Genomic DNA, 138,616 nt, shown 5'->3' with positions numbered 1-138,616 from the left:
TATCTGGTTGATGATTTTTCTCCCCACCTCCGCAGTTTTGTCTGTTTGCTCACTGCTGTTTCTCCAGCACCGAAGCAGCGCCTGACACGTAGCACATGCTCAGTGACATTTGTTAGATTTTTGCGTGGATGAAGCTGGCCTGTGAGCTGATTCCAGACAGCCCTGGGTTTGAATCAGCCCCACTCCCTTCTGGGCCTGACTCAGTTCATCTGTCTGATGACAGGGGCGCATGTGCCGCTGGGTAAGCTGCCTTCCGGTGGTAATCATTGGTGAGTCTGTGCAATATCCTCTTCCCACCCAAGAAAGGCCCGAACAGAAGGCAACGAGGGAAGGGAGGCAGGAAGCAGCTGCCAGGATGACTAACTGGGACCTTAGGTCATTGTCCCCCAGTGCCAATCGTTACAGGCCTCAGCAAGGCTCAGGATTAGTGAGACTCATGTGGCTTCCTGGCCTGACCCGGCCCAAAAGGGCCATGGGGTGCACTTGGAAAAATAACTCCATCATAGCGAGCTGACACTGAGGCCTGGAGGAGGAATTGAGATGTGCTGGACTTTGTACAGAAATTTTGCAAAACTAGACTTGATTCAGCTCTCATTCAACAAATACTGTACTTATAAGGACTCCCTCAGTGCCAGGCACTGCTCTAGGCAGGAAGAGAGCAATAAACCAGAGGAGAGAGGTCCTGCTTTGACCTGTGTGTTTACTTGTGAGTCCTGGCGTGCCATCCCTCCCCAAGGCCCAGGGCCTGCTTTCCTTCCACCTCCTGCTCCCCAGTATTTTAAATCTCCCCAGATCTACTGGCTGCATCTAGATAGATAGATGCCATGTATCTCAAAACCAAAACAACAGCAGCAGCAGGGACCTGCGCTCCCGCTAGACCACTGAGACGACAACACTGAGTCCCCGGTATCCCTCTCCGTCATCCCAGTCACATCGACTTTGTGTTCTGTCCCCCTTTCGGGAAGCTCCAGCTCTCTTTCTCATTCTCAGCATCTTCGTGTCTTTGGTCCTACCATTCCCCAACAAAGTCACCTTCTGTACCTGTGGGGTTAATTGCTCCAGTGGTTCCCAAACTAACTGTATGTCCCCGTATTCAGCCCCTTCGAACATTCATCCTTATCTGAACTGTATGTCCCCTGTATTCAGCCCCTTCGAGCTGTATTATCTGAACTGTATGTCCCCTGTATTCAGCCCCTTCGAGCGTTCATCCTTATCTGAACCCTCTCCTCCCTTCCCTCTGCCTCTTCAGAACTGCTCATCACATCACCCTCTCACCTTCAAGGGGAGGCAGGCTTCTCTCAGTTCCCCAACCCTTGAGAAACTCTCCACCACACAGAACACCTGCTTACCATGAGTGCATTGTCATCTGTACTGCGCACACACCTTTCCATGTAACTAGCGACTGTCCGAGATTGTTTCCTGTATGCATGTCTTATCTCTCCGTGAGACTGTAAACTCCTTGAGGGCAGGGACAATTTCTATCTTTCTGTATCCTATACAGCCCAGTACCCACTCACTCAGCAATCAATCAGTGACAGATCTGACCTGGATTTACCAAATGGTAATATTTAAGAATCATACATTTGTTTACAGATGTTAAAAGGAAAATGTAGCATGCAAGGCGGTATTATACGGTCTGATGACCACGGTGTAAACTATGTACTCATAAGGGTAAACAAGGTAATCGGTAAAAATAAAAAGCATTTTGTCAGGGTTGTTGGACTATGAGTGATTTGTTTAATAATCTGTAACTATTGTTAGTGCATTGTTTATGCATTTGAAAAGAGTTTTTTTTAAATACGTGGAGGGCTTTAAGTGTCATCGAAACATTCCGCTCTTGGGTACAAACTCATTAAGTCTTTCTTACGAAATAAGAGGGAGTGGGAGCGGGGTGGGCAGGACTGGCAGTCCTTTCGAGATTTTACTCAAGTCGTATTTATACACAAATAGCTAAGCAAAGGGGGGAAGACGCCAAAGTCCAAGTTTTGCCTGCAAATGTTTATTCCCTGAGGATGGGACAGAAAAAAATAAACAGCTTAAAATAACCAATGAAATCACGTGAGCTGTAAAGATTTTTTTTTCTCTCCACCAGAATGGGAAGTGTGTGCATTCCCCTTGAGTTTCCCGGTGTTTTGTGCTCTGAAGCCCCAGCGAGCGGGGAATATGACTGGGCGAGGGAGAGGCGGGGTACACCATCCATCCAGGCACGGACAGCTCTGGGCACAGGCTTCCTCTGAGTCCTTAACCTCTTCTGACATATTTATTTTATTCATATCAGACTGGGGGCTCTCGAAGATGAGGACCATGCTCTCTCTGTCAAAGACGTGGCTCCAGGGCACACCTAATATCTAAGAGGAACCCAAGAAGTCATCGGTCCAATGCCCTCATCAGACCCAGGAGGGCCAGGCTCAGAGGCGTGTGCAGAGGCCACATAGCCTGGGATTCTTGGGGGGGCTCTGGAGTGCCCAAGCCCAGCCCCCAGTGTCGCTCAGGTATTCAGAACATCCCTCTAACGAGTGTGGGTTGAGCATAGATTCCCCGGGTCAGAGAGATGGCAGAAGAACGACAATAAACAAAGCGTGCTCCCTAACATTAAGGAGCTTAGGATTCGGAGGGAGAGATGGGGCAAGTTCACAGATAACCAGAATACAAAGCAGAAAGGAAGAAGCGTTGCAAGGGGCACGCGCGGAGGAGGCGGGGAGCCTCTGAGGAGGTGCGCTGAGAACGGCTCCAACGGCATGAAGCTGGTATTAAGGGGTTCAGGATGATGCAAATGAGGTCAGAGGCACCGAAACAGTTGCATTCATTAAACAAATACTGGCTGATCACCCACTACCAGGTGCCAAGCAAGGTTCTAGGCACTTGGGAAGCAAATCTCTCCCCTTGTGAAATTTACATTCAAGTAAGAGAAGGGACTTGCCTGGTGGTCCAGTGGGTAAGGGCCCGGGTTCCATCCCTGGTTGGGGAACTAGATCCTGCATGCCACAACTAAGAGTGCGCGTGCCACAACTAAGAAGTACGGATGTTGCAACTAAAGATCCTGCATGCCGCAACAAAGACCCAGCACAGCCTAAATAAAAGTAAATAAATATTAAAAAAAAAAAAAAGAGTAGGGACACTACACAAGATATATAAGTAAAAGTAGGTTAGGTGGGCTGGTGAAAATGTAAAATTGTGCAGCCACTGTGGAAAACAGTAGGGCAACTCCTCAAAAAGTTAAACATAGAATTATCATTTGATCCAGCGATTCCACTTCTGTGTATATTCTCACCCCATGAAGAAATCTGGGGTAAGAGTAGTCCAGAAAGAGGGATCAGCAAGTGCAAAAGCCCTGAGGCAGAAACGGCCAGGAGACCATTGTGCCAAAGCCATTGCCGTGAGAATCCATGGGTTTACCCTGGTGCCTCTTTGGTTGATTCCAATGGTACTAGGGAAACTGCTTAATAGTGGAACTGGGAAAAACATTCCTCAGTCCTGGGGGACAATGCAAGAGCATAGGTTCTTCTTTGGGTGAGAGGTGGGAGGAGTGAATTGGTTTTATTGAACTCAGAGCAAAGTCACTATAGGCTCTAGCAGTTACACTTCTTTGGGGAAGTGTATGATCACTCAGACCATAGAGCTGCATGGAACCATAACTTCATTTCTCTGGAAACAATTCTGCTAGGACAGGAACTGAGAATTCTTTCTCCATGACTTGTGGGTGAGTTTGTGTTCTATGAGAACACTGGGTTTTGCATTTCTCATTACTCTGCTCTCATAGCTCCTGGGTTTGGAAGAGGTCGCCGTCATTAAATTCTTTTATGACTTTCGCCCCCATCAAACCAAGGATAAAGGTGAATAAAGAACTCATCCAAAGCAGAGTGCTCCAACGCCCCAAGATAATTTCTCTTCATAAAACCTGGAGTTTCATGCCAGGGGCATTACATAAAAATAAAGCCAGAGTAACCAAGCGCAAATTATATTGTTATAGACAAGGCTGTGAGATGAAATCTTTCTTTCAAGACATTTTAGTTGCCAGATGCCAAAGACAGTAGACTCTCTTCTTGTTGAGACTTTGCCAGCCTTGTAGCTAATGCCCACTGTAGCTGCATTAAAGGCTCTGGGGCACCTCTGCCAAGACGTGATGGCCAAGAACCAGTGATGACTTCAGCGTAGGCTTTCTCCACCTGCCAGCCCTGCCGCCATCTTGGTCTGGCCTGCACACCAGCTTCCTGACTCAGTCTGATTTGCAGGTCCCATCGGATTGTTTGTCCTCACAGTAAAGTTTTTAGGAAGCTAGCTTAAAGTTGAACGCTGAGGGATGCTGTGGCCCTAAGGGTGGTCTCTGGAGGGATTGTCTCTGGAATTCTCTGCTAAGACCCCGTGTGTCTAAGCCACGGTGTTAAGGAAAGAGCATAGGAAGAAATAGGAGACAGGAAGTCTGAGGCTTAACCATGATTCAGCTCTGTGCTGGTTATCATCTGCTTGCTTAACCCACCCTAGAGCCACGCCCTACTGGACTCTGCCCTGCCCTGTGCCCCAGGAGACTGACCTGTATAGACATCAACAGGCTCCGTTGTCTTCTGGCCTAAGTAAGGCCAACGGGGATCTCTAGGAGGAGAGAGAAGTTGGTTGTTAGTTACCCTGACTCCTTCCTAGGTCGCCGCAGGCTGCCATCTCTTCCCCCTGAAGGTGTATCTCTACAGGTTCTGGTGATTGCGCCCTCCTCTCTCTTTCACAGGCCTAGGTAGCTCCCCAAAACTCCACAATGTCCCTTGCATTTTTCCCGCTTTTGTAAAGAGTTCCTTTATTGAATTCTGTTGAAAAGATCCAGTTTAAGTGTGTCGTCTTCCTCCTGCCGGGACCCTGACTGATGTGGTCATGAATGAGCTGGGTGGCCCTGGTCACACCAACTTAGGTCTTGGTTTCATCATCTTTAAAATGGAGATAGGATTTCCCTGGTGGCGCAGGGGCTAAGAATCTGCCTGCCAATTCAGGGGACACGGGTTTGAGCCCAGGTCCGGGAAGATTCCACATGTCGCGGAGCAACTAAGCCCGTGCACCACAGCTACTGAGCCTGCACTCTAGAGCCCACGAGCCACAACTACTGAAGCCCGTGCGCCCAGAGCCCATGCTCCGCCATGAAGAGAAGCCCCCACTCGCTGCAACTAGAGAAAGCCCATGCGCAGCAACGAAAACCCAACGCAGCCAAAATATAAATAAGTAAATAAATAAATTGATTTTAAAAAATAAAAATAAAATAAAATGGAGATTAAAATGCCAGTTCTTACACACTCGTTCCAGAGTTTTCATTAGGTTTACAATGCATATAAAGTACTAAATAAACACGTTTTAAAAATAAATATGCTATCTAAGTTTCACAATTCCAGGAATGCCTAAAAATAACATGTTATCTTTTATATGTCAATATACTGCTACCAATATATGACACTTTGGGTAGTTTTTCTAAAATACACATGGGATTTTATTAAATACCCAAAAGGTTAACTGGTTTTCACTGTGATAAACATAAACACACTAGATGGCCAGTAATAATCCTAAAATCCCAAATTCAGGAAGACAGATAAGACGAAAACACTTTCCATATCTTGTACCCTTCAAGGTAGTAATAATTAGAATTTACCCTTCAAGGTAGTAATAACTAGGAAAAAAATCTAAACATACATATTGACATATCTTTCCTTTTTCATAAATAAAAATAGCTTTATTATCACCATTAGCTACCAAGAGTCAACCTGGTATAGGAAAAAGGACACTGACAGACTTAAAAGACATGTCCCGAATTTATTTTTTTTATTTTTAAAAACTGTAATTTAATTTTTATTTTATATTGGAGTTTAATTTATTTACAATGTTGTGTTAGTTTCAGGTGTACAGCAAAGTGATTTACTTATACATATATCCATTCTTTTTCAGATTCTTTTCCCATACAGGTTATTACAGAATATTGAGTAGAGTTCCCTGTGCTATACAGTAGGTCCTTGTTGGTTATCTATTTTAAATATAGTAGCGTGTGTATGTTAATCCCAAACTCCTAATTTATCCCTCTCTGCCACCTTTCCCCTTTGGTAACCATAAGTTTGTTTTCGAAGTCTGTGAGCCCGTTTCTGTTTTTTTTTTGCAGTACGCAGGCCTCTGACTGTTGTGGCCTCTCCTGCTGCGGAGCACAGGCTCCGGACGCGCAGGCTCAGCGGCCATGGCTCACGGGCCCAGCCGCTCTGCGGCATGTGGGATCTTCCCGGACCGGGGCACGAACCCGCGTCCCCTGCATCGGCAGGCGGACTCCCAACCACTGCGGCACCAGGGAAGCCCCGGTTTCTGTTTTGTAGAACATGTCCTGACTTTAAATGCCACTTCTGACACATCCTATATGTGTGACCTCAAACAGAGCATTTAATCCCTCTGTTTTCATCAGATCTGTAAATGGGGGTTACAGTTGTCTCCTCTACTTCTGTATGAGATAACAGTGAAAGTCCCTTGTAAATGAAATTGAGCTATTGGTAATTGCTCGCCCAAGGCTTCTTTAAATACGTCATCTCTGATTATTCTCATCTGATTAAGATAAGTGGGGGCACTAGGGCTGCCCTGATTTGAGACTCAGAGGGGGATGGTGTAGGTCTTGGGGGAAGGAAGTGAGGGGACAAGACTAACTAGCCCGGAAGAGCCACCCTGGGCTGGCTGTAGTCCAGACATAGAAGTTGGGCTTAGCGGCGGAAAAGACTGGGCCTTGCCCTCGAGGACTTTACCCTTTAACTAGGGAACTAAGTGTAACCCGCAGAAAATCTTTCCTGTGTGCTTCACAGGAAGCTCCAAGCTCACTGAGCACTGGAACATCTCCATTAGGCTGCAAGGAGGAGCTGGGCCTCCGGTGGAACCCAGGCGCAGGGGTGAAGCATGGGCACCCAGCAGGGAGGAGGCTGGCTGTGGGGAGGGGGAAACAGCTTTAGGAAGGGGACAGACTGCCGGGGCCTCAGGGCCAGGCATGATAATAATTACATTCATGCATTAGGAAACAGAAAGCCACCACACAGTTGTGAGCAAAGAGTCCCAAGGTGAAAGTGGATTTTTGAGAAAGATGGGTTTGGCAGAGATGGACAGGATGAAGTGATGGAAAGACTGCAGAAAAAAGATTTTTTTCCCACTCCTTTAAAGAAACCTAAATATTTGCAGTATAACTCGTGACTTAGGATAAGTGGTTCTACCTCCTAACAAAGACAGGCCCCTCCCAGAATATTTGTTTTCCCTTTAAATGAAGTTTATTTACCCTTCAAAACAAGACGCTTACACTACTGTGAGGTGACTGTCACAGCTCTGAAAGTCCCAAATCAGATGGTGGGTCTCCACTCAAGACCCTGTGGATTTACAACCACACTTCTCGTGCTTGTCACACTCTAGTTACCAGAGTATGTGGGCGTTTAAAGAAAAACGACAACAAAAAACTCTTCCCACACAATATTAACCCTTTGGTATTTCAGAGATGAACAGTGAGGTTCAATTTGGCCCTCTTTTTGGTTTTTGTGAGCTGCGTTCCCTTATTGTCAACTCACCCTGCAGACCCAGCTCAGCAGTGAAGGCTTATTCACTATCCCACCCAGGCTTTGGCTCAGCTTAGACCCAGAAGCACCTGGATTAGCTCCCTCAGTAGCCAACAACATTTTGTCTCGGGTCCAAGTTGTTTATTTATCTTTCCTAGGCTATTTGAGTCATTGAAAGAAATGTATTTGCTTTTTCAACTTCTCTATTCCCTAGAATGTTGCTTCCTTTTTTTAAATACATGACATGATAAAGAAGTTATGCTGAGTGTTTTTTTAGCAGATTTTGAAGGAGGGGGAGGGAGGGTCTAATTTGAAATAGAGAAAGAGGGAATTAGCCTTTTATTTGGTTTTTATTTTTCCCCTGCATTGTCATCTTCACCATCTATGTTGAAATGCAACATATATTGGCACAGAACACACGCAAGGCACTGGTGTACATAAATGTCGTAACTCCTGCCCACTGGGAGCTTCCAATCCAGTTGGGTGGTCTGTATGGAATCAGCTATAGGTTCTGGGTCAGGACAGAAGTCTAGAGGAGGGGGCGGTGGTCAAATGAAGGGAGTCAGGGAAGATTTGGAGGAGGTGGGGCCCCAAAGGCTTTGGACCTGGGAGACCCAAGCTGAGGGATGGGTTCTGGGCAGGGAGAAGCCCCAGGAGAGGCTGCAGAGGCTGACACAGGCTGGCTGTGTCTGATAAACTTGGTGTGCGGGGTGCACTGGAGAAGCGGGTGGGGCAGAGGGAACGACAACTCTGAAGGTAGGGCCGTCATGGAGCAGGGGCTCAGGACCCCCGGTCTGTGGCTGTCTTCAGGGGTCCTGAGCCCTGAAGCTGTGCTGCTTTGGGGGTATGTTTGTGCAGGCTTCGGCAGCGATGGCCACGGAGGCCCAAGGAGTTTGGGGAGAGCTTTGCATGCCTTGGCTGAAGGGTCTGGATTTTACTCCATGGAAGCCAATGAGTTTGGAGGCCAAAATGCAAGGTATCATGGGGAAAACAGTTGTTGTGTATGGGTTTTGTTGCTGTCGCTTGGTTTTTATTTTTTAAAGATTAATCCAGAGGTGGTGGGTTAGATGAGGAGGAACTCAAGTAGGGAGATGATTTCAGTCTCTTATGGTTCAGGCATGAGGTGAAAAAGGACCAAACACGATGATGGGAGGGGCAGGAGAAACATTATAAAAGACAAATTGGCAAGAGTTTGTGACCACATGTGACAGGAGAAAAACAATGTATTAGTGAATCAAAGTGACCAGTCAGCCCAAGCTAGGTATAACTAGGTTTATATGCAATACTGGCTTATTTCTATAGCTTCTTGCTTTTAACAACAGATTTTGCTTACAAACTGCCCCAAGGATCATTTTCTTGAAGGATCAACATGCCTTCTCAAAAGGGGGTGTGAGTGACCAACAAACTTGGAGCTCCTCTGTAGACAGAGAAGTTGGGCCGGGGCACCCTGTTGAGCTGACAGTGGCCAAACACGTAAGTTTCCAGGAGAAGGTCACAACAGGCCTTAGGAATTCATCAGGTTTCCTTGTTACATCTTTCTTTTAACTTATTATTAAACAGGCAACATAAAATCATTGAAGAGAGTTGCAGAAAACAGGAGAGAGCATTTCCATTTTTGGCTTTGGCAGCTAGATGCCGGAATAATCCTGCTGACCAAGGCAGCGAATGCCCAAATAAAAGTCCATATTTGTTGAGAACCCACTACACTCAAGACACTTTGGAATTTTAAAACAATGAATTCAAAGGTAAGCTGTAACAAGGAAATTCATGTTTTTTAATACCACTTTCACTTAATCAAAGAAATATTAACACTTTTGTTATCTTGAAAAGAATGGATTAGCCAGAATATTGTTTCCAGACATTTGTTTGGTTTTCACTGGATTTTTTGTCTTTGGGTCAACAGAGTCTGCTCCTGTCGGTGCAGCTCTGAGTGGTGCTTGTGAGCCAGACCCCACCCAAGCCACAGGGGGAGATTTTCCAGGTTGTTCAGGCAAGGTTGTCACCTCCTGTGCCCGGAAGTGGGGGTCACTGCAGTGCAAGCTGACAGGCTTCTCTCCGGCCCTGTCTCAAAGCCCCTTTCCAACAGGTCTGCTAGAACCTGAGGATGAACAGAGCAGGGACTGAGGCTTGGGACCGGATGGGAAGCTGGAATCCCTCTGGAAAATCAATTCAGCATTATCTAGACAAGTCGAAAATGTATAAACCTTAAGTCCCAGAAATAACCCCAGAGAAACTCTTGATGGTGGGCCCCAGGAGTCACATGCAAGAATGTTCGCAGCAGCACTGCCAGCAACAGCAAAGAAGTTGCAAACAATCCAAACATCCATTGAGAGGCAAATGGAGAAAAAAATGGCAGAGCGTTCACAGAGCAGAGCATGATACAGCTATAGGCCACGGCATACGGGAATGTCACAAATATCATGTGGAGTGGTGAGAAAAGCAAATCAAAGAACACGTACTGTGTAATTTCGTTTATATAAAGTTCAAAAGTGTGAAAAACCAGCAGATGGTTCAAGGATGAGTATTTTAGGGTAAAATTACAAAGAAATGCAAGAGGATAAGCAACAAAAATTTAGGAGGGGGCTGGGATGGGAAGAAGTACACAAGGGGGGCTTCAATGGTGTGGGTTGTAACATATCTTAAACTGGGTTGTAGGTAGTTGGGTGTTCATTTTTTACACTTTCTCATATGATCTATTATATGCATTTAATATTGAATTGGATTTTGAAAAACAAGATAGGGGCAGAAGTCTCCTTCAAAAGACGTGATTACAAAGCCTTATCCTCATATTCCCGGAACTCAAAACTCATCAACTCTATCTTTGTTTAACAGTCAGACAAACAAAATGAAGAGGCCAAGTACGTATATGTAGCAAATGTAGATGGAGAAAAATGACCCAAGAGCCCCAAGTTTCTCTGTCTTCTGGATCATATTTGTGTTTTAGCATTTCTTCTTTTTTATTTTTCATTTCTTATTGTAGTGGGAGGCACAAACTACTGGGTGTAAGACAGGCTCAAGGATGTATTGTACAACACGGGGAGTATAGCCAATATTTTGTAATAACTGTAAATGGAAAGTAACCGTTAAAAACTGTACTGAATTTTTTAAAAATTTTTTAAAGAAAAAAATAATAATGCAGATAGTAAAGTCTATGGTAAGAAGATATATTTTGCATGAGAGTTTAAACTAGCCAGTTTGATAAGAGGTAGACAGTATGATGAACAGTGGAAAGCAGCTTTATTTATGGATGAAATTGTTATTGTCAAAATACAAATAAATAAAAAGGATTCAGGGGCTTCCCTGGTGGCACAGTGGTTGAGAGTCCGCCTGCCGATGCAGGGGACACGGGTTCGTGCCCCGGTCCGGGAAGATCCCACATGCCACGGAGCGGCTGGGCCCGTGAGCCATGGCCGCTGGGCCTGTGTGTCCGGAGCCTGTGCTCCGCAACGGGAGAGGCCACAACAGTGAGAGGCCCGCATACTGAAAAAAAAAAAAAGGATTCAGTGTTGAAATTGTGAAATCGTAAAGAAAAAATGAGTTATAGAATAACAAAAAAAAAAAAACCCAACACATTTCTTGAGTATGTCATAAGTTAGGCAGGGTTTAGGTTATGAGGACTGGCCAGTGGCAAGACATGCTTCCTGCCCTCGTGGAGAAGACAGATAATTAAGCAATAGCGGTAAACGAGTGCTGCACGGAAGTACAGGAGCGGGGGGAGACAGGGCAGCGGCAGGCAGCTGAGCCTGGGGAGATGTGCTTTGGAGGGTAATAAAAGCAGATGCTATTTCATACTAGGCCACGTTCTAGGCACTTTACATATTCTATACACCATAGACGAACTCGCTGAGTCCTCACAACAACCCTAGTGAGGTAGGTGCTATCATTAGCCCCGTTTTTTTGCAGATGAGGAAACTGAGTCGCAGAAGGGTTAAGTGACCAGCCCAAGGTCACACAGCTAGCAAGTGCTGAGCCAGGGTTTAACCCCCCCTGCACACTGGTGTTCTTAACCACCGCCCTCTGCTGCCCCTCATGCTTCCCTGAGAAAGTGACATTCTGGCTGAGGCCGGAGAGAGGAAAAGCAGTCCGGCAGAAACAGAGGAGGGGGTGGTGAGAATTCTGGGCAGGGCCCGTGTATGTATCACTTGAAGGTGATACAAGGAGCTAAAATAAGTATTTAGCCACAAAAAGTGTGAAAGACCCTTCCAGCTGAGAGCAGTCCTCTTTCATCTCTTTTTTTTCGGGACTTGGCCTAGAAGAAGCAGTGCCGGAATGAGATGAGGTCCAGGGGAGGTGGTCTGCACTCCGTCAGTTTCCCTGGGTGAGACACAGCCCTTGGTGCCAGGGCTCCAAGGGTTTCCAAAGGCCCATGGCAACAACTGCCAGGGCTCCTGGGAACGTCCCCAGGCATCCAGGATCCTGCCGCCTTGCCAGTCTCTCTGTCCCCTCTTGGCCTTATTTCCCAGATGGACCCAACATCAATCAAGGATGAGACCTAAGGCACGACCTAGCAAACAGCTGGCAAACTATTTTTAAAATCCAATTTAAAATTGTGTATGTGTAAGCCCCAGTGTATTTCTCTGGGGGATTCTATCTTTCAAGTGGAAATTTTTTTAAGTCAAATAAGGTAATCTCTATTTTGATTCCCATCAAACCCAAGTGCAGGGCCCTGCGGCCTAGGGTAAGTGCTAATCCACTTTAAGCACAGGCAAGTCGGAGCTTGGGAGCCAGGGCGACTCCAGGACCCAGAGAGAAAGGTCAGGACTGCTGATATTTATCGTGTTAACACTGTTAGTGTGTGTTTGGCTTTGTCTGGTAGAAGAGAAGAAATAGAAGATATGAGTTATGGCTGTGGACGTGGGGGAGAGCGAGCCTTCGGGGATCTGCCCGAATGTTGTTCAGCTTCCTAAATCTTGGACTCTTGCTAGCCCCTTTCCAAGAAAAAAAAAAAAAAATCAAGCATTCGGAAGAAATAGGAGTGAGGAGAGAGGAGGGTGCCCGGGCAGGGAACAGAGCAGAGAAAGCGAGAGGGAGGGCAGAGAGGGGTGGGGACTCAGCTCGCCAGCACTTCACAAGGCCTGCTTGTCTAACTCAGGCCACTGTCTTTTTGGTGATTCTGCAGTTGCCTAGCCTCGGCCTCAGGCGCCACTGGTGAGATAAAGCATCTTGTCCCAGGGCCAGCCGCATAGCTTATCCTGCGAGGATGACAGCATTTTGCTTCCCCTGACAAACACCTTTTGCATTCAGCCAATCAGATTTACTTGTCTGCGCTTTTCTTCTTTCTGAGGCCTAAACTGGATGGATACATCTAGAAAAAGGATTTCCGCAGCTTTTTTTCCCCCCAGGTACTTTCTAAATTTCATTGCTCCTACCTCACTCTTTTTATCTCAAACAAATAAACAAACAAACTTTAGGATAACCCAAAATGACCCTTGGCTGCCTGAAGGGTCAGGCCTGTTGTGGCCACAGCCCTGGCCAGAGTCATCATCCAAGCAGGTGAAAAGTTTTTTGTTTTTTTTAAATTAATTTATTTAATTTATTTACTTTTGGCTGCACTGGGTCTTCATTGCTGTGTGCGGGCTTTAGTTGCGGCGAGCGGGGGCTATTCTTCATTGCAGTGAGTGGGCTTCTCATTGTGGTGGCTTCCCTTGTTGCGGAGCATGGGCTCTAGGTGCTCAGGCTTCAGCAGTTGTGGCATGCGGGCTCAGTAGCTATGGCTTGTGGGCTCTAGAGTGCAGGCTTAGCAGTTGTGGTGCACGATCCCAGTTGCTCCACAGCATGTGGGATCTTCCCGGACCAGGGCTCGAACCTGTGTCTCCTACATCGGCAGGCGGATTCTTAACCACTGTGCCACCAGGGAAGCCCCCAGGTGAAAGTTTTGAGTCATTGGAAGGAGACATATCCTGGGGTGGAAAGGAGACGGTCCCAGCCAGGCGAGGTGGGCCTGGAGTGGAAGGAAGCTCCAGACAGAAACACCTAATAATTTGTTTGCTGTGATGGGACCCAGGGTGGTGCTGCAGGAGGCTGCTCTCAGGAAGGACAGTTCTAGGAAGAAGGAAGGGAATAAGGCAGGGAGCCAAGTCAGAGGAGGGCTTTTCAGATAAACCACGAGCCTATAAATATAACTTCCCAGGGTTCAGCAATTGCTAGTGTCTGCAGCCATGAAGTGATCACAGTTTCACCAGGCAGCTCATGCTCAAGTCTCATCCTTTAAAAAGCCGGTTTTTTTTTAAAGTTTATCTTTTGGATAACTTTAAAAAAAAATTAATTTATTTATTTTTGGCTGCATTAGGTCTTCATTGCTGCGCGTGCGCTTTCTCTAGTTGCAGTGAGTGGGGGCTACTCTTCGTTGCAGTGCATAGGCTTCTCATTGTGGTGGCTTCTCTTGTTGAGGAGCACGGGCTCTAGGCATGTGGGCTTCAGCAGTTGTGGCACATGGGCTCAGTAGTTGTGGCATGTGGGCTCAGTAGTTGTGGCGCACAGGATTAGTTGCTCCACAGCGTGTGGGATCTTCCCGGACCAGGGCTCGAACCCATGTCCCCTGAATTGGCAGGTGGATTCTTAACCACTGCGCCACAGGGAAGCCCTCAAAAGCCATTCTTGTATAGAACTGATGGATAGCAAACCCTCAGCACGTGTCAGGCCCTGATATATGGTAACTGCTCTCTAAATACAAGCCGATATCATGATTATTATTGAGCAGAAAGCTGCCTTTCCCAAATATGTAGCCACTGGCCCAGTGCTGTCTTTAAAAGCAACCAGGGGACTTCTTCAGCAGTTGTGAGCTATAACAACTCTGTGAGCTACACATTTACAATATGTGCATTTTTTCTGCTTGACTGTTACATATTAATAAGAGGTTAATGGGGGAAAATCTCATGCATAGGATCAAGTTAATTGGAGGAGACAGAGAGTGAGATAACTTTGGTTCCACAAGGTAAATGTGGTGATAGAGAAATATACAACGTGTGTTACAGCCATACAGACAGAAGGAGGAGCAAGCAGCTGAGGCTCAGGGATGGAATAGGGTCGGTGAGATCTCCTGGAGGGACTCTAGAACGAAACAGGAGCTGAACACCATTCTCTGAGACTGAATACTAGGAAAGAAAGTAAATCCTGTTTTAGATACACTTATAGAGAGAGGGCTGAGATGTTAAAGGCACTCATCCCTGAGGGCCTCGTTTGTTCCCTGAAGTAGAAAGGCAAGATAGGCCACAAAGATGAGAGTGGAAGTGAAATGTGAGAAATGAACATGGTGACCGTTTAGAATAACTGGGGAATGAGAGCCAGAGCCAACCAAGGATAAGTAGAAATAATTTGATGGGTGGTACAGGGAGAGCCCAGCAGAGCTACAGACCGTGAACTTGGAGTGGGGCCCTTCTCACTGGTGGGTGGCCTTTTCAAGAGCATAAACAGAAAGTCCAGGGTAGCTTAAAAATTCAGCCGTTGTGTCTGGCCAGGAACAGAGAACATCAGTTGTGTGTGACCCCACTCCCTCCTGTTTTCCTCTCACAGCTCTGATCGTTCCTCAGCCTCACTGAGGGTTCCTCTTCCTCTACCCAACACTTAAGGACAGGGATCTATAGAGTCCAACTTTGAACCTGGCCTTTTTTTTGGTCTACCCAAATCCTAAGTTTCAACTACTACTGGTTGTCGATCTGATGTGTTCCATCTCCAACTCAGAATTCTCTGAGCTCCATCCCTATATGCCTACTCAACATGATCCAATTCAACATGTTCATCAACTCAGCACGTTCACAACTGAACTCATTGTTTTCTTTCCCACCCTCTTCCATCTCTATCCCTCTCCTTCCTTCTGAGTGTTTCCTTGGACAGCATCACCATCCACTCACTTGCCCAAAGCAGATGCCTCGGCCCCCTCATCCTCCTTATCCAATCAGGCATCAAGACCATCAGTCTCCAGGACTTCCCTGGTGGCCCAGTGGGTAAAACTCCACACTCCCAATGCAGGGGCCTAGGTTCAATCCCTGGCCAGAGAACTAGATCCCGCGTGCATGCCACAATGAAAAAATTTGCATGCCGCAACTAAGAGTCCACATGCCGCGACTAAGAAACCCGCATGCTGCAACTAAAGCCCTTAGTGCTGCAACTAAGACCCAGTGCAGCCAAAATAAATAAATATTTTTTTAAAAAAGACCATCAGTCTCCCTTTTTAATAACTCTCCTGTCTGAGGCAGTGTCTCCACCCCCGCCATCACTTTCTCAGTTTGGGCCCCGCTCTGTTGCAAAAGCCTTTGACCAGTCCCCCTGACTCTAGTCTCATATCTCCTCTCCATCCTCCAGCCCGCTGCCCTGGTGACCTTCCTAAAACCCAAATGATCGGTCACAATGCTTTCATTAATGCAGCTAAAACAAGACAGTCCTGTGTCAGGACAAACCATAATCTCCCAACTAAGGGATCCCTCTTCTCCTTCTTCTTTATCCCTCCACGTTCCTTGTCCGTTTCTAAAATATTTATTATTTTAAAAGTCTTGTATTCACATAGTATTAAAAAAAAATCAAATAGTATAGAAAAGCATCAAATAAAAGGCAGAAGTTATCTTTTCCTCCTGCCAACCCCCAGAACCATTCTCCAAAAGTTACCACCACTTCTTATGTACCCTTCCTGAAAGAAAAAGTCTGCATATATCTATTTTTTAATTTAACACAAATAAGATCGTATTGCTGTGCACACTGGTTTATTTTTTTAAACAAAACACATCTAGAAGATCTTTCCATGCCAGTATATACAGGTCTACCTCATGTTTTAATTATTGCATACTTTTCCATTACGTGGGTGTATTTAACTTATCCCCTGCTGATGGATGTCTAGGTGCTTTCCAGTTTTTTTGTTATTCCCGACAATGTTGCAGTGAACATCCTTGTACATAATTTTGGCATAATTTTGCCAGTATATTCCTAGGGCAAATTTCTAGCAGTAGAATTTCTAAGTCACTGGGAATAGGCATTCAAAATGTAGACAGACATTGCTGAATTGCCCTCCAGGAGAGCTGAATCTGTTTATGCTCCCAGGAATAGTGTATGAAGGTGCCTATTTCCCCATAATCTTGTGAACACTGGGCATTACCAAACTTTTGTTTACCAATCTGATGGATGACAAATGGAATCTCATTGTTTTGCGATGCATTTCTTTTAACTACCAGTGAGGTTGAATACATGTCTATTACATGTCTATTCGCTATTTGTGTTTCTTGTAGATTGTTCACATCCTCTGCCTATTTGGTGGTTAGTTTGAGTCTGGGTGTGTGAACTGTTGTCTCTCCCAGGGAAGTTAATAGATTGATAGAACTCCATGAATTTCAACTTTGCCCAAATAGGAGCCTCAAACAATCGAAGATTGAGTGGTCCCTGAAAGCTAAAGTAAGGATCTACTCCTGGAGTTTTCTGTCCAGTGATGCTTGGCCCAGTCAGCTGACCACACCTTACTTCTTATGCAAGCATCACCCCAAAAAGAAGCCGCATATCTATTAGCAAATCATTTCCATTCCCTTTTCCTCTCAGGTCCTGGACACCATTAATCTACTTTTCCTATTCCGAACATTTCATATAAATAAAATCATGATATGTGATCCTTTGTGACTGGCTTCTTTCACTTAGCATAATGTTTTCAAGGTTTGTCCGCACTGAAGTATGTATCAGTATTTCATTCTTTTTTATGGCCAAATAATATTCTATTGTATGGATATACCACATTCTGTTTATTATTGATAGACATTTGGTTTGTTTCCAACTTTTAGCTATTATGGAAAAACTGCTATGAACATTCATGTACTAGTTTTTGTGTGAACATATGTTTCAGCTCTCTTGGGTATATATCTAGGAGTGGAATTGCTGGGTCATACGATCATCCTATGTTTAACTTTTTGACGAAACTACCAACCTGTTTTCCATAGTATCTGCACCATTTTACATTTTCACCAGCAATATATGAGTGTTCCAATTTCTCCACATCATTCTCAACACTTGTTATTATGTCTCTTTTATTATAGCCATGCTAGTGGGCATGAAGTGGTAACTCACTGTTTTGATTTGCATTTCTCTAATGACTAATGATTTAGACCATATTTTCATGTGCATATTGGACATTTGTGATCTTCTTTGGAGAAATGTTTATTCAAATCCTTCTCCTATTTAAAAGTTAGATTTCTTGTTTTTTTATTGTTGAAGTGTAAGAGTTCTTTGTATATCCCGGATAGTAGACCCTTGTCAGATATATGATTTGTAAATATTTTCTCCCACTCTGTGGGTTGTCTTTTCACTTTGTTGACAGTTTCCTTTAATGCAGAAAGGTTTTTAATTTTGATGAAGTCTAACTTATCTATTTTTACTTTGGTTGCTTGTGTTTTTGGTGCATATATAAGAAACCATCGCCTAGGGACTTCCCTGGTGGTGCAGTGGTTAAGAACCCACCTGCCAATGCAAGGGACACGGGTTCAAGCCCTGGTCCAGGAAGATCCCACATGCCACGGAGCAACTAGGCCCGTGTGCCACAACTACTGAGCCTGCGCTCTAGAGCCTGTGAGCCACAACTACTGAGCCCATGTGCCACAATTACTGAAGCCCACGTGCCTAGAGCCCGTGCTCCACAACAAGAGAAGCCACCACAATGAGAAGCCCATGCACCAGAACAAAGAGAGCCCCCACTCGCTGCAACTAGAAAAAGCCCCGGTGCAGCAACGAAGACCCAACACAGCCAAAAATAAACAAATAAATAAATTAATTAAAAAAAAAAAAAAGAAACCATTGTCTAATCCAAGATAATGTAGATTTACTCCTATGTTTTCTTTTAGGAGTTGTGTAGATTTAACTCTTACATATATATCTTTGATCCATTTTGGGTTAATTTTTCTATAGGGTGTGAGGTAGGGGCCCAGTTTCATTCATTTGCACGTGGCTATCCAGTTGTCCCAGCACCATTTGTTGAAAAGACTATTCTTTCCCCCTTGAATGATCTTGGCACCTTTTTGAAAATCAATTGACCATATGGGGACTTCCATGGTGGCCCAGTAGATAAGACTCCACGCTCCCAATACAGCGGGCCTGCATTTGATCCCTGGTCAAGGAACTAGATCCCACATGCACGCCACAACTAAGAGCTCACATGCTGCAACTAAGGAGCTGGTGAGCTGCAACTAAGGAGCCCGCAAGCCACAACTAAGGAGACTGCCGGCCGCTACTAAGACCCCATGCAACCAAATAGATAAATAAATATTTTAAAAAAAGAACGTCAACTGACCATAGATGTATGGGGTTTATTTCTGGACTCTCATTCCTATTCCTCCAAACTTTCCTTAATGTGCTTTGTTACTTTTATACATATATATTTTTTATACATATTTAAAAAAAAAAAATAAGCCTAAAAAATAACTGTAAAGAGGAAGGGATAGCTGTATTCATGCTCGGCTCCCAAGAGGAAAACCTACATGGGGTCCACTTACTATTAGACACTGTCTTTTGTGATTTGGTTGCTTAGAACAAGAGCAAAAGCTGAGAGTTATACAAGTCTTCAACACCGACTCCCTCCAGTTTATGTGCTCCCAAGTGTGTCTGAGGGAACGTCAGGAGGGAAGCATGGCAGGAGGCCAAGGGGAGAGGGTCAGAGCCTGGCAGTGTCATTGGTGGCAGCAATGGGCCAGAGTCCAAAAAGAGGGCAGAGTCTGTACACACCAGGCCACATCTACAAGGCGTGGTTTGTGAGAGATGGTTCTCAAGGCCCAGCCAGAGTCCAGAAACCATGAATTTAGTCCAATCTCCAATTCTCAATCCAAAGGAATGCCTAGGGCAATATCTCTGGAATAGATACTGTGGAATAGGATATATCAGAACACTGTAACTTAGGCTGGGACTGTGGGCAGTATCCAGGGTGTGGGGGGGGGCGGGGTTAGGGGGGAGGGATCGAGGGGGAGAGAGGGAGAGAGAATGAGAGAGAGCAGTCTATTTTGTAAAGTTTGTATATTTAAAAAAATTAAAATTCGGTGGTCTCCCTAGGGACAAATGACTTCAAAGGACCAATTAATGGAGCATGGTGGGGAGCTGTCCTTTTCAAAGAGGGCTCTGCAGTGGTGCTGACACCTCAGAAGCAGGTTGTCTGGTATTTGGGACCTTCCCATGAGACCTGTGCCATAGAAAATGCCTACTCTACCTGGGGAGGCTAGGCTGACTGGACTGAAGCAGGTTCCTCCACCACACTCCACACCCTAGAGATAACTCACTTTTGTTGTTGCTGTTAATATTATTTTTAACTTACAGAAATAAGTGTTGCAAATTTTTACAATTTTAAATAACACAGGAGTGAATACAGGAAAAGCATAAATCTCACCCCACAGAAGTAGCTGCTATAAAGTTTGGTGCTTAGACTCCTAGTATTTATTCTATGAACCCAAACATATTTTATATATCTATATAAATGTATATATATACACACACACACACACACACACACATACACACACATTTGTACTTACACATATGCAATAATTTTTACAAAGATGAAAATTGTTTCAATTTTTTTTATACAGAAGAATATCACAGACCTATTTTCAATCCATACATATAATTGTACCTCATTCTTTTTATTTTTTAATTTTATTTATTTTTTATTTATTTATTTTTTACTTATTTTTATTTTTGGCTGCGTTGGATCTTCGTTGCTGTGAGTGGGCTTTCTCTAGTTGCGGCGAATGGGGGCCACTCTTCGTTGCAGCGTGCAGGCTTCTCACTGCGGCGGCTTCTTACGTTGCGGAGCACGGGCTCTAGGCGCACAGGCTCTGTAGTTGTGGTGCATGGGCTTAGTTGCTCCGCGGCATGTGGGATCTTCCCAGACCAGGGCTTGAACCCGTGTCCCCTGCATTGGTAGCTGGATTCTTAACCACTGTGCCACCAGGGAAGCTCCTCATTCTTTTTAATAGCTGCATAGTATTCCATTGTGAATGAATGAATGAACAATTTTTCAATTTCCCTGCTAGTATCCATTTAAGCTCTTTCCATATTTTTGCTATTACAAAAAATGCTGATATAAACACACACAACATATTTACACATCAAATGCTAATATTTCTTTAGAATAGGTTGATAATAAAAACAAAAATAAACAAATGGGACCTAATGAAGCTTGAAAGCTTTTGCACAGCAAAAGAAAACATAAACAAGACAAAAAGACAACCCTCAGAATGGGAGAAAATATTTTCAAATGAAGCAACTGACAAAGGATTAATCTCCAAAATTCACAAGCATCTCATGCAGCTCAATATCAAAAAAACAAACAACCCAATCCAAAAATGGGCAGAAGACCTAAACAGACATTTCTCCAAAGAAGATATACAGATTGCCAACAAACACATAAAAGGATGCTCAACATCACTAATCATTAGAGAAATGCAAATCAAAACTACAATGAGGTTATCACCTCACACCAGTCAGAATGGCCATCATCAAAAAAATCTACAAACAATTAATGCTGGAGAGGGTGTGGAGAAAAGTGAACCCTCTTGCACTGTTGGTGGAAATGTAAATTGATACAGTCACTATGGAGAACAGTATGGAGGTTCCTTAAAAAACTAAAAATAGAACTACCAAAAAAAAAAAATATATAGAACTACCATACGACCCAGCAATCCCACTACTGGGCATATACCCTGAGAAAACCATAATTCAAAAAGAGTCATGTACCACAATGTTCATTGCAGCTCTATTTACAATAGCCAGGACATGGAAGCAATCTAAATGTCCATTGGCATATGAATGGATAAAGAAGATGTGGCACATATATACAATGGAATGTTACTCAGCCATAAAAAGAAACGAAATTGAGTTATTTGTAGTGAGGTGGATGGACCTAGAGTCTGTCATACAGAGTGAAGTAAGTCAGAAAGAGAAAAACAAATACCATACGCTAACACATATATATGGAATCTAAAAAAAAAGGTTCTGAAGAACCTAGGGGCAGGACAGGAATAAAGACGCAGATGTAGAGAATGGACTTGAAGACACAGGGAGGGGGAAGGGTAAGCTGGGACAAAGTGAGAGAATGGCATGGACATATACACACTACCAAATGTAAAATAGATAGCTAATGGGAAGCAGCTGCATAGCACAGGGAGATCAGCTCGGTGCTTTGTGTCCACCTAGAGGGGTGGGATAGAGAGGATGGGAGGGAGACGCAAGAGGGAGGGCATATGGGCATATATGTATATGTATAGCTGATTCACTTTGTTATAAAGCAGAAAATAACACACCATTGTAAAGCAATTATACTCCAATAAAGATGTTAAAAAAATAAAATAAACAAACAAAAATTCAAAAAAATAAAAAGAATAGGTTGCTAGAGGTGGGACTGCAGGTTACTAGGGAATGTAAATTTAAATTCATGAGATACTATAAAGGATTCTTAACTTGTAGTATATGGTTGAGCTTCAGAAATTACATATTCAATTATGTGTGTGTGAGTATATGTGCTGCGTATTTCTAGGGAGAGATCCCAGCTTTCTGCAGACCTACAAAAATGGTTATGAACCACTGTGCTGCAGGGAGCTGGCATTTCCCTGTGGCTCTGGACCACAAGCACTGAATTTGCAGGTTTTGAGCAACTTAACTGAGCAGGAACTTGTCCAGCAAGGGCCACTTCCTGTCCAGGTCCAGTGTCACCCACAAGGGGAGCAAATAGTGGCATCCACCAAAATGTCCTGCCCCTAGGGTAAAGGTGAAGCGCCACAGACACACAGTCCTGTGTTCCTGGACGGTGCTTAGGCTCAATTGGATGAGATATGTCTGGTCAGCTGGTGTTCTTGGATCTCAGGTTGGGAGGCCCTCTCCATACTATGGCTTCATCTCTAGGAAGTGAGGGCTGTGGCCAGCCTCCAATCTGCTTCACCACCCCTCCTCCCCTGTGTTGCTTCCACATCCAGGGTCCAAAAGCCCAGCCAAGTGGGACTATTCCCTGTCAGGCTATTCCCAGAGACTCAGGTCTATAGTAGTCCACACACAGGGGCCTTACACCCTGCAGGGCTGTGGGCTTCATCAGGGAAGGCTTTTAGGGACTTACAAGTTCATCCCAATCCTCAGAGACTGAAAGCAAGGCTGCCTTCCAGACAGGGCACAACTTGGACCCTGACTTTTGAACTGCAGCGTTAACTATAACTTTGCAATGTTTCCAATAGCTTAGTGGTTCTCAACTGGGGAGCCCATTTTCAGTTGTCATAACCTGTGGGGGTGGGTTGCTACTGGCATCTAGTGGGTAGAGGCCAGGGATACTGCTACACGTCCTACAGTGCACAGAATAGTTCCCTACAACAAAAAATTATCCAGCACAAAATGTCACTGCCACCAAGGTTGGAGAAACCCTGCAAAATATCTGATTATGGGCTTCCCTGGTGGCGCAGTGGTTGAGAGTCCGCCTGCCGATGCAGGGGACACGGGTTCGTGCCCCGGTCCGGGAAGATCCCACATGCCGCGGAGCGGCTGGGCCCGTGAGCCATGGCCGCTGAGCCTGCGCGTCCGGAGCCTGTGCTCCGCAACGGGAGAGGCCACAACAGTGAGAGGCCCGCGTACCGCAAAAAAAAAAAAAATCTGATTAATAGCATCTACACACTATTTTGGACTGGAGAGTTATTATTACAGTATTGATATTTCACATGCTACCTGGACTTGGCTCACATGAAGTTTCTGCTTTTGCAATCACTTTTACATAAACTTAGAGAAATCTATATCTTTCTTTTCTTTTTTTTTAATTGAAGTATAGTTGATTTACAATGTTGTGGAGAAATCTATTTCTAAACAATCTGAGGATGAATCCTTGGAATACTCTTTCTTCTCAAATGGATCTAGGTAGATGTTCTTCAAATTTCTATGGCTTTTTAACTCCAAAAATAATTTTTTAAAATTATATGCTATAAGCATATTTTTAAGTAGACAGCTAAAGTTTTTCACCATTAAGAAATGGTTGAAAGGTTGTATCTTTCAACACATTGTAAATATTGGCATTTAAAATATACTAAGCCATCACTCTTAAGTAGATCCAGTGGAATCTAAATATCATAGAGTTAATACCCACTATCATTCATTTAAAAATAATGAACAATATGGGACTCCCTGGCAGTCCAGTGGTTAGGACTCTGCACTTTCACTGCTGAGGACCTGGGTTCGACCCCTGGTCAGGAAACTAAGACCCCACAAGCTGTGTGGTGTGGCCAAAAAAAAATTAAAAATAGACATAATGAACAATAAATAAATAAAAATTAAAAGTACATGAACAGGGCTTCCCTGGTGGCGCAGTGGTTAAGAATCCGCCTGCCAATGCAGGGGACACAGGTTCGAGCCCTGGTCCGCGGGAAGATCCCACATGACTTGGAGCAACTAAGCCCGTGCGCCACAACTACTGAGCCTGCACTCTAGAGCCCGCAAGCCACAACTACTGAGCTCGCGTGCTGCAATTACTGAAGACTGCATGCCTAGAGCTCGTGCTCTGCAACAAGAGAAGCCACCGCAATGAGAAGCCCGCGCACCGCAACAAAGAGTGGCCCCCGCTTGCCTCAACTAGAGAGAAAGCCTGCACGCAGCAATGAAAACCCAACACAGACAAAAATAAATAAAATAAATAAATTCATTTAAAAAAAAACAAAGTACATGAAAAATTCTTCTTTAATAGTGCAAAAATTTGTATTATTTCTTTTTCTCTGTGAACTCCAATCTACTTCCCCAGCAGAATTTTATACTAGTGTAATATATTTTATATTTTATCTTGCAAGTCTTTTATTGATCACCCTATCACCTATTCTGGACCAAAATATGCATATAAATTGAAATACATATATCAGAAAATGTTTATTATAACTATAAGTCTCTAAGAGTTAGCAAAATTTCCTTTGGCTTGACTTACTAATAATCAGTAAATGACTGATCAAAATAAATATATTCTAATTTTTTATAATTATCAATCAAAAAAGGAAAAACATATAAACACACGTGTGTGTATGTATGCTAGTTTAAAATCCATGAAAGAATATTACTTATTGCTAGAAAGAGACAGGGTTCGTTACTGATCTATTTTTCATTTTTATAGGTATAAGCACTGAGCAACCTTGTTTATATAAATAAGTAAATAGTTAGGGAAGGGACTTTGTTAGAGCAATTTTACTAAATGTCTTTAACTCTTTCTGAGTTAAATGCCCCAAAACAACAAACAATCAAAAGCCACATAAGGATCAATCATCAGAAAAACGAAAGCTCCACTAAAGGCCAAACTAATGGGGGAGCTAGAGACGGAGCTTCCTGTTCTTTAGATTCCTGCTTCTACCCTCCCCTCCTCCACACGTCTTGTTTTTCCCAAACTCACTGTACAAATGAATTAATTCATTTCCCTATCAATGAGGTTAAGTATCATTTCGTACGTTTGCATTTCCTCCTGGGTGAATTGCTCACTTACACTCTTTTTCCTAGTTTTCATGGGCTGTTTGTCATTTTCCCATCAATTGGTACTAAGCCTTTGTCTGTCATGTGTATTGCAAATGTTTTCTTCTATTGTTTGTCTTTTACTTGCACAGTAATTTTTCATTTTTATGTAGTTAAGTCTATCAGTCTTTTTTTTCCTTTGTGGTTTCTAGATATTCTCCTACCCTTCTCATACTTCTCACGGGAAGTTTTGACAGCCATTTGGAAAGTAATCTGACTGTAACTACTAACGTAAAAATGTACATATCCTTTGTCTCAGCAATCCCACTTTGAGACATCTCTTCCACAAAAATAAAAACACTGCTTCACAAAAGTATATGTACAAAGATGTTACCTTCATCAGCATTGTGCGTATGGCAAAAATGAGAAACAACTTGAATACCAACCATTAAGGCAACAGCTGAATGAACTGTATGGAGTCACAATATAGTATGTTTTTTTTTTTTTTTTATATAGTATGTTTTACTGTTATTAAAAAGAATGATTTTGCAGAACAATGTGAATGTTCTTAATGTCACAGAACTTTAAAATGGTAAATGTTATGTTTATTTTATCAGAATTTTTTAAAAGAGAAAAAAAAAATAGAATGATTTCTATCGCTATATAGTGTCCTGGAGAAATGGCCATGAAAATTGTTAAGAGAAAAATCCATGTTTCAGGTAAATGTGTGTGTGTGTGCGTGCGCGTGCATGTTTATAGAAAAAGGTATGGGAGGATACAAACCAAATTTTATGGTTAATTACCTCAGGGAGTGTGAAGTATCTATCCTATGACTTGTAGCAAGGAACATGAATTTAGAGCTCAGATCCAATTTCAAGTCCACTACTGATTTGGTGTGTGACCTGGGAGAATTACATGTTAGTTCCTTCATGTATAAAATAGGAAGAGAAATAATATATGCCTCACTGGAATTGTTGTGAGGCACAGATATTAGAAAAGTGCCTGTCACGATAAATTATAGATGTCATCATCATTATATTATTGTCTCCTTCAGTGTCTTCTTCATTGTACCCTATGCATTCTTCCATCCCTCTCTACCTACTGGGATTGTTAAAAGATCTGATTATCAGGAGAGAAAAACAGAGAAACAAAAACAGATTACAAGAAGCCTAACACTGAGGGGATTCACATAGTACTTGTTTCAGAACCCGCTAGAGCTAGTTTGCTTCTGAGGCCATGTCTGAGCTTTGGCCCTAAAGAACTGGCACAATTTTGGAGACGTCTGGCCCAGATTTCTTTCTTCTTGTCCTGTCATCACATAGAAGGCAGTCTGGAAAGCTTAGGAGCTCTCTTCTCAACAGCTCCACACTTTACTATTGCTTTTTGATATACCTAGTGTCATCTCCCTCTGTTTTCCTGTCAAATCAACAGCTTCTTGCACTGCACATGCTTTCTCTTACTTACTGGTACTCTCTCCTTAACTGGCAGATGGAGAAGACCTGGAGTCATCATATTTGCTGAGTCCCACACACCAGTTTATCCAATACCAACCTTGCCTCTTTCATGGAACTACTGCCACATTAATGTTCTTTGGTTTGAGATCCGGAGGCTTTAGGCGATTCGATTTTTTCTATGTGTTTTGCAACATTTCACATTCAACAAATCTCATTCATGTTAAATATGAAATAAACCAATAACTCCTCCTAGTTTATTTCAGCCTTAGGGCACTAATGTATGGAATCAGATACCTCATTCCTCTCAGAACAGGATGACGATGAGCTTCCCTGTTAGGAAAGAGCTCTCGGGGTTATAAATTATAACGCTGGTGACTAAAACAACGCGGTGGCTCTTTTCATTGATTTTACATGATCCCCAGGGTTTCTCATTTCTCCACTTCTTTGTGCCACCCCTTATATTTACTCATCCTTTCCTTGTGTCTCTTTCCCTTTCTCCCTCTCTTCTCTCTCCCTCTCCTCCAACAAACATTCTTAAGCACCTTCTGTGTGTCAGGCTCTCAGCAACAAAGCCTGAGCAAAACGGACCACCTTCTTATTGTCATGGAGCTTACAAATCTAATTGGGAGTTGAGACATTCATCAAATAATCACCAAATCTGTATTTCAAAGAGCACTGAGTGCCATGTAGAAAAACACAGGACCCTGTGAGAAATCTGTGTAGGTGAAGTTTCATCCAGAAAGAGGCAGCTGAAGGCTACATCCAGGAAGTGGCAGCTGAGCTGGGTGGGAAGGATGGGGAGGAATTAGCCAGGCATCTCCCCTCATTTAGAGCTATGGGTGGGCAGAGACCAAGACTGTCATGGCACCAATACTGGGTCTGCTTGACAGAAACGCTTGTAAATATTTGTGGGAGGAAGGGACAATGCGAAACATATAAATCAATGAAAATGTGCTTTGTTTTGAGCATAATCGATTAAGAAATTTAACTGTTAATAGTTAAAAGAATGCAAAGTAGAAGACAAAAAGGAGAGAGTGGCACAAGATGAGGTTAAAGAAGTAGCAGCCAAATCACACTGAGGCCTTTAAGGCTATGTAGGGATTTTGGTCTTTATTCTAACAGCATTGGAAGTCACCGAAGGGTTATTTTTTACAGCTAACTATTATGTGCTAGATACTGTGCTAAAGACTTTGCTTGCATGATTTTGTTTAATTCTTGATGCAATCCTATGAGAGTATGATTATTACCCCAATTTTACAGACTGAGGACCCTGAGGAGTAGAGAGGGTTAGCTGTTTGCTCAACACTGTTAATAAGTGGCAGAGGCTTGACTCCAAAACCCCTACCCTTAACCATTAAATTACGTATGCTAAGAACAAGAATGAGTAGGTAAGCAAGTATGAACAGCTGATTCTAATCTCCTGGCAGGAACAACCCCATGTGGAGTTGTTAGCATAGGGGTATCAGGGTTTAATGACCTAATCATTGAATTTAATCTCCTTGCTCTGACTCCATATTAATCAAATAACTTTACATTCTAGCTTCCCCTATAGATTTTTCTGCTGGAAGATAATGCACTGAGCAGCCTACACATGAAATTTGTTTCAGTTGGGAATTTTATTCCACATTGTAAGTTAACAAATTGGCATTCTGCTTAAAAAAAAAAAGTGAACTACTCTAGAACAAACAAGAAATGATTAACGTCTTACACAGTTATTTTTCCATAAGTTAGTTTGAAAAACAGAAACAAATATAAACATCTATATTGTCTCTTTTGTGATTTAGCCTTTTCTTGTTCCCTGCTTTGAAGGACCATGGATGTGGTCATAAAGTCTAGAGATGGGCCCTTTCATAACGTTCTTTGTGAAAGCCCCAAGCACAGCCCAAGTGCTTCCATTGTTTCCCAATCAGCAAACCCACCTTTCCTCCCGCAAGCCGCGGAGAGGATTGTTCTTCCGAATTCACCTAATTCTCTGAGCGGTAAGCAGCTGGAGGCTGCTGCGAGGGGTCTTATTCATCTCCCCAGGGTAACGTGCATCCTATCCTAGGAGCAGGCGGTCTCCTAATAACATCATTAAACCCGAAGTTCATGCGCTCGGGGCCACCGCGACAGCAGCAGCCCCCCGGCCCCGGCCCTGCACCAAGTCCGAAGCCCCTGTGCGGGACGGAAGTGACACCGGCCCACCCGCCACTTGTGGGCTCCTTCCAAACGGAGAGCCATGAAATCGGTCCCCGACTCCCGGCTCCTCGTTGGCTCAAGTTTGGTTTTGTTCTTTTCCCTTCTCTCCCTATAATTCCTTTAAATGGGCAAACCTGGCACAAACGCAGGTGGACATTTTAAAGTGAAAGCTTCAGGAAACAGACCATCACCTTGTCAAGAGATCTGCTGAATCACATACAAGGGCGTAAACGGGGCTCCCCCACCCCAATATTCAACAGTCTCTTGAACAGAAGACTGAAATCATACTCTAAACATCGACTTTTTTCCTCCTCCAAGAGAGTAAAGTCAGCAAATGCAAGGTGAGCCTTGTGAGCTGCCTCCTTTCTTGGAGAAAAGGCTGGAGCCAAGGGGCCGAGCGCGGCCTCCACCGTAGGGTCCACAAAGAGTGAGGGCCTCTCTCAGAAACTGTAGCGCTGGGGGCGGAAGGGGGACGGCAATCGTTGAAATCGATGACAGAACTCTCTTTATTCCGCTTTTCGGCCATTTTCACCACAGAACCATTAACCAAGAAATTGCCAGCAACTAGACGGCCCCCCGCAGGGCTGCCAGCCGCCGGCTGCGCTCAGGGCGAGGATGCACAAGGCCGTGCGAAGGATCGTACGCTGACCAGCCAAGATGGCCACTTTCACGTGGCTGTGGGCCACTGGCTCCCTGTCACCCGGGCATCCCCAGGCAGGGCAGCCGGAAAGACCCTCGGGGAGAGCCAGAGGACAAAACCCCCGACGATTCCCGCTGCCCCCGCTGGGGGACGCGACCTAGCGGCCAGGTAGCCCGGCCAACGGTCGGAAGGGAGGTGCCATTGTCACAGCACAGGGGAGCAGGCCCATAAAGCCCTTGTCTCTCTTCCTCCCACGTCGAACACGGAAGCATACAACGACCCAGTATATTGCCTTTCCCCTCACTCCTTATTAGTGCTTAAGATGGCGAATATTCGCGAGAGGGGCGCGTTACCTCCGCTCCCTTCCCCCTGCCTGGCAGAATGGTTCGGTCGAACTCCCCTCGGTGCACCGCCCCTTCCCCTCCCCCGTCCCCGCGCGAGTGGCGCATTGGCGCGCGGCGCCGAGGGGCGGGGCCCGAGCCGGGCGCGCGCGGGCGCCGTGTATAAATAGTAGGCCGCGCTGCCCGCCGCCTCGTTTGCTCCGCGCCGCCCGCTCGAGCTGACAAGAACGCGGTCTTTTGCTAGCGCGTTTCGCACTTGTCGGCTCGCCGCTTTTTTTCCTCAACGCCACTTTCACTCACCGCCACCACCATGAACGGGCAGCTCAACGGCTTCCACGACGCGTTCATCGAGGAGGGCACGTTCCTCTTCACCTCCGAGTCTGTGGGGGAAGGCCACCCAGGTGAGGTGACGGGGCCTGAAGCGAAGCGAGGGGCGGGGCGCGGGGTCGGGACTGGCCGGCAGAATCCGCCGGCCGCGGTGCCCAAGCCGGTGGCCCTCTCCCGGCTGCTGGTGGAAAGAGCGGCGGCCGCGCGCCTTCCTCGTGGCGCTGCCGCTGCCGAGCGCGTGGCCGCCGCCCCCCCTTCCTCTCTCCTCCCCTCCCATCCGGCCGCGCGCCCCGGCATGCGGAAGATTCCAGAAAACGAGAAGGGCGGGGGCCGTGGCCGCTCGTGTTCTAGCCGGGGAGGGCACTAGTTCCTTCTCCCCGCCCTGCGGTCCGAGCCACCTCGAGTGGGCGGCCCGCCTCGCGTGCTCGCGTCCGGCCCGCGAGAGCGCGCGCCCCGCATTGCAGCCTCAACCACGTGTTTGCCGCATGTGGCTTCTGGGCGAGGGAGCCGGCTGGTTTGCAGAGCGTGGCCCGGGGCACCGGGCCTCCGCTCTTCCCGTTAATTCTTTGGCTACACCGAAGAATGCGACATGTCCTTAGCCGGTATATGGCCTCGCGTCAAGGTGACAGCCTCCAACTAAATATAGTGCTTGTCGGAGGAGGCATTCCTTATTTGGATCGTGCGTGAAAAGGATAGGAAGCATGAATTAAGTGTATGGCGCCATTGCGTTGGGGCTGACTGTTAGGCAAGGTTTTTACTCCATATATCATCCTCCGGGCTTTGTCCACCGGTCCGCCATTATGGCGATCAATTTACACGTGAACGAATGAAGCTATTTCAAGGAACTTTCGATCCCAGCCTGAAAACCTCACCTAGTGAAGATCGTTATTCTAATAGACGGGTCCAGCCCTTTCTTGGGATGACCACAATGACAGATGCCTCGTCTGTTGGTTTAAGGATCCATTTCCCTCTAGCAAGCTTACTGTGCCTATGATGAAATCCCACGAGCAACCTAGTGGTAGAGGAGAGGACAAACCCCGAGATCCTGATGAGTGAAGGTCAGGTGTGGTGTGGGTGGTTTTGTTTGTTTTCCCCCAGCGCTGAGAACTGCACTGTGTATTTGAACCGCCTTTTATTAACTTAAAGCTGCAGGCATTTGTAAATGTTTAGATTGTCCTGGGCCTCTGACTGGACTGCGGTACACATTTTGCTTAAGTTTTTTTTAGATGGTTATAGAAAATTTAGGAAAGTGATATTCGGGGTTTTTTTCTGTTCTCCTGATTTTTAATAGAGGGCAGTACAGTGAGGGGAAGATCAGCAAGGATTCAGAATACATTTGGGGATTTTCCAGTCTATTCGGCTCTTGTTCCTGGATTACTCTTAACACAAAATCAAATGCCGTTTTATTCCCTTTGTTCATGAAGTGTCGTTGCTTTCATCATTTAACTCTGACTTTATTTCTCACTGCCCTAATTGGCGTTCCTTACAATCAGGGAGAGACTGATAAACGGTTCACCTTTCTGGTTGGTTAGATTTATAATGAAAAATTTAAATTCGGGGGATAAGATGTAAGTACCATTGTCTTTGAAAATTAATGCTGTGAAGGTAAATGTTCCTTGCTTTGCTTTTGAATGGAAGATAAAACACTTTCTACTTACTTCCATTTAATCAATCTCCATTATGTGGCTATCCTGTTTAACAATAGAAATTGTTTTTGCCTAGGAACTTAATTTTTCAAAATGTCTGATATACTTTAAAGATGGGACTGAAGTCCTTGTAAAGGTGTAAAGTGCATATACTGCAATGAGCTTAAATGTATTAAACATGCTGGGTGTTCTGCTGGCTTATCTGAATTGGTGATCTGTGGTACAGCTATATGAAGAACAAGGTGTCAAGTTAGGAAACATGTAGCACTATATCCAGCATTTATTCTTCAGGGAAATGGTTCTGCGAAAGCAGTATAGCGGTTAAGATCTCCATACTTGGAATGTCGCTGAAAATGTACACTTGAAAATGGTTAAATTGGTAAATTTTATGCTGTATAGGTTTTGCCACAATTTTGGTGGGGGGAGGGTGCCCTGCCAAGCGGCCTTCAGGATCTTAGTTCCCTGACCAAGGATTGAACCCATGCCCCCTGCAGTGGAAGCACGAAGTCCTAACCACTGGACTGCCAGGGAATTCCTGCCACAGTTTTTTTAAAAGAAAACACAGAGATCTTCCCAGCTGTAGTTATAGGGGAAGGGGGCATGACATACATGACATTATCAGTGAATTAAAGAAATTAAGCCAGGAATTTTTTTCTTCCCCAGATAAGATTTGTGACCAGATTAGTGATGCTGTTCTTGATGCCCACCTTCAGCAGGACCCTGATGCCAAAGTGGCTTGTGGTAGGTTCAGAACACTGCTTTATCACCTGATGAAAAGGTAGCATGAAAATTACTTCATAAAAGTGATGTTTGACTGTGAACCTCTCTTTTACTAGAAACTGTTGCTAAAACTGGAATGATCCTTCTTGCTGGGGAAATTACGTCCAGAGCTGCTGTTGACTACCAGAAAGTGGTTCGTGAAACCATTAAGCACATTGGATATGATGATTCTTCCAAAGGTGTGTTTTAATGAGTGGGCTTTCTAACCTCATTTTTCCAGGTATTTTTTTTCAGTCCTCTCTAGCTATATCTTCTAGAGTGTTCCTGGGAATATTTAATTCTGCTTGTATATTTTTAGTGTTTTTGTTCCAGCCCTATTCTTTAAAAGTACTAAGTTTTAGGTATATTTGATTTCTCTAGCAGCATTTAGAATTCCAGATAATTTTAAAATGACAAATTTACTTTGTCGTAAATACAAAGTATTGCTATGGCCCTTTAAAAACAAACCAAAAAAACATCGTTTTGTTTATAGGGTTTGACTACAAGACTTGTAACGTGCTAGTGGCCTTGGAGCAACAGTCACCAGATATTGCTCAAGGTGTTCATCTTGATCGGAATGAGGAAGACATTGGTGCAGGAGACCAGGTATCTTGGTAGACATCTGTTTGCATCTCTTCTAACATTAAATTCTAAAGCTTGGATTGATTGCATTGGTAACTTTTCCTTTTTTAGGGTTTGATGTTTGGTTATGCCACTGATGAAACAGAGGAATGTATGCCATTAACCATTGTCTTAGCACACAAGCTCAATGCCAAACTGGCTGAACTACGCCGGAATGGCACTTTGCCTTGGTTACGCCCAGATTCTAAAACTCAAGTAAGTGACGAGTGTCAAAACTACACACATTACATTGGCACAGGACTTCAGTAAGGTGCTTTGATTAAAGCTAAGAGAAGAATATGGTTTGTTCTCCGTATTGTAATGTAGGGTAGAGAATCAGGAACAAAGCTATTGTTTAATAGATTGATGTTCTGATGATCTGTTTCACTTTCAAGGTGACTGTGCAGTATATGCAGGACCGAGGTGCTGTGCTTCCCATCAGAGTCCACACAATTGTTATATCTGTTCAGCATGATGAAGAAGTTTGTCTAGATGAGATGAGGGATGCCCTAAAGGAGAAAGTCATCAAAGCCGTTGTACCTGCAAAGTATCTTGATGAGGATACAATCTATCATCTACAGCCAAGTGGCAGATTTGTTATTGGTGGGCCTCAGGTAAGGTCTTACAATGTCAATTCAGTTGCTTTTTTGGGTCTTCTGTTACTTGCTAAAATTTGGCTACTTCCACCTTTTTCCTAGGGTTTTTGAAGCCTACCTGTGCCTCTTCTGAGGATATTTGCCAAGTGATATTGAATAACCATTTAACAAGCCTGATCTAGAACCACTGGAAAGGATTAGGCATAAAGTAACTTAAATCCTATAATTTCAGGGTGATGCTGGTTTGACTGGCCGGAAAATCATTGTGGACACTTACGGTGGTTGGGGAGCTCATGGAGGAGGTGCCTTTTCAGGAAAGGATTATACCAAGGTGGACCGTTCAGCTGCTTATGCTGCTCGTTGGGTGGCAAAATCCCTTGTTAAAGGAGGTCTGTGCAGAAGGGTTCTTGTTCAGGTATATACTTCTATATAACTGGGTTGACTAAAAGGCATGTAAGCGGGAGGGCATTTAGCAGTTATCTACTTGTCTTTTTTTGATACCAGTGTATTACACAAGTATGTGGGTCTTTTGATCACTGACTCTTGCGACATTTAAATTCTTTTAGGTCTCTTATGCTATTGGAGTATCTCATCCATTGTCTATCTCCATTTTCCATTATGGCACCTCTCAGAAGAGTGAGAGAGAGCTATTAGAGATTGTGAAGAAGAATTTTGACCTCCGCCCTGGGGTCATTGTCAGGTAAAGATGGTAAAGACTATTGCTAGTGAAAAACATTGAGGGTGTGGGTGTGTATGTATATATACTTGATATATTCAAATCTGAGAAAGTGAAGGTGTGAAGGAAGACTGGAGTGGGGAAACATGGTAATTCCTAGAATGTGTTGATGTCATTTTTAAATTGCCGTCAGTAAAGGCTTAAATTATTAGGAAAACTCTAAAATTACAGTGCTGCATGGCTTAGACTAACCACCCTAGAAAGTCCTCCACATTTGATATAGGCTTTGTGCTCCTGTTACCTAAGGGATGTTTACTTAAAAGAAATTTTAGTACAGATGAATGGGCATGGCTGTTACAAAGAAAATAACCATGGTAGGGTGTGGGCATGGGACCTCGGTAAGTATTCCATGATTTTAGATGAGCTTTTGACACTTGCAATGTCTCAGAATAATGACAAGTTTTCATATTTGTTGAGCCAGGGACGGAAAAACAAGAACTATAGTTACTAATAAGGACTGTGCAAGGAGTTTGGACACCAGGGAAGTAACAAACACTTTTGCCACAAACTTCTTTCCTAGCATACCCCAGAGAACTGAACTCATTTGCCAGAAGTCTTGAAAATGAGTCTTGCTGATTGTTTTGCTTTAATTTAATTGAATGCTACATATTAAGTTACGGACTTGTATATTCCAGGGATCTGGATCTGAAGAAGCCAATTTATCAGAGGACTGCAGCCTATGGCCACTTTGGTAGGGACAGCTTCCCATGGGAAGTGCCCAAAAAGCTTAAATATTGAAAGTGTTAGCCTTTTTTCCCCAGACTTGTTGGCGTAGGCTACAGAGAAGCCTTCAAGCTCTGAGGGAAAGGGCCCTTCTTCCTAAATTTTCCTGTCCTCTTTCAGCTCCTGATCAGTTGCAGTCACTCTAGTCAATGACATGAATTTTAGCTTGTGTGGGGGACTGTAAGTTGGGCTTGCTATTCTGTCCCTAGGTGTTTTGTTCACCATTATAATGAATTTAGTGAGCATAGGTGATCCATGTAACTGCCTAGAAACAAACCAACAGCACTGTAGTAAACAATGCTTTGAAATTGAACCTTTGTGCCCTATCACCCAACCTTCTAAAATCCTAATTGCATTGACTTTCCCACCAAATGCTGAAAATGTCCTTGTAACGTGCACGTAAAGTACTTGTAGTTCCATTATAGCCTCTGTCTGGCAATGCCACAGCCCTGTCAGCATGAATTTGTAATGTCTTGAGCTCTATTATGAATGTGAAGCCTTCCCTTATCCTCCCTTTAACTTGATCCATTTCTAATTATGTAGCTCTTTGTCAGGGAGTGTTCTCTATCCAATCATTCTTGCATGTAACGCAAGTTCCAGTTGGAGCTCTAGCCTGACATGAGAAAGGAAAAAAAAAAAGGCAGTTACCATTAAACCATCTCCCTGGTGCTTATGCTCTTAATTGCCATCTCTTAAACAGCACCAAATCAAAATCTCTCCACTTTTCAGCTGTCTTTTGGAGGACGTACGTAATAAGGTTTTTATTTAGTAAATCAATCCTATGCATGGTTTCAGCACTAGCCAAACCACCAACTCCTAGCTCTAGAAAAACAGGCACTTGGCACCCTTGTGATGTCATACAAAGAAGTCACAGGGCTGTACCTGAGGGTCTGTAGGTTGCACACTTTGGTACCAGATAACTTTTTTTTTCTTTATAAGAAAGACTGAGCACTCCACACTGCACAATAAGTCCTCCCAGGGTTTTAACTTTGTTTTGTTTTCAAAACCAGGTCCAATGAGCTTTCTGAACAGCTGGTGTAGCTACAGAGAAACCAGCTTCCTTCAGAGAGCAGTGCTTTTGGCGGGGAGGAGGAAATCCCTTCATACTTGAACATTTTCTAATTGCTTATTTATTGTATTCTGGGGTATGGCGTAAGTACAGAGAAGCCATCACCTCAGATGGCAGCTTTTAAATTTTTTTTTTTTTTTTTTTTTTTTCCTCAACACCATGATTCCTTTAACATGTTTCCAGCATTCCCAGGTAGGCCAAGGTGTCCTACAGAAAAACCTTGGGTTAGACCTACAGGGGTTCTGGCTGGTGTTAACAGAAGGGAGGGCAGAGCTGGTGCAGCTGGCCATGGAGAAAGCTGACTTGGCTGGTGTGGTACAGAGAAGCCAGCTTGTTTACATGCTTATTCCATGACTGCTTGCCCTAAGCAGAAAGTGCCTTTCAGCATCTATTTTTGGAGGTTTATTACGTATGTCTGGTTCTCAATTCCAACAGTTTAATGAAGATCTAAATAAAATGCTAGGTTCTACCTTAACCTGTGTCCATTATTCTTTTAAGTGTTTTGGTATGAATATGAATTGAACATACTTTTTAACCCTGAGTAATCGTAATCCCACCCATGGTTTAGGGAAATCACTTCAATCCTGACTGCAAGCAGTTTGTAAATCATATCCCTTGCACTAAGGAAGTTCAAGGTTTGATCTCAGTTTGTCTAGCACTGCCTTTTTTGGCCAATACACTGGGCAAAATTCACAGCTCCTTATTACAGCAGCCAGATCTACATCATCAGCAGTGTTTTAAATTATCTAAGGTTAAGGGCATAAAAACCATTAACGTGAGTGTAATGTGGAAGGAGTGATAATGTTCACTTTAGAAAATTTAAGCCAATTTTCATCTTTTTGAAAATGTAGAAAGTTTATTTAATGCCTTAAGTTTCCCGTTTATATAAACAGGTGTTAAAGGCTGCAAGTTACATGTTCAGTACATACTACAGTTTGAAAAGGGTTTTTAAACAGTGGTGAGAGAAAAGCTTATTCTAAAATTGTAGAAGGTTCATCAGCCAGAGCTTGGACCATCCTTCCTTAAGCCTAGCAGCCACTCGGCACATGTTCATACCAGCACGTATGAGATCACGTGGTTCAAACACTTCACTGTGCTCTGCTGTTGCAGACGTGAGGCCCAAGGAATGCTTATACCTGGTTGCCTGGAGGCTTAGAAGTTTAGAAACATTTGGGAGGGAAGGCAAGGTTAAATCTTCTGACCTGCTCTGAAACTTGAGAAGTTCAACTTTGCATGACATTGAAAAACTCCAGAAAAAGTTTCAAGAAGCCTTTAGATCACTGCATTGCTATCTGAAGATAAGTTAACCATCTTGACCAAATGGGATGAGGATGAGTACATGCCTGTAGGCTGGTGAAGTGATACCAGAGAGAGAACTGCTTTGAGGTTCGGTTCAATATTTATTTACTAGGATGACCACTGCTTTCAAGGAGTTTGCAGACTAAAGAGTGACCTTCAAGGTGGCTTGTCCTCTACCTAGCCGCGGGGTGGAGGTGGGGATTAACCAGCTGAGGGAGGAGAGTAGAAGCAAAGGCAAGAAACAGCAAGGGGTGAAGTGATTACAGCTGAGAATCAAAAGCATAAAGTGTTGTTAATAGAAGGAAATGTCCTATTTCATGTTTAAGTTGAAAATCATACTTTTCTACAGAGTTTCAAGGGGGATGACACTGGTCAGGGCCAGAAGATCTAAATGCTCGGGGTAGGATGCAAAGCCTTCTGGCGAAAAGGACATTAATTACCAGGGCCTGAATACTGAAATCTGAATAACCCAGATTTTCACCAGTGAACAGCTTTTCTTAACCAGTATTAGACTAGCACCTTTCTTCATCCCACCCCAACATTTTCATTTGGAAAACGAGACAGGTTGCAGGAAAGCAGCATCCTTGCCTGTATTAAGAAAGATACTTTTTGCAGGAGTTTCCTTCTGAAGTGAAGAGTTTGTTTTTTTAACCAAGTAAAAAGGAGGCTGTGGGCAGCAGTTGTGGGAAAGGACGTGGTGCCAAGGTGTATCGTGTCGCTGAGATCTGCAAAAGGACTGAAAACCAGTGTTTCCCCCACATCGGTGCAAGATGCCCTGTGGCACAGCCATCACTGACCCACAAAATGCCTTGTATGAATCAGAGGGACTTACTGCCAGGCCCCACTTGGCCTCAGCTGGGTGCCCTTATTCAGCCCCAACCTGCACAACTACATGGCAGCCCTGCTCTGGTCTGTCCCTAACTGGATTCCAGTATAAAGGCTGAAAGAACAGAGGTGGTAGAGATGAATTCAATAGGTCCAAGAAGTAGGAGGCAGAATTAATTAATGGGACATGAAATCTCAAGAAATGTGAGGAAAAGAAGAGTCAAGGCTGATGACTCACAGATGGCTTGGTTAAAAAAAAAAAGTTGCCATTCACTAATAAAGGAGACGCAAGTCTGAGTTGGGCATGAATGCAAGTTCTGTCTATGACAGAGTTTGAAAGCTCTGTAGGATATCCAGCTGGAGCTAGCTAGATATACAGGTCTAGGGCACAGGAAAGAAACCTAAGCAGCAGCATCACTGGAAACGATGGAGTAGGCATAATCATCCCAAGTGTGTACAGTGAGAAGGCAGCTGCCTAGGAAAGAACCCTGAGACTGGGTGGAGTGGAGCATGCGAAGAGAAGCCTCAAAACAGATGCGATCCTTTATCAAAGTTACTGGGACTGCCAGTCTACTGACGTCTCTGCCTGGAAGACCATGAGCTCCCAAGCAGGGCCTGTTTTTTAGTTAGTTTGTCTTTTCCTTTTTAATTACTCTGCATTCTAACTTCCTAGCCCAGGGCCAGGCCTTTGAATTTTCACAGCATTGAGGATCCTCCTAAATCACATCCAAACTTTCTACATCCAGAGTCTACAAAGCGACTGTCAACATTCCCTAATCCCTCACCACGTTTGGTTAAATCTTACTTTACATCACCTCCTGCTCATTAAAGGCTAGAATAATGCTAAATACTAAGCTTATTTGTAGATAAATACCAGTACTAATCACCTAAATTTCATTATTTGTTTAACTCTTTTGCTATTCTAACTATGCTCGTGACTGCTACTGAAAAACTGGCTGTATAAATAATAGGAACAAAGAAGGAACCAAAATCGCAGTGAAGAGAAAATTATTCTCTGTGCATTTAAAACCTGATCACCATCCTACTCACACTTTATAATTGGACAAGTTTTAAGCTACATTATTGTCAAGGATTCTGAAAACTACAAGCAGCAGGGTGCAGGACCTTTAAGTCAAACAGACTTGAGGTTCAAACCATCAGTCCATCCCTTATTAGGTATATGTCTTATGAGCAAATTATATTACCTCTCAGCCTCAGTTTCCCCAACCATAAAATAGGGCTTATGGCCGTTAAGGACTAAATGTAATAATGCTGGAACAGTGCTTCACACAGTGCCTAGCATATGGCAAGCACTTGAGAACAGCCAGCTATTATTTTCATCATGGAACATTAAATCTCTTTCACCAAGGAGCCAGTCACTTTAAACCTGATCCTTACCCTTTCATCCTAGAAAGACATTTTCACGTTGTTTTTTAACTCCCCAGGCCCCTCAACCTTGGATTGATAAATCTTATACTTGCTTTACTTCCTTGGTTCCTCTAATCTATCATCTCTGAATTTATCAGAGCTATGGATAAGGAAGAAAAATGTAAAAAAAATCTGAATTTTTCAGATGTCCACTGCATAGGTAATGGTCTTGTAACTGGCTGCTCCTATATCTGTACCCAACATCTGGCTTCCCTCAGAACTCTGAGTGGACAGTGTCAGCATTTGGCTCAGAAGGATTAGGATTTGAAGAATCTGTGTTTGAAGGACTCGGCTCCCCAACTGGCTCAAAGGGTCGCAAGTTCGCATAAGTCACCTCTTGGGCCAGCTGCTCCAGGGAAGGGCGGCCTAATACCAGATTTCGAAGTGAGATACAAGTCATCAGAAAGCTGAAAAAGAGGGAAAAAGCCAGCAATCCAAACTCCTGTTTCAACATAGGCATTCTGGCCAAAGCCCTTAGGGGACACCTGGTCCTACCCCCTCACCCAGGCATAAATGAGACTCTCCCCTCAAGCACCCCAACATCCCAGTTGGAAAGGCACCCCACTCCTTATACAGTCTGGTAGAGGACTCCAGGGTGGGGTAGGAATAACCCACAGGGAGGCTGGAGAAAACCTGAGGCAGAACAAGAGGCGGCCATCAGACACCACTTACTCTCCCATTCAATCAGGGAGAGGAGAATGGAGAGGACAAAAGGGAGGAATTTAGCACTGGATTGTCCTTTCCTGGGAAACAGTCCCTACTGTTACCCTCACCAGAGAAAAGTTACTCAGTCTGCAAACATCTAATGCAAAGACACGTACTGCTGTGGGTAAAACTTACCTGCGGCGAAAGACATAGAGCTTTCGCAGCAAGAAGCGGAGGAGTCGCTCGTGGAAAGGGGCGTTTCGCCGGCGTTCGATCTCCTGGAGCCTTTGCTGGCGTCTAAGAAAGGTCTGAACCAGCGGTGTTGGCTCAGGGCCCCCTTTGACTTCCCCTTCCAGCAGAGGTTGCAGCTCTGGAGGCAGAGGCTCTGTTTCTGCCCGAAAGAGGGCAAAAAGAGGAATCACTGAGAGAGAGAGAGCATTCTCTCTCCTAGAACTCCCCTTTCCCCAGCTAGACGCTTCAAGTTCATTCTTTAATGGCTAGATCCTCACTCACAACACTGACTTCTTGTAAAGCGGGCTATCTCAGCCCAAATCTTCATATACTCACCACTTCCATTCTCCACCTTCTCCTTCAATTCTTGCAGGTATGCCAGGTCTTGCTCCAGTGCAAGCTCTGTAGTGTTGACATAGATGTACATGTAGCAGGAAGGACTGGGTGACATTGTATACACCTTATGGTACTCACCAGCAGGCAACTGAAAAGAGGGAAGAAACAGATCTCTTTCACCCTCTAGCCTTTCCCTAGCCAGCCTATGGCCTCCCTACACTGTACCCCGCCCCAGACGTCTTTTTTCTTGTGTGTTAGAGTCTAAAGGAACTGACCTCTAGAACCCTGAATGAGGCTATTCACAGCCCCCCTGGGGCCCTTGCTTTTTGAGCTCCCACTGCATTATTGTTATGTTAAAGTATTTTGAGTCTGTAATAAATCAACTCTACTAGTCTAAACTTTTCTACCATTGTTTTATTCTGTCATTTTTGTTTTGTTTTTCTAATATTTATTTATTTATTTGGCTGCATCGGGTCTTAGTTGCAGCAAGCGGGACCTTCATCGTGGCACGCAGGCTTCTCTCTAGTTGCGGCGCACGGGCTCCAGGGCGCATGGGCTCAAGTAGTTGCGGCACGCGGGCTCTCTAGTTGTGGCGTGGGCTCAGTAGTTGTGGCGCGGGCGGGCTTAGTTGCCCCACAGCATGTGGGGTCTTAGTTCCCCAACCAGGGATGGTACCCACGTCCCCTGCATTGGAAGGTGGGTTCTTAACCACTGGACCACCAGGGAAGTGGTGGTCCCTCTACCATTGTTAATTCAAGCAAAATACCTGCATTTTTTCTCCCTCCTGAAGAGTCTGGTTCTTCTGTTCTGCCACCAGCTCCACAGTTACCTCTCCCTGCAGCAGCTGGATGCTAGTGTTGCCCAAGTCTTCGCTCACAAAGTTCTCCAGGTGCAGCCCTGTCAGGCAAGAGTTCCCCAACCCACCCCATGGTGGAGTGAACTCACCCCCAGCCGGAACAGAGAAATCACACCTTCACCAACACCCCCCACCTCGGGTTTCAAAAACCTTCCTCCCACCAGGAGAGGCCCCTCCCCACTCCATCACACGCCATATCCCTGGCCAACAAAGCCAAGAGGGAGACAGCAAAGCCTCCTTGCTCTCCTCCGTACCAGGGAAATCTGCGATGAAGACCACCTCGGTGTGGTTGTCCAGGCTGCTCTTGATTTCCTGTAGTTTGGTTCTCCAGGGAGACAGGTCCATCAGTAGCGGCTGCAGCCAAGGTGTACGCTGGAAGGGGGACCAGGTAGCCTGCACGATGTCCACACGAGGGTCAAAAATCCTTAGGAAAGAAAACCATGTTCTAAGGAGGCCACAGCCACCTATGCACTGGCATTTCCGGTTCTGTTCTTTTCATCACTGTTCCCAGATAGAAGAAACAGGTTTTTCAGAAAGAAGAAATGGCCTACGTCAGCATGTTATTGCCAGTTTGGGACAGAGAGAGGAGGGGAAAGAGATTCTGCAGCACTGGGAAGAGTGGGAGTTAGTGGCCACCTGACAAGAGCTGTGATAACAGCTTGGAAAAGAATAAGTGCATTACCTTTTCTTCAGGATGATGGTGCCCCCTGCTGGAAGCAATCAGCTATGCCCACAACCAGGTCAACAGGGACATGCACCCGAGGACAGCCTTTCAAGCAAGACAACACTGGGGAGCATGGGCTATTCATCTTGGCAGAAAGAGCTGGACTTCATTTCTCCCCCTTCTCTGCTCCCCTTGCCCACCTCTGCTGGAAGCGGTCATTGATGGAGACCCAAATATCAAAGTAGATCTGGGGCTCAGTGACATTGTACTTGGGAAGCAGGCGGCTCAGGCAAGTGGCATATTGCTTCAGCATGTCCGCATGATCCTTCCAACGCCGGCTCTGTGTGAATACCTGCCCCAAACCCCCACGTTAGTCCCACCTCATTGTTATGGAGCCTCTGGATAGGTCATGCAATGCCAACGGCACAGAGAGACCCCTGCCTGCTGCCAGTTCTGACAGAGAAACAGCAACAACAACAAAACCACACAAAACTCGCTGGAAGAATTTCTCATTGCTGGGCTAGTGGTACTCACCTTTCCTAAATCTCATCTCAGTTCAGGGAAGTGAACGACATCACCCTATTTCAACCCCCACCAAAGAAGCGCTCCACAGGGCTCCAGAGAAAGGGCAGAGTGGGCCCAAATGTGTTTTATTTCGTAATTGTGTTTACGACCAAACCAGACCCCAAAGCTCAAGGGGGCCTCTGAAGGCCAGTAAATCGTCAGCATCAGACATCTCACCCCAGGGTTGAGGTAGCCCAGCTCGCCGGTGCGGCCATCACGGTAGGTGATCTTCACGTGCTGGTGGGAGCGGGAGTGCACCATCATGTCCCAGGAATAGCCGTACAGCCCGTTTGTCCAGTTGTTATAGCCCTGAGGAGGCAGGGCAGCGGCAATCAGCTCGATGGTCCTCACGCTGACACCATCCTCCACCAAGAGAGGTCTGCAAGACCAGCCCTGTTCTCTCCCGGTTGCCGTCGCCTCCACCACTGCCCAAGGTTAACCCCCAGCCCACACGTACCTGGGTGAGGAAATGGGAATAGGGCAGGAAGAGCTGCTCCAGGAGGTAGAGCAGGGTGAAGGCGGCGCCCAGCCGATGGCGCAGCCCTGGCTTCTGACCACCTTTGGCCCGGCTCCTCTTATACACGCAGGAAGCACTGGGCTGGGGGGCAGTCCTGAGGGGCAGCAGTTCTTGCAGCCTTTTCGGGCAGTGAGCCACCAGCTTCCGAGGCCACTCGGGAGAGCAGAAGAGAGGGCTGCTGGCCAGCATGACATAGGGGAACATACCTAGAAAAGCAGGGAGAAAACCAGCATGTCGGGAGTTTGGCCGGAGGAAAACGTGGGTAATCGCCTCAACCCCCTTCCCCTAGGCAGCCTTTCCCAGGTACTGATGATGAAAGAAGTTCTCAACGCCAGTCTATTTCTCCCCGGAGAAACTTACTACACAACGTGCTTGCTGAGCCCGGAAGCCACCAGCCGCCTCCCTGTTTGTTTCCATCTCACAGAGACCGTATCCGGCTCAGCTTGGCGCCCGTCCCTGTCACCACCTCCCACTGCCACACGTGCCGCTGGCTCGTCCCTCCCCTTCACACCTGTGGTTTCCTATTTCCCACCAGAGTACAGGAACTGACCAATGCTGAAGAGCTGGGAATTCATGCAGTGGAAGTAGGACACGAAGAGGAGGCCAATGGATCTTGAGGCATCAAAGAAGAGCAGGAAACCGGCAGAGAGGTCGAGCAGCAGTCCGCACCAGTGCACCACCAGCAGACTAGTCATCTCCTCGGACAATACAAATCTGCGGACACCAGGGTCAAAGGTCAGGCACCAGCACTCACAGCGCACTCACAGCAGATGTACCTCTGCTACCCTGTCCTTGCTGCAGGATCCACCCCAGCAGGTGGGTGGAAGAACTCTGCACAAAGACATCCTCTGGTAGGGTTTTCCAACCCCTCTTCATTTCCACGTACTTTAGGTGGCCATCTTTTTTCAACATACCCTATGTAATAAGCAAGAGTGCATCTCCGAGGGCACAATTTGATTGAGCAGTGTGTGTTGTGGCGGGCAGGTTCTTCGTGGAGGTTATACATGAGAAGAAACTGTAATAGGGGAACGCTTGGCTAACAACATCATGGTGTCAAACTTTAGGAACTGGGAGATGACAGGAAAGAGGGAAAAGAACAAAGTAAAACAAGAGGAAAGAAGAAATGGGAGGAAGAGTAATGTCAGAGAGGAGCAGCTCTGTTTTGGAAAGAGTTGGCAACAATGGTACTGTCGGGGCAAGGGGCGCCGACTGCCCATCTGCTCCGCACGCCGGCCAAGGAGTCCCGGCGAGAGGCTGGGGTGGCCACCCGAGGACAGAGGCACCACCACAGCAACTGCTGGGGCCACTGCCTCACTCACCAAGCCACCTAGCCCTGGCGCTTTCCTTTCCTTTACTGCTTTTCCCTTTGTTTCCGCCCACACTGTAAGTCTCCCAGGGGCAGCTAGGCCTAGATCTTTTGATACCATCAACTCTGCCTTCTGCTGAACAGGGAGATGAGTGGACAGAGGGAAACACGTGCAAATTCAGGCAAAGTGGGAAGAGCAGCCGTGACTGCAGACCTGAGGGAGTCAAGCCCCCCACTCTGCACCTGGGCCACATGAGGCCTCTTGCCCTGCCGCTCACTTGAAGGGACTGAAGAGCCAGTGCCGGGACAGGTATTCCATGGAGTAGCCTTCCACCCAGTCTGCGTCCAGCTTTTTCACGCCCGCAATGAAGTACACAATGAAGATCTGCAAACACAAAACAAATGTTCAAACAAAGTCAGAACCTTGTCCCCTACAGACAGTCACAAATCAGTTCTGATGCCAGTTCACGGCCCAAGGGAGACTAGATCCATTCTTCTATTCACTCATCTCATATATTCACTCACCCGACATCCTACAGATGCCAGGCACAGTACTAGGCACCAAGGAAAGTCATAATGTTACTCTTTCCTCATGAGGATTCTAATCCAGCGGGAACAAAGCTCGACTCTTTCTATGACAAGGTGAGAGACCCCAGAGATTAGGGGGTTGGAAACAAGGGGAAGGCCAGCCCAGCTTTCCAGCAAGAGGGGGAAAAGAGAAGATCCAGGGAGGCAGAGCAGAGCCTAGTCTGGCAGTGGAACGGCCGTGCTGACAATGGCTGTTGAGAACACCTCCCCCTCTCCTGAAATCCTGTACCTGGCCACGCAGCACAGCATAGTTCCAAAGGGGCACGTGGGTGTTCCGCTTCCGGGCATTCAGCAGGCCGTCCACAGACCTGCAGCGAGGGGGAGAAGGATAGAGGACAGTTTCTTAGTCCAGTCCCATTTCTACCTTGGGACTGGTAGAAATGCTTTTTAAGTGTAATGCTCTCTCTATCCCAGGATGTCTCCCACACCTTCTCTGGTCCTCTGGGCTATTCTGAGGTCCTTTAGAATTATATGAGCATACTGCAACAACGACTATTTTAAGTCACAACAGAAATATTACTAGTGAGTTATAACAACGGAAAGTTCAGTGTTCACCATTCGTTTAGTTAGCAAATTAGTTTCTCCTAAAGAAATAGATTGGGAACAAGACTAAAATGCTAGAATATGGCTGAATATGAAAAAGAACGAATTTGAGGCAACGTCTGAAAAGCTAAAGGTGTATGAAAATATATATAGTGCATTTAAAAACAAGTTTCAATTTCTAAGACAAACTGACACTTCATAGACCTAGATGCTAGGATCTAGTGCCAGAGGGTACCTGCTAACAGCTTACCTAGGCTAAGAACTGATAAAACCAGGCTCCTAAGATTAGATGTATTCTGGGGAGGCAGAAGCAAAGTACGTTTTCAAGAAGACACAGAATGAGCAGAGAAGCCAGGAAAGGGGCAGCTTACACTTGTGGTCAAGAGCATGGGAGCCTGTAGTTAAGGAGACCTGGAGTCTCACTTACGCCTCTTACATGCTATGTGACCCTAGGCAAGTCCTTTACTTCTCTAAGCCTTAGTTTCTTCATCTATAAAATGGGAACAGCACTATGGACCTCATGGGGTTATAAAGTGGAAAAATTAAAAGTGTTTAGCATAGTGCCTGGCACGTGGAAAGCCTTCAGTAAGTGATGGATATTTTTTCAAACTGTGTAAAAGTCATAAAAATGAGACTTTTCAGGAGTATTCTGTCAAAAGTGCCTCTTTGTGATGACAGCTGGCCACTCTGAATGAATGTAAAGGTTTACAAAAGGAGCATCTGCATGTGTGTGTTGATGAAAGAAGTTTAATTAATGACTGATAAATCACCAACAAATCCAATGTTTGAGATTTTTTCCCCCCTATACTCATGTTACTGACAGCTCATACTCGCTTTTCACTTAATAATGGGAGAACCCGTAAAGGTCATCTGCCCTGCCACCCTGCCTCCAAATCCCTTCTCCATCTCCCCTGAGAGATGGTCACCTGAGCCAGAGGTCGAGGAGGGTTACCTCCTCCCGGGACAGCACTGCTCAGCAGCCCTGGTGGGCCCTCTCCTTCTGACATGACTCTGCCCCACAGCAACTTCTACTCTTGGCTCTAACTCTGCCCCTCTGGGCTCACACAGAGAAAGTCTGCTCCCTCTTCCACATGACCACCCTTGTAGTATCTGAAAACAGCTATGTCTGGCTTTAGTCTTCTCTTCTTCTCTCTAAGAGGATTACAGGAAGTGGATAGATCAAGGCACCTGGGAAGATAGGGAAAGAGTGAAGGGGTGGGAATGGAGCCATTTTGCTTTTTTGTCACCCCAAGAGCCCCAACCTCACGGACCCTTCCCTCTCCCAAATCCATCCAAATCAAAGTGTCACCCTGTAACCACACTCTGCAACGCATGGCTGAAAATACGTTTGCTGGGACAAATTCTAGGACCTCACCGGGCCCCTATCTCTGGTAACCATCCTGACGCAGCCAACCCCTGCCTCTTTTCCCCAGACTCATACCAGTAGCGGTTTGCATCCATGAACGTCAGCTGAAAGGCCAACAAACCATACAGATAGGAGTGGTTGTTCCACGATGTCTTGTCCAGAAGAAACACATACCAGTATGGCAGCAGGAATAACACACAGCTTATCCGGTAGCGCAGGCCCAGCATCATGCCCAGTGCCCCTGGGATTTGTGGGGGAGAGGATTAAGAGGTCAGAGGGGCACTACAGGCCCAGCTCCCCTGGGACAGGCTGTGGGTAGGATTAGGAAAGGTCATCAGACATTTTATAACCAGGTGAAAATAAATTTCAATTAAATGTTATTTCAACATTTTAAACAGAGTTACGGGGTCACAGCTCACATGACACATAGGTCAGCAGGATGAAATTATAAGTCACAGAGGAAGTGAAATAAGAAACCCAAGACCTTGGTCATTCACCAGCATGCTTTGTATTTCTGGGTTTTGGGTAGGCCAGTCAATACTCCCATCTCTCCTCAGTTTCCCTCACCCAGAAACATGATGGTGTAGACCAGATACATCCAGTCAAGTGGCAGTGGCTGCAGGGCGTCCAGCAACGGGAAGCGGCACACCTCCAGCCCATCCAGGTATCTTCGGTCCAGGGAGCTGAGCCCCCGCTCCTGGGGAATGTCCAGCACCATCATCAGCCCTGAGAAGGCAGAGGGGGAGGGGGCCGTTAGGCCTTAGCAAAGCGAGCCGTGGAACACGCTGGAATACAGTCGAGCACGCCCAGTTCCAGGGTCAGACTTCTTTCCAAACCCCGGAAAGAATTCATTCAACAATAACCACAGAGCGCCTACTCTGTGCTAGGCATTATGCCAGTTGTGTGATCTCAGACAGCCACTGCACCTCACCGAGCCAATTCCCCATTTGTGAAAGGGGGCTCATAATATTTTGCAGGGTTTCAGAGAAGATTAAATGAAAGAAGTGTACAAAATGCGATCAAAGCTGTTCAGATTTGATAGTAATATTTGTAAAGGTCTGCCCTACTGGCTAGAGAAAGTGCTCTGGGGTGGTGCTCCTCAACCTCTTTTACTTTCTGGCACACCTGGCAGAGCAGTGTCTGGCCAGCACACTGGGGCAAAGAGAAGGGGTACTCAGGCCAGGAAGGCATCTCCAGTTAAGGCAAGATTTCTCAACCCCAGGACTATTCAGTTTGGCCTGGTTAATTATTTGCTGGGAGGGCTACCGTGTGGTTCATAGGTCATGCAGCAGCATCCCTGGCTTCTGTGTAGATGCCAGTAACCACCTATTCCCCTTCCCTCCCACCCCCAAGATGTGACAAATACAAATGTCTACAGACATTGCCAAATGTCCCCTGGAGAGCAAACTCACTCCCCGTTGAGAAGCACAGGGAGTAATATCTCAGCATATCTGTAACCCATTCCAAACATACACGCTGTGGCCTATGAGTTAGAAAGATCTGGATTAGGGAGTCACGGCCTAAATGTCTGCCCTGTCACCTCTGCCATTTCTCTAAAGTCTAGTCCTTAGCATACTTACTGGGCAACTTCATGCCACAAATAAAATGGGTTCCTGTTCCTCTACCTCTATATTTCCTATAGCCTCAGACCAAAGCATTTCTGGTCTCCAAACCCTAATCGGAGACAAAACTGGGTCACAACGACCTCTTCCAGGATATCAGTAACTTCAGCTCTTAGGAAAAGGAAGGTAAGTCCACTAAGCAAGTAAGTATCCAAGAAATGGACAAGGGACGATTGTCATTTTCCCATCCCCAACCATGCTGGCCCCTCCCAGAAACTGGACTTACCAAAGAGAAAACGGAAGACTGCCAGGCTTGCAGGATCTGTTGGTCTATTCAGCAGGGTCACCAGCTTCCCCCAGCTGGACACATCTGTCCACTCAAAACCCAAGAGCTTCCCCATTCGGCTGCCCTGACGGCGCCCTGAGGTCTGTCCAGCCTTATCTTTCTGTACTTTATCTGCAACCGATAAATGGAGAAAGTTGTGGGTGCGCGTATGGGAATGGAGATGCTTTAACATAGGCTCCTCCTCAAATCACAGAAATCACAGGCCCAGGTCTTCTGCCTACCTGGATTCTTCCACTGATCTCTGACTACCCGAAACATCCCTGCAGTGCAGCCCCTCCTCCAGGATCCCCCAATGCCCCAGAACCTTTCTCAGACAGCAGCCCTCTAGCCGCAAAGCGTCCTGAATGTCACCACTACCCCGAAGCCGAAGACTGCAATCTCTTTCTACGGCTCCTTCCCATCGGAGGCTCCCTTCCCCAGGTCCCACAGGGAAGCCCCTCCGGCCCCCACCCTTCTGAAACCCGCGCCCCTCTCTATCCGCCACAAGGCGGGGCTCTGACCCTACCTGAGTCGGGCGGGGACAGCGCAGACCGAGCAGACACCGCCATGGCCTCGGGGAGGTAGGTCGGCCAAGAGACAGCGTCCGAGTAGGTGCGTCGCGAGGGAAAACTCCCCTAAGTCCCGCCTCCTCGACACAACAGCACCCGCGAGGCCGGCCGGAAAGTGCCGGGACTGTCGTGAAGAGCCCTAGTCGGCCGCGCCGGGCTCCCTGCTTGGCGGCAGAGGGCGGAGCGAGGAGCCTTGGGGCGGGGCGAAGCGGCCGCGAAGGGGCGTGGTCAGGCCCCGGCCTCCCCGGTGACCCAGGAGGAGCGAAGGTGTCACCGGGCCTGCCTCTCTTCCACCGAATGACCAGTCTCTTCCCTGAGGCCTCCCGATCCCTCTCCGCGCTTTCAACCTAAGAAGACTCCGAGATCCCGCAGCTTCCCTGGGTCACTCCCCGCACCCATTAGGCCTCTCCAGACGTGAGCAGCGAGGGCGCAAATGTCAGACTCTTCCCAGAGAGGTTCCCGCCGAATTAGGACGCACCTGGAAGGGCTGCCCCGGTCTAGAGACTGTGTGCAAGTTTCTTTATTCTCTCTTCCAGTACCTGCCATGAACCAGAGGTTTGAAAGCAGCAGGGGAAACCGGAACAACATAGCTGCAGAGGGTATGCAGAGTAGGGGCAATGAATAGAGTGGTCGATCAAGGAAAGTCTTAAGAGAGGTGAGTCTTGAACAGCATTGTAACATCTAATTCTCTGCACTGGGATTGACCAGCAGGATCAGAGGAAGGCATCTTACACCAGGGGTTCTCACATTTTTTAGTCTCAGAACCCCTCTACACTGATACCCACGTTATGGAGAACCCTGAAGAGCTTTTGTTTATAATGGGTTATATTTTCCCATATTTACCGTATTGGAAATTTACACTGAGAAATGTTTAAAATATGTATTGATTCACTAAAAGAGAAAAGTAATAAACCCATTACATGTTTATATAAATAACCTTTTTAAGAGAAAAAGTATATTTTCCATACCAAGAAAATACATGAGAATAGTATTCTTTTACATGCAAATCTCTTTGATGTTTGGCTTCATTGAAGAAAGCTGGATTCTCGTATCTGCTTCTGCATTCCATCTGTTGTGAAATGGTGTTGATTGAAGTATGTGAAGGAAACCTGGCCTTACCGATACTTAGTTGGAAAAAAGAGAAGCATTTTATTATTATTATTATTTTTTTTTTTTGCGATACGCGGGCCTCTCACTGTTGTGGCCTCTCCCGTCGCGGAGCACAGGCTCCGGACGCGCAGGCTCAGCGGCCATGGCTCACGGGCCCAGCCGCTCCGCGGCACGCGGGATCTTCCCGGACCGGGGCACGAACCCGCGTCCTCTGCATCAGCAGGCGGACTCTCAACCACTGCGCCACCAGGGAAGCCCAAGAGAAGCGTTTTAATAGCCTGTTTAGATAACTGGGTATTCTTTTGTACCACACCCAAACTTACAAGTAGTCGTTTTTTAAAGGTTAGTCAGATGTGAAATTGAAAATCATATAATGAACTTTATGCTCTATTACATTAAAATCATTGGTATATCTTGCGCTTTGAATGGACCTTTTACTCACGCATGATTTTGTAAAATATGCATGGTCATTTGGAAAACATTGCTTCACTGAGTTACACAGCTCTTTTAAATGCAGAGCCTCTTAACGTGGAGCAACAGGAACTCTGCTTCCATTACTCGTGGGACTGCAAAATGGTACAGCCACATTGGAAGACAGTTTTGGCATTTTCTTACAAGACTCCACATACTCTTACCATATGATCCAGCAATTGTGCTCCTTGGTTATTTACCCAAATGAGTTGAAAACTGATGCCCACACAAAACCTGCACGTGAATGTACAGCAGCATTATTTATAATTGCCCAAACTTGAAAGCAACCAAAATGTCCTTCAATAGGTGAATGGGTAAAATAAACTAGCACATCCATATGATGGAATATTCAGTGATAAAATGAAATGAGCTATTAAGCCACAAAAAGACATGAAGGAAGTTTAAGTGCATATTGCTAACTGAAAGAAACCAATCTGAAATGGCTACATACTGTGTGATAACCTGGAAAAGGCAAAACTATGGAAGTAGCAAAAAGATTGGTGGTTGCCAGGCATTGGGGGGGAGGAAGGGAGAGAAGAATGTAGCGCAGAGGATTTTTAGAAGGGTGAAACTGTTCTGTATGGTACTCTAATGGTGTCGTGGTGAGTTCATGTCATTATATATTTGTCAAAACCCATAGAATGTATAATATAAAGAATGAACCCTAATGTAAACCATGATTATAGTTATAATATATAGTTATTAATATAACTATATAGTTAATAGTTATAATATCACTATTAGCTTATCACTTGTAACAAATATACTGCACTAATACAAGATGTTAGTAATAGGAGAAACAGGGAGAGCATGAGGGGTGTATGGGAACTGTCCTTACTACTCAAAAAAATAAAGTCTATTAGTTTGAAAACAAACAAAGGTGATTTGAGCTCACCGTTTAATTGCACAAGTGCTTTTTCTTAGAAACTATGAAACATCGTATTTGGGTATGCAGAAGCATTGTATGCATACTTCCCATTTCTTCACACAAAATAGTAAAAAGATCTGTATTCCAGTGTCAAGAGTTTATAAAATTATTAATTTGTACTTCTTCATTAAGGATGTTCTTAATTGACACTGGCATTTTATTTTCTATTTTTACTTTTTTTTTAGGCTGCACACTGGCATTTTTTTTAAATTGCAAACGCATGGCAGGAAGGAATGCAATGACTACTACTACAACTTGGTGCCACTGTCTCACTCCTGCTAAGTTGCCAACAGTTTTGCCACCATTGCTTTTTGCATCATCAGTGAAAGGCAAATAACATCTCAGTATTATTATAGTAGTTTTGTCCCTAAGGACTCCAGGGGCTCATGGACCGTGTGCTGACAACCACTATCCTAAAGGGAAAAGGCGGCAGGGGTAGATGGAAAAGTAGAGGTTATTGGGCACAGTTGTGTTTGGCAGGTGGAATTACTGGGCTAACAAGTGTTCCTGCTGTTGAGGGTCTGGCCCACTTCTAGGTCATCCTAATAGGCAAGGGGGGCCAAGTCACTTTGGAAGCCATAGATTTATTTAGGGGATGGATCTCTTAATCCACTGTCAAAGCCAGTCCAAATGAATACAGTGTGGGTTGGGAAGTTTGGGCTAGATCTTCCAGGATCACTCAAAATTAGATGGTTCCATTAAGTTCAGTGTTGATGGTCTGTTACGTGCCAAGAACTGGACAAGTTACAGAGGAGGAAACAGAAATGATTAAGTTGTGGCCTCTGTCCTATAGAAGTATAATAATAAAAATATATAGAAATAATAAAATAATAATAGAATGTAGGAAGTCATAAGTATTAAGTGAGGTTCAAAGTGCTACGGGAGCACTGAGGAAGAAATGAATTATGACTGGAGAAATCAGGAAAGTTTTTTTGAAAACTTGGGCCTTAAACGATGAGTAAAATTTTGAGAGGAGAGAGGGAAATCAAAAGTTCTCAATAGTCTTGGGTGAACTGAGAGCATTCTGTGTAAGAGAACTACAGCTAGTAAATGAGCTGTGCTAACTCTTCACCTTTCCATCCCATGATTTTAACTTGTTTTTGTTCAAGGCGTTGATTTCCAGTTTATCCTTTCAGGACCAATATACAGAGACTCATGACATCAGACATTCATTTATCCATAAAATAGTCCAAAATTTACAAAAGGAATTTCTTCATGGTTCTTTTCTAATAAAAATTCTCTTTCTGTCTGCACTGTGGAGAAAGAAGCCCTCTTTCAGATCTCTCAATTCAATACCCTAAACATTTAGTGAGCACCTACTACATGCAGGATATATGTTATTTTCTACGAGGGGTACCAAAGTAAAAACACAGCCCCTGCCTTCACAGAGCTTAGAGTCTCAGAGGAGTCAAATGTGTACGTAGTTAATGGCAAAGCATATTATAAGCTCTATAAAAGATACAGTGTGATGGCGATCAGAAGAGGAAGACTTTAACTTCAGTGGGGAAATCTGGAAGACTTCATGGAAGCAATGTCTCAAATATGAATAGACTTGCCATAGGCAGTGATGAATGAAGGAGGATAGTCACTCATCATGAGACAAGTCCACTCGAGCAAAGGTATAAAAGGGAATGATGTGTTATGGGAAGGGCAGGTAATTTAGTATGACTGGGGGGCTGGGAGGTGAGTCTCATGAGAGATAAGCTTCAAAAAGCAGGTTGACAGCAATCTTGGAATGCTAAGGAGTTTGGGCTCTACTCTGGAGGTGCAGCATACTCGAGTCAGTGTTTTGGGAAGATAACAAGTAACCCCAGGAGGAATGGATGGGAAAAGAAAGGTCAGTTTGGAGGTGGCTGGAATTGTTCAGAGAAGAGATAATGCCCGGCATTACCTAGGAAGCACAAGCTGATATGGAAAGGAGGGGGTGGATTTGAGAGACATGACCAAGACTTAGTGATGTCCCGTTGTGTGTGTAGCATGGCTTAGCGGTTCCTAACTTGGGACACTGATAGAATGGGAGTACTATCCAGGAGGAGGAACATGGGGAAAAAATAAAGGGTTTGGGCTGGCTGTCGGCTGTGTCTGTGGACTGACCAGGGTATTGGAGAGGAAGCAGTGGCAATTGACAGAGATGTACAGATTTGGGGATCATCCATAAATGGCTGTTGAAACTGTAAAGGCATTGATTGCACTTCCAGAGGGAGGGTGGGGTTTCTCAACCTTGGCAGCATTGACATTTGGTCTGCATATTCTTTGTCGTTGGGGGGGATGGGTGAGGTGGGGGGAGGGGCTGTTCTTGGCATTGTAGGAAGTTTAGCATCTTTGGCCTCTACCCACTAGATGCCAGTAGCACACCTCCGCCACCAGTTGTGTCAAACAAGAATATCTCCAGACATTGTCAGATATCCCCTGGAGGGCAAAATCAACCCCACAGAGAACCGATTGCTCTAGGAGAGAGTGCGGAGTCAAAAGATGGCCAAGGGCAGAACCTTTGGGTTCTAAGGTCACGGTAAGAAAGGAAGAGCACACTGGGAAAGATGGGGGTGACTGTGTCACAGATGGGATGGCCAGTGGTGTAACAGTCTATAAAGAGGGTTTTGGAGACAAAAGAGGCCTAGGCAGTGGGGAGAGCTTTATGATCTTTCAGGGAGCAATTCCAACTGAGCCTCCCGAACGTGCTTTCTTCTTGTTCGCTAGCCTTTTCCCTGAGAGGTACAGGAGTCAACTGCCCCCTTGGGCCATAAATGAGACTGGGATATATGCCAGTGTACCACAAAGTTTGCCTGGTTGCTTTGCAGGATGTTCATATTCCTTTTCCCCTATTTTCTCATTCCATTTGTTCTATTAGTCTCCTTTTTCATTTGTAATGTGCTTTAGCAGAAATATATACCCATACCATTTAATCCTGATAATAACCCCGCAAAATAGCTTTCATTCTTATTCCCATTTTGCAGATGAGGAAACCAAAACTCCCAGAGGGAACCTTGCCTAAGACAGCACAACCAGGGAGCCATAGAGCTGATGCCCAAATCTTCTGATCACGCAGGGACTGAGAACACTCTTCATCACACCCCAATTGCTTCTTTGGTTGCAACTCCTACCATGTAGCATCTTTTCCTTACAAAGTGACTGACACTCCCCTTCTCCTGGGACAGAGCCTTCCTTGACTGTAAAGGAATCAGTGACTTTTGTTCTCTTGTTCCCTGACCACAGCACCATTTCTGCTCATAGAGTATTGTTTGGTGCCTTACTGAATGTCTCACCTTGTGAGGGTGTTAGCCAGATGGTCTTTTTTCCTTCTTCATTTTCTTCTTTTTTTTGGCCATGCCTTGCGGCTTGTGGGATCTCTGTTCCCTAACCAGGGTTTGAACCTGGGCCACAGTAGTGAAAGCCCAGAATCCTAACCACTAGGCCAACAGGGAACTTCCCAGATGGTCTTCTGACAAAGGGTAACATTGTAATGTTTGTACAGGTGAGGCCAAGCCTGTGGCAATTCTCTATGGTGAAGATGAGGACAGACAAGTCACAGGCCCAACTGTGGGCACTTCGGAATCTCCCTGATGGTTGCTGGGTCTAGGCCAAGGGTCATCTCCCTCAGGGACACCGTGTATGTCCAAGGCTTGCAGTGGCATACCAGACCCCAGTAACTCCTCAGCTGTTGGAACTCTCCTTCCCTCCCTGGGAATCCTCTGTCATTTCCTCCTGCTCCCCACAAACTTCCTACTCTGACCCTTTGTTTCTTGGCACCCCTCATGTTCTCTTAACCACCAATTCACTTAGCATCTGGAATTCTTAGTAATAGTAATCACAAAAGCCACCATTTACTGAGGGTTTTTAAAGTACCAGGCATAGACAGTGGAGGTAACTGAGGCTTAGAGATGTTACATAAATCTGTCCAACGTCACATAAATATTAAGGTACATATCAGCATATCTAATAGAAATGTAATTTGAGCCACGTTGGTAATTAAAATTTTCTATTAGCCAAATTAAAAGAGAAAAGAAACAGGTGAAATTAATTTTATCAATATTTTTTTTTATTTAACAATATATCCTAAGTGTCTATCAACAGACCAATGGATAAAGAAGATGTGGTATATATATATAATGGAATACTACTCAGCCATAAAATAGAGTGAAATTTTGCCTTTTGCAACAACATGAGCGGACCTCAAGGGTATTACGCCTAGCGAAATAAGTCAGACAGAGGAAGACAAATACTGTCTGACAGGGGTCCCCAACCCCTGGTCCTTGGACTGGTACCAGTCCACATCCTGTTAGGAACCGGGCTGCACAGCAGGAGGTAAGCGGCAGACAAGTGAGTGAAGCTTCATCTGCTGCTCCCCACCACTCCCACTGCTCCCCACCGCTCCCATCGCTCCCCACCACTCCCACCACTCCCCATCGCTCCCCACTGCCCCCCACCGCTCCCCATCGCTCCCCACCACTCCCCATAGCTCCCCACCGCTCCCCATTGCTCCCCACCGCTCCCCATCGCTCCCCATCGCTTGCATTACTGCCTGAACCATCCCTCCCACCCCTCCACACCCCTTCCGTGGAAAAATTGTCTTCCACGAAACCCATCCCTGGTGCCAAAAAGGCTGGGGACCCCTGCTGTATGATATCACTTACATGTGGAATCTAAAAAATACAACAAACTACTGAATATAACAAAAAAGAAGCAGACTCACAGATATAGAGGACAAACTAGTGGTTACCAGTGGGGAGAGCGAGGGGGAGTGGCAATTTAGGGGTAGGGGATTAAGAGGTGCAAACTACTATGTATTTTATAATAGCTATAAATGTATTTTATAATACATTTTATAATATTTTATAAATAGCTATTTTTTATAATATTTTATAATAGCTATATTTTATAATAGCTATATTTTATAGTAGCTTTTTATAATAGAGCCTTTATAATAGCTATAAATGGAGTATAACCTTTAAAAATTGTGAATCACTATAGTGTACACCTGTAACTTATATAATATTGTACATCAACTATAACTCAATAAAAAAATAAGGCACTTGGGAATTCCCTGGCAGTCCAGTGATTAGGGCTCCGCGCTTCCACTGCAGGGGGCACGGATTCGATCCCTGGTGGGGGAACTAAGATCCCGCATGCCGTGTGGCCAAAAAAATAAATAAATAAAATAAAGCACGTTACAGATTTTTTTTAAAAGGGAAAAAAAAGATCCAAAACATTATTCCAACATGTCATCAATATATAAAATTACCAAAGAGATATTTATAGTCTTTCTCTCATAGTAAGTCTTTGAAATCTGCTGTGTGTTTCACTCTTACATCTCATCTCAGTTTAGACTAGCCACATATCACATGTTCAACAGCCATTTGTGGTCAGTGGCTACTGTATTGAACAATGAAAGTATAGATCAAGGGTTCTGAGCCACCTCCGCTTGGCTTCATTGTCGCCTTTCTAAGGATGGTGAGGAGTGGGGCAGCCACGTTCTCTGTGAAAGCAGACTGATCCTGTCCCCCAAAATTCAGGTCTGAAAAAGATAATAATCTGATCTCATTGGGAGTAAGATTTCATTATAAATGAGAATAAAGGGTCTCCAAATGCTACAGAGGTCCAAAATTTATTAGACTCTTTAAAAAAGCATTTGTCAGAGAAGCTGACATTTCCCTCTTGGAACTGGTACTTCTTCTGGGATGGGACAGGAATGTTTGTTCCTTTCTGCAGGTCCCTGTTATTGTTCTTTTATCTCCATAAACACTGTCCAGGAAAAGTGGATTTTCTCTGGCCTGGAGCCAGGTTGGTGGAAAAATCCTTTGCCCTGGGCCCTCTCTCTTGTCCATAGGGCAGTCGCATGACCCTTTCTGATGGGGCTCACCAACCGACGTGGTGGCCTCTGAAGGGACGTGCAGGATTGTTGAACTCTGGAAGGAAAGGAGGGTTGGTGAGCCATCATTCCCTGATTTGAGCAGTGGGCAGCCCTTTGTTCCAGGCACTGTACTAGGCACATGGCATGTGCTATCCTTTTACTCCTCACCACCACCCTATGAGGTTAAGCATCAGCACTTGCAAAACCCAGGCAGGTGAAAAGGTTCACTCAGTGTGCAGCTTTCCGACACCAGAGCCCAGGATTACAGCGTTCCAGACTCTGGGGGTTTCAATACTTTCTGCAATAAGACGGACATGGGAACAAGGGTTGTCCAGCAAGAAATGTTCATATCTGTGTTCTGTTTCCATGCGAACAAGGTCTGGCAGGGTGCTTAGGGTTGATTTCAGTCTCTAAGAATTGGGGGTGAGATACTCAGCACATAAAAAAAGGAGATGGGGGACTTCCCTGGCGGTCCAGTGGTTAAGTCTCCGCTCTTCCACTGCAGGGGCCACGGGTTCCATCTCTGGTCAGGGAACTAAGATCCCCGGCATGCCGCGTGGTGCAGCCAAAAAATAATAAAAATAAAAAAAGGAGACGGCTGCCCTTTCTATACCAGGAAACCTAGGAGGACTGCTTGATCTTTCTTTACTTGTTCCTGACAAGTTAGAAATGTGGTGCGGGGGAGCCCTGTCACTTTAAGCCTAAGCCCTGGTTTCCCAGGAGACTTGGGAGGGCAGTGGAGTGCCCGCCTACCTGGGGAACCTGAGCGAGGTGTGGCCGGAGAGGCTCTGGAGGCGAGGTGGGCGGGGGCAGGCTGAAAGTTGGACAAGCAGGAAGTGAACCGACGGCTGCCCGAGAGGAAACAAGCTAGGCGAGAGTCCTGCTGCCGACAGGCCCGAGCCGCTCGGGAACATGGTGAGAGAGCGGGAAACTAAGAAGGGGCTGATTTCACGAGCAGCCAGAGGGGGCTGGGGGCTGGGGAGCAGCAAAGGAAAGCTGGTGGCAAAATCTGAGGGCTGGGCCAGCGCTGACTGTGACCTCTCTTCTTTGACAGCTGGGCTGCAAATAGGTCTGAGCTGCCTGGGCGGGTGTTCCTGCTCTTCTCTGCCCCCTCCCTCCCCTGAGCCCTGAGCTGGCCCGGAGTGGAGCTTCGGTGGGAGTGTGAGCTCCTAATTCATCTCCTCCTCCAGCCCTCCGGCCTTTGGCCTTCGGGTGTTGTGACATTCCTGGGCAGTGCCTCTGCTGTTCCCAGCGCAGATTCCAGCCCAGCGGCAGGAATCCCGCTCTGCCCCTCACTTTATCCCTGTACAGAAACCCAAAGAATTTGTCTCTCCGTCGAGTCCAAGGAAACTGCCCCCTCTCCATAAACATGAGGAAGAGAGCTGATGGTTTGTAAAAAAAAAAAAAAAAGACAAGTTGCTTCTCTGTAATAATCTAGTTTGGACCCACGCCCCTGGCTTGTGTCTGGAAGTCTAGTGGGTCAGGGAGGGAGGAGCTTAGTAGTGTTTTTCCCTCCCTGTTCAAAAACCTTATCAGAAAGCCTGAGGATGAGGCATCAGCCAGGGAGGACTTGCCCTCCATTTCCCCCAACACCCAGGCTGCTGTCTGTATGTTTCATACTTGCTTAAGTAGGCAATGGCATGGTGCCTACGCGAGGACCTTAGTGGTGGGGAAAGCAGAAGTTTGTGGCCCAACGGCTGTCTCTCGCGGGGCCTTGTGAGGGACTTGGAGCCTGGTTGCTGTGGCTCAGGCTGCCCAGGAGGCCGGAGCAGCTCTCCAGCTGCTGTCTTGAAGAGAGGGCGGGTTAGGCTAGGGGAGGGTGGTCTGTGGGGGGAGGGGCACAGGCATTTTTAATGAGGACCGGTGGGATCTGGGAATTCACAGGTAATGGTGGGGCTGTGCCTTGTGAGGTGCTGGCTCAGCGGTCTCCTCTGACCCTCTCCGAGGAACAAGGAAGCAGTGGAGAGGGCTTTGGGGGTGTGCTTCTTGTCGTCTCACGTGCCCTGAAAACCCACAAAGAAGTTGGATCCAGTCTGTCTCCTAGCATGGCTCTCACCATCTGGGGCTTAAAAATGCATTTGTTTTTGATTACACAAGTACTACAAGGAAAACATTCTCTCTGCAAACAGTTCAAGCATTACAAAAAGCTAAGTCCACCTTAGGCCTCCGTCTCCTCCGGCCTCTGAGGCTGAGTCTCAGTCCCTCCGGCACTCGGCCTAATTAACCCCTGTGTGGCTGCCCAGGAGGAGGCCAGCGGTGGTGGAGGAGATGACCGTGTGCGAAACCTGCAGAGCGAAGTGGAGGGAGTCAAGAATATTATGACCCAGAATGTGGAGCGGATCCTGGCCCGGGGAGAAAACTTGGATCATCTCCGTAACAAGACAGAGGATCTGGAAGCCACAGTGAGATGATGGGGAGCCCAGTGGGGGCCAGGGGAAGAGGGGGGAGGAGGATTATTGGGGGCTTGAGGCTTGGTGGTCTTGGTGGCAGAATGATCAGGAGGGAAGTCTGCCTTTTTACCTGTGTTGGGAATTGATGTGAGCTGAATCCCCACTTCCGATTCTGCTCTACTCCACTGATTGGTACTGGGGTCCAGGGAATGGGTTCAAGGACTGGGGCTGGGGATGCGGGGGTGGACCCATGGAGACATTTTGTGAGGCTGATGGATGGCTCAGTCAGCCTGTGCTGTCTTAGGCTTCTCTCCTATGAAATCGACTTTCACTTTGAAGGCTGCCCTTGACAATCATTTGGACCTGGCCTCCCCAGGACAAAAATATTGGCTCCAGAAAATCCTCTTAGGGCCTTTGGCCTTCCTCAGGAGTTATTAGGCAGGGGGTGGAAAACTGTTAGAGTTTTGCTGAGCCAGCTTTAAAAAGAAGCTGGGAAGAGGAGTAAAAGTCTTTGATCCCAGGATCCTCTGCTGGCTGAAGGCTGGAATAATATCTCCCACACATCTTGCTAGATCTCATTCTTCTCTCCCTCCAGCCAGAGGCTGAAGCCAGCTGCTCAGGGAGGGAGTAACTCTAAAGTTCAACAGAGGGCTGGAGACTTAAGATTCCGTGTCCACGGAGAGAGACTGGCCATGGCTTTCTGAGTCCTGTGTGTAATCTTGAGCATAGCTCATTTCACTCCCTGGGACTTAGTGTTTCTTTCCACAGCCCAGGCTGGGAAGCATGGCCCAGGGAAACAATTTCTCCAATTCAAGTTGGGAGAGGAAGAGCATTTTCCCTCAGTTCCAACCCCTGGACTGCCCTGGCCCCTCCTCCAGCTTCAGCGGTCCTCATGTGGCCAGAAGTTATGGAACCAGGGAGATGTGTCCACCTGGAGCCTGCACCCCTCAGCCCCAGTGTCTGCCCTCCCAAGGGTGGGTTGTGCTGCCAGTGTCACAACCCTGGGTGTGAGCATGCATCAGAGGCCCCTCAGTGTGCATGGCAGTGCGGTGGTAAGAAGAGAAGGGGGGAGACGCAAGAGGGAAGAGATATGGGAACATATGTATATGTATAACTGATTCACTTTGTTATAAAGCAGAAAATAACACACCATTGTAAAGCAATTATACCCCAATAAAGATGTTAAAAAAAAAAAAAAAGAAGAGAAGGGGGCAGGCAGGGGACCAGAGGGAGCCCAAGGATTCTGAATTTGAATTGGTTCACCAGATGGTTGTGAAGGTACATTTGTCAAGGTAGGAGGACAGAACTAACTATTTTATTTAGCAGTCTGTTGCCTCAACGGAGCACTTAAGTGTTTAGATGTATGGCGTGTGGGTCTCGGTGTGCTCATCCCAGCGGCGGGAGGCACTGGGTGATTCTGCCTTATTCCCAACAGTCCGAGCACTTCAAGACCACATCGCAGAAGGTGGCTCGGAAGTTCTGGTGGAAGAATGTGAAGATGATCGTCCTCATCTGCGTGATTGTTTTTATCATCGTCCTCTTCATCGTGCTCTTTGCCACGGGTGCCATCCCTTAAGTAACTTAGGGAACCCCTCCCACCCTGCCCTCTTCTTGGGGGGCAGCCTTCCATAGTGGGTGCCAAGAGGCGCCCTCTCTCCTGTCCTTCTCCACAGGGAATGATGCTCCATCCTCCCGCCCCTCATTCTGGGGCCCCTCTACCACACTGTCTGACCCAGGGAGCACCTTGGTCCCCAGAAGGAGAGAGCTGGACTGTGGCTGTGTTTCAGGGGTCCTCAGAGTTGGTTGGAGAGACCCAGAAGGGCCAGCACATGGCTGGGAAACTGATGGAACTGAGGGTGGCCAGTGGGCAATAAAGACCTTTCAGTATCCCTATGCATGTGAGGTACTTTCTCCCTTTCCATTTTGCCTTTGGCCCTTCCATTTCTTTTCTCCCTAAAGACGCCCTCTGGCAGAGATCCTCCCATTGGAGGCCCAAGCTGTTGGAGGAGTGGAGAGCATATGTTTGGAGAAGAAAGATGGAAACTCTCTGTCTTTCTTTATCTCCCCTTGTTCCATCATTGTCACTGGTCTCAAGAACAGGAATTTTCTGGAGGTCTTGGCGTATGGAAAATTCAAAACCTTCCCAGCATTTTAGGGTAGTATGTAAGACTTTTAAGTGTCCCCTCTGGGACTTGCCATTTCCTTTATTAGTTTTCTGCTGGAAGTGTTAGCCGAGACATGAAGCCTACCTGGGCATAGCATTTAGGAATCTGGTTAAGGGCCTCCCACCCCTCCCATCATTGCCATTTCTCTTTGGTGGCCCTGTTGTAGTCTTAGAGTGAGGGGGTTAGAGGAACTGAACTGCTTTTCCTTCTCTTGTGGTTCTGCTAGTTCTATTTGTCTTTTGTTTGCCCCTGTCCTTCTGGAACTTAGCAGGGCCTCTGGGTCTCAGCTGTCCTGAGGGGGTGAGCATCTCTCACCCGTGTCTCGTGGCTGGGCACAGTCAGTGTCACAGGACAGGGCCTATGGCCTTCCTTCCCCTCCATGGACAATGGACCTCTCTGTCTTTGGGCCTCCCTCCTCTCCACCAGGTTCCACCATCATTGTCACTCTTTCCAGTGCCCAGTGCGCCTTGGTTTGGGGGAAGGGTTTATGTCATCTCTGTCCCTATTTCCCCCATAGGCTTTCCAGAATTGAAAAGAACCTGATTTGGGGAGGGAATCTGGAAGGGGCGGGGTTGGGAAACAGGACTGGGGACTAGTACTGGCAAGTCAGGTTCTAGAATCATGCTCCAGGGACTTCCCTGGCGGTCCAGTGGTTAAGACTCCACACTTCCAGTGCAGGGGGCGTGGGTTTGATCCCTGGTTGGGGAATTAGGATCCCACATGCCACTCAGTGCAGCCAAAAAAAAAAAAAAAAAAAAGAATCATGCCCCGAAAACTAGGAAGGCAGGAAAGCACAGAAGAGACCCTGGGGGCAGACTTTGTCAGGACCCTGTCCATCCTCTCTCTTCTCAGTCCACTCCTGGACTCGAGGTCCAAGCAACTGGGGTGATTGGGACCTAGTCTGTCCAGGCCGGGGGTGGGGTCTGTGCTCACATGGGGCTCAACGTGGGAGAGGGAAGCCCCCAACCCCCTTCCTCAAGAGGGGCCACCTTTGAGATGTTGGGATGGTATGTGCTGGGATAGAGAACAGGTGTCTGGCGGCTTCTCTGCAGCAGTGAAAGGGCAGGCTGAGGATGGATAGACTCAGCTCAGGAAGGCTCTGGACAGGTTAGACACACCGGCCTCCCTCATCCTCCAGCTGAGGAAGGGGGTCATATCAGGACAGGGCTGCACTTGCCCACGTGGTGAAGGGGAAAGAAAGAAAAAGCTAGAGCTAGCACCTTCTCCATGGGGGTCTGTTTTCTCTTTTTGGGGGGAGGTACGCGGGCCTCTCACTGTTGTGGCCTCTCCCGTTGCGGAGCACAGGCTCCGGACGCGCAGGCTCAGTGGCCATGGCTCACGGGCCTAGCCGCTCCACAGCATGTGGGATCTTCCCGGACCGGGGCACGAACCTGTGTCCCCTGCATTGGCAGGCAGATTCTCAACCACTGTGCCGGCAGGCAGACTCTCAACCACTGTGCCACCAGGGAAGCCCTGTTTTCTCTTTTAATTGAGGTGAAATTCGCAAAACATACAATTGACCGTTTTAAAATGTACCCTCCAGTGGCAGGTAGTGCACTCATGATATTTATTGTGAATAAACTTTACTTAGTTTCAAAACTTTGGCGTGGTCGGTTTCTGGTTATGGGTGAGTTGCACTCACCAAGGTGGCAAAGACCCTGTCCAGCTGTTCACTGCGTTTCCTGCGCCTAGCACAGTGCAGGACAATGGCGCTCCTACAGGTGCTTGTTGAATGAATAAATGATTCCTCCCCAGATCAACCCGGTCTACCTGAGCTGGGATGCAGTTCCAGAGAGGATTCCCTGAGCCCGTTCCAGAACCCACTCCACTGGGACCATTTCATAGACTGGGGTCCCGAGTTGCAGACCAGGCACCACGCTGATTGGGCGGAGGCCCCACTTCACCAGGCTGGGGAGTCATCCCGAGCCGGGCGCCGGCGGCCCGGGGAGAGGTGCCGAACCGGGACCCCGGGAGCCATCGCCGGCCGCTTCTGATTTGACTGATTTGACTTGGTTTCGGTCGCCGCTCCCAGAAGGCTCGCCCCCCGCCCCCGCCAGGCAGGCCCCGCCCCGCCCTCCGCTTCCTCCCAGATCCCTGGCACTGCGGCCGCTCGGGCAGAGGAGCCGGAGCGGAGAGGCAGCGGCGGCGGCGATGGTGAGGGCCCGGGGCCGGGGCAGAGGGCGAGCGTGGAGGGGTGCGAGGCATGAGTCCGAAGTCCAAGGGGTGGGGGCGTCCTTCGGGACGGCGCCCGGAAGCAGGACCGGGGCCGGACCCTCAGCTCGTCGCGCGCATCGCGGGAGGGAAAGGGCGGCGTGCGAGGGTCCCGACTGCCCAGCGCCGAGTGAGCTGGACTCCGGCTTCCCACTTGCCGGGGCCAAGCGGTTACGAGCACCAGCTTCGGAGTCAAGACTCCGGGCTGAGATCCTGGTGGTGGCCACTTACCCGCTCTGTGACCCCGGGCAAGTCACTTAGCTTCCCTGAGCCTCTTTTTCCGCATCGTGAAGTGGGGTCAGCGATACCCGCCTTGCTGGGTCCTTAGGGGGTTAGAGGAGGTACAATGGCAGAGACCTGCCTGGCCCTCAGAACCTGCTCCTGAGAAGCGGTGGGTAATATGGTGACCTCTTCAGCCCTTCCTGGTGCTGTGAGGACACAAGTCTGGCCCAGGGGTTGGAAACCTGAGCCGATGGGGTGGTTGAAGCCAGTCCTGTGGCAGGATGTTGGAGGGCAAACTCCTTCCCCTGGGGACAGAGTAAGTAAGATGTTTACTATAAAAGTTCCACTGAAGTTATCAGAGTGTGGCATAGCCTGACTCCCTTCTAAGCCGTACCTAGGGACACATTCTGAGTTGAGTCATCCCCCGCTCCTGCTGTAGACTCTGGCCTCTGTCCCCACTTGTCATTTCCAGGCAAAGGTGTCAGGAGCAGTTGGTGCCAGTCACTTCTCCCCTCCCCTGGAATTCCTGGGGAAGTTGTGCCCGGCAGGAAGCAGGCTTGGTGCTTTAAGATTCTGCCATGGAGGGACTTTCCTGGGGATCCAGTGGTTAAAACTCTGCCCTCCCAATGCAGGGGGCGCAGGTTCGATCCTTGGTCAGGGAACTAAGATCCCACATGGCACGGCCAAAAAGAAAAAAAAAAAAGATACTGCCATAAAAAAAAAAAAAGATTCTGCCATGGAGAAGGCAGCAGAGGTGTGATGGATGTGGATGTGGCCTGGCTGGGGGTCGAGATGCCTGGATGGCCTCATCTCCAGGGAACTGGAGGCAGGAAGAGGAAGCGGGGCAGGAAGGTAGCACTGAGCTCTAAGGCCAGGCCAGGAAACTGAGGGAGGCCCAGGGAATGGGACGGAGCCCAGAGCCCACTTCCCAGCGTGCAGAGCAAGGAATCAGGCAGGGTTAGGATGGGCTTGCGGCTGGGCCTTAGCACTTGTTGAGAAGAGGAAACTCTTGAAATGAAGGCTGAGGCTGTGATAATTTACTGGGGGTTACTGGGAAACTCTGGGACTCTCACAGGTTCATCTGAGGCAAGTAGTGGATCTGAGCCTGGGGACTGATCTCTCTCTCCCAACCATCTCCTAGCCCCTTCCCTCTGTTTTTTCTCTTATTCCTGCCCCTTTGTCCACCCCCAGCACTCTCCCTTCCTTCTTCCCATCCGCCTTCCCTACCTGGTCCTTCTTGCTTTCCCTTCTTTTCTCCTCTTTTCTGATTCATTCAGTTAACAAGTGTTTCTTGGGCATTTCCTTTGTGTCAGTCATGGGGACTGGTATAGGGGATAGAGTAGGAACAAAATAGTGATGGGAAAAATAGAAATTGAATGGGTAATGAATTCATTCATCCTGTAGATGGTCCTCACTCATGCTCTGTGCCAAGCATTTGGGTTTTGAGCCACAGGCCTCCCTCATATGCACACAAGTTGAGTTGGCAGCATCAAACTTGATGAGTCTTTAGCCAGCCAGCTAAAGCATTCGACCTCCCTTTACCCGCATCCAGTTTAACACAGGGGTTAAGAATGTGATCCTTGGAGACTAAGTGTATTCAACTCCCAGATCTTCTACTCACTGGCTCCGTGACCTTGGATGGGTGATTTAACCCCTCCGAGCCTCAGTTTCATATAAAACTGGGGTGAGAGTACTTTCCTCAGTGGATTGTCATGAGGCTTCAATGAGAAAGTGAACAAAGAGCTAGCAGCACAGTTCTCAGCTCAGAATACGTGCTCATCGAGTGGGAGCTAATTATTACTGTCAAGAGGTAAAACCTTCTCAACAGCCTGTAGCGCCTGATGGAAATAAAATAGATATAGGTTATCAAAGGCCCATGTCAAGTTTTATATTTAGGTTAGAAACGATTAAGTGCACAAGGTGGCAACAGGGAAGAGCTTGCTTGGCTGTGTATTTTGTAAAAATATTTAAGAGGTTTTATTGACCACAGGTGTGGTTCCTGGGATCTGACAGCTAAAAAAAAACCTAAGGAAACTTGGGCTACCGCAATAATAGCTATTATTTATTGAGCATTTAGTATGTGTCAGGACTTGTGCTAAGCACTTTATTTATAACATGCCACATGCCTTAGCTAATGTTATGGGAGATATTATTGTCACCACTTTATAGATGAGGAAGCAGAGGGGTCAGAAAGGTCCTATCCCCAGTCTTTAGTCACTCAGCTGGTGAGTGGCAGAGGCAGGATTTGAAGGAACCCAGGGCTGTAATGCAGAGCCCGGCTCTTAGGCTCTGAGCTCAGGCGAGCGCTGACCCAGGAAGGAGGTGATACACCAGGTCGCTGCCCGGGTCCCTCTGAAGATGACAACAGTGACAGCTGGGGTAGGGTTTCGTAGGCACTAATCAGGAAAGAGGGGAGACAGGAGAGTTTGGACAGGGAGGTTTTTAAGAGCTTTCTTTTCAGAGAAACCAGCTGTATTTGGCCTGGAAAAACCCGAGGAGAGATCTGAGAACTGAAGGAGGGATATTCTGCACACCGGGTAACAGTCTGTCGATTTCCTGTGTAACTACCATCCTCCGTCTGCCAACAATGCTGCCCCTACCCAAGCTCGGAAGTGCCTCTCACCCTCCCTTCCTCTCTCACCCACCCTTCCTCTCTTGCCCTCCGTTCCTCCCGGCCCCCCAGCCTGGGGACCTCTCCACATACCCTTGCAGGTAGCATTTCTACATGCCTTCTGGTGGCCTCTGGCCTGAATTATCTCACTTTCGTTCATGCCAGTCTACCACCAACAGAGAAAGTTTCCTGACGCCCCTCCAGGCTCAGAAACCTACATAAGCTCTTGATCCATCCCTCCCTCCATGGAAGCTTCCTCATCTTGACTTTTACCCTCTGCCAGGTCCGTCACTGTCCAGAGTGTGTCTCTGTTTGCCTGTGGCTGTAGTCTCCACCACGTGCCCCCCGCCCCCATCCCCGGTCCCTCTTGGTTCTCAGGAATCACCTGTCTGTGGGCGGCTCAACACTCGCTATTTGTATCTCATGGGGCAAACTCATTACTCTTCTCTAACTGTATCATACACACTTCTTTCCCCCAGCCTATAGCGATCTTTTCAAGAACCGGCCCAACTCATTCTGAAAATATTTTCCACGCATCCACGGTGCGCCAGGCGCTATGCTGAGTTCTATGTGGCAGGATGCAGCGTGGCCGTCCTCCGGTCTCTTACCTCCTTCCACACCCCGCAGTTCTTTATTTGAATCACCGTGCCAGCAGAGACCCGTGCATACAGTGTCCTTTTTCCTCTGGTTGAGGGGGGCCAAGGAGGGCTAGAGACTTGAGCCTCAGGCCTCTGTGTTCCCTGGAACGAATGTGTTCTTTTAGGCCTGGGCCCATCTGGGCTCCAGACAGGCCTGGCTTCTCAGTGGCGGAAGGAGGCTACAGCTTGCAGTGGGAGGCACAGCCAGCTCTCCTGAAGAATGTGACCCAACATCACCCCATGTTGGAGAATAAGATGACAACAGCTGTAGCATTTAGATTAGAAAAAAATGATATGTAACATCCCACCAGTCTCTAGCAGTGATTCTCATTTTTTTTTTTTTTTTTTTCTTTGTGGTACGCGGGCCTCTCACTGTTGTGGCCTCTCCCGTTGCGGAGCACAGGCTCCGGACACGCAGGCTCAGCGGCCATGGCTCACGGGCCCAGCCGCTCCGCGGCATGTGGGATCTTCCCGGACCGGGGCACGAACCCGTGTCCCCCGCATTGGCAGGCGGACTCTGAACCACTGCGCCACCAGGGAAGCCCTGATTCTCATTTTTGAATCTTGGTCCATTCCCAGGTTTTTGCCTTGGACTATTTGAATGTGAGAGACTCCAAGTAATGGAGACTTGTTGAATAATTTAGTCGTCATAATAGTGGTGATGGTGGTTGTCTCAGGAAAACTCAAGAGATGGGTACAACTTCCCTGCTTTCTTCATAATGCTTCCTTGTTCCCCAGCTACTGCTTCACCCAGCCCATGAGTGTACCGCTCTGTCGTGGTTTGCCGGCCCCCTCTCAAAATGGGTTGCTTTTCTAGCTCATGAGTAAATATTGACCTACTTGGGTTTCAGATGCCTGCCCCTTGAAACTCCTGCTGGGCTAGATAAACACACTGGAATAACAAACTTGAGAATGACAGTTGCATTTGGATAAGTTATAATGCAATTGGCTCACTCATTGAGTCCTTGTAGATGGTCAGCATTGTGCTGGCCTCCTGGGCCTCCAGGCTGGTGGCAGACAAAGGCAGGGCACTGGCCCCTGCCCTCCCCCTGGGAGCTTGTGGTCCAGTTGGGGAGATAGGATTCATATACTGGGAATGCTTGGAGGTTACATGCAAGGCAGCTGCAGGGATCCTGAACGGGGATTCTTCACTGAGTAGGAGGTGGCCCTCTGTGACCACCAGATCCCTTCCCTTTCTCTGGTTTTAAGTGGAATTCAGTCAAGTGCCAAAATGTCTTGCCGCAGACAATGGGCAATATAGTCTGGCAGGAAAGGGAGCCTGGCCCATGCTCTGTGGGGAGGAGATGAGAACAGGGTTGGGCTCTGGGGGACAGGGCTGGAGGAGGGAGTTCCTGTGGTTTGTTAGTCCCCTGGGATTCATCTCCCGACGTGTCCCTGGACCTCCAGCTCTCACCAGGGCCTCGTGCCCTGGGTCTCTCCCAGTTGCATGTATCCAAAGCCCAGCTTCTTTCTTGCTTGTGATCCATGTGTTCTTCCTCTTCCTGGCCTCTCCCCCAGCTTGGACCCTGCATCTCCCTTCCCAGTCCTCTGAAATGAGCTGGGTTCTTTTGTCAGGTGAGGCTGCTGCCCAGGCTGGGAAATCCAAGAGCTGGTCTCTCCTGTGTGAGTTGGATCCCAGTGAAGATCCTGGCTAGCTGGAAAGCTGGAGGCCAGAGGCCAGGAAGGCCGAGGCTCCCAGGCAGACAGCGAATGAATCGACTTTGAGCATTGATGTGGGAGCAGGGTCAGGCCAGGAGGCAGAACTGGCTTGACCAGTCAGAGGCTGGAGGAAGGAGGGGAGCGAAATCTGATCTCAGTTTTTGTGTGTGTGTGTGTGTGTGTGTGTGTGTGTGTGTGTGTGTGTATGTGTGTGTGTGTGTGTGTGTCTGTGGGGTTAGGCAGAGGCTATAACGTGTGGTGATCCAAAATTATCTGTCTAGCTCAGTGGGCTGGATCTCCTCCCTGTCTGGCTCTGGCCAAGTAGCTTGGTTCTGTGTTCTTTGCTGCCTCCTTAGGCCAGTGGGAAGCCACAGGGCAGGTGCACAGTAGGTTGAGGCCGTCCTAGAGCAGGTGAGCCAAGTGTCTGCTTTTTGGGAGGGTGGGTCCTGGGAAGGTCCCATCCTCAGGCAACTTAGAGGAAGCGAAGATGCTGGAAGTCAAGGCAGACCTAGGACCTGCCTTGATGGGCAAGGGGAGGAGCCAAATGTGAGCCGTACACACCCAAGAGGCCAGCCCTTCCCTCTGCACATATCAGACCCTTACATGAAAGGCGCTGTTCCCCTTACTCATACACTGCGCAAGCACGTGCGCGCGCCCTTGCCCAGTGGGGCAAGGAGGCCACTAGGTCTCAGGACCAGATGAGGGCCAGGCAGGGGCCTCATGTAGCCCTGACCTTGGGCTTGGTGTCCAGGCAGGGAAAGAGTTGGAGCAGTGCCAGCGGCAGGCGGATGAGGTGACAGAAATCATGCTCAACAACTTCGACAAGGTCCTGGAGCGCGACGGGAAGCTGGCGGAGCTGGAACAGCGTTCAGACCAACTCCTGGACATGGTGTGAGGCCTGGAGAAGCAGGGAGGGGGAGGGAGAGGCTAGGAGGGGCCCTCAGAGGGAGCTCTCAGGCTGTGCTCAGGGTCTCCCGGCTGGCTGTTGGTAGGGCCTGAGGCTCACCCAAGGTGTGGGGACTGTGGGTTTCTTGAAGCATCCCTAGCCTAGCTGTGCAATGGGTGGGGAGGTCTCATGAAGTACGAAGGCCTTGGTTTGAAGTTGTGGATCTTCCTAAAGGTTGAAGACTGGCATAGTTAACTGGGCGGGAGCCTGTAGGCCTGTGAGTCAAGGGCTACACCAGTGTGGGAGACCAGGAGTCAGGCTGGGAGGGTCCCAGGGCAGGCTGCGTAGAGAAAGGGAGCTGACAGGTTGGGGAGGCTGCGGGAGGAGACTAGGCCTTGTCGGGGTTGGGTTGGAAGGAGCTGGTCCAGGGCTCTGGGGAAACCACTAACTCCTACCCTGTGTCTGGGGGTGTCCACAGAGCTCCGCCTTCAGCAAGACAACCAAGACTCTGGCCCAGAAGAAGCGCTGGGAGAATGTCCGTTGCCGGATCTACTTGGGGCTGGTAGTAGGCGCTGGTGTGCTCATCCTCCTGATTGTGTTGTTGGCCATGTTTCTCCCACAAAGCAGCAAGGGCAGCAGTGCCCCACAGGCCCAGGATGCAGGTGCTGCCTCAGGGCCTGGGGAATGACACAGCTGGGCCTGGAAAAGAGGCCGAATAGCCACACTGGTCGGTTCTGGTCTTCAGAGAACCCTGGAGTTTGCTCCCTTCTGAGCCACCCCAGTGAGCGTGGAAGGGCAGCAGCAATTTGTGCACCTTTGTTACTTCCTATTACACCAGAGACTGGCCCTTGAGGGCAACCTGATGCGCTGGCCATGCCAGGGCAGCCCCACCTGGAGCTTAGTAAAAGCTGCTGTTGGGTTAAAAGCTGCTGTTTGGTTAAAAACTGGTGTATGTGTGTCTGTGTGTGTTTGAAGGTCTTCAGATTGGTTCATCCTGCCCTGCCTCCACCCCTGGGGCTGCTTGGAAAACAGGACTCCCAAGGACTCCAGCCTTGGGAGATGGCCCTTCTCCCTTCTCAACTTGATCCAACCCTACAGACAGATCCTTCTGGGGTGCATGTGTAAAGACACAACAGCCCCCAAACCAGACCCTTCAACCAGTGCCCTCCAAGTCTGTTTCCCTGAGAATGAAATCTGTTATTTTTCTGAGTCTTGGGATGTTCAGAGGACCCATGGGACTCCAGATAGGAGGACAAAGAGGAAAGCACTTCCAGATCTTTATATCACAAGGCTCTCACCTTCAGAGAGACTTTTCCCCTTGAGCACCTCTGCTCCAATTTCTCCCTCAAGCTTTACACCAGATCACAGGTGGGGTAGGTGGCAGGAAAGGGAAAGGGCTTCCTTCTATGGTGCTGTAATGCAGAGTCACAAAGTTTGCCCTGTGGGAGAGAATTGGGGCTTTTCAAAGGGCCAGGGAGGCAGTGCCTTCAGGGCACCAAGTAAGATCGTTGGGTAAAGGCCAGGGAAGAAGGAAAGGCCCTACCAAGACCTGGGAAACAGGGCAGCCACTGCCTGAACTCCTTAACTGCATGTCAAACTCAAGAGCGGGTGGGAAGGGGAATTCAGGGTCAAGTGTGCAACAGAAACAGTTCCTTGTTAGGTGGAGTGAGGGCTACTGACGGAGAAACAAGAACAAACCATCGAGTTGTGTGGAGCTGTACCCGCACAGAGCGTGTTACTTTCGCTAGGCTCACCACCATCTGCCTTTCCCGGGGAAGATGGAGGCAAGCACCCGGTGCTGCACTTAGGTGTGCAACACTACTAAGAGGCCCTGTGAATGTGGACTTGGGTTTTACATATGTAACAAGGGATAATGACCCTGAGGAGTATTTATACCCTATGTACAATTTCTCTCAATGTAATGGTTCTAGATGCCAACTAAATGCTAACTATTGTCCAAATCATTTAGTGCAGTCATTCTCAACCTTGCCTCACATCAGAATCACCGGTAGAGCTTATTAAAAAAATACCACTCCCAGGCCTAGATCAGTTAAATCAGAATCTTTGAGGCTAAGTATCAGACACGGTTTTTTTTGTTTTTTTCCCTAAAGCTGCAACCCCGCCTCTTCTCTCTCCAGGAGATTCATGGGTGGCCAGGGATGCAAACCACTTGTTCAATTCAAGCCACTGGTTTTACAGAAGCTGGGGGAGAAGTTGAACAATGGGCTAAAGGTCACACAGATAGTTCCATGAGCTGGTAAGGCCCTAGATTCCCCTGCAGGGATCGTCCTCCTCTCGGTTGGGGAGGCTGCCCCACCCTTTATTATTGTGCCTAACACAGAAGAAATGAGCAGGGAATTTTTGTTTGTTTTGCGGGAGTCGTGGAGGAGTGAAGCGCCAAGTCCTGAACAAATTAGATGCAGAAGTGCCCGGCGAGGCCGCGACAGAGCAGCGGGAAGCACCCTGACACCAGGCCTTTCTAGGCTCGCAGAACCATGATCCCTGGGCCAGGGCCTCCCTCCGTCTCTGAGAGACCTCTGACATCTGTCCTGCCGAGACTCTCTGAGCCGCAGAGCGGATGAAGGACCCCTACAGCCCAGAGCCTTGGTTTTTCAGGGCTCTAGGGACGCGAGCCACACGTCCCTCCCACGAACCTACTCTAGGCTGGGACTGCAAGACGAAAATTTTCTGACCAGCCCCGGCCCCTGCCATTGGTTTCAGCCTTTGGTCACCTGACTTAATTGAGCCAATGAAAGGTGAGAAAATTAATACTTCCGCTTTCCCTGAGGCGAAAGAGCCACTGTGCCCGCCTTTCGGATGCTATGATTGGTCACCCTCCCTCAACTCGCCAGTTTATTGGCCAGCACCGCGAGGCTGAGGTGCAGCGGGGTCTGAGGGCAGTGTCAGGCCCGCTGCCATGGCGTCTTATTTCGATGAACACGACTGCGAGCCGTTGCACTCCGAGCAGGATGCTCGGACCAACATGCTGCTGGAGCTCGCCAGGTGGGTGCGCGGGGCTGGGAGGTAGGGCTCACGCAGCAGGTTACTGGGCTGAAGCTGGCTGGAGAAGGCGGATTATCTGGGGCAGTAGATTCAGAGGAGGACGGATAAATAATCTGGAGAGTTAGTTCCACAGTGAGATTCGGGGGAAGTCGATCATTTGGATCGTCCTTGGAGGGGCCCGGGCAAGGGGGTTCTGGAAAAGACGAGCTGGCGAGTCGGGGGAGTCGGGGCCGCAGGGCAGTGGGGCTCTAGGAGATTCTGGAATAGGCGGGTCATGGGGGCGGGGTAGGGGCCGTGTGGCTGTGAGTGGGCATATTCGTTAGGAACTCCAAGCATGGAAGCCACACTGCCACTTGGAATCTGGCTTTACCAGGTCATTCCTGCGTGGCCTGGGAAACTTCTCTGAGCTGTTGTCTCATGTGTAAAATGGGAATAAACAGCCTGCGTGCTTGGGGTTGTCTGATGGCAGCTGTAAGCCATTTCCCGCTGTGCTTTTTACGTAGTGAGCACTACTGAGGGGTAGCTATTAGTACTAGTAGCTGGGCAGAGTACTTATCTGTTAATGCTTAGTGGACTGCGGGGGCAATGAGAAAGTGTGGGGTTTTTTGTGTTTTGGCTGTGCTGGGTCTTCGTTGCTTCACACGGGCTTTCTCTAGTTGTAGCGAGCGTGGGCTACTCTTCGTTGCGGTGCGCGGGCTTCTCATTGCGGTGGCGTCTCTTGTTGCAGAGCATGGGCTCTAGGCGCAAGGGCTTCAGTAGTTGCAGCACGCGGGCTCAGTAGTTGTGGCACGTGCGCTTACTAGTTGCAGCACGCGGGCTCTAGAGCGCACAGGCTTCAGTAGTTGTGGCACACAGGCTCAGTAGTTGCAGCTCGTGGGCTCTAGAGCGCGGGCTCAGTAGTTGTGGTGCACGGGCTTAGTTCCCCTTCAGCATGTGGGATCTTCCTGGACCAGGGATCAAACCCGTGTCCCCTGCATTGGCAGGTGGATTCTTAACCACTGGACCACCAGGGAAGCCCCAAAAGTATGATTTTTCTTTGGTTCTGACTTTGGATTCTTCTTCCCAGGTCCCTTTTCAATAGGATGGACTTTGAAGACTTGGGGTTGGTAGTAGATTGGGATCACCACCTGCCTCCACCTGCTGCCAAGACTGCAGTTGAGAACCTCCCCAGGACAGTCATCAGGGGCTCTCAGGCTGGTGAGAACACTAATTCTTTCCACTATTTGGGTCAGGTCTGCCAGACCCACCCCCTCTGGAAGCCAGACTATGGTCTGGCCCTTCAGTTTTCCAGGCCAGGTTGGGGCAAGAAGTGTCCTTCAGGAATGGGAGCTGGGAGGTAGGGCTATAGCAGCTCTCCTGATTAGCACTCTCTCCTCAAGAGCTCAAGTGCCCCGTGTGTCTTTTGGAATTTGAGGAGGAGGAGACTGCCATTGAGATGCCTTGCCATCACCTCTTCCACTCCAACTGCATTCTGCCCTGGCTGAGCAAGGTACTGCTTCCTTTTTCCCAGCCCTCACCCTGCCCTGGGCCCAGTTCTCAAGCCGCTTTCTGTTTATGGACTGCTGGGGGGATCAGAGACGGGAGAGGGATAGGGCTGGGATTTGGGAGCTGGAGACGGTTTTTAGCTTATCAAGACCAGACCTGGGCTCGTACACTGCACTGCTTTTCCCAGACAAATTCCTGCCCCCTGTGCCGCCACGAGCTGCCCACTGATGATGACACTTATGAGGAATATAGACGAGATAAGGTAGGGGGCTGGGTAAGTGGAGTGGGTGGTGACGGGGCTCCCTGAGTCCGTCCTTGATGCGCTCGTTCCCCACCTCAGCAAGCCTGAGTAGGCCTCATGGTCCCTGACTCTGGCGGCCTTCCCAGTGATTTTAGTGAGGGGCAAGAGCCTTGGCATCGCAGGTGCCCAGGGCCTGAGAACAGTGAGCCAGTCCCACGGTGGCTGCCCTGTCCCTTCACCCACAGGCCTCGGGGTACGGCCCCTGCCCAGTGCACCCTCTTTCCTTCAGGCTCGCAAGCAGCAGCAGAAGCACCGACTCGAGAACCTCCATGGAGCCATGTACACATGAGGTGGCTGGGACGGCACACCAGTCCTCCTCCACAACACCTTCCTCGTCTGCCTCGGATTCTCATTAAAAGTTTCTTTACCCATCCTGCCGCTCCATTGCTCACAGGCCTGGGCAGGGACTCTGTACCCTCCAGTGGGTCTCTACTGCTATGGGGGAAGGTGGTCCTGAACCGTAGAAGGTACCAGGCTGCCAAGCCTGCTGGCCTCAGGGCAGGAGGGCCCAGGTCAAGAACTTGGCCACCGACCAGACCAGCCAGGGCTTCGGCCTCTGTGTCTGCGGTTGGAAAGCAAAATGTGTCAGGGTCTGGCAGCCAGTAGTTACTTAAAAACGGTCAAGAAAAACTAGCCCATCTCTCTCCCTCCCCCTGCAATCTTTAGTCAACCTTAGAATCCCAGGGGCTTTCTCTAGCGTCACTGCAAAGACTGCTTCTAACAAACATTTTCAAGTTATTCTCTGTATCCTCCCTTCCTCCTATCCCTTAGTGTGGAATCAAGCTTCAAACCAGACTCTGAGCAGGACAGGAAGTGTGAAAGGATGGAGTCGGCTCTTTAGACTGTTGAAAGGCCCAGAAAGGGCTTCAAGCCCTTGCGGGGTATTTGGATAGCACTTGGCATCCCTCGTTTTTGGCAGTCCTGCTCTCAAAGAGCAGCGGGCACTCGGGACCCTCCCTGGAGGCAGAGGCTTTCTCCCGTCCTTTGCCTAGGGAAAGCCAGGATCAGGCCCTCTCCGACTCTCCAGAACAGACTACAGACATGCAAATTAGAATTCTTTTAATAGATATATATATAAAAAAAAGTACTAAAATACCCACGTGGTTCTGCTGTGTTATTTGCCCTAAAGAAAGGGACAGAGTGAAGAATCCCAGTGCAGCTCAGTGGGCCCAGAAGTGGGCCTTCCCACAGACTAAGGAGTGCTCACCCCCGCCCCCAGACTGCTGTCCCTCTTGCTGTTCCCAGCCCCCAATTCCTGCAGCAGGAAACCCCAGTGGCACTGGGGGAGTAGAAGGCACCTGAAGGGCTGGCTGGGTGAATGAGGATACGTGACCTTTAAAACATAAAAATAACACTGCGGTGTGGGGAGCAGGCTGTGCACAGCTTGGGCAGCTGCCAGGGCCCGCTCCTGTATGGCACAGGTGGGTGTGGGATGGCCACTCCTCCAGGAGCGAGGAAGCCTCTGTCCCAACAGAATACTTTCTCAAAATCGTTTTTTGGTACAAAATAAATGCGAAGGAGATAACGGGGTGGGGAGCTGCGGAGGCCGGGCCAGCCACCCTCCCCAGACCTCAGATCATGGCGACGCTCTCAGGGGCACAGTTGAGGTGTGTGGAGGTGCTGCTGCTTCCGGACGACTTGCAGGCCCGGCCGGGGGCGGGCTGCAGTGTGGCCACCAGTGTCTCCGAGGAGACTGCCCCGAACTCATAGCTGAAGGTGCCGTAGAAGATGAGGATGTCGATGACAAACACCCACTCGCATAGGGCTGCCCCGTGCTGCAGCTGAGAGCTCTCGTGGATGAAGAAGACCCCGCCTGGCATGGGGCTAAGGAAATGTTCAGTGGGATGGGCGGCAGCCTGGCGACACCCTTTCTGCCTTCCCGGATATGCGGCTAGGCTGGGGCCGAGGACCAGGCCTCACCTCCCGGGAGAGGGGGGCAGAAGACCACCCTGGGTGGGGGCGGATCCCCATCTTGGGTGGGAGAGGGCCTGGGCTACAGGAAGAGCTCCTGGCCGCCCTGTCCTGGAAGGATACTGAGGATCAGAGAGACAAAGGCGATGGCTGCCAGCACGATCCGCAGGTAGGCCACAGCCAGGTCGTGGGGGGCAGCGGCCCCGTGGTAGGAGAGGGCACAGTGCAGACAGACAAAGAGCAGCCCGGCAGTGAAGGCCACGCCGGTTCCGACGTAGTGCAGAGACTTAGCGTGATCCACCTGGGCCCGGAGAGAGGGGCCGACCTGTGAAGCAGCCCCCTCCACCCCGCTCCGTCCCTCCCTCCCGGGCCCTGTTCTTCCCACCCCCAACCCTGAGGGGCAGACCCGCAGCTTGGGTCAACCCTCGGGAAACTGAGGGCCCCTGCCGAAAGCCTGGCCCCCTTCGGGAAGTGCAAGAGGTGGGCGGGCGGGCGGGCGCACCTGGAAGTTGCCCACCACCACCAGGCCTGCAGCGTTGGTGCAGCCTGTGATGAGCGTCGTGGTGTTGACCCAGGAATGACGGCTCTGCTCCAGGAGCTGCCCGTAGCGCAGGAGGCAGATCAGGGCCACTGGGGGAGAAGAGCACAGGTGGGGCCGGCTCTGGCCCTGGCCCAGTCCAGCGAGCCCACCAGCTTTCCCCAGATACTCTGAGGGCAGGAAGGGAACGGACAGGCGGGTGGTGTGCCCTACCAGCGTGGCCGTGTGCAAGTTAGCCTTGGGCCTTCAAGAAATGGAAGAGAAGTGGCCCCGCTGGCCTTAGCTCGTGGCGGGGTAGGCGGCGCGAGGCCAGGGCTTCCTGGGCCTCTTTGGGGAGCAGGTGTGAGGGCGGGCGGGACTGAGCGGGTTGGTGGTCGGGCCGAGGGCACAACTCACCCATGAAAGCACCCACGTTGCCAATGAGGCTGAAGAGGCAGCTCTCTGGGGGGTATGTGCCGCACTTGCTGAGAGGAGGGGGCGAGGACAGAGTGAGGGGGGCAGGAGCACCGCAAGGCCCCGTTCTGGCCCGCCTGCTCTCCCTTGCCTTATCTGTGCCTGTTCCTCAAGCAGGCAAGCCCGACTGATGAGAAGGGCCAGGGCCCCTCACAAACATTTGGCCCTAGGCTGGCCGCGCCTCCCCCCAGGGCAGAGCTGGTGTGCGTGCTGGGGTAGGCAGTGCCCAGGACTGCTCGGCAGACCCCGAGGCTCTTGGACTCCCTGAGACCGTCAAGGCCTGCAGGGGGTCTGGCTTCCCTTAAGCCAGAACTTGGGCTGGGCAAACGGAGAGCTTGAACTTAAATCCAGGTGCCTCCACTTACTAGCTGAGGGACCTGGATGGATGACATAGCTCTGTCTCACTTTCCTTGCCTATAAAATGGTGAAAACAGCTGCCTTAGCGCTAGGAGAATTAAATGCCGCTACGCGTGTAAAGCATTCAGCACAGGGTCCGGTACATAGTAATTGGTAAGTAATATTGTAATTAAGTGCTCTTAATGGAATTATTATTCCTGAGACCCAAGGACAGGCCTTTGCTGGGGGGGCTTAGTTGGGAGTCTAGCAGGGCCTTGGGTCTCTGTGACCTGCGCGGTTTCTAGGCCTTACCTGATGAGGGGGACATCATCCAGGGTGCAGCAGGTCTTGGGGCCCCCTTGCTCAGTGGGGTCAGGAGAGCAGGATTCGTTGTAGGACCTGGCAGGCAGGACAGAGAGTAGCCTGGGGGAAAGGGGTTCCCCCAGGCCCTCGGCCTGTAGCCTCAGGCCTCTCGGAGACCACCCTCCCAGACCTCCCTTGGCAGGGGCAGAAGAGCCCACTTCCCAGGGCCCCCCTGAGACAGAAGCCAAAGGGGCGAATGACGGTGGGAAGCAGGTAGGTGGGCACGAAGCCATGCCTGGGGAGGGGCAGGCGCTGCCAATGTCAGAGAAGAGCAGTGAGGCCCAGTGTCTCCATCTGGCTCGAGGCAGCCCCGGCCCCAGAGGGAACAGAGATGAAGGGAGCTTTAGAGTGAGGCTGTCTGCAGAGTGCGCCATACCAGTTCTCCACGGGGCACACGTGGTGGTTCATCACGGCCATGGCATACCTGCGGGAGCACAACTGTCACCCTGCCCCATGATGCACCCAGCCTTCTCCCACTGACTCTTTTCCTTTGATTCTGCCCCCATTCAGCCTTATTGTCCTTTCCGGACACTCAACCTGGGGTGGCCCTGGGGCTTCATGCTACTCTAGAACCCACAGCCTAGTCCCAAACTAGAGGACCTCTGGAAGTTGCCCTGGCTAGAAGTGTGTCTGTCAGGGCCACCCTGCTGGACAGCAGTGGTGCCAGCTTGTCCCAAGGGGCTGTGTGCCCAGGCACCAGGCCAGGCTTTGCAGACAGCCAGAGTGGCCCTGGGTACCACCCTGGAGCCTGCAACAGGACAAGGGACTTTGTGTGTGCCATCAGGCTCCTGTTGGGTCCTGTCCCTCCTCAGCCGGGGTCCATTTTGTCCCCTAGTTGCCTCCCCCCATCCCCCTCTTTACTCACACAGTCCATAGGCCAGTGATGGAGAATGCTGACAGGCTGACAGGAAGGAGGATCCAGGCGGTCATGAGGGAGGGGAGCCAGGGTGGTGGTGGTGTGGGGGGAGGACAAGAGGTAGGTGGGGAAGAGGGTGTGGACCCAGCTACCTTAAGGTACTTCGCCAAAACCATCAGCTGCCCGGGCCTGGTGGAGAGAGACAGGTCAAAGTCCAGGGTCTAGTGACTGGCCAAAGCCGGTGCGGGGGAGAGGAAGGTGGTCAACACCACATGCAGGGCTCCCGCTGCAGCTCTGAGCGCCCACACTTCGGGCTGAGCCCCCGCCGCAACGTGGACACCCTCCGGCATCCACCGGGGGCCTCCGCGTTCCACCCAGATGTTCAGAAACGCCGCGGGGCCCTAACATCTGGAAAGGGGGCCACTCTCCCTGGCTTGAGGGTCCCGGGCTGGGAGAGGGGCTGGAGTCAGGACAGTCCCGGGGGCCACGCCAAGGAAAGCCTGGGAGGGGATCCGGGGCTGGGTGGAGAGGCGGCCGGGGGCAGGCAGCCACCTGACCACCAGCGCCGCGGGGAAGGGGCGGGTTCACGCGGGAAGCTCAGCCCGGCCCGCTCCCGCCCGCGTGGGCGCCCGGAGCCCACGGTCCGCGAGGCCCCGGGATCCGGGGACCCGCGCCTCCGCAGGTCCGGGGGACGAAGGGGCCCAGTACGCACCTCCCCGGAGCGCCCCGCCGCCGCCGCCACCGCGTCTGCTCGGCCCCCGCGTGGCGCCGTCCCCGGCTGCGGCCCTCGGAGCTGCCCTGAATGGTTTAAAGGGCCGAGCAGCCCCTCCCCCGGCGCCCCGGACCGAGCCGCGCCGCCCGCCGGGACGTGGAGTCCGCGCCGCCCCAGCCCTGGCGCTCGCGCCCAGCCGGGAACTACAACTCCCGAGCCCCCGCGCCCGCGTCACGCTGGAAGGGTGGGCGGTGCCCCGACTTCTGGGGACCTGGACGCCGAGGGCGGTGGCATGGGACCCCAGCGGAGGCTCTGACACCGATGCCAAAAGGATAGTCCCGTCTACCTGCACCTGCGGGGGAAGCTTCGGGAGGCGGGGAGCTCCGGGTGTGCACTGCCTTTCCGCTGCACGTGTGATTGTCACCGCGCACGTGGCTGGAAGAATCCTCCCTCAGCCGCCGCGCACATTTTGCAGCCTGGACTGGCCGACAGTGACTTCGGGCAGCCTCCCTCCATGTGGCACCCCGTGCCTGCCGCTGTCCAAGGCAAGGCGGGTCTGCAGAGAAGCAAGCACAAGGCCTTGGCTGTTCCTGAGGAGACCAGCGCTCTGGATTTGGCTTTTGCTTCCCTCGGCTCAGCAAACTCTGGAGGAGGGCTACTTTCATCAGATACATTTTATTTTCCCGGGTACAAGTACACAGTGTACTGTCCAGAAGTCAGTGTCCAAAATGTGTTTCCTGACTGCTGAACACTCACTTGAAACAATATCCATTCTAAGTAGACACACTTGGCCAGGTGTTGGGAGGCAAAAGAGAGGAGAGGAAGGCAGGAGACCCAGAGCAATCTGGGAAAAAGCAAACAGGATACTGAGGATAAATTACCCAACAGCTTCACCAAAATTTATGTTGAATGAAAAAAATGCACAACCTAAAAGTTGAGAATTGTTTTATTCGGTAGACTTTCTGAGGACTCAAGCCCTGGAGGAAGCCTCTCGGATACCTCTGAGGGACTGCTCCAAAGAAGCAGGGGAGAAGCCAGGATGGGAGTTTTTGCAAAACCCAGGTATTTGTAATATCAAAAGCTTACTGTTAATTAAAGACCAGTAAACAGACACCTCAAGTTAATGAATTAGCGCTTTTCTATGTATGGGAAGATACAAGAGTCTGGGCTCATTGAAATCACTCCTTTGATATGCACCTTATCTATCTAGGGCCAGTATCCTGCTTTTCTCCACCCTGAATCCCCTCAGGGTGCACAGCTGGGGATTGCCAAAGGCTTGATGGTCACATCTTTTTTCCTGACATGGCAGGAGACATTCTTCGTCCACACTTAACAGGCCAAGGGTGCCCTCCTAGACATTCTTTTCATGATTAAAAGAGCAGGAGATCTTCCTTTCACACACTGGAAGTGTAACTGGCACTCTAAACGGCAGCCCAGCATATCTGTTGGAGCCCTTGTGAGACAACACTGCGGCTGACAGACCTTTACTTGAAGGGAGCATGGGCCCAGGCTGCTGGGAGCCAGGGAGCTTAAGTTCGGCAGCACTGGTGAAGCAAATGTAATAGGCAGAAACAGGGCCCTGTACCATGGGGGAAATGGAGAAGATAAACTAACTGGACGACAGCTTGAGGAAGGAGAAACCTTTCTGGACCTAGTGGAAGGTAAAAACGCAAATAGGAAACCTGTCGGAGGGCCCTCTTCCAAATTGCATCAGCACAAGCAGTTAAATCAGGGTCAAAAAGTATGGCAGTGCACAGCGATCACCGTACAAGAAACCTGGCTGAAGGACCGGGGGGGTGGAAAATCCAGTCCGTCTGCTGGCCATGCTGTGCCCCAGGACAAGAGAGTGCCTCTAATTTACCAAGAAGCACCAACTTCCTGCCCAGGGGTCTTGTCCTTGGAGCAGACACCTTTTTCTCATCTGCCCAATGGTGCCCTGAACACTCAGCATTTCCTACTGCTTTGGAAGCTTTGCAATTTAAAAAATATATATATTTTCTTTTTTTGATGTGGCCCATTTGTAAAGTCTTTATTGAATTTGTTACAATATTGCTTCTTTTTTTTATGCTTTGGTTTTTTGGCGGGGAAGCATCTGGGATCCCTGACCAGGAATGGAACCTGCACCCCCTGCATTGGAAGGCGAAGTCTTAACCACTGGACCACCAGAGAAGGCCCCTGGACGCTTTGCAATTCTTAATCAACATTTACTATCACCTGTTGAGCTGGGTTTCAGTTCCTCTCCCACCACGATCATGGGGAAGGCCTGAGAAGGCTACTCAGGTTCTAAACTGGCCGTTCTATCCTAAAGTAGGGGTAAGGCAAGCACCCCAGAGCCTTGACAAGGAGGCAGATTTGGGTTTAACATGACAATTGGAGTCATCCCTAAAACAGAGAATTAGCCCAAGACAGAAGGGCTCTTCATGGGTAGTCGGTAGGGAGGAGTTGCGTATCAGGTAGAAAGTAGGACCAGATGTCTTTAAAAGGCCTTTCCAGCTCTAATGCCACGTGAGTCTACTTGTTATGCTCCAACCAGGACAGTTCTTAAAATAGGCAGAACAAGAGATGAGATTTCAAGTGCTGATTCTGCGCTGCTGAATGACTTTAGGGCAGCATGTAATCTTCATTTCCTTATGTACACAAGTGATTTCACAACTCTTGGCAAAAACAGTGCTATAAAAATAGTAAGTTTATTGGCTGAAAAAAATACTGTATTTGAAAAGTACCTTCCTTCCAGGATTTTCAAATAATTTCCATGTTACTTTATTCTTCCAAACGCAGAAACGAAATGAGAAAAGAGAAGAATGTATAGCTCTTTACACACTTAACACGACACAGCCAGTGCAACCAGTCTCATTCTGGTGGCTCTGGGAAGGCAGAGGGGCCATTCACTCTCTTCCCTTCTGGCATCACTCCACCTCCTGGGGAAATCTGGGGTGGCTTGGTCATTTGATTCCTCAGGGACAGGAGTTCAAGGAGGGAGCTTAAAACGTTTCAGATAATTGTCACCATTCCATGGTTCTTCTTCCCAAAGAAGGCTCAGAGGTAGGAAAGTAATCTGTCCTTAGTTTTCTTTCTATATGCCCCATTTATATTTGTGACCAGCTGGGGGATCCCTACCCTACCATCCACAGATCCTGTCAGATGCACAGCAAATTGGATACCCCCCACCCCAAAGGGTTTCTTCCAGTTTCGTGGGCTAATCTCTAGATGGCAGTGCCCCTCAGAGTGGAACAATGGAGACGGAATGTCCCTTTCAGACGCTCATCCACAGGGAGAAGCATTTTTTTTGGCCACGTCGTGAGGCATGTGGGATCTTAGTTCCCCGACCAGCAATCGAACGTGCGTCCCCTGCATTGGAAGCGTAGAGTCTTAACCACTGGACTGCCAGGGAAGTCCAGGAACAAGCATTTCTTATTGCCCACGTTGGTCCTACCGGCTGGCCGGGCTCCTACTCTCACTCAGTACAAAAAGCTTTGCATTCTCCTTTTCCCTTCTTGCGTTACCTTCTTCAAAGACCTCCACACTTGCCAGCTGGCTGGAACTCAAGCTTAAGTGTTTGCTCTCGCACAGCCCAAGGCCCCTGCAGGCCCCAGCTTCCTTCTATTAGTGATCACCCACTGTGGCCCAGGAAACACAAAGCCTTAAAATCCAAGGCTTAGCCTTAGTAAGTGAAGATCACTTCATTTTGGATGAACGTCAGAGATGCTTGTCAGGCTACAAGACTGTGTTTTTTAAGGCGGCTGAGAATATATCTAGTTAAATGAGTGTTGATTCCGAAGCAGTCTGCCGGAAAGCCCCAGCTAGTCTAACGCTGTTGCCACCGCACCAAACAGCACAGGACAGTCCTCTTTGGGACATCTCTAGAGCCTCTGGGAAATGCTCTGGAACATGCTCCTTGATGGCAAAGCACTGATATTTGAAAACAGCTGGAAGACATCGAGAGGCAAGTCCGGTAACCATACTGGATAGTACTACCTTGGACTGGGATGAGGTGTGGCAGAAGCAACGAGCGAAGCTGTAAGGCTGTCAGTGGGCTGAGGGCCATCACCAGAGAAGCATCTCAGGCACACCTGCAGTGATGACACCATCACCACCAACAGGCCTGCTCTGAAGGACAATGCCTCATTTAAGTACCAGGCTTAGCGCTTTATATAGTCTCGTGGCACAAATTAGCTACAAATTAGAATGTTTTCTTGAGTGGAAAATATTTGATATGCACTTGATATAAAGCAAAGGGCCTCAAGAAAACGCTTGCAAGCAAGATATTACCATCATTCTCTTACCTGAGAGTGTTAGGATTACACGATAAACACACAGAAGGACAAGATAGGTACACAATTCTCACAGGAAGGGAGGCTAAAATTTCAGGTGCCATGCCCCCAACCTCCTCTTCTGGACTTGTTTCTAAATTCTATAATAAATCCAGGAAACGGGCCATCCAGCCGTGAGAAGACGAACCTCAAAATATTTCCAGACTAGGAAGCCTAAAAGTTCCAGTGAAATCCTATGTCCAAGTCAGAAGATCAGCTGAAGAGCTGGAAGACTAAAATGACTGGCGCTGAGCTGCAGGAAGATTGGGGATAGAACATGGCATAGTCTCCTCGACCCGGGAGGCTCTGGAAGGTAGTTAACGTTAAAAGTCAAAAGGCACTTGCAGCCTGGCTGAATGAGGACAGACTTTCTCCTTCGAAAGCAGAACTGAGCCCAGGACTGGCAAGTTTAAGGCATTTAACCTTGGGCCAGCCCTGGGGCTCGAGAGCATGCTGGTCCCTGGCTGCCTTCACAACCAGGTCCTTCTAATTTACCCACCTCACTCACCTTCCCCGCGAGCTGCGACTTGCTGCATTTTAACGATGGAGTCGAAGTAGCTGCCTTGCCCCATTTCAGAGGGGGTAGATTTGCAGGGGTGTATAGGGCATGAACCAGAAGTGCTCTCAGGTGTCCTTTAAGAGAAAAGCTGCTGAGAGGGACCAGCCAGACTGATCTTGAGACCCTGATGAGGAAAGACCTGTGGGGCAGGGGGCTTTGGTTTGAAGAAGTCTCAGTGCTCACGGGCTCACTTAAACCCCATACTTCAAGTCACTGAGGTTAGGCCCATTTGCTGGAAAACTGAAGTGGCTTGGAACTGCAGTGCGTGGGATCGCTTGTGGATTTCTCAGACTGTAGCCCAACCCTGCATTAGGAAAAATGTTCACTTAGGTGAAAGCAGTGATATTCCTGGGATCTTTATTCTCAGCATCTACTGGGAGTTTTATATACTCTATAGTCCTGGGAGGTAGGAAAGGAGAAAGCACAGAGCAGGGGAAGGGCAGATGAAGGAGGTTTGTTTCGCTCCCTCTAGGGCTCTCTTCAGGCTTTTTTTTTTTTTCTTTTTCCCAACTAGGGCTTGAAACAGACAATTATTGCTAATGTTGAATTTCCCTTTGTATGTACATTCAAGGCTGTTAAATCACATTTGGAAACGCGGTTTCAGGCTTGTTTTGATAATTCCCTTTTAGCCTGAACAGAGGATGGTCTGTTCACAGCTAGGGATGAGGCTGGAAGCTGGAATTCTGTAGTCCGAACCCTGGCAGGTTTTGCTGCAAGAAATCCTCACAGTTTAATCCTGGCATCATCTTTCTAGATCTCCTTACCTAGACTGTGTGAAGCGGTGGAGCATGGGAGAAACCTGCAAAAACCACGGAAGGGGAGGAAGACATCCTCACAAGTAGGCGTCAAAGAAGATCATCTCCCTCGACTGGTATCAGAATTACTGGGAGAGCCTGTCAGGAAGGTAGACCCCAGTACCCCATCTCCAAAGTCCTGAGCATCCGCAGCTGAGCAGTCACACTGGGAGGTGGGGGGCGGGGTGGAACTGATGGATTGGGAGACAAAAAAGATGAAGGAAAGAAAAGAACAAAGAAACAGAGCTGAAAAGATGATCTAGGAAAGCACGGATGGAAGTGAACAGAAACACAGAAGAAAGGAACCCTAAAATAACAAACGGGGCTTATGGAGCAGCGTGGTCAGATGCCCTGGGGCATGTGACCTTGGTGAGAAAGCAGCACGTTGGCAGAAGGTCTCATAAGCCTCATCTCTCCCCGGAATCTTTGCTTCCAGAACACCAAGCTAACCAAACAAAATTCTCAAAAACGTCCAGAACATTAGGCTGGTCAAATGAGCCAATATACGAGAAAGAATGGCTACAAGGGAGGTGGCCAGGCGTAGTCCCTGTGACACCCTTTTCCTGTGGATGTGGCAGCTCTGGGGCGGGGGGGGGGGGGGGGGGGGCTGGTCCTCAAGATCAGCTCAGACTGGTCCTGGCACCCCCAAACTAGGGGCGGCTCCCTGGACAGCGACTCCAGTCTGGTCAGTGTCGGTTCTGGCGCTTTGCAATCTCCTCCTGGATGCGCAACTTGAGGGCCTCTCGCATGGGTGGCTCCAGAGGCGTGTGTGCTGACACCTCCTCGCTCACCCTTCCTGGATCATCATCCTACGTGGAGGAAGGGTCGGGAAGCTCAGGGCCTGGCCTCTTCTGAAAAGGCGACCTGCCCTGTCCCTAGACAACACTCTCAGAGAACTCTGTTTGACTCACAACTTCTTGCCAATGCCTGTCATTTCCCAGGTGTCCCCTGTAATAGTGACTCTCAACTGGGGGCCATGAGCCCTCCCTGTTGCCCGCTGAGAATCACTGTGTGACGGGAGTGACTTGTGCTCAAAAGCATCGCCCAGCAGTCTGTGCTCTCATGTGGAACAAACACTTCCCACTGGCCCTGAGGAAAACAGTGGCTCCAGGTCCGGCAGTGATTTCCATCACGGCCCAGGACCTTCAGGCTGCAGCTGTTTCCATCGGGCGTACCTGATACACGATAACTGAAGTGACGTCTCCGCTGTCCGCCTCATATTCTAAGCAGAAGAGCTGATGGCCAGGGAGCTCTGGCTCAGAGCTGCCACTACTGCTGCTTTCACCAGACTCCTCACAGCCTGGGTTGCTTGGGTGGGTAGAGCCATCTGGAAGGATGAACCAGAGTGAGAGGGAAGGGAGGAAGGCTGCTGGAACCCCTGCCCAGAGATGATACAGGAAAATATATTGTAAAGCCCCAATCTTCTCATGGACCCAGAATGTACCCCTGTGTGTGTGAAATCAGCCGCCTATCAGGAATTTTATTCACCTTTGTATCCCTGCCCCAGAACCAGCACAGTCCTACCACGCAGTCGGTATACAGTGCACATACAGTGCACATCTGTCTACACAGTTGTAAGGTAGTGGAGAGGTGAATAGGGCTCTGCCTGGGTTCAAATTCAGGCTCTGCCATTTACTTCTCTGATATCTCCAACAAGTTACGAAACCTCTCTCTGCTTGTTTCCCTGACTGTGAATCAGAAATGATAATAGTTCCCATCTTACCGGGTCCTCTGAAAGCTAAATGAATGACTGCACATAACCTCTAAAAACACTCATAAGAGAAGCTCAAAAAATTTAGCATCGTATATTAACTATTGTAATCTCTAGATCACAAGTAAGCTGGAGAAAAAAACCCATTAACTGGGTTTGGGCTTCATTCCACAATTATGTCCTCGTCGCCTAGAGCTGTGCCAAACTTTTTTCCTGTTAGCTGGTGGGAGTGCGAAAATATAGTACGCTGGGGGCAAAGCGGCGGACAACTCGCCGACTCAGGGACGTCCGGTAATAGTGATGCTTAACTGCGGGCCTTGAGCCCTCCCTGTGCTGCGGGCAGAATTACTGAGCGGCGATTGGGGAGCGTCGAGATAGACGTTGGAAATGAAATGAGCCTTGGGAGGTAGGACATAGTTTTTTCCCAGACAGAAAAGAAGAGCGCGTGGAGGCAGAGGGCCCGGGGGCAGAAGAGCGCGCGGGGCGGGCGGCCTCACCTCGATGTCGCGGCAGGTACACCTGCAGGTCGGGCTTTCGGGGCCGAGTGGGCGCGGGCGTGTGCCGCCTCCTCGCCTTCTCCTTGGCCGCCTGCTTCACCTTCTTGTCGTAGTCGTCCCTGCGGGGAGCCGAGCGGGAGTCAGGGACGGCCGAGCCAGGCCAGGCTGGGACTGGCAGCCGTGGCGCGGGGCGGGGCGGTACCGGGCGAGCTGGTTCCGTCGGATGTGGTGCACGAAGCCGTGGCTCATGTCCAGCCGCCCGCCAGGCTTGCAGCAGAGCCCGGGTCCGGGCCCCGGCGCCGCTTCCATCTGGAGACCCTGTGCGCGGAGCCGCCGCCAACGCCGCCGCCGCCGCCTCCTCAACGGCCCCAACTGCCACCCTCCTGCCCCGAGAGCTCCGCGCCCCTCCTCGCTCGACTTTCGACCCTGCGCCCTGACGTCGGTCGGGAAATGGCCAGCCGGGCCGAATGTCCCAGCGCGCGGAGTTCCTGGAGCGGGCGGGGCGGGGGGCAATGGGGCATGCGCAACTTCCATTCCGGGGCGGGGCTTTTCTTTCGTTGTGACCTTATCAGTAGGAAACCAGGATTTAGGTTTAGTGCTGCTACATCAGAAAATCCAGAAAAACACAAAGCACCCATCACACCACTCAGCGTTCGGTGTGGAGCCTTCCCGTCCTTTTTCCTGTGCTTGGATGCTGTGAAACTCCATCACCAGCTGCGTGACCTTGGCTGACTGTTGCACCCCGCTGTGTCTCAGTTTACTCATTTGTAAATGAGGGCACTGATATCACCTACCTCCAAAGAGGTCGTGAGGAGGCGAGTGCCAGGGCAGGGCACACAGCGGCGCCCCGGCCGCCCAGCCCAGCCCGCGCCCGCCCGGGGCTCCGCGCCGCCGCCGGCGGGGACGCTCCTTCCAGCCAGCGCAGCACCAGAGCTCTGCGGACTTTCCCGCTACCCAGCTCGTCTCGGCGCCCACCGGACCGACGTCTTAACTCTCGGCGTGGGAGGACCCAGGGCCTTTCAGGCGTCTGAGACTGTGCCATTTTTGAATCCTCTTTAAAAAGAGATAAAAGTAGGAATCCGTGATTAGAACAGGGACAGACTGGTACATCCGCACAGTGGGATGCCGCTGAGCAATCAAAAGGAACGAGCACTCAACAACTTGGATGAATCTCAAAACAAACACGCCGAGTGAAAGAAGCCGGGGATAAAAAGAGGACTCTCTGGGTGCTTCTATTTATATAAGACTCTAACAAGTGACACTGATCTCTAGCGACAGAAAGCAGATCAATGGTCGGGGCAGGGGAACACTTGGTGGATGGTGGTTAGGTTCATTATCTTGATCGTGGTGGTGGTTTCAGAGTGTATACATACCTCTATCAGTATTCAGCAAATTGCACACTTTAAACGTGAATTTTTTTTTTTTTTTTTTTTCGGTACGCAGGCCTCTCACCGTTGCGGCCTCTCCCGTTGCGGAGCACAGGCTCCGGACGCGCAGGCTCAGCGGCCATGGCTCACGGGCCCAGCCGCTCCGTGGCACGCGGGATCCTCCCGGACCGGGGCACGAACCCGTGTCCCCTGCATCGGCAGGCGGACTCTCAACCACTGCGCCACCAGGGAAGCCCTAAACGTGAATTTTATTGTATGTCAATCACACCTCAGTAGAACTGTACAAAGTATTGAATAGTTCAGGGCTGTGGAAGGGGTCGTGAAAGTCACAGACCCTGAAGCTTGAGCTTCAGTAGCGTCACTAGTCTTCTGCTCGTCGTTTGCATTTTTCTGTGATACCAAGAACAATCCTCTAAATGTGGAATTAGAGCCGTCGGATTGCTCCACGAAGGCGATGACTTGGGGATGTCGCCTAGTTCTGTGCAGGGCCGTCGGTCTCCGAGGCTCGGAGACTGGAGACGACCTGCCAATTCTGGTTTGGGGACACAGAGTATCTTGAAGACACCTGGGGCCCAATGACAACTTTTTTTAATCCAGAATTTCCGCAGCCAGTGAAAGGTTCCTGCCTCTTTAAACGGGTAATAATGAGTAAAGTGGCAGTAGGCCCGCCTATCGGTCTCAGGTGCGCGCGCACCCGCAAAGACCCGCCCCCCCCCCCAAGAGGCGTAGTACTTCCCAAAAGTTCTCTGCGGCTTGATTTGTCCCCATCGGCGACTCGTAGAAAACCTTGGGCTTGATAACAGCGCCGCTCCCGATTGGCCGCTTGCCGCGTGCTTGGTCTTCCTTGGAGTCTGCGCCGGGCGACTCGGCCGGTAGTGGCGATGTCCGGCCGGTCTAAGCGGGAGTCGCGTGGATCCGCCCGCGGGAAGCGCGAGTCCGAGTCGCGGAGCAGCTCGGCTCGTGTCAGACGGGAGCGAGAGCGGGAGCGGGAGACAGAGGCTCCGAGCTCCCGGGGCAGTCCGGTGCGCGTGAAGCGGGAGGTCGAGCCGGCGAGCGCGCGCGAGGCCCTGGCGCCCGTGATCCCGGCGGTGCGGGTGAAGCGGGAGCGCGAGGCCGACGAGGACTCGGAGCCTGAGCGGGAGGTGCGAGGTGCGCGGGGCCGGGCGCGGGTTCCACTGTCGCGTTCTTCTTTTTCTTTTTCCAACCTTCTCTCCCCACGGGGAAGTCACACTCCACTCGCGACCCGACTCCGTTTTAATGAGGATAGTACTAGTCTTGATCAGGATCGTAGCTATAGCGTTTCTAACAGTAATAAGAACAGGTAGCTTTCCTTTATCGGATGTCTAATGCGGGCCAGGCGCTGTGCTAATTGTTTTACAGGTGTCCCTTCTTTTTAGTTTTTTACAAAATACCTGAGGAGTGAGTCTTGCTGTAATTTCTGAGCGGAGAGCCTGAACGCTGTGCACTTGGACCACACTGCCCTGTTATCCAGGGCTGTAGCAGCCAGGAGATATGGATTCTAGTCCTGCCTCTGAGACTGAGTCACGGTGGTTTGGGAAAGTGATTTTCACGTGTCTGTCCCTCTCTAGGTTAACGGAAGGAGTCCTGGAACCCATGACCTTTGAGAGCCCTAATAAGCCAGTGAGTCTGTCAGTTCCCATCTATGACTGTACCCTCTGCCTTTTCCTGCTGGACTCGTTCTGCTTCTCTTAGTAATTTCTGGAGACTTCTTGGCCAAGCCATGGTACTCTGTAGTGTGTACACTCTTTTCCAACTTGTTGATATCTTACCAATCATTAAGTAGGTTTCTATCATTTCTGAAGCTTTTCCTTTTACCTCAATTACATCTTTTCCTTCTCTGAACTTGGAACTTCTGCATTGAACATGTTCCTATGTACGTGTTTTCTGGTGAGTTAGCAGGTGAACATATCACAAGGCTACATGTTAGGGGCAATGTTCATGGGGGGGGGTGTTCTTCATTCTCCAGGATTTTATAATTCTGTCTCTGCACCTGGTTATCTATAAAAAATTATACTCTTGTGTTAACTCTTAAATTTCTAGCTCAGAGTCCTGTGTTTGACATATTTTTATATTACCCTCAGGGTCCAGATTAGCACCTTGCTCGTGGAAAGTGCTTGATAAATGTTCTTTGAATAATCTAGTTAATAATTTCAGGGTATTCTTTGATTTCCTTTACTTAAATATTTTGTCAGCCTCATGTTTCCCTTTCTTTGGAAGAGAAATTGCTTCTTAGATATTTTGTATACTTACGGTAAGGAGATTGTTTTCTCTGGGACACACTAGGATCCCAGTTGAGGTTACTGCTGTTTTCTTTTTTCCCTTTTATTTTTTTCATGAAATAGATTATAGGTACTAAGATGAGCTAAATGTCAAGCACATGTATAGTTTAAAGAAGAGTGTGGATATGTATCCTTAAATCTACCACTTGTCAAGAATTGTGAAGGGTCTGAGATTTTACCCTTTTTGTACACTACCAAGTTAGCCTGCCGTGGTTTCATGGATGCTGATGGAAGACATGGAGCTATTGGGCTTGAGACAGTTTATTGCAGCAATAACAGTAGCCAGAATATAGCATTGTCACTTCCCTGAGTCAGTTCCCACAGTGCAACACGATGAGAACCCATACACACAGTGGGTGGCCTCACAGGACAAGAACTCTAAGCTTAGACAACCCAAATCTTCTATAATGGGCTGTGAGCTTGCCTCCCCTTTGCTCTGTAGGGACACACTGTCTCCTACTTCCAAAGCTATAGAAACAAACTTCACTGTACAAACAACTTTGACAAGATAGTCTGGAGGCAGTCAGTGCCTCTGGTCACAATATGTGCAGAAGTTCGAGAGACCCATGGAGAGTTGCCTCCCGATGCTGTTCAGCTTAAGAAGTGGTACTTAACCAGTACCTTAGAAGCTCCCATAGGCCCCTTCCCAGTTGCATCTGCCTTCCTTGCTTGCTTGGGTAATCACTGAATTTTTTTTAATCATTTCTATTTTTATTATTTTATTATTTACAGTTTTACCTCACATATACATCCCTGAGTAGAACTGTATTTTATTTTGTATTTGTTATAAATGGAATCATACTATATGTTGTCTTCTGTTTTGCCTTTTTTTTTTTTTTCCCGCTAGCCATATTGTTGACGTTTATCCGGCAGCACAGTGTTCTATTGATGATATACCAAAATGTATTCCTCCCATTTTTATATGTTGTAGACATTTGGGTTGTTTCCAGTTTGGTCTCTTTCAAATATTGCTGCTATAAATATTCTTTAGTAAAGCATTCCTGATGGCACATGTGCAAAAGTTCTCTAGGGTATATAAGTAGAAGAGAGATTGCTGGGCCAAAAGGTCTGTGTATTTTCAGCTTTGATCTTGCTGTACTATTTTCTAAGAGGTTGTAACAGTTTATACTCCCACCAGCAGTTACATGAGCATTCTCACTGTTCTTCATATTTGCCAACACTTGGAATTGCCTGATTTTATTTTTTCCTCTCTGGTAGGTGTGAAGTGGTATATCATTGTGCAAGGAAATTTGCATGTTCTTGATTACTGGTGAGGTTGAGCATCTTTTCTTTCTTTCTTTTTCTTTTTGGCCATGCTGTGAAGCTTGCAGGATCTTAGTTCCCCAACCAGGGACGAACCCCAGCCCCCTGCAGTGGAAGCACAAGAGTCCTAACCATTGGACAGCCAGGGAATTCCCAGCATTTTTTCATAATTTTGAGGGCTGTCTTCCTCATTTCCTTTTGGGTTGTCTTTTTTTTTTTTTTAAATCTCCACCAGATTTCTTTATGTAATTGCAAGCAATTCCTTTGTTGGTTATATGTGTTTCAAGAATATCCTCTCAGTTTGTGGCCTGTTCCGTTAAGTGGGCTTCTTTGGTGTTGTCAGGCTGCCTGTACAGGAGCTCATCCTGATTAATTTTTCCCATTTTTGTGTTTGTTTGTACTGGTAGTTGACCCTGAGTGTGGGTTTCCCATTTTCAGAGCTTTTGATGCTTTTCCTTTCAGCAAAAAATGGCCGCATGGATTCTGAGGATCGGAGGAGCCGCCACTGCCCCTACCTGGACACCATTAACAGGTCGGTAGCACAGGAATGCCTAGGGCAGCAAAAGAACAATGGAGTCTCTGCAGAAAGTTCTTTGGGCTGTACGTTAAAAATACGTTCCAAAACTTTAGCTCTTTTAAAGCTTTCTGCCCAGAAAACTGTGCCTCTTGCCTTGTTTTTTAATCTTTGCCCTTCAATTTAAAGTGTCAGAGAGCATGTTGTTTTAGGGTGGGCGTATGCAGAAAGAGCTTTTAGCTCATTTTGAATTTGTATGAGGAAATAAAGGGATATGTGGTGTCGATGACAATAGCAAATTTAAATATTATTGAGCACTGACTGTGTGCTAGGTACTACTCTAGGTGCCTGGGATTCAGCAGAGGAAAGTCAGACAAAAATATATCCTAAAGCAGAGGTGTTTACCCCATCTTGGTATTCTTTGATCCCAGATGCATTTTAGGATGGTTTTTCATTTATGCCGTAGGGTGGCACTGTCTAATAGACTTTTTTGCAACAATGGAATTGCTCTTTAAGGGCTGTCCATTGTGGTAGGCACGGGCTACTTGTGGATATTGAGCACTTGAAATGTGGCTTGAGGAACTGAATTTTAAATTTTATTTAATTTTAATTATTTTACTTTTAAACACCAGTAGCTGTGTGTGGCTAGTGGCCCCTTTAACTGACAGTGCAGCTTTCCTGGGACCATTACCAATTAATCAGAGTTAATGCTTGAGAATGAATCCTCTTGCCACCTGTGAATTCAGTGGAGGAAAATTTTCTTTTATCACTTAACCCGGCCAGTACTCATATACCATTACTTTGCACTTGAATAGATAGATCTGTTTGTAGGTATTCCCCTAAAGTTCGTCAGGCTTCCCATTTATTTTTATGGACAAAAATAAAATTTTCTTTTATGAAAGGGTTTATTCACTCTTTTTATGTCCTTCCTTTAATGTCTTTTAATTTGGAATGCTGTTGGGGCCCTGTTACTTCAGTCCTACTTGTGGCTTTTCCTCCAGAGAAAGTAATGGAAGATTCTCAACTGGTTGTGAACACTCAAAAGAAAGAGGGTCTTTGGTAGAGATACCTTTGCACTGCTTTGGGGCTTGGTGGGTGGCGGTGCTATATTAAATGCCTAGGTAAGGAAGAGTTAATGTTCCCCACGGTTTGTATGTGATTGTTGAACTGTTCTCTGAAGGCGGCTGTGTGACTGCAGGACAGGAAGCCAGGGACACTGCTTCGCTCAGGTGCTCACCTAGGCAACCATCCCTATTAATTGTTTCTGTTTTGTTTTGGTTCTCTTAGGAGTGTGCTGGACTTTGACTTTGAGAAACTGTGTTCCATCTCCCTCTCGCATATCAATGCGTATGCCTGTCTGGTGTGTGGCAAGTACTTTCAGGGTAAATAAATGTTTTGCATCACATTTTCAGCACTAGCCACAGCTCTATTCAGGGATTTTTTTTTTTTAAGTAAGTAAGCTGCTGTTAGGAATCATGTCTAGTAAGCCCTATCTTTGTTCCCAGGAAGGTGGAATACTCTTAGAAAATCCACAGGAGGTTCTCTGATTGGTCAGAACCTGAATACATGTGAAAGGAAGAAAGAACTAGCCATATGAGAGACTATGTAGGAAGTATCAGAGACTCTGGGTTTTTGAATCTCTGATGTTTTCTATACTTATGTCTTTTTCTGAGAATCCTTTTACTCTAAGGACTTTTTCATTCTGTTCTTTTCTGGAAATTTATTATTTCAGTTCATTCAGAGCAAGCAGATGCTTTGTACACAGTATAGTGGAGGATTCAAAAGAATTATAAACTGCATTCTTTGCTCTAATAAGGATCTTATAAACTGTCAAGGTTAACACGTAAAACAATCAGCAGACTCTCTTAAGACCATAAAGATTACTGCTGGACTGTGTGGCGCTGAGTATAAATAAGGATGATAGGAGTTGAAATATGCAAAAATATGCAAAGGATGATAGGAATTGAAATATGCAAAGTTGAAATATGCAAAGATCATTGTTAGCTGGAGTGTTTGTGTAGAGTTCATGGAGGAGGTGGAACTTGTACTCTAAATGCAGGACATAGAGTTTGAATAGGTTAAGGGTGAGATGCTCTAGAAAGGAGTGGCAACGTGAACAAAAGTATGTGGGTACAGGATTGTCGTGAATGTGGACAGTTGAAAACTCAGGACTAAGTGATGATGGACTGTCACAGATATGTACGTGTGTACGTGCAAATCAGTGTATGCATGTACGTACATGTATGTGATATATATATGGATATTCCTAGTTTCTAATACATGAAACTAGCTCATATACATAAACACATACATATATGCACACACACACATACATGTACACACACACGCACAAATACACCCACACATATTTTCTCTGTTCATGTATATGAAATTAGTTCCCTTATGTCTTGTGCCATCTAGGGAATAAAGCTATTGCGCTCTTCTTTCTTGCTAATTTTTGTGATGAGAAGAGTTCATGTGGGAGATTCCTTTCGTGGATGGTGTAGTACTTTGTTTTTGCTGATACTAACATGTTCTGGTACAAAATAATGAAAGGAAAATTACCCCTCATCTGTGTGCTTATGGAGTCTGCCCTTCTCTCATAGCCTTTCACTCTTCCCTACAGGCCGGGGTTTGAAGTCTCATGCCTACATTCACAGTGTCCAGTTTAGTCACCATGTCTTCCTCAACCTCCACACCCTCAAGTTTTACTGCCTCCCAGACAACTATGAGATCATCGATTCCTCGCTGGAGGATATCACGGTGCGTGTCCAAGAGGGTTGGTTTGGAACCAGTTATCCTGGGAGCCACCCCAGGGCTCCTGAGGATCTGCCCCACCCAAGGTCAGGGAAGAGTCTCAGTCCCTTGGGCTTCGAGAGGCTCCTTTCGCCTTGGCAGGAACCAGAGAAACAGAGTAAGGAGGTCACAGTCCGTAATTTTGGCCCATGGTCTACAGCCTAGCTCTGATTTCTGCTTTTAATGTTGAGGGTTAGGACTGAAGGAATATTGCTACTTTTCAATTAGGGTGAAAGCATTTTTGTGAAATAAATTATCCTTCCATATTTTGGAGTAGGGATGTGAATTGGGCCTGCTGTAGGACAGTGGATGCCAAGAGGTATACCAGCTTCCGGCTACTTTTGACATGATGCAGCCAGAATGGCCAATATGTCCATCTGTGGGCTCTGGTTTGTGCCCTGTGCCAAGAGTCACTGCACTTGAGTGAGGAGTGTGGAAAGTCCTGTTGGGCTTTGATTACTGTTGGAACTGTTGATTATTGCTTTCCTTTTCAGCAGCGGCTGCATGTTCAATAGAGTTGAATGCTCTATTTATTAAGGAAAGCTTGGTTTTCAGAGTGTTTGAAACACTACTTACTCCACTTCCATATGTTTTATAACAGTCTATTAACGTTGAAGTTAAAGTGGTTAAGGACAGTATTTATAGATGGAGAAACTGAAAGGAATTCAAGCTTTCAAAGTGAGTTAGTGGCAACCTCTGACCAGTGTGTGACATGATGACCCTCATAGGTCTAGGACAGGGAAGGTTCTGATCCTGCCCCTCCAACCACAGGGAGTCCTGAGATCTCAGTCCTGCACAGATAGGAGGTGACACTCCTGTTCCTGCACCGGGCCTGTGTGCTGGCTCTGTGTGAGGTCCCACCTGGGACTCAGACTCCTGCCTCCTGCAGACTTGAGTGTCCTGCAGCTTCTCCCTGTTGTTTGTCACGGGTTTGGCTGAACCTGCGGTCTGACGACAGGCCTGGGATTCAGTGACTTTGGGTTAAACACAGAGATCACCTTCTAGATGAGCAACGTGGGGCGGGGCCCATTGCATGTTACCTCAGTCCTTAGACCTACTGTTGGGAGCCCTTTGGGTGGGTGGTGAGACGTTCACGACCAAAGTATCTTTTCTTTTGGCAGAAATTGCTGTTGCGGATATGTCTTGTGAACTCTGTAGACTGCCCTAAAACAGCCTAGGATTTTCTTTTGCTTTTCAGTATGTGTTGAAGCCCACTTTCACAAAGCAGCAGATCGCTAACTTGGACAAGCAAGCCAAGTTGTCCCGGGCATATGATGGTACCACTTACCTGCCCGGTATCGTGGGCCTGAATAACATAAAGGCCAACGACTACGCCAATGCCGTCCTTCAGGTAGGTTGGAGGCGGGAACCATGAGGGAGGGGGCAACCCGGGAACACTGTGAAGCTTGGCTAAGAAACAGCTGCCTTCTGGTGGAGTGCAGTCAGGTGGTCCTCAGACCCCGAGCCTTGCCAAGGACTCTTCTTGGGTGTTTGTTCTGCCCCAAGCAGAACATTCCCGTCTGCCTGAGGGGCTGCCGCCAAATGGTGGACCAGTTCCAGCCTCTGGAGCTTCCAGGGAATGGGGGATGGAGCTGCGCGGGGCCTGCAGTACCAAGTAAGAGACACGTGAGCTAGATGATGCTTTTTCTTTTCATGGTGTAGATGTTCATTGTGTTGGCTCTGTTATGTCTCTGTCCTGCCCCTGTGCTGAAGTCCTGCAGTGAGAAAGGCAGAAAGCCAAAGTTGTCCTGTTGCAATTGTTTTGCTTTTTAAAAAAAATTACACAAGTAATGTGCGCATATTGTAGAAAAATTAGAAAACGTTGGTAAGCATAAGAAAATAATCATCCTACTTCACTCAAAAAAAAAAACTGGTTAAAAAAAACTATAAGCAAGTACTTGTGTAGGGGGAAGATGTAGAAAGTATAAAACAAAAGCTTCATTCCTTTCTTTCCCTAGTACTCTGTCCTGGGGTAGTTAGCAGTATAGAGACCTCCAGAACTTTATTCTAAACGCAGGTACACAAATGCATTATATCCTGTCATGTGGCAATATTATGGTTTATTTTGTTATTTCCCAATTGATACATAAAATTTCACTTGTCTCACATTTTTATTTCTGTTACCAGTGTTGCAGTGAGTATTCTTCTATATATATATAGTCTTGTACTTTTTGTGACACTTACATTTTGTTATATTTCTTTTCTAGACTTGAAAAATATTTGTATTTTTTTATCTATAAAGTAATGTAGTATGTATCTTTGTATGTATTTTAACCTAAAAGCATATTATGAAACCAATAAATATTCTTGTGCAGCATCCTTAATGTTTACATGTCAGTCCATTTTGTTGAATTTAATTTATTTAACCTTCTTTTCTTCTTGTATTAATGCACCTTGGGCCTAGATTCTAGGCTGTAGGGGGTTTGTAGCAATTTACAAACCCACCAGCAACACAAAAGGGTGTTTTTCTTTTTCTTTTTTTTTAATTGAAGTATAGCTGATTTACAGTGTTGTGTTAGTTTCTGGTGTACAGCAAGGTGATTCGGTTATGCATACATATATATATATATTCTTTTTCATACTCTTTTACATCATGGTTTATTACAGGATATTGAATATAGTTCCCTGTGCTATACAGTAGGACCTTATTTATCTATTTTATATGTAGTGGTTTGTATCTGCTAATCCCAAACTCCTAATTTATCCCCTCCCCCACCCTTTTCCCTTTGGTAACCATAAGTTTTCTATGTCAGTGAGTCTGTTTGTGTTTCATGGATAAGTTCATTTGTGTCGTGTTTTAGATTCCACATGTAAGTGATATCATACGGTATTTGTCTTTCTCTTTCTGGCTTACTTCACTTAGTATGATAATCTTTAGGTCCATCCATGTTTCTGTAAAAGGCATTATTTCATTCTTTTTGTGGCTGAGTAACATTCCAGTGTGTGTGTGTGTGTGTGTGTGTGTGTACCACATCTTCTTTATCCATTCATCTGTTGATGGACATTTAGCTTGTTTCCGTGTCTTGGCTGTTGTAAATAGTGCTTCTATGAATATTGGGGTGCATGTGTTTTTTCGAATTATAGTTATCTCCGGATATATGCTTAGGAGTGGGATTGCTGGATCATACAGTAGCTCTGTTTTTAGCTTTTTAAGGAACCGCCATACTGTTCTCCATAGTGACTGCACCAATTTACATTCCTACCAACAGTGTAGGAGGGTTCCCAAAAGGGTGTTCTTCATCTTGCATTGTCACTGTTAGCATTGAAAACAACTTTTTCCATTTTTTTTTAACGTATTTCATTTATTGATTTTTGGCTGTATTGGGTCTTGGTTGCTGTGTGCGGACTTTCTCTAGTTGCGGCGAGTGGGAGCTACTCTTCGTTGTGGTGCGTGGGCTTCTCATTGTGGTGGCTTCTCTTGTTGCGGAGCATGGGCTCTAGGCGCGTGGGTTTCAGTAGTTGTGGCACGCGGGCTCAGTAGTTGTGGCTCGTGGGCTCTAGAGCACAGGCTCAGTAGTTGTGGCACACGGGCTTAGTTGCTCTGCGGCATGTGGGATCCTCCCGGACCAGGGCTTGAACCCATGTCCCCTGCATTGGCAGGCAGTTTCTTAACCACTGCACCAGCAGGGAAGCCCAACTTTTTCCATTTTGATAGGTATCTCCATTTTAATTTACTTTTTAAGAATTCACTTCTAAAGTTATTATATTTTTTCATGAGTTGTTGGGCCTTATGTGCTCATTTTTCTATTAGTGGTCCATTTTATTGAGGATTAAAAGTATGCTGGAGAGGGTGTGGAGAAAAGGGAACACTCTTGCACTGTTGGTGGGAATGTAAATTGTTACAGCCACTATGGAGAATAGTATGGAGGTTCCTTAAAAAACTAAAAATAGAATTACCATACGACCCAGCAATCCCAATACTGGGCATATACCCTGAGAAAACCATAATTCAAAAAGAGTCATGTACCAAAATGTTCATTGCAGCTCTATTTACATGGAAGCAACCTAAGTGTCCATCATCGGATGAATAGATAAAGAAGATGTGGCACATATATACAATGGAATATTACTCAGACATAAAAAGAAATGAAATTGAGATATTTGTAGTGAGGTGGATAGACCTAGAGTCTGTCATACAGAGTGAAGTAAGTCAGAAAAAGAAAAACACCGTATGCTAACACATATGTATGGAATCTAAGAAAAAAAAAGGTCATGAAGAACCTAGGGGTAAGATGGGAATAAAGACACAGACCTACTAGAGAATGGACTTGAGGATATGGGGAGGGGGAAAGGTAAGCTGTGACAAAGTGAGAGAGTGGCATGGACATATATACACTACCAAACGTAAAATAGATAGCTAGTGGGAAGCAGCCGCATAGCACAGGGAGATCAGCTCGGTGATTTGTGACCACCTAGAGGGGTGGGATAGGGAGGGTGGGAGGGAGGGAGACGCAAGAGGGAAGAGATATGGGAACATGTGTATATGTATAACTAATTCACTTTGTTACAAAGCAGAAACTAACACACCATTGTAAAGCAATTATACTCCAATAAAGGTGTTAAAAAAAATCAGATGTTCAAACTTAAAAAAAAAAGTAGACATATATATATTGGCCTTTTTTTTGCATATGTTGCACATATTTCGTTCTAGTTCTTTTTTGGCCTTTAAACTTTGTTCGTGATATTTTTGCATGAAGAATTTGGTAAAAAATTGTAAAAGTATATCTGTGAATTTTGGTGTCTGCCATTGGTGTCATGCCTGGTCCCTGGAGAGGTCAGATTCTTAGGTGGAGAGAGACTTTGTGGACTGTTCCTCTTACAGCCTCTCGTGGCTTTGTGAAGACTGTTACAGGATGGACAGATAGGATTTGGATATGGGCAGGGCAGTTAGTTTTGGCTTTGTGATGGGTTTCAGTCCCCACAGGAAGTTCTCTTTATTTATACAAATAAGTAGATCACCTGGCTCTGTAGCGCGATGAATAGTGCATTGGACTTCTATTTATACAAACAAGGAGATGAACAAATCCTTTGTGATGTTTCCACTAAAATGGGATTGAATGGACCAAGTACTCCACCTGGAGGCTGAATAATTTCTCTCCGAGGACACCTACTGCTTGTATTGTTGCTGAAACCAGGGAGCAACCTCTCTCCACAGCATGGATAAGCAAGAATTAGTATAAACTATCCATATGCTTCTCCTTTTTTGAGAGTAACTCTAAGCAGGAAATCCTTGTTTCTTCAGCTGAGCTAAGCTTGTAGGGGCTTTCCTGATCACCTCTATCGTTACCCTGAGTTGTATCCTGAGTTGTCTTCCCCAGAGACACCTGGGTTTAATTGTGTTTAACAGCATCCTTCTATCCTTGCTGAAAGAATTACCTTGTCAAAGAAAGTTGTGCTCATGGTAAGCATAGCACTGACGAGGATTCATGACCCCATCAGGAGGGACCTGTGGGCAGACTATGCATTTATTTAGGGTCTGTACCGTGGTCTCCTTCCCAGTTTCATAACTCACACTAATAAGCATGTGTTTCTTCTTGAACTAACATGGCTGGTCTTTATCTTTTTGCTTAATGAGTTAAAATTAATTTTTGTTCTCTTAAACCTTTTAACTATTTTCCATCATAACAGAGTACATTCATTTTTATATACAGTTGTATCGTTTTGTTTTGTTTGGTTTTGGTTTTGGCCATGCCACACAACATGTGGGATCTTAGTTTCCCAACCAGGGATCAAACCTGTGCCCCCTACAGTGGAAGTGCAGAGTCTTAACCACTGGACCACCAGGGAAGTCCCTGTATCATTTTATTACCACCCTCTCAATACCACATTTGGGGAAGACACCAGGTTTTACTAAGATGTTTTTCATATTGTTTTAATGTACAGTTGAGAGATGGGGGAACTGTGGTCTCCAGATAGTTCTCTCTGCCCCAGCCAAATACATGGTGAAGAAAGAGTATCTGGGTTTCTAGCCTTCAGTTCCTGTGAATCCAAACATAGTCACAGGTCTAATTAGAGTAAACAAAGGAAATTTTTAATTAAGTTGGTCAGCAGATAGGGATTTGAATACCTTTTTTTTTTTTTTTTTTTTTGCGGTACGCAGGCCTCTCACTGTTGTGGCCTCTCCCGTTGCGGAGCACAGGCTCCGGATGCGCAGGCTCAGCGGCCATGGCTCATGGCCCCAGCTGCTCCGTGGCATGTGGGATCTTCCTGGGCCGGGGCACGAACCCACATCCCCTGCATCGGCAGGCGGACTCTAAACCACTGCGCCACCAGGGAAGCCCGAACACCTTTATTTTAAAACTCCTTTGTTATACCCACGTTAGCAGAGTGTCTGCAGAACTGAACTTTCTGTGAAACTTGCTATAAAGGATGTTTCTCTAATGTGAACTCTGGGGGGGATTCTCTGGGAGTGCAGTTGCTTCTGATTCTTTAAGGCATCATAGGCACAGTTCTATTAGAAGAACTTTAGGTGGACAAGCTTGGCTCCCAGGGGTCCTGAAGAAAGGCTGTGGATTAATTGGAGTGTTTGTTTGATTTCCAGGCTCTGTCTAACGTTCCTCCTCTCCGAAACTACTTCCTGGAAGAAGACAATTATAAGAACATCAAGCGTCCTCCTGGGGATATCATGTTCCTGTTGGTCCAGCGTTTTGGAGAGCTGATGAGAAAGCTCTGGAACCCTCGAAATTTCAAGGCACATGTGTCTCCCCATGAGATGCTTCAAGCTGTCGTCCTTTGCAGCAAGAAGACTTTTCAGATCACCAAGCAAGGTAAGGAAGGAGTAATTCATGTTTTCTGACTTTAGGGCAACACAACTAGTTTGATGAGCACATTTACTTCCACTTTGCTGTGAATCTTACAGTAGCCGGAGCGAGTGTCCAGTGCATACTGTGGTTAGGTTCCTCACTCTTCCTTCCTCAGCCTGCCCTGCCCAGGGTCCCAAGCGATTTTAGCTGGATAGAAAGTCTGTCTGCTTTGGTGAACTAAACTCTACGACTCAGGAAAACCAGGAGGCTGGGAAAGGCACCATCCCTTATTAAGCGCCTGCCACTTTTGGTTCTCATTTTGCCATGTTGCAGACTAGAATATTTTATTTTGACTATTTTTATCTCTCCAAACTCAATTAGTTATTGCCACATGAGTAGCTCTTAGTACCTGTATCTGATATGATATTCTCTAGCATCCAGGTCAGTTGATTCACCATTCACTCATGGTGCTAGTAGGTTTTAATGCTACCAGGATAAGAAACACAGTTTTTTCTTCCAGGGGCTCCTATTCTAGTGGGGAAGATAGTTATGTAGAAAGATGATTACAGGGTGTTAAGTGCTGTGATAGAGGAAGCACAACATGCTATGGGAGGGAGCACAGAGTAAGGACGCCTGTCGAGCACATGGGAGGTGGGCTGGGGGTCAGAGTGAAGGAAGAGACACCTAAGTTTTAGGTAGCGGGGAGACAGGGTGGGGTTGGGCATTCCAGGTAGATAGGACACCGGACAGGAGCATGGAGCTGCCTGGTGCAGAGAGAAGACTGCGTGTGGCTGGACCCTTGGATCCAACGATGAGAGCCGAGGTGGACCAGGTGTTGGGTTTATATGCCACTATAAGGAGGCTGGATTACATCCTGATAACGGTGGGGAGTCAGTGAACGAACGCTTTTAAGTAAAGATGTGCCTTCACATCTTTGTTTTGAAAACATTCTGGCTGAGGAGTGACTTAGAAGGGAAGTTCAGTAATGGCCTTTTTTTTTTTTTTTTTTTTTTTTTTTTTAACGGTACGCGGGCCTCTCCCTGTTGTGGCCTCTCCCGTTGCGGAGCACAGGCTCCGGACGCGCAGGCTCAGCGGCCATGGCTCACGGGCCCAGCCGCTCCGCGGCACGTGGGATCCTCCCGGACCGGGGCACGAACCCATATCCTCTGCATCGGCAGGCGGACTCTCAACCACTGTGCCACCAGGGAAGCCCAGTAATGGCTTTTTAAATTTTTATTTTAATTTAATTTAATTTTTTTTTTTTTAAATATTTGGCCATGCCGCATGGCTTGCGGGATCTCAGTTACCCGACCAGGGATTGAACCTGGGCCACAGCAGTGAAAGCATCAAGTCCTAACCACTAGACCAGCAGTCCCCAACCTTTTTGGCACCAGGGAATGGTTTCGTGGAAGACAGTTTTTCCCCGGACTGGGGGTGGGGGGGCGGGAGGGTGGTGTGGGAGGGTTCAGGCGGTAATGGGAGCGACGGGGAGCAGCAGATGAAGCTTCCCTCGCTAGCCTGCCGCTCACCTCCTGCGGTGCGGCCCGGTTTCGAACAGCGGTCCTCGGCCCAGGGGTTGGGGACCCCTGCACTAGACTACCGGGGAACTCCCAGTAACGGCTCTTGATGGGTGATGAGACTCAGGTTTGGAATAGAGGAGATAATCGAAGATTTTGGTTGAACCAGAGAGCCAAGGGAGAGAGTAAAGATCAGAAGACTTGAGAGTTTGTCCTTCAGGAGTGCCAGCGTGTAGTGGCCAGGTAGAGGAGGATGCCCAGGGGACGGGATGGCGTGGCTGGAGAGGAAGGAGAAACACTGAGAAATGCCAACCCGCAGGGGGTTTGGAATATCGTACTGTCTCCCAGCTTCGACATACCATCTTTCTTTCTTTTCCAGGGGATGGAGTCGACTTTCTCTCCTGGTTTTTGAATGCTCTACACTCAGCTCTGGGGGGCACAAAGAAGAAAAAAAAAAGTAAGTCATGTTATTTTGTGAAAGGGAGACCATTTTTGTTTTGTTGCTTCTTTTAAAAAACGCTCTGCAGCTTCCCATCCTTTTCTTCTTACCTGTTTATCTTTTTGTGTTAGGGTAGTGTCTCTGTATATATGGGCTAAATCTTGTTCCTGAATGGTTTCCTCTCCATTTTTCTTTATTAGAATATGGTTGTATCTAATGGCATTTTTAATAAGTGGAAATGGGTATATAATTGTGCTCTAGAAGTCCTGACCCATTTTCAAGCTGGGGGGCTGGGCAGCATGCTGTAGACATGCTAGTGGTGCCAGAGTGAGGGCTTGGTGGGCGGGTTGCCTGGCTTGTAATTTGGTGGAACAAACTAAAAGCTCGTGCCTCGCCCTGAGCATGTACTTGGGGAGATGAGGCTGGCCGCTCTTTTCATTCTCAGACCTTGAGTCCCTGTGTTTCTTAGCATCCAGGTTGGCTTAGCAGTAGCTAGACATTTTTCATGAATGCCAAAAATAACTCTTAGCTTAGAGACCGCTGAACCAGGTGAATAATTTTGGAGACCTAATGCAGTTTTCTTCTTTCTGTGTTCTGATGGTGTTGGTTTCTTCATGTGGGATTGTGGCCTCGTTCTTTTTCTGTCACATAGCCCTGCCACCTCTTCAGGTATCTTCAGCCTGTGTGCCCCATCTCTGTTGGGAAGAAGATAGACATAAAATAATTATTTACACAAATACTTATAAAGGTATAATTTAGTTGTATATGTTACAAAGGTTCTTCTCTGCTTAGTGAGAGCTTTGGGTCTTCTGCTGGAAGATGCTGGTTTATTTCAGAAATTTAGGAGTTAGGACTGTATTTTGGAAATGCTTTCCAAGCTGACAGAATTTGCATTTTGATTTCTGTTTGTACAGCTATTGTGACTGATGTTTTCCAGGGGTCCATGAGGATCTTCACTAAAAAGCTTCCTCATCCTGATTTGGTGAGTGGCTTGAACCGAGTTTTGGACCGATTTATATCGCCTGAGGGGATTTAGGGTTGACAGAGAGATGCTTAGATAACTGGTACAGCCTTTTTTTTTTTTTTTTGTGGTACGCGGGCCTCTCACCGCTGTGGCCTCTCCCGCCGCGGAGCACAGGCTCCGGACGTGCAGGCCCAGCGGCCATGGCTCACAGGCCCAGCCGCTCCGCGGCACGTGGGATCCTCCCCGACCAGGGCACGAACCCGTGTCCCCCGCATCGGCAGATGGACTCCCAACCACTGCGCCACCAGGGAAGCCCCGGTACAGCCTTTTGCTCCAGGAAGAGGTTCTACAGTACACCTGCCAAGTGGCACTTCCTCTAGGTTCCTGTTGCACCAGTGTGCTTTAGTTTGGGAGGTAGTGGTTGGATATAACAGTTGACCTTTGAACAACACAGGTTTGAACTGCACTGGTTCACTTATACATGGATTTTTTTTTAATACATAAAACTACTACGTTTACGTTTAGCAGTTGGTTGAATCCGAGGATGCGGAATCTGTGGATATGGAGGGCCAACTATAGGATTTGAGCATCTGTGGATTTTGGTATCCAAGGCAGCTCCTGGAACCAACCATAGATACCGAGGGATGACTGATTTCAGTGTTCTGGCCACTGGGTGGTGCTGGCGTGTTTTTTCCAGAAAGCTCAGATAAGCTTTCTAAATCATCTAAAAACTTTTAAAAGAGTCTGGTATTTAAATAAAATCTCTCTGAAGATGGAAGCCCGGTTTTTGCATTAATCTAAACAGGTACAACTGCACGTGAAACTGCCCAGTCTCTTGGGCACCCCTCTTGGTTCACTTCAATATTAAATGAAGTAAATGTAACAGAAACATCGTTTCTTTCCATCTGTGGTGTTCTCCACTCTGCTCACACTCCTTCCCTACTTTTGCTTCTCCCTCACTGCTAGCCAGCAGAAGAAAAAGAGCAGCTGCTCCACAATGATGAGTACCAAGAGACGATGGTGGAGTCCACGTTTATGTACCTGACGCTGGACCTTCCTACTGCCCCCCTCTACAAGGACGAGAAGGAGCAGCTCATTATCCCCCAGGTGCCGCTCTTCAACATCTTGGCCAAGTTCAACGGCATCACTGAGAAGGTAGCCCATTAGCACACCTGCCCTGCTGATACCCCGTTCTCTCTCTTGACATTTTTCTTTTTATACTTGGAAATTGCCACATGTCTATGTAATGCGTTTATTTTAAAGTATATTGTGTTTATTGAGCCTCCCAGACTTCCTGATGTTTCACCCCCAACTCTTAACTTGAGTTACAGTGCCTCTGGGTAGTATGGAGAAAGGAAGGGGGTATTTAGGATAGTAGGAACTCACAAAAGTACGAAAGGCTCCCGTCTTTTAAAAAACATGACATCAGTATTAAAGTGGAAAAAAAAACAAAACTAAAATACAATGAAAAAATTTATTCTTGTTCTACCATTGCTCTGCATCAAATTAAAGGTTTCTTTTTATCTGCTGAGTTAACCGTTTCTCGGTTTAATTCCCTTCTTCATCCTAGACAAATTTAATCCTTTTTGATTCTTTTAAACTTTTTAACTTTGGTTCTTTTTTTTTTAACTTGATGCCTCATTCCAAACCCTTTCTGCTCTCTTTTTTAGCTAAGGTTCATTGGTTTTCAGATAGTAAATGCCCATTTCTCCCCACCACCCCCATCCCCTTCTCTTGCTCTCTCTCACACACGCACACACACACGCATAGAGATAGGTAACCTAAAGTATCTAGCCTGTTTCTTAGGCTCATTTCATTTTGGGGAGGCAAAAGACCTTGGGGCTCATCTAGTTCAGTTTATTTTATTTGGTTTTAGTTTATATTGGTTTTAAATGACAGAGCTGGGGATATTTTCATCTGACTTTTTCAACTGTGCCACATGGTCCCTATTATTACTGTTTGTTCAAACTTAAGTAATATTAAGATTCCCGTGGACCCTCAGGATTGATTTAAATTTATTGTTATTATAATATTACTTAAAATAGTATAAACATCAATGTTGGTATAAGCCTTTTATACCTACAGCTTTTAAGCACGTATTAAATTATAACAAACTTACACAAACAAAACTTTGAACCCAATAAAATTGGTTAATAGTGCTCTTGTAATGTGAGTTTAGCTAACACCTTGCTGTGTGAATGTGGTACTGATGTCCAGGGTGAAATCCTTCCCCCCCGTATTTTCTCATAAATTCCAGAGAAACCTTTTCAAGTTAGGCTATGACATCATTTAGGTGTTAAATCTGTCTATCCTTCACTACTCTGAGATAATTAAAACTAGGGCTTCTTGATGTCAACTTGTTCATAGACACAGATGTGGGCAGTGAAATCTCTTGGCATTTACTTGATTAAAAATTTTTCTTTGCTTTTAGTACAGTATTTTATTTCAGTCACGCAGAGATGAGTTACTTCATATCACCAAAAAGACGTTTTTTCCAGTAGTGCTTATACCCTTAGATGATCAGAAATTTACTTAAAAGCAGGTGTGGCTGTGGTATGTGTGCTAGAGCGGGAAAGTTTTTATTTCTCCAGCGCTGTCAGGTTACTCATCATGTGGCAAGGGAACTTAGTTTTTTAAAAAGTAGCAGTTCTATGGAGATACAATTTACAGCACCATATAATTAAGTGATTTAAAGTTTACAGTTCAGTGGTTTTTTCCTACATTCACAGATCTTTGCAACCACCACCAGAGTCAGCTTTAGAACATTTTCATCATCGATGTTTTTTATCGCCCTTTAGTTATCATTCCAACCCCCTTGTCTCCCCCAGCCCTAGACAACTACTAAGCTACTTTCTGCCTCTGTAGATTTGCCTCTTCTGGACATTTCATATAATATGTGGTCTTTTGTGATTTGCTTCTTTCACCTAGTATACAGCGTTTTCAGGGTTCATTCATGTTGTAGCATCTATCAGTACTTCATTCCTTTTTGCAGCCAAATAACATCCCATTGTATGAATGCACCACATTTTGTTTATTCATTCATCAGCTGATGGACATCTGGAGTTGTTTTCACCTTTCTGCTGTTATGAATAATGCTACTATAAATACCAGTCTACAGGTTTTTGTGTGGACATGTTTTCATTTCTGTTGGGTGGGTATTGGGGAGTGGAATTGCTGAGTCATATGGTAACTCTTATGGTTAGCCATTTGAAGAACTGCCAGACTGTCTTCCAAAGTGGCTGCACTATGTTATGTTCCTACCACCAGTGTGTGAGTGTTCCAGTTTCTCTACATCTTCACCAATGTTTGTTATTGTTCATCTTCTAGATTATAGGCATCCTAGTAGGTGTGAAGTGGTATCTCATTATGGTTTTGATTTGTATTTCCCTGATGACTAATGATGTTAACCATTTTTTCATGTGCTCATTGGACATTTGCATATCATCTTTGGGGAAATGTTTATTTAGATCCTTTGTGCATTTTAAAAATTAGGTTATTTATCTATTTTTTATTATTGAGTTGTAAGAATTCTGTATATGATCTAGATACCAGTCCCTTATCAAATGTATGATTTGCAAATATTTTCTCCCATTCTGTGGCTTGCATTTTCACCCTCTTGATAGTATCATTTGAGGCATAACAGTTTTAATTTTGTTGAAATACCATCTAGTTTTTCTTTTATAGTGTGTGCTTTTGTTGTCATATGTAAGAATCCATTGTTAAATCCCAGGTCATGAAGATTTACTCTTGTGTTTTCATCTAAGACTTTTGTAGTTTTAGCTCTTAACATTTCAGGGCTTTAATTCATTTTAAAGTTTAGTATATGGTATAAAGTACAAGGTCCAACTTTATTCTTTTGCATATGACTGACTCTCTAGTTGTCCTAGTACTATTTGTTGAAAAGACTATTCTTTTCGCATTGAATGGTCTTGGCACCCTTGTTGAAAAATCATTTGACCATAGACACATGGGTTTATTTCCGGACTCTCAATTTTATTCCATTGACGTATATGTCAGGACCAGAGTCTTGGTTATTACTGCTTTGTAGTTAGTTTTGAAATCAGAAACTGTGAATCCTCTGACTTTGTTCTTTTTCAAGATAGTTCTGGCTGTTTTGGGTTCCTTACAATTCCTTGCACATTCAGATTTGAGGCTCAGCTTGTGGATTTCTACAAAGAAGCTAGCTGGCATTCTGACAGGGATTGTGTTGAATCTGTAGATTAGTTTGACAATTATTGCCGTCTTAATAATGGAAGTCTTCTGATTCATAAACATGGGGTGTTTTTCTATTTATTTATCTTCTTTAATTTCTTTCAACAATGTTTTATAGTTTTCAGAGTATGTTTTGAACTTCTTTTGAGTTTATTCCTAAATATTTTATTCTTTTTGATGCCATTATAAATGGAGTTGCTTTCTTAAGTTTAGTTTTGGCTTGTTAATTGCATGTGTGTAGAAATACAGTTGATTTTTGTATATTGATTTTGTATCCTGCAACCTTGCCAGACTTTTAAAGTGGATTTCTTAGGATTTTCCACATACAAGATCATGTCATCTGCAAACAGAGATGGTTTTATTTCTTCCTTTCCAATCTGGATGCTTCTTATTTACTTATTCACGTTTTATTGCCTAATTGCTGTGGCTGGAACCTCTAGTACAGTGTTGAATAGAAGTGGTAAATGCAGACATCCTTATGTCGTACCTGATCTTAAGGGAGCGCATCCAGGCTTTCACCAGTAAGTGTGATGTTAGCTGTGGATTTTTCATAGATACCCTTTATCAGGTTGAGGAAGTTCTTCCTATCTGTAGTTTATTGAGTGTTTTTCTCATGATAAGGTGTTGGATTTTGTCAAATGCTTTTTTGTGTCTAATGGGATGATTGTATGGTTTTCGGTTATTCCTATTTATTGCCTTATTATTTTATTAATATGAAATGGTACATTACATTAATTGATTTTTGGATGTTAAGCTACCTTTGTATTCCTGGATAAGTCATACTTGGTCATGTATAATTGGTGTATAAGTCTTTGTTGTTGTTTATGTTGGAATTGGTTTGCTAGTATTTTGTTGAGGATTTTGGCGTCCATGTTCATAGAAATATTGATCTGTAGTTGTCTTTTCTTGTGATGTGACTCTCTAGAGAGTGATGGTCTCATTGGTATTTCCTCTCTGATTATGATTAGTTTTTCATTCCTATCTCTTAGTTTTTACTGTACTACATTGTGTTTGTGTTAAGGAAAAGTAAATATATGTTCACTAGTTTTTAAGCCTCTTGGGCTGAGGAGAATGTCCTGGGCCCCCACCACTCCATCCCCTCAAACGTGCTGAGTGAGGCCTCAGTGAGTGTTGCCCAACAGATTGCACTTGACCCACCAGTCTCGGGGCCTTTGAGGAGGAAGGAACGTGGGATGTCAGTTGACAGCTCTGCTGGAAAACCCTCAGTGATGAGGGGCTCCTCGCTGCCTCCTAAGTGCCTGTTGCACCGTGCATGTGTCTAGTGGTCAGGAAGCTCTTCTTTATTTTGAATTAAGTGAGACTCTCATGGTTTTTAAATTCTGAGCTTTTAACAAATCCTCTTTTTCACTTGACATTTTTGTTTTCCTTATAGAAAGGAATATCCATACTGTGGTTGGAGTTCAACAGTATGATTGTGTGCTGGCTGAAATGCAGCCCACAGTTGAGGTATTTTAGCCATAGCTAAACAGCTACTCCTCAGCCTTGTAGGTGGTTTCTGGGATCAGGTGTCTTCTGAATTCTACATGTAAGGCAAAATTATATTAAAAAACCCCAAACAAGGGCTTCCCTGGTGGCGCAGTGGTTGAGAGTCCGCCTGCTGATGCAGGGGACGCGGGTTCATGCCCCGGTCCGGGAAGATCGCACATGCTGTGGAGGAGCTGCGCCCGTGAGCCATGGCCGCTGAGCCTGCGTGGCCGGAGCCTGTGCTCCGCAACGGGAGAGGCCACAACAGTGAGAGGCCCGCGTATCACAAAAAATAAATTAAAAAAAAACAACAACAACAAAAAAAACTCAAACAAGCCAGAACAAAACTCATGTCCCTGCTCTAATTTGATAATTTTTTTTCTCTCTCTAGGAATATAAGACATACAAGGAGAACTTTCTAAAGCGCTTCCAGCTCACCAAGCTGCCTCCATATTTAATCTTTTGTATTAAGAGATTCACTAAGAACAATTTCTTTGTGGAGAAGAATCCGACTATTGTCAACTTCCCTATTACGTGAGTGTTCCCCTCCTTCACTTCCTCTTAGGTGGCATGAGCTTGAATTTCTTTTTATATCTTTGTGCCACTCTTAGTTTTGGACTGTCTTAGTTGGAGATTGCAAGGCACCTACCTACACTACATAAGTTAAGGGTTTTTATTGGAAGGATAGAGATATTTTAGGGGCCTCAAAGATGGATATTTCCCTGCAGGCAGTTCCTCCTTTTTCTTCTCTCCTGTTGCTTGCTGGGAATTGTAGTCTTTCAGTAAAGGGAAAAACAGTTGGTAAAAGTAGGGTAGGACAGGTAGGATTCTCCTGGCTTTGAAGATAATCCTGAGCAGTTAGTCTGTCCATCTGTTTTCTGGTCATTGCATCTCGTATGCTATAGTTAAGGATGGACAGTGGGGATGACTCTAGATTTGTCTTGCTTTCTTGGGGCCCTACTACCTTATTTCTTCCCTAGAGGATAAAGTCTGAAATGTGTTCAGTTTCTCCCTATTGATGAGGACGTTATACATTTTGATGTATAGTCTTATTTTTAATTGACCACGTAGTTGTCTTTTTGCAGACATTTATGAGTGTTCTAATGGGACATTTGGAGGAGTCGCAGAAGGCTCCTGCAAGACCCTTTTGGAGGTAGACAGTTGGTTTCCAGTTCTCAAGAGACATGGTTTTTCCCACTCTGAAGATGATCTCTCTGAGAACATGGAGAAGCCTGGTGGCGGGGCTGGCAGGAAGAAATGTGGGTCTGTGTGTGGGCTTTTAGATAAGGTAAGAGCGGAGCCCTAAGGTGGTTTCTTACTGAGAACGATTTGGATGGATGGATGATAGGATTACCGTGCTGTAATAGCTCAGAAGTGTGGTGTTTTTAAACCTTAGAAAGTAGTTGGGAGCTGTAAGGGGCAAATGTTCATCTTCTTCTCTTGTCTTTCTACCTCCATTGCTTCCATTTTCCAGATGTCCAGACTGCTCCAGGACTGCCAGTGTTCTCCTTTGAAAATAGTACCGGTTTTTTTTTTAAATAAATTTATTTATTTTATTTATTTATTTTTGGCTGCGTTAGGTCTTCGTTGCTGCACGCAGGCTTTCTCCAGTTGCAGCGAGCGGGGGCTACTCTTCTTTGCGGTCGCGGGCTTCTCATTGCGGTGGCTTCTCTTGTTGTGGAGCACGGGCTCTAGGCGCGCAGGTTTCAGTAGTTGTGGTGCTTGGGCTTAGTTGCTCCGCGGCATGTGGCATCGTCCCGGACCAGGGATCGAACCCGTGTCCCCTGTATTGGCAGGTGGATTCTTAACCATTGCTCCACCAGCGAAGTCCCAGTACTGGTTCTTAATTCTGTGTAGTGTTTAAGAGGGTAGTAACTAATATTAAAGAAGTCAGAGTTCTGTGGCATCCTAGCCATGTGGCCTTGGGCAGGTCATTTGCATATTCTCTCCTGGATTAAATGAGAAGCTTGGACTAGATGAGCCCTAGGGGTCCTTCCAGGTGTAACGTGTGTGTGTGTGTGTGTGTGTGTGTGTGTGCGTGCGCGTGTGTGTGTGTGTGTGTGTGTGTGTGTGTGTGCGTGCGCGTGTGTGTGTGTGTTACGCGGGCTTCTCACTGTTGTGGCCTCTCCCGTTGCGGAGCGCAGGCTCCGGACGCGCAGGCTCAGCGGCCATGGCTCACAGGCCCAGACGCTCCGCGGCATGTGGAATCTTCCCAGACCAGGGCACGAACCCGTGTCCCCTGCATCGGCAGGCGGACTCTCAACCACTGCGCCACCAGGGAAGCCCCAGGTGTAACATTTTATTGTTTCTGGTTCCATCATCACCAGGACTCTTAACAGTGGGGGTTGAGGAGAGAAAACCTTTGTAGTTAGGATTACAGGAGAACTTCTTTTTCTCTTTTCACACACTTTTCATCCTGTTCTTCTCTAGTATTGTGTTTGTGTGACAAGTAGAATGAAATTGGGGCACATGAAGGTCAGCCCTCTGCCAACTTGCGTAGGACCACAGAGGGGCTTTCCTTGAAAGTCTGTGTATCAGGGTTTTAGTTCAGAACTGGGCTTCTGTGAATTGCCACAGTCACCAGTTTGTTCCTGGAAGGAAGGAGCGCTCTTGACTCCAGGGCAGCTCCAGAGGAAGGACTATGTGTTGGTGGTAGTTCCTGCTCAGTCACCACAGAAATTTCCTTACTCCGGCAGTTCTTTTATATTGGACCTGTAGTATGTTTATTTTGCCACCAGTTGCATTTGGATTTTTGGTAACTGACTTCAGTAGTTTGTCTTTCAGAAAGCTTTGGAGAAGTTGAGAAAAAGGTTACTTCTCAACCAGTCAGCCTTTTAGAGAACATCAAACTGTGTGATTGATTCTGGAAACCTGTACTGTAATTACTTTGTGCACTGTCATTACTTTTAGACTAATATGGTTCTAGGTTAGCCAAGGTCCCCGCTTCTTGAAGAGGACCCTTATCAGACCTAATTCTTCTCCTGTGTTTTACTCATAACACATCTTCTTTTTACCAGAGATTGATTCAGACTTGCAGGGATTAGGACCCTCTGCTCATTTGGAGGTAGGGTTTCTGGAGCACAGGTTTCAAGTTTCACTTCCAGCTACTTAGGTGGTCTCAAAATTGGACAGTTCTGATTGGCGGATGAGTATGGTTTGCTCCGTTGACTGTTTTCTAAAACAAATGATTTAACATGTATTTATTCCCTTTTGTCACTTAAACAGTTTCGTTTCAGTCATGGAAACTTGAGTATAAATACTTCTGAAGATTTCTCTAGGACTCATTCAGAGAAGTCTGAACAGCTGTTGTTAAAGCTGAGAAAACCATACAAGAAGTCAGTTTTTGGCAGCCGGGAGGCATTTCTAGAGCTCACATGGGTTTCCTCAGACTCATATCTAAATTTTATTTTACCAGTGATTGTTTAGGGAATTCCGTGGTAGTCCAGTGGTTAGGACTCAGCGCTCTCACTGCCGGGGCCCGGGTTTGACCCTTGGTGGGGGAACCAGCATCCCGCAAGCTGAGGGGCCAAAACAAAACAAAACACCCAACAAAAAGCAGCAACGACTCTTTGATCTATATGGGACACTGTCAGTCTGTAGAAATAAATAGCTATCATGAACACATAGAAAGGTACATAGTATAGTTAGGACAAAGATGTTTATTAATACATGGTTTGCATTGAAAACTTTTTGTATTTTTGGAGAGATAATATATTCATAGTCTAAAGTTCAAAAGGAGATACATATCTGGAAGTGACCACTGGATGTGACTGCTATTAGCATTTATTGTAAATCCTTCCAGAGATGACATTACTGTGTTTTGTGTTTTGAGTGGTAGCACATCAGCCAGTTCTACAGCGATTAGAAATAGGATATAATCTCTCTTATTCTACATTGTATTTAAATTTTTATAAATATTTGTAGGCTACAGAAGGTTATATTTTTCCTGAAAATAGTGTAGTTAGCATTCTCTTAATATTCATGTTAACGGTCAATCTACTTCCCTATTTAGCTATTCGAGAGATCTTAGTAGTTGTCATCAGAGTCTTCACGGTAAGCATTTATTATAGCTCTTGACTTCGTAATAACCGGTGTACATGTATATACTTCAGCTGACAGAATTCAACAAATAAAACACAAAAGCAGGTTTTATTCTAAGTACATCAAGAATGCTTCTCTATATTTTAAAAAATGAATGTTCAGGTATTAAAAATAAATTTTATATTTCTAAGTCCCAGTTGAAGGAACCTAGTCAGTAGTCTCTTTTGGCAACCAGAACTGAGAAATTTGGAAGCTGTGGGGTAGCCAGTGTGGGTTCCATAAAGGAAAGAAAGCTGGGTGGGAAAAGAGTAAAGCTGATGTCAAAGCAGAAAAGAGGGCAGGTGCCTCTCGGATCTTGCTGCCTCTCCAGTGCTTGGTTTCAGCTGCATTTCCTAGTCTGAAACCCTTGAATAAATACCCCTTTTGTGCTTAAACTACCTAGGGTGGATTTTTGTTACTTGTAACCTTTTGCTTATTTAACTAAAAGAAAAACAAATAAGGTTCCAGAAGATCAAAGAAAAAAATAAGTCGGATTGATCTGCCTGGTTTGCCATATTGAAATTGTTACAGTGATTATATACAGTGACAACCCACATGATCAGCCTTTCATAGCCTAAGGCCAGAGACCAGGTGTCCCCTTGACACTGCAGCTGCAGCTGATTCCCAGATAGGGCAGAGGGTGGGGCGGTTACACGTGTTCTCATCTCAGAGGAGAAGGTGGCACTCATTCTCACAGAGGAGCCCTAGGTTACGTCACCTGCTTAAACTCAAACACAGCTCTGAGGTGGCAGAGCCCCGATTCCAGATCAGATCTGAATGACTCCAGGCCCTGCACTTTTGACTGCTAGGCTTTTTTTTTTAGATTTTTAAAAAAATTTATTATTTATTGATTGGTTTATTTATTTATTTTGGCTGCACCGGGTCTTAATTGCGGCACATGGGATCTTTGTTGCGGCACGCGGACTCTTAGTTGCAGCACGCATGCAGGATCTAGCTCCCCAACCAGGGATCGAACCTGGACCCCCTGCATTGGGAGCGTGGAGTCTTACCCATTGGACCACCAGAGAAGTTCCTAAGCATGCTTTTATTTTTTACTTTTTATTTATTTATTTTTTTAACATCTTTGTCGGAGTATAATTGCTTTACAATGGTGTGTTAGTTTCTGCCTTACAACAAAGTGAATCAGCTATACGCATACATATATCCGCATATCTCCTCCCTTTTGCATCTCCCTCCCACCCTCCCTATCCCACCCTTCTAGGTGGTCACAAAGCACTGAGCTGATCTCCCTGTCCTAAGCATGCTTTTAAAGTGTGCTTTTCCCATAGAGCCAGTCTTCCCAGTTTGACTCATTTTTATGGCAGATTATATGAATTTCCACAAACCTGGGCTCCCATGGCTCTTCAAGCCCACCTAGATACAGGGTCCTGAAATAGGGTTCCAGAGCTTCATGGTCCATTTGGGTAAGACAGTTAACCTCTACAGGGCTAACCTAGTAGGCTTTGTCTGATCTTCACTTTATTTTCATCATCATCAGAAATGTGGATCTGAGAGAGTACTTGTCTGAAGAAGTACAGGCGGTGCACAAGAATACCACCTACGACCTCATCGCCAACATTGTACACGACGGCAAGCCCTCTGAGGGCTCCTACCGGATTCATGTGCTTCATCATGTGAGTGGGGCTGACTTCTCATGGTGGCCGTGGCAGGAGCAGGTGGTGTTCCTTTGGCACTTCAGAGGGCGCTCCTTTCAGTTTGCTCTTTCTTATCCTTGACCTTGGGATTCTGCAAGTAATAGAGGTGACAGTGGTCAGTTTAAGGCAACGGTTCTCAATTTTGGCTGCACATGGGACTCCCCTGTGGGCAGATTTTAGACTCCTGACACCTGGGCCACCCCAGGCCAGTTACGCGAGAACAACATAATTTGTGCCTGTTGGTTTTCAACTGGGCAGAGGCCAGGGATGCTGCTAAATAATCTTACAGTGCACAGGCTGCCTGCGCAGCAAAGAATTTTCTGGCCCAAAGTGTCAGAGTTAAGACTGCGTTAGATTATCTGGAGGTGGGAACCAGGCATCATGATGTTTTAAAGTTCCCAGGAGATTTCCAGTGTGCAGCCAAGATTGACAAGCACTGTCCTAGACTAGAGCCTTACCACCTAGAGTGGAATCCTTACCAGCAGCACTGACATCATATAAGAACTCGTTACAAATCGCAGAGTCTCAGACCCCTCCCACACCTCCTGAATCACAGTCTACATGTTAACAAGACCCTCTGATTGGTATGAAATTAAAGTTTACAAAGCACTGGTGTGTAGGTTCCCTTTCAGCTAAAAAAATTTTGTGAATTTGCTGAAAATGGCTGAAACGCGCTTAAGATATATTTGGTATCACACAGATTACTAGCACAGATTGTTCTAATTTGATTAGTCTTCTGGGGCCGTGGGTTTAATAATAACTAGCTCTGTCCATCAAGCGCTTTGCTGTGTGCTAGACAGTATGCCACGTGCTCATGTATGTTCATCTCGTTTATATCCTTAAAACACACTTTCAAGATAGGTGTTAATGCCGTCTTTTTACAAGTGAGGAACCTAGGCTCAGAGTTAGAATAATTTATCTGAAGTCAGTAGAATTGGGATTTGAACCTAGATATTTGGTTTTACCTGGAATAGGGACTTGATTATGTGATCCTGAGCTTTTGTTGTGTCTCCTGTTCTGAACTACTGGAATACCCAGAATTCCTGGAGTGTATCTGTCTTTGGCGTTTCTTAGAAGTTGGGATGGGTGGGGCTGGTGAGCTTCCAGAGGTGCCTCTGCCATAATCCAGAACCCTCTTTTCCCCCTTGTTTATGGAAGCATGAAGGAAAGTAGATTTTGCTGTATTTGCAGCACTGTTTTTTTAGGCCAAAGGAAACGGGTTAGTACGGTGGACAGTGTCCACCAAGGACACTTTTTCTTGACCAACTTGCTGTGTCCTCTGGGACGGGGGTGGGAATGTCCACTTTGGGTTAACACTGCACCTCCTAAGTCAGTGTGTCTATTCCGTCACTTCTGAGCAGCAGGGAGACATCTTAGGTGAGGAGTAGAGGGCTTCCTCTTCTTTCTCTTTATTGTCCTTAAAAGGCGTACAGTGTTTGAGACTCCATTGTACTTCAAGGAGTCCTCAGCAGGAATTGAGTTTGCCAAGATGAACACCCTAAAAAGTCTTAAAATTGAATGATGCCAGGCAGAGGCCGTGCACCCTTTTACGTACAGCTCTTGCTGGGTGATGGTCTAGTGACTATTCTGATTTTTCTAGCTTTCAGCTGTGATCCCTTCCCTCTCATACCCTTTCAGTTTCAGAGAGCAGACTAACCCAGCCCTTCGTACTCTCTGCAGGGGACAGGCAAATGGTATGAATTACAAGACCTCCAGGTGACTGACATCCTTCCCCAGATGATCACTCTGTCGGAGGCTTACATTCAGGTGGGTTGGCCGCAGACTCCAACGAGCACCGAGGAGATGGAGCGTGGGTCCAGTGAGAGCAGTGATGTAGGTGAAGGCATGGAATGGGATTGAGTTAGGTTGGGTGCCTTTTGACATGCACCGGGGAGTGTGGTGGGACCAGATTATATGGCCCTTGAAGCCCAGGAGTGACCTTCAGGGAAGAGAAGGGTGGAGAAGCAGGGAAGAGTGATGAGTGAGCAAGGAGGTTCTGCTTACGGTGAGCCAGGTTAGTTTTGCGAGTGTGTGGTCTGGTTTCAAGGAGGAAGAGCCCAGAACCATCCGGGCTGCCAGCTAGGAGTTGTCTCTGAAGCTTCCCCAGTCCCCCGGGCAAAGTCAGCACTCTTTCATGACCCCACCGCACCGTCTCCTGTCTTCGTGGAGCACCAGCTGGACTAGTGTAACTGTCCTCTCCACTGGGTCGGGAGGTCATGGAGTAGAGTGTCTCTGTCTTCTTTTTCTGACTGTCCTAGTACATGCAGAGAAGGAAGACTGAGGCTAAGAAGATGCTATAGCTTTGTAAAAAAGGAGGGAGACGCTGCTCATTCCAGAGATAACTCTTTCTTTGGTGACTTTGTCTAAAGTGGCAGGTCTGACTATGAGTCACTTTTTAGAAAAGGAGTTTGGAATGGGAAGAGAAGGATGGGTAGAAAAGTGATAGTTGAATGAAGGAATTTTCTGAAAGATTATGAGTTAGTTTCAGGGGACTTAACAAATACACAAGTGGGTGATAGTTTGTCCATTGCCTAGCGCAGATTTAGGTACTTGATAAATATTTGTGGATTGAATGCCAGCTCCTAAATATCTATTGTATTCATTTCTTACAGATTTGGAAGAGGCGAGATAACGATGAAACCAACCAGCAGGGGGCTTGAAGGAGGCATCTAGAGCTTTGCTCCCAGGGGGCTTTGGCTGAAGATGGAAATACGAATACTGAGCACAGGCTGATGGCCCAGCCCCTGAGCCAGCCCAGGTTTTATGTGTCCTCGTTCACACCAGAGCATCCCCGGTCCTTCTGCCTAGGATGGCTCTGTGCTGTCACTCAGCTGGTCTTTGATCAATTGATTGTAGATGGATCCTCCTTTCCCCTTCCTGTCTGTCTCCCTTCTAGCAGGCCAGGACTCTTTTACAGATGTATGTAATTTATTTCTGAATAGCTGGGAGTAGCTGAAGGACAAGATAGTTTTCTTCTATGCATCAAAGCCTCAAGATTTTAGGAATTAGAGCTTGAAACCAGTAACACCCTTCTTCCATCATAGGTAGATAGTTTTCCTGTAGTTCTCTTCATTTCTTTGTGTTTTGGGATGGATTAAATATTTTCCTGTTTTTAAACCAGCCTCTTGTTTCATATCCTTCCCTTAGACTGCTACCTAAGGGGAGGATTTAAAAAAAAAAAAATCCTCACAAACTGTCTACCCTATAGTCTGTTATCTGGTGGACATCATGCTTGTCTCTTCCTGTCAGCCTGGGGGTGGTGTGTCAGTTTAGGATGCATTTATCTCTAAGTAACAAAATATCTGACTGAAAGAGATAAATTATTATTGGGCTTAACTAGAAGTCTGGAGGTGGGTGGTTTCAACCTGCAGTGCAGGGCTGTGTGAGGAAAGAGGGAGGGAAGGAGGTAGGAAGAGCATCTGACTGTAGTGCAATTCTGAACCTCTCAGCCAGGCCGGTGGGAAGCCTGGAGCACGGAAGAATCGAGCAGAAGTGGTTTTCGGCAAGCTCATTGATTAGGAGCTGCCTGGAGGAAGGGTGGCCTTGGCCTGGACACTGTGGCAGACCTGAAGATGTGGGAGATCTGAAGATACAGCCGTTGGTGGCCGTCAGTCAGCTGAAGCAAGTTCTCTTAATGGGAGGTAGGAGCCATGCACCTCTGGCTGCCACCCTTTGCTTCTGGGACACAATAGAGTCACCCCTCGGTATCCTCAGGGGACTGGTTCCAGGACCCCCGTGGACACCAAATTCTGAGGAGGCTCAGGTCCCCTATATAAAATGGCACAGTGTTTGCATGTGCCCTACACACATCCTCGCGTATACTTTAAATCATCTCTAGGTCACTTACGATGCCTAATACAATGGAAACGCTATGTAAGTAGTCGCCAGGCATGTGGCAAATTCAAGTTTTGCTTTTTGGAATTTTCTGGAATTTTCTTTCCAGAATATTTTCAATCTGAGGTTGGTTGAATCTGTGGCTACAAAACCTGCAGATGTGGAGGGCCGACCGTACTGTCCTTATTTTCCTCTGCCTCTCTTACAGCTTCAGCATTCCTTTGTGGGCTCATCTTCCTCTATCGAGCCATTAAGAGTTGGGATCCCTCAAGACTCTGCCAGGCACTTTCTTCCCACTGTTTACTTTTTCCCTAGGCCATTTCAACTATGCCTGTGGCTTTACTTACCAGTTTAAGGGAGATGACTCCAGTCTTAATCCCAGACTCCTCTAAATTCTTGAACTTTAGAGCCAGCTGCCCACTCGATATGTTTTGGGTGTCTTAAAGTCAACTCAAGCTCAACATTGTTCAAAACTGAGCTTGTGAGTTTTCTCCTCAATCGTCACCCCTTTCTGGAAGTTTCTGTGTAGGTGAAGGGTTCCCTTATTCATCTAGTTATATAGGGTGGGTAGTTTTCCAGGTGTCATCTTCCCCTCACCCCTACTTCCCTTGTCTAATCTAATACCAAGTCCTGTCTTTTACTTTGTGTCTTTTGAATCTCCCCACTTCCTTTTGTTCTCTGCCACTGTCTAGTCTACGCTAGTGCCAGCTTAATCCAGGTCCAATCAGGAGAGAGAAACCATACAAAAATATGATCGGGGAAAGTTTAACTTCAGGAATTAATAGCTATAATGGGGCTGGAGCAACGAGGAAATGGCTAGTAATAAGAGAAGGTAAGAATAGCAGATAGAAGGAACAGCTACTGCTCCTTGGGGTGACATAGAGTGTCCAAGGCTGAAGTCTAGACCTTGCTGAAAATCTGTCCCGCTGGAACCCGTCAGAAATCTGCTCTCTAGTGCACTAAGGAAAGCTGTTTACAGGAAGCCTTCTCACTCTGCTACCAAACTGTGTGGGGAGGAGGGAGGTGCCTGGTGAAGCTGCTGGCTGCTGCTGGAGGCTGTGCACTGCAGAATCTTCGGGCGCGGCAAGAGCCTGATGCTGAGAAAGCTGCACACGTTGCCTTCGAGGGAGCCCACGGGAACCGGGAAGCAAAGCCCTTTCTCCCTGTGGTGTGTCTCCAGCACCCTCTTCTGCCAAGCCTCAGTGGCAGCTGGCAGGAAAAATCTAAAGGGCTCCAATCCATTCAGAGAACAGGCAGAAGGGGTGAATTTGGAGCTGAGGGGCACTAAATTGATAACCTGCCCAGTCCACCCCTTTGATGACTCAGCTGCCCTGTGTGGTCTTTTTTTTTTTTTTCAAAGTCTTTTGAATTTGTTACAATATTGCTTTTGTTTTATGTTTTGGTTTTTTGGCCAAGAGGCATGTGGGATCTTAGCTCCGCCGACCAGGGATGGAACCCTCACCCCCTGCATTGGAAGGTGGAGTCTTAACCGCTGGCCTGCCAGGGAAATCCCATGCCCTATGTGCTCTTTCACACACACAGACTCCCATCCAGCAGCCACCACAACGAAGAAGACAGCTCCTTACGCCTAACGGAAACAGCTGCCCTTCCTATGAGAGAACAAGTTTTCATCCTTTCTCAAAATGAGATGCAGTCCCAAGAGTCATGTATCCACTGATAGTTATATGTATTACTCCTCAAATCCAGTCATAGACACACTGAATATTATGTTACCTAAAAAGACTGGGTTGCAAGGTTAACTGCCCACAAGTTAACCTAAAAATGGGAAGAAGAAAAAATGGTTAGCATAGGCAAGTTATCACGTACATGTAACAAGCCAATAGAAAACATGAGCAGAGCTACTTAGAGTCCTCGTTTCTGTAACTGGCCACCATACTGTGATTGATAACCTGTGCTTGTTTCTTCCATTTCCCTACCCCTCCCTGTGTTCTCTGCCCTCAGCTCAAACCACAGCCATTCGGGGTTCTTCACCGGGTACAGTGACCCAAATCTTCAGTATCTAAGACCCTGGCTCCTTAATCATCCTGCCCCCACCCCCCACTTTTTTGGCTGCTGTGGTTTTTCATTAACCTTTGCTGTTGGACACACTTGCCTCCGTTGTGTAGAAGCAACCCAATTGGCCTTTGGTAATCAGGGTCAGTCACTCAGGCAAGTATAATAGATGACACCCCTCCGCCATACTGCCCTCCTCCACACCTGCTGGTTCACTAGCATAAGGAGCCCCAAATGTCCAGGTGGCCGCGTCTCATCTTACAATTTAGCGGAACCATTGTTGTGTCTTTTGGTGGAAGCATTCCTTCTTTGGGAACTAAAATCTCCAAACCAGCAGGGCTTAAAATTGCTGGGACGGGAAGCAAAAATTCTGCGAGAAATCTGTTAGTAATAGGGTAGTCACTCTGCCATCCACCTGTTTTCTAGACCCATATATTTTGAAGAGAGCACCATACAGTGGTCTCTGATTCAAAGCATGTACTACATCCTGTAAAACAAGAGCACCAAATGGTACGGCAACTGTTTGTTTGTTTGTTTTAAGACATATGTGCTTATTTATTTATAATTGGCTGTGCTGCACGGCTTGCGGGATCTTAGGTCCCTGACCAGGGATTGAACCCAGGCCCTCGGCAGTGAAAGCGCCGAGTCCTAACCACTGGACTGCCAGGGACTTCCCTGTAACTGTGTTTTCAGTAAGCCATTTCACCTTTCCGTTAGGCTACCCACTTCCAGATGATGGTGTGTGTACGTGGTAAGTCCAGTTAATCCTATGGGCATGAGCCCACTGCTGCACTTGCTTTGCTGTGAAGAATTCCTTGATCAGATGCAACGCTGTGTGGAATGTTGTGATGATTGATAAGGCATTCTGAGAGTCCACGGATGGTGGTGCTGGTAGAAACATTGTGGGCAGGGAAGGCAAATCCATATCCAGAACACGTTTCTAGTCCTCTGAGGTTGGATCTGCGCTCCTTCCATAATAGAAGAAAGTAATCAGCCTGGCACTAGGTGGCTGGCCAATCCCCACAAGTAATCGTGTCCATACTGCGGACTCAATGTAAATCCCTGCGTTGGCAAATTAGATAACTCAGCAGAAGTACTACTCAGGTCAGGGGAAGTCTGTTGTTGAGCCCACGCATAACCTCCATCCCTGCCACCACGGCTCATGAGCTCATTGAGCAAGTGCTGGGGGAGGCTGGAGGAAGAGGCTGCTTACTGCATCCACAGAGCATGTCATTTGCCCTGACTGTTAAGAGTCTCTAACGCGGTGGATACCTTTTGGTGGGCATTCTTGCGGAGCACAACTATTTTCATAGTATAGTCTTATTCAAGTTGTCCACCCATATACCTCTTCCCCAAACTTCTTTTTCACCAGTGTTACAATCCTGTTCCTTCTGAATCCCTAACCATCCAGTCAGTCATTGGCAACTGCCCCTGAATTAGTCTAGATCTGTAGTTCTGGCCATCTCACACTCCAAATGGTGAACAACCAAATATACTGCTTGAAGCTATGGCCACTAGAGGATTTTCCTTTACTTCTGTCTTTCAGTGTCACCCTGAGTGGGGATGAAGTGCAACTGTCCACTTACTGGTTGTGCCAGCATATTATACAAACCCATCTATAAACTGGGCTTGAGTTTTGTCTTTTTTGGTCAGCTGGTCTGAAGGAACACCCCAGGAGGCAATGCAACAGGAGTTGTGTCAAAGGAATCTGCTCATGGAAACTTGTGCCTTTTGGACCTGCCTGAGCTTGGCATTCCATTTAATGGCAGGTTGCAGCTGTACCTGCCCAGCATGGCAAGGTGTCAGACGACAACCAGTTCACGACAGGAGGATCAGGCTGCATGATCACCTGATGTCCCATTGTCAGGTGCTCTGTCCCTGCCATGGCCCCATAGCTAGCCAGAAGCTGTTTCTCAAAAGGAGAATAGGTATTTGCAGAAGAGGGCATAGCCTTGCTCCCAAATCCTGGGGTTCTGCACTGTGATTCTCCCACTGGTCCTTCCTGGAGGCTGCATACAGCATTCCTGTTTGCCCGGGTCACTTCGAAATATCGTTGGCTCACCCGGATCATAAGGCCCAAGTAGTAGAACAGTCCGTTGTGCAACCTAAACTCGCTGCAGAATCTTCTCTTATTCTGGTCTCCATGAAACTAGTAGTTATACAGCTGTAAGTGACTCTCTAGATAGGTTAAAAATAGCACACTCGGGGCTTCCCTGATGGCGCGGTGGTTGGGGAGTCCGCCTGCCGATGCAGGGGACACGGGTTCGTGCCCCGGTCCGGGAAGATCCCACATGCCGCGGAGCGGCTGGGCCCGTGAGCCATGGCCGCTGAGCCTGCGCGTCCGGAGCCTATGCTCCGCGGTGGGGGAGGCCACGGCAGTGAGAGGCCCACATACTGCAAAAAAAAAAAAATAGCACACTCAAATGTGATCTATGTTGTCTTCAAAAGTCAAAAAAGCCTACTAAACATTGTACTGCCTGTGTGTGTGTGTGTGTGGGGGGGTGACATGAGGTACAGCAACTTGGTGGTAATGCTTTGACATACTTTCGACCATTGACCCCGAGAAACTTCACTGAGGTGACTGGTCCCTGGATTGTATTGGGGTTAAATCCCACCCTCTCGTTTGTGTATGTCTTACTAAGACATTTAAAATACTTGGTACTTCCTGCTTATTGGACATTGATGACATCCAATGTCATCAATACAGAGGACTACTGTTATGTTTTGTGGAATGTCAAGATGATCAAGATGGCTGTGGACTGTGACAGTAGAGAGTGGAAGAATTGACGTTGTTTTCATGCAAAAATGTGACGGTATACTGTTGGCCCTGCCAGGTAAAAGCAAACGACTTCTGGTGACGTTTATAAATTGGCATGGAGAACGAGGCATGCAAAGTGCCAGAGGCTGTGCTGTATCAGTAAAGATGCTACGACTGGGACAACAGCTTCCATCAGAGTCAGCATCTAAGCTTATGACTGTCTGAAGTCACTCTCCAAGATCCATGTGACTTCTGCACAGGCCCTCTGCCACTGTCATTCTAGTCTACGCTACTGACAGTTTATCCCCACATTCCCTTGTTCCCTCCCCCCAATTCATTCACACTTTAGCCAGAGTAATCTCGTTTGTTTTTCTTTTTGTGGTCCGCGGACCTCTCACTGTTGTGGCCTCTCCCGTTGCGGAGCATAGGCTCCGTACGCACAGGCTCAGCGGCCATGGCTCACGGGCCCAGCTGCTCCGCGGCATGTGGGATCTTCCCGGACTGGGGCACGAACCCGTGTCCCCTGCATCAGCAGGTGGACTCTCAACCACTGCGCCACCAGGGAAGCCCTTTTTTTTTTTTTTTTTTTAATATTTATTTATTTGGCTGCGCGGGGTCTTTGTTGCAGCACGTGGGATCTTCGTTGCTGCGTGCGAGATCTTTGTTGTGATGTGCAGGGTCTTTTAGTTGCGGCATGCAGGATCTAGTTCCCTGACCAGGGATTGAACGTGGGCCCCCTGCATTGGGAGGGCAGAGTCTTTTTTTTGAATTTTATTTTATTTAGTTTTTTATACAGCAGGTCCTTATTAGTCATCAGTTTTATACACATCAGTGTATACATGTCAATCCCAATCTCCCAATTCATCACACCACCACCACTCCCCCCGCCACTTTCCCCCCTTGGTGTCCATAAGTTTGTTCTCTACATCTGTGTCTCTATTTCTGCCCTGCAAACCGGTTCTTCTGTACCATTCTTCTACGTTCCACGTATATGCATTAATGTATATTTGTTTTTCTCTTTCTGACTTCCTTCACTCTGTATGACAGTCTCTAGATCCATCCACGTCTCTACGATTGACCCAATTTCGTTCCTTTTTATGGTTGAGTACTATTCCATTGTACATATGTACCACGTCTTCTTTATCCATTCCTTTGTTGACGGGCATTTAGGTTGCTTCCATGACCTGGCTATTGTAAATAGTTTTGTAATGAACATTGGGGTGCATGTGTCTTTTTGAATTATGGTTTTCTCTGGGTATATGCCCAGTAGTGGGATTCCTGGGTCATATGGTAATTATATTTTTAGTTTTTTAAGGAACCTCCATACTGTTCTCCATAGTGGCTGTATCAATTTACATTCCCATCAACAGTGCAAGAGGGTTCCCTTTTCTCCACACACTTTCCAGCATTTGTTTGTAGATTTTCTGATGATGCCCATTCTAACTGGTGTGAGGTGATACCTCATTGTAGTTTTGATTTGCATTTCTCTAATAATTAGTGATGTTGAGCAGCTTTTCATGTGCTTCTTGGCCATCTGTATGTCTTCTTTAGCGAAATGTCTATTTAGGACTTCTGCCCATTTTTTGATTGGGTTGTTTGTTTTTTTAATATTGAGCTGCATGAGCTGTTTATATATTTTGGAGATTAATCCTTTGTCCGTTGATTCATTTGCAAATATTTTTTCCCATTCTGAGGGTTGTCTTTTCATCTTGTTTGTAGTTTCCTTTGCTTTGCAAAAGCTTTAAGTTTCATTAGGTCCCATTTGTTTATTTTTGTTTTTATTTCCATTACTCTAGGAGGTGGATCAAAAAAGATCTTGCTGTGATTTATGTCAAAGAGGGCTCTTCCTATGTTTTCCTCTAAGAGTTTTATAGTGTCTGGTCTTACATTTAGGTCTCTAATATATTTTCAGTTTATTTTTGTGTGTGGTGTTAGGGAGTGTTCTAATTTCATTCTTTTATATGTAGCTGTCCAGTTTTCCCAGCACCACTTATTGAAGAGACTGTCTTTTCTCCATTATATATCCTTGCCTCCTTTGTCATAGATTAGTTGACCATAGGTGCGTGGGTTTATCTCTGGGCTTTCTATCCTGTTCCATTGATCTATATTTCTGTTTTTGTGCCAGTACCATATTGTCTTGATTACTGTAGCTTTGTAGTATAGTCTGAAGTCAGGGAGTCTGATTCCTCCAGCTCTGTTTTTTTCCCCCTCAAGATTGCTTTGGCTATTCGAGATCTTTTGTGTCTCCATACAAATTTTAAGATTTTTTGTTCTAGTTCTGTAAAAAATGCCACTGGTAATTTGATAGGGATTGCATTGAATCTGTAGATTGCTTTGGGTAGTATAGTCATTTTCACAATATTGATTCTTCCAATCCAAGAACATGGTACATCTCTCCATCTGTTTGTGACATCTTTGATTTCTTTCATCAGTGTCTTATGGTTTTCTGCATACAGGTCTTTTGTCTCCCTAGGTAGGTTTATTCCTAGGTATTTTATTCTTTTTGTTGCAATGGTGAATGGGATTGTTTCCTTAATTTCTCTTTCTGATCTTTCGTTGTTAGTGTATAGGAATGCAAGAGATTTCTGTGCATTCATTTTGTATCCTGCAACTTTAGCGAATTCATTGATTAGCTCTAGTAGTTTTCTGGTGGCATCTTTAGGATTCTCTATGTATAGTATCATGTCATCTGCAAACAGTGACAGTTTTACTTCTTCTTTTCCAATTTGTATTCCTTTCCTTTCTTTTTCTTCTCTGATTGCCGTGGCTAGGACTTCCAAAACTATGTTGAATAATAGTGGTGAGAGTGGACATCCTTGTCTTGCTCCTGATCTTAGAGGAAATGCTGTCAGTTTTTCACCATTGAGAATGATGTTTGCTGTGGGTTTGTCATATATGGCCTTTATTATGTTGAGTTAGTTTCCCTGTATGCCCACTTTCTGGAGAGTTTTTATCATAAATGGATGTTGAATTTTGTCCAAAGCTTTTTCTGCATCTATTGAGATGATCATAGGGTTTTTATTCTTCTATTTGTTAATATGGTGTATCACATTGATTGATTTGCATATATGGAAGAATCCTTGCATCCCTGGGGTAAACCCCACTTGATCATGGTGTATGATCCTTTTAATGTGCTGTTGGATTCTGTTTGCTAGCATTTTGTTGAAGATTTTTGTATGTATATTCATCAGTGATATTGGTCTGTAATTTTCTTTTTTTGTAGTATATTTGTCTGGTTTTGGTAACAGGGTGATGGTGGCCTCATAGAATGAGTTTGGGAATGTTCCATCCTCTGCAGTTTTTTGGAAGAGTTTGAGAAGGACAGGTGTTAGCGCTTCTCTAAATGTTTGATAGAATTCACCTGTGAAGCCATCTGGTCCTGGATTTTCGTTTGTTAGAAGATTTTTTTTTTTTTAAATTATAGGTGATTTTAAAAATTTATTTATTTATTTATTTATTTATTTATGGCTGTGTTGGGTCTTCGTTTCTGTGCGTGGGCTTTCTCTAGTTGCGGCGAGTGGGGGCCACTCTTCATCGCGGTGCGCAGGCCTCTCACTGTCGCGGCCTCTCTTGTTGCGGAGCACAAGCTCCAGATGCGCTGGCTCAGCAGTGGTGGCTCACGGGCCTAGTTGCTCCACGGCATGTGGGATCTTCCCAGACCAGGGCTCAAACCTGTGTCCCCTGCACTGGCAGGCAGACTCGCAACCAGTGCGCCACCAGGGAAGCCCTGTTGGAAGATTTTTAATCACAGTTTCAATTTCATTACTCTGTGATTGGTCTGTTCATATTTTCTATTTCTTTCTCTTTCAGTCTTGGAAGGTTATACCTTTCTAAGAATTTGTCCATTTCTTCCACGTTGTCCATTTTATTGGCATAGAGTTGCTTGTAGTAGTGTCTTATGCTTTGTATTTCTGTTGTGTCTGTTGTAACTTCTCCTTTTTCATTTCTAATTTTATTGATTTGAGCCCTCTCCCTCTTTTCCTTGATGAGTCTGGCTAAAGGTTTATCAATTTTGTTTATCTTCTCAAAGAACCAGCTTTTAGTATTTATTGATCTTTGCCATTGTTTTCTTTGTTTCCATTTCATTTATTTCTGCTCTAGTCTTTATGATTTCTTTCCTTCTACCAACCTTGGGTTTTTTTTGTTCTTCTTTCTCTAGTTCATTTAGGTGTAAGTTTAGATCGTTTATTTGAGATTTTTCTTGTTTCTTGAGGTAGGCTTGTATTGCTATAAACTTCCCTCTTAGACCTGCTTTTGCTGCATCCCATAGGTTTTGGATCATTGTGTTTTCATTGTAATTTGTCTCTAGGTATTTTTTGATTTCTTCAGAGATCTCTTGGTTATTTAGTAATGTATTGTTTAGCCTCCATGTGTTTGTGTTTTCTACATTTTTTTCCCTGTAATTGATTTCTAATCTCATAGTGTTGTGGTCGGAAAAGATGCTTGATATGATTTCAGTTTTCTTAAGTTTACTGAGCCTTGATTTGTGACCCAAGATGTGACCTATCCTAGCAATGTTCAATGTGCACTTGAGAAGAAAGTATAATCTGCTGTGTTTGGATGGAATGTCCTGTAAATATCAGTTAAATCTATCTGGTCTATTGTGTCATTTAAAGCTTGTGTTTCCTTATTAACTTTCTGTCTGGATGATCTGTCCATTGGTGTTAAGTGAGGTGTTAAAGTCCCCCACTGTTATTGTGTTACTGTCGATTTCCTCTTTTATAGCTGTTAGCAGTTGCCTTATGTATTGAGGTGCTCCTATGTTGGGTGCATATATATATTTATAATTGTTATATCTTCTTCTTGGATTGATCCCTTGATCATTATGTAATGTCCTTCCTTGTCTCTTGTAACATTATTTTAAAGTCTATTTTATCTGCTATGAGTATTGCTACTCCAGCTTTCTTTTGATTTCCATTAGCTTGGGATATCTTTTTCCATCCCCTCACTTTCAGTCTGTATGTGTCCCTAGGCCTGAAGTGGGTTTCTTGTAGACAGCTTATATATGGGTCTTGTTTTGGTATCCATTCAGCCAGCCTGTGTCTTTTGGTTGGAGCATTTAATCCATTCACGTTTAAGGTAATTATCCATATGTATGTTCCTGTTACCATTTTCTTAATTGTTTTGGGTCTGTTTTTGTAGGTCCTTTTCTTCTCTTGTGTTTCCCACTTAGAGAAGTTCCTTTAGCATTTGTTGTAGAGCTAGTTTGGTGGTGCTGAATTCTCTTAGCTTTTGCTTGTCTGTAAAGCTTTTGATTTCTCCATGGAATCTGAATGAGATCCTTGCCGGGTAGAGTAATCTTGGTTGTAGATTCTTCCCTCTCATCACTTTAAGTATATCATGCCACTCCCTTCTGGCTTGTAGAGTTTCTGCTGAGAAATCAGCTGTTAACCTTATGGGAGTTCCCTTGTATGTTATTTGTCATTTTTCCCTTGCTGCTTTCAATAATTTTTCTTTGTCTTTAATTTTTGTCAATTTGATTACTGTGTGTCTTGGCGTGTCTCTCCTTTGGTTTATCCTGCCTGGGACTCTCTGTGCTTCCTGGACTTGGGTGGCTATTTCCTTTCCCATGTTAGGGAAGTTTTCAACTATAATCTCTTCAAATATTTTCTCGGGTCCTATCTCTCTTCTCCTTCTGAGACCCGTATAATGTAAATGTTGTTGTTTTTGATGTTGTCCCAGAGGTCTCTTAGGCTATCTTCATTTCTTTTCATTCTTTTTTCTTTATTCTGTTTGGTGGCAGTGAATTCCACCATTCTGTCTTCCAGGTCACTTATCAGTTCTTCTGCCTCAGTTATTCTGCTATTGATTCCTTCTAGTGTAGTTTTCATTTCAGTTATTTTATTGTTCATCCCTGTTTGTTTGTTCTTTAATTCTTCTAGGTCTTAGTTAAACATTTCTTGCATCTTCTCTATCTTTGCCTGCATTCTTTTTCCGAGGTCCTGGATCATCCTCACTATCATTATTCTGAATTTTTTTCTGGAAGGTTGCCTATCTCCACTTCATTTAGTTGTTTTTCTGGGGTTTTATCTTGTTCCTTCATCTGGTACAGAGTCCTCTGCCTTTTCATTTTGTCTATCTTTCTGTGAATGTGGTTTTCCTTCCACAGGCTGCAGAACTGTAGTTCTTGCTGGTGGATGAGGCTATCTAAGAGGCTTGTGCAAGCTTCCTGATGGGAGGTGGGAGGGCAGAGTCTTAACCCCTGGACCACCAAGGAAGTCCCAGCCAGAGTAGTCTTTTGAGGCACAAGTCTAACCAAATCATTTCTCCCTCACACCCTGATCTCCCACTTAAGACCCTTCATTGGCTCTTAGAATCAAGCCTGAAATTAGCGTCTCTAGTCTCACCTCTCGGGATGTTTCTCCTGATCCTGATTCCCAGACTCCTATTCTGTTGCTCACATATGCCAGCAGGCCCCAGGCCTTGCTGCCACCCACTTCCTTTTCTTGGGCTGCTCTTTTTCTTTAACTTGCTCCTCTTTCGCCTCTCTGACTCTCGTATCTGCTCAGTCAGTACCACGCATTGGTCTAATTGATGGCATAGTGCCGAGTCTGTGTTCTCTGTGTCCTTCTTTTGCAGAGATGATTTTGTCTCCTTACACCCTCCTGAGGTGTTGACGATAGATGCAGTTGCCTGAAAGGTTGGGGACCACTGCTCAGGCTGACTGTCATGTCCTGTGTGTGTAGCTTGAGGTCCTTTGTGGGTGACATGTGGGTGGCTTCCACCACTGCTGTCTGAGCTGGGGCCCTGGCCCACGTGTCTTTATAGCTGTGATTCCAGCATATGCTTCCTCTTTGGAGACCTCAGGCTCTGGCTGTCTGAATCACAGATGGGAAAGAAGTGAAATTTATGCTTTCTCAGCTGGATGTCACAAAGGAAAAGATAGATATGTGGAAAACATATCCTAAATTTGAGAGACTTATGCTAGAGGAAAATCTGCACCATATAGGACAGTAAATAAATAAATATACCTGATATATTTTTACTGGTAAGACAATAAAAAGAACACCCCAGCAGAAAATCAGGCAAAAAACCCAAATAGGCATTTCACGAAAGATGAAATATAAATGGCCAATAAACATGTTAAAAAAAGTTTACTTAGTAACCAAAGAAATGCAAATTAGAATAACCGGAGGTCATTTTATAGTTCAGCAAAGATTTGAAAGATTGCTAATATCCAGGGTTGGAGAGAGTGAAAAAGAGGCACTTGTTTACTATTGAGATAGAAATGGTACGGCTGGTAAAGGGCCAGTTTGATAATACAGACTATGTTAGAAGTAAAGATGTACATGGTTTTTGTCCCCAAAATTTCATGTCTTAGAATTGATTCTAAGGAAATAATCAGACTAGTAAGCAAAGATGTTACTGCCAGGATTTTTATTCTTCACAACATTGTTGATAATAGTTGTTTTAAAAAGTAAAGAGTTTTGGGACTTCCCTGGTTGTCAGTGCGTAAGACTCCATGCTCCCAATGCAGGGGGCCTGGGTTCGATCCCTGGTCGGGGAACTAGATCTCACATGCATGCTGCACCTAAGAGTTCACATGACGCAACTAGGAGTCTGCATGCTGCAACTAAAAGATCCCACATGCTGCAACAAAGATCCCGCGTGCCGCAACTAGGACCCAGTGCAGCCAAAATCAATCAATCCATCAGTCAATATTAAAAAAAAAAAAGTAAAGAGTTTTTATCAAGAAAAAAAGCATGCAGCAATTAGCAGTGATGATAGGTATCTGTATTTATTGACATGGAAAAGTTAAACAAAATTTAAAAAAATTTTTTACTTTCCTTGATTGATGTATAGTTGATTTACAATGTTGTGTTAGTTTCAGGTGTACAGCAAAGTGATTCAGTTATATACATATATAAATATATATAGTTATTTACATATATAAATATATATAGTTTTATATATAGTTATTTATATATATATAAGTATTCTTTTATTTATATATATATAAGTATTCTTTTTCAGTTTCTTTTCCATTATAGGTTATTACAAGATATTGAGTGTAGTTCCCTGTGCTATACAGTAGGTTCTTATTGTTTATCTATTTTATAGGAAAGATTATTTTAAATGAACAAAACAGTTTACAAAGCAGCATGTATAGGGTGTTCCATTTTTGTAAATCTGTTATATCTATTTTTGTACATGTGCAGAGGAAGGTTTGGAATAATGTTATATATGTTATAAATGTTATATTGATTGTGTAGTGGATTTAAAACTTCAGTCATTAATTGCGGGACATAAATATAATTGTATTTGTCTATAACTGAACTCATTTTGGCTCATAAGCCCCCCATACTTAATATTTCCATTTGAAAAAAACTCAGTCCCTTCTCATTTAATGCACAGCCAGCCCATCTTGGGCAACTAACCACTGAACCCTCCTTCCCTTACCCCTGGGATTGATCTACACATTACCCTGTTGTGAGGAGAGATGTCGGTGACTGTGCTGTCCTGGGCACTCCAGGTCTCCACCCAAGCGTCACTCATCTGATCTTCACTGTCTTGTGTTGGCTACACATGTCTGACTTCTCATCCTCTCAAGGTCCATGAAACTGTCACAGCTTTGTTGCCAGCCATGGGCTCTTGTGGGCCCACCATCTTGTCCAGAGCCCATCCTGATGGCCTCTGGGCTGTGAGGTGTGCTTGCTGTCCTGCATCATGTGGGTGGGCTCCCCCTGAGGCAGCCCCCAGGCCTGTCTGCCCAGGCCCCTCCCTGAGGCCATTCTCTTCACTCTTTCTGATGTGTCCTCCTCAGGCTGCACCCTGGCAACTGAAGAACGAGCCCCTCTACTGCTATGGGACACAAACCCCTCTTGGGGCTTTTCCTTCTTACCTTCCTCTGGGGTGCAGGGTGCTGGGAATGTCTCAAGGCCCCCCACCCTGAGTCTCAGCTGTAGCCACTTCTCTCCTCCCATAGATGGTTGACTCCTGACCTTTTGAGTGAAGCCTCCTCTTCCATTATCAGGAGCTCATTCCCACACTTGCTTTTGGGATAAACTGTTAGTGCCTCCCGTCCTTCAGGCTGTCACTCTTCATCTTCCCAACCAAGCTTTTTTGCAAAATTTAAAACACTCTTTTCTCTCAGGGACCTTAGTCTTGTAATTGAGATAATGGCTTTCAAGACAATAGTCTGCTATAGATTTACAAAAAGATTTACTTAAAAGTTCAAATTCAGAGGCCAAGGGTTTGTGTCAATCTTCCCTACCCCAAGCGCAGGCTGTATAAAAAGCTCTTCCTGGGCTTCCCTGGTGGCGCAGTGGTTGAGAGTCCGCCTGCCGATGCAGGGGACACGGGTTCGTGCCCCGGTCCGGGAAGATCCCACATGCCGCGGAGCGGCTGGGCCCACTCATGGCCGCTGAGCCTGCGCATCCGGAGCCTGTGCTCCGCAACGGGAGAGGCCACAGCAGTGAGAGGCCCGCGTACCGCAAAAAAAAAAAAAAGCTCTTCCTGGTGCTCGAATGGTGGAGCCATTCAGGGTGGAGCCAAAGGGTGGGCAAATGGATTGAAAAAGTCTGTAGTTCAGGGTCAAAGTCTACATCCACTATAGCTCTCTCCTGGGATTGGTAGGATTGTGGGTAATTTCAACTGTGTTTTGGTCTGCAATTTCTGAATTTTCTACAATAAACATGTATTTCTTTTATAATAGGAAACATAATAAAAGTTCTTTTATTAAGTGAAGGGACACTTCCAGGCATTTAGGTCTTTAATGCTAAAGATTAATTAATTTGGTGGTTTTTTTTTTTTTTTTGTATATTTTGGGTTTGGGGTACCCTAACAACCTCACTTCATCACAGTGGGTGGGCTCTTTGGGAGGGGGGAGGGTAACAGGTGGGGGCCAGCCTGGAAGCAGTTACAGGAGGGAGGGGTGACATAGGCATGTATTTCTCCATCGTGAAGGAGGGTAAGGCTGCAGCTTCTGCAGCGTCTTAAAGGGCAGTGTCTTTTCTTTTAGGACAAGGAGATAGCACTTTGTTAACATCCCTATGGTTGCTGTATTACATGGGAACTGATCCCCAGCGGGACCAGCCCCAAGTGAGCTTTGAGGAGGTAAATCACAGCAGGAATCGAGTCACCCTGGCATTTCAAACAAAAATTGGGAGTTCAAACTTGCAAAAAGCAACAACAGCTCTTAAGCAGGAAAATGTTCAAATACTGAAAATGCCCAATCACCTTCCACCAGGCTTCAGCACTGCTGTGCTCACCTTTGACCACACCAGGGACCTCCTGATGTTTAAAGAAAGTTTAAGGATTTCACATGTCTATCTTTTCTGGTACTTTATGTTCCCATTTTTTATTCTTCTGAATCTTGAATTTTGTGAAAGTGTTAGCAGAATAATTAGAAAAGCTAGGATCTTGTGCACGTGGAGATGGGAGTGAGGCAGGGCCCAGCTTTTCCCCTGCTGTCCTCTTGCAGCCAGGACTTGGAGAAGCGCTGGGGGCCCACAGTGAGATCCCCTCGGCCCAGCCCTGGGGAGATCTCTACCCTGTGAGAGTGAGGCGGGCTCAGGTAGTGTGTGAAGGTGGCCCCGGCCTGGAAACCCCCTCTGCAGACCCTCTCCAGAAGGTGCAGCCTTGGCCGTGCCTCACACCCAGAGTGGACGGAAGTGGCTCTGGTTTCAGGCTGTGGTTAGAGATAGAACAGACCAGGCTGAGGATTTGGGGAGCAGGCCGGGCTTCCCCCTGACCTGCAGATGGAAGAGGCTGGCCCCAGGGTGTGAGCTGCAGGAGGGCAGCGGCCTCACTCCTTTATTCACAGCTCTGGCCCTTGCCCCTAGAATGTGGCCTGGCCACAGGCACTCACTACATTTTTTTAAAATGAGTGAAGAAATGAATAAATGACCTTCGTGTTGGGGTCTTGCTCTGGGGAGAATTGTAAAGTTGACCAGGTTTGCTCTCAGGGGCACTTCCCTGCCCGGAGGCACTTGGCAACAGAGGCTGCATCTGACCCACCCCTCCGTCCTAAGGTGCAGACCTCTGACCGAATGACAGGGAGGGAGAGAGGGATGTGTCTCAGGAGTGGGGAGACAGGTGAGGGCGGAGTTCCTGGCCTCTGAGGGGGTGTCATCTTCGGGCAGCAAAGTCTGATTTCCCCTGAGTTTCAGGAAAGGCTGGCCTTGATCTAAACACATCCAAGACTGAAGAGTGCAGAGGGTGAGCTGTTAGGGGGAAGCCTCAGGCAGGCACGGAAGCTCCCCTGAGGGCTGGGCCAGGGCGAGGGAGCTGGGAGCTGCGCCTGGCACTGAGCGCCACAGGGATTCTGGGCAGAGGGGTGAGCAGGTTCGAGAGAGGTCCTTCTGGTGAAGGTGCTGCCAGGTGCCCTCAGGAGCCTCGAGTTTGTCCTGTGAAGAGGAGGAGGGAGCAGGCAGAATCAGTGGCTGTCCTTTCCTGCTTGGGGACAGAGGGGCTCCCCTCCTGATGGGAGGAGGACCTGCCCACACTCCCGTCAGCTGGGGGCCTGGACTCACCTGGCATGGCGTTGACTTCTCATCAGAAGTCGGGTCTGTGGACCAACTGGAGAGGACTGACCGGGGTCATGCACATCCCCACGGCCTGCCACAGGGACAGCATTAAGGCCTGAGGGCTTGCAACACCCCCCCCACCCCCCGGCCCCATTCCCAGCTCTGAGGATATTAGGGAATCTCCTCCTGGAAGGGGCGGCTCTCACTCCACCTGCCACCTGGTGGGAGCTCTGGATGTGAACTCGTGGACTCCTTGGGCCACTCCCTGAGCCACAGGCCTTCTGGGTTTAGAGCTGGAGGAGGTGGGATGCTTGCCCCAAGATTCTCACTTGGTACCCTCCCATCAAGCACACATTGCTCAGTGAACACCCCCCATCCCAGAATGCACATCAAACCACACTCCTTAAAGCTCCCTCTCCCTTCCCATACGCCTCTTTTTCATTCTTTTGTGGCTTTCTCTCGACTTCTCTGAGACTGCCTTTTCTATCGTAAAACATGCGAGGGCATGTCCCAGTTGGGGGCCTGTGCTCCTGGGGCTGCCCCGCACCCGGGGGAATGGGGCCCTTG

General features: G+C 46.9%; 9 protein-coding genes across 18 annotated transcripts in view; 5 read left to right on the top strand and 4 right to left on the bottom strand.

Annotated features, from left to right (window-relative positions):
* The first annotated feature begins 29,743 nt into the window (after positions 1-29,743).
* MAT2A (methionine adenosyltransferase 2A) lies at positions 29,744-39,013 on the top strand. The gene is made up of 9 exons (XM_079940429.1): positions 29,744-29,952; positions 32,188-32,265; positions 32,361-32,483; positions 32,777-32,889; positions 32,977-33,120; positions 33,300-33,518; positions 33,733-33,915; positions 34,067-34,200; positions 34,872-39,013. Exons 1-9 carry the CDS (start codon positions 29,862-29,864, stop codon positions 34,972-34,974), a joined length of 1,188 nt encoding a protein of 395 aa, XP_079796555.1. The 5' UTR covers positions 29,744-29,861; the 3' UTR covers positions 34,975-39,013.
* Positions 39,014-39,143: 130 nt separating this feature from the next.
* Positions 39,144-49,738, bottom strand: GGCX (gamma-glutamyl carboxylase). The gene is made up of 15 exons (XM_079940428.1): positions 49,610-49,738; positions 49,045-49,215; positions 47,764-47,922; positions 47,272-47,437; positions 45,517-45,595; positions 44,978-45,084; positions 43,944-44,107; positions 43,334-43,599; positions 43,054-43,185; positions 42,513-42,664; positions 41,903-42,072; positions 41,559-41,689; positions 40,793-40,940; positions 40,421-40,616; positions 39,144-39,987 (listed from the first exon to the last, which is right to left on the bottom strand). Exons 1-15 carry the CDS (start codon positions 49,650-49,652, stop codon positions 39,795-39,797), a joined length of 2,277 nt encoding a protein of 758 aa, XP_079796554.1. The 5' UTR covers positions 49,653-49,738; the 3' UTR covers positions 39,144-39,794.
* Positions 49,739-58,799: 9,061 nt separating this feature from the next.
* On the top strand, positions 58,800-63,325 carry VAMP8 (vesicle associated membrane protein 8). 2 transcript variants are annotated; one of them, XM_079941355.1, is made up of 3 exons: positions 58,800-58,924; positions 60,253-60,411; positions 61,835-63,325. In XM_079941355.1, the coding sequence occupies exons 1-3, from the start codon at positions 58,922-58,924 to the stop codon at positions 61,973-61,975; spliced, it is 303 nt and encodes a 100-aa protein (XP_079797481.1). In that variant the 5' UTR covers positions 58,800-58,921; the 3' UTR covers positions 61,976-63,325. The 2 variants fall into 2 exon arrangements, with proteins under 2 accessions (XP_079797481.1, XP_079797480.1); XM_079941354.1 differs by lacking the exon at positions 58,800-58,924 and adding an exon at positions 59,030-59,616.
* Positions 63,326-64,656: 1,331 nt separating this feature from the next.
* VAMP5 (vesicle associated membrane protein 5) lies at positions 64,657-71,699 on the top strand. Of its 2 annotated transcripts, none has more exons than XM_079941303.1 (3): positions 64,657-64,718; positions 70,657-70,794; positions 71,270-71,699. In XM_079941303.1, exons 1-3 carry the CDS (start codon positions 64,716-64,718, stop codon positions 71,477-71,479), a joined length of 351 nt encoding a protein of 116 aa, XP_079797429.1. In that variant the 5' UTR covers positions 64,657-64,715; the 3' UTR covers positions 71,480-71,699. The 2 variants fall into 2 exon arrangements, with proteins under 2 accessions (XP_079797429.1, XP_079797430.1); XM_079941304.1 differs by lacking the exon at positions 64,657-64,718 and adding an exon at positions 67,459-67,534.
* Positions 71,700-73,639: 1,940 nt separating this feature from the next.
* On the top strand, positions 73,640-76,008 carry RNF181 (ring finger protein 181). 2 transcript variants are annotated; one of them, XM_079940052.1, is made up of 5 exons: positions 73,640-73,794; positions 74,861-74,991; positions 75,174-75,283; positions 75,467-75,541; positions 75,810-76,008. In XM_079940052.1, exons 1-5 carry the CDS (start codon positions 73,709-73,711, stop codon positions 75,867-75,869), a joined length of 462 nt encoding a protein of 153 aa, XP_079796178.1. In that variant the 5' UTR covers positions 73,640-73,708; the 3' UTR covers positions 75,870-76,008. The 2 variants fall into 2 exon arrangements, with proteins under 2 accessions (XP_079796178.1, XP_079796179.1); XM_079940053.1 differs by lacking the exon at positions 75,467-75,541 and having other exon boundaries at positions 75,810-76,006.
* Positions 76,009-77,151: 1,143 nt separating this feature from the next.
* TMEM150A (transmembrane protein 150A) lies at positions 77,152-81,169 on the bottom strand (the record flags this gene model as incomplete). 2 transcript variants are annotated; one of them, XM_079940048.1, is made up of 8 exons in its annotated part: positions 81,102-81,169; positions 80,047-80,226; positions 79,558-79,605; positions 79,131-79,217; positions 78,426-78,493; positions 77,994-78,121; positions 77,615-77,792; positions 77,152-77,393 (listed from the first exon to the last, which is right to left on the bottom strand). In XM_079940048.1, exons 2-8 carry the CDS (start codon positions 80,211-80,213, stop codon positions 77,152-77,154), a joined length of 918 nt encoding a protein of 305 aa, XP_079796174.1. In that variant the 5' UTR covers positions 80,214-80,226; positions 81,102-81,169. The 2 variants fall into 2 exon arrangements, with proteins under 2 accessions (XP_079796174.1, XP_079796175.1); XM_079940049.1 differs by lacking the exon at positions 81,102-81,169 and adding an exon at positions 80,750-81,084.
* Positions 81,170-83,446: 2,277 nt separating this feature from the next.
* Positions 83,447-88,998, bottom strand: LOC307195697 (UPF0561 protein C2orf68 homolog). 2 transcript variants are annotated; one of them, XM_079940050.1, is made up of 4 exons: positions 88,823-88,998; positions 88,621-88,739; positions 87,588-87,739; positions 83,447-87,221 (listed from the first exon to the last, which is right to left on the bottom strand). In XM_079940050.1, the coding sequence occupies exons 1-4, from the start codon at positions 88,927-88,929 to the stop codon at positions 87,099-87,101; spliced, it is 501 nt and encodes a 166-aa protein (XP_079796176.1). In that variant the 5' UTR covers positions 88,930-88,998; the 3' UTR covers positions 83,447-87,098. The 2 variants fall into 2 exon arrangements, with proteins under 2 accessions (XP_079796176.1, XP_079796177.1); XM_079940051.1 differs by having other exon boundaries at positions 83,447-84,675.
* A 1,883-nt stretch (positions 88,999-90,881) lies between these two features.
* USP39 (ubiquitin specific peptidase 39) lies at positions 90,882-121,171 on the top strand. Of its 4 annotated transcripts, none has more exons than XM_079940809.1 (13): positions 90,882-91,157; positions 94,034-94,103; positions 95,373-95,467; positions 96,712-96,848; positions 98,080-98,232; positions 103,423-103,648; positions 105,521-105,598; positions 106,495-106,562; positions 107,511-107,699; positions 112,633-112,775; positions 117,820-117,955; positions 119,657-119,743; positions 120,589-121,171. In XM_079940809.1, exons 1-13 carry the CDS (start codon positions 90,890-90,892, stop codon positions 120,634-120,636), a joined length of 1,698 nt encoding a protein of 565 aa, XP_079796935.1. In that variant the 5' UTR covers positions 90,882-90,889; the 3' UTR covers positions 120,637-121,171. The 4 variants fall into 4 exon arrangements, with proteins under 4 accessions (XP_079796935.1, XP_079796937.1, XP_079796938.1 ...); XM_079940811.1 differs by having other exon boundaries at positions 91,017-91,150; XM_079940812.1 differs by lacking the exon at positions 90,882-91,157 and adding an exon at positions 91,260-91,649.
* A 14,555-nt stretch (positions 121,172-135,726) lies between these two features.
* The window catches only part of SFTPB (surfactant protein B), a 10,703-nt gene continuing 7,813 nt past the window's right edge, over positions 135,727-138,616 (bottom strand). For both annotated transcript variants that reach the window (XM_079941353.1, XM_079941352.1), the window contains exons 10-11: positions 138,056-138,140; positions 135,727-137,929 (exon numbers count right to left, since the gene is read on the bottom strand). In XM_079941353.1, the coding sequence (XP_079797479.1) occupies positions 138,078-138,140 (63 nt within the window). In that variant the 3' untranslated portion in view covers positions 135,727-137,929; positions 138,056-138,077. The remainder of the gene's footprint in view (positions 137,930-138,055; positions 138,141-138,616) is intronic.

Source organism: Stenella coeruleoalba (assembly GCF_951394435.1).
Source record: "Stenella coeruleoalba genome assembly, chromosome: 13".
Lineage (NCBI taxonomy): Eukaryota > Metazoa > Chordata > Mammalia > Artiodactyla > Delphinidae > Stenella > Stenella coeruleoalba.
This window is presented reverse-complemented; position numbering and strand designations above follow the sequence as displayed.

Coding starts and splice junctions, on each gene's coding strand:
- VAMP5 (XM_079941303.1), top strand. Junction 70,795..71,269: donor CAGACCAACTCCTGGACATG/GTGTGAGGCCTG, acceptor GGGTGTCCACAG/AGCTCCGCCTTCAGCAAGAC.
- VAMP8 (XM_079941354.1), top strand. CDS start 59,557: ATGAGGCATCAGCCAGGGAGGACTTGCCCTCCATTTCCCCCAACACCC. Junction 59,617..60,252: donor CAACACCCAGGCTGCTGTCT/GTATGTTTCATA, acceptor GTGGCTGCCCAG/GAGGAGGCCAGCGGTGGTGG. Junction 60,412..61,834: donor CAGAGGATCTGGAAGCCACA/GTGAGATGATGG, acceptor TATTCCCAACAG/TCCGAGCACTTCAAGACCAC.
- GGCX (XM_079940428.1), bottom strand. CDS start 49,652: ATGGCGGTGTCTGCTCGGTCTGCGCTGTCCCCGCCCGACTCAG. Junction 43,186..43,333: donor ATTCCCATTTCCTCACCCAG/GTACGTGTGGGC, acceptor CTGCCTCCTCAG/GGCTATAACAACTGGACAAA. Junction 42,073..42,512: donor AATGACCGCTTCCAGCAGAG/GTGGGCAAGGGG, acceptor TTCTTTCCTAAG/GATTTTTGACCCTCGTGTGG.
- USP39 (XM_079940809.1), top strand. CDS start 90,890: ATGTCCGGCCGGTCTAAGCGGGAGTCGCGTGGATCCGCCCGCGGGAAG. Junction 112,776..117,819: donor ATTGTCAACTTCCCTATTAC/GTGAGTGTTCCC, acceptor CATCATCATCAG/AAATGTGGATCTGAGAGAGT. Junction 117,956..119,656: donor GGATTCATGTGCTTCATCAT/GTGAGTGGGGCT, acceptor TACTCTCTGCAG/GGGACAGGCAAATGGTATGA.
- MAT2A (XM_079940429.1), top strand. CDS start 29,862: ATGAACGGGCAGCTCAACGGCTTCCACGACGCGTTCATCGAGGAGGGC. Junction 29,953..32,187: donor TGTGGGGGAAGGCCACCCAG/GTGAGGTGACGG, acceptor TTTCTTCCCCAG/ATAAGATTTGTGACCAGATT. Junction 33,519..33,732: donor TTGTTATTGGTGGGCCTCAG/GTAAGGTCTTAC, acceptor CTATAATTTCAG/GGTGATGCTGGTTTGACTGG.
- RNF181 (XM_079940052.1), top strand. CDS start 73,709: ATGGCGTCTTATTTCGATGAACACGACTGCGAGCCGTTGCACTCCGAG. Junction 73,795..74,860: donor ATGCTGCTGGAGCTCGCCAG/GTGGGTGCGCGG, acceptor TCTTCTTCCCAG/GTCCCTTTTCAATAGGATGG. Junction 75,284..75,466: donor TTCTGCCCTGGCTGAGCAAG/GTACTGCTTCCT, acceptor TGCTTTTCCCAG/ACAAATTCCTGCCCCCTGTG.
- LOC307195697 (XM_079940050.1), bottom strand. CDS start 88,929: ATGGAAGCGGCGCCGGGGCCCGGACCCGGGCTCTGCTGCAAGCCTGGC. Junction 88,740..88,822: donor CGACGGAACCAGCTCGCCCG/GTACCGCCCCGC, acceptor GGCTCCCCGCAG/GGACGACTACGACAAGAAGG. Junction 87,740..88,620: donor GTACCTGCCGCGACATCGAG/GTGAGGCCGCCC, acceptor TCATCCTTCCAG/ATGGCTCTACCCACCCAAGC.